We start from the raw sequence: 144,179 nt of genomic DNA, 5'->3' as shown, positions 1-144,179 counted from the left end.
CTAGCAACTGGACTACACACACGGCAGACATCACAGGCCGATCACAGAGACCAGCACAGCTGGAAAGGCAGTACAAGTGAGTATACAAATATACAGCAACACACAAATACAGTTACACTCAATCTGATCACAGCCTCATTTTTCACAAAACATACAGTATCAGAATGAGAGTAACTTTATATGTGTTGTTATATAGCAACTTTCCAGGATCTATCAGCATCTTCTGCATATTGACCCATTTTCAACAATGGCTGTTTTGAGGACAGTTGAGGGACTCATACACACCAAAGCTGACAACAAAGTCTACTCCATCCCTGCAGAGGCAGATAAAGGAATTCTAATAATTTTAATCCATTTAACCAGAGTAAAAGCACAGTTTCCATTTGGTCAGTTTTATTTGTTAGACAAAGGGAAAAATATAACACTTTTCCATAAAAACACTCAAATCAACAGATTTGAGCCCAGTGTAAATAGGTCTATGGTATTGTTTCTATGTCAAGGTCTTGGTGTAAACTGACCTTTAGCCATCTGCTTCACCGCATGAGTGATTGTGGTAGTTGGTTGTGAACTATGTATTATCTACATCATGGTATGTACTGTACTAAATTTTCATGAAGAATTTACTTATTGACTGTTGATGAAATGCAATTTTTATGTACACCGGTGTGTGTATGCCAGTGGACACCATGCACAGGGGTGTAAAAAGGTTAAATGGAAAATATTGCACATTACTTCTGTCTTTAAGAGCACACTCACAATGTAGGGACCAACAACAATCTAACCATGTTTATATTTTATATTGTTTATATTGTATTTTACATGTTTATATTTCTTTTCTATTTTTTCTATTTTTCTATTTTTTTGTTTGCAGATGTATTCCTTGGAAAGGACCAAGTAGAGCACATCCTTCCCTCTCTGCCCTCTCCTTCGGTCTCTGTCTCTTCATCTCTCCCTGCCTCCTCTCTTTCCTCTCTTCCTCCATCATTCTCCTCTCTACCTTCCTCTTTTCTTCCCTTCTTGGCCTCTGCAGGTTCAAACACATCATTAATATCCTCATCCTCCTGTGTTCCCCGCTCCAGCCCTTCCTCTCTCCCTCCCTCTTCCTCTTCCACATTACCCTTGCCCTCATCTGCCTCTCTTCTGCCCCCTTTATCATTATCTCTCCCCTCCACTCCTCTCCTGTCCCTTCATTCTAAATCAGTCAGCAGAGACAGCAGCAGTCAAACAGGACAGAGTCCAAAGACATTTAGTGCCAGAAATTCCACAATACAAGAAAATACAGGTGAGACAACCAGAAAGTATTATAGTGAGTGAAGGTAACAATGTAACTTCTGTATCTATACTCGCCGGCCACTTTATTAGGTACACCTGTTCAGCTGCTCATTAACGCAAACATCTAATCAGCCAGTCATATTAGGTATATAGACTTGGTCAAGACAATCTGCTGAAGTTCAAACTGTGCATCAGAATAGAGTACCTCAGGGATGACGTGTTTTTGTAAGCAAAACCCGGAAGCGAGTTAGCATTTTAGGACTTCCGGTTCCATGGCTGTAAAGTCTATGGGTTTTCTGAATGAGTTTTTGCTAAATCGCCTGAAAAAAGGTCTGTGCTTAACAAAGCCTCTAAATATTTTCACGTTTTGATCTATGACATAAAACACACCAGTTATAACCCACTTGTGATTTTTTTTAAACCTTTTTAAACCAAATTGCTAAAAAGGACTACTTCGACATCATCATGACAAACAGGACATTTGGACAGCATTTCTCGTGAAAAAGTGGATAAGTATTCATACACAGTGCAGATCATAATCAGCGAGTGGTGGTGACATTGATCCTCGACCATGGTGTGCTGTAGTCCATTTCTAACTTACTGTTAGCTTTTTATATCTGACGAATTTATTTAGACTTCAAAATGTATAAATGTTGTGTTAACTTGTAAAGATTATCTTGATAGACAAAATGTGTAAGTGTCATTACCCTTTGTTAAACACAGAGCTTATTTTTACGATTTTCCAAAATTGAGGGAACCTGTGCGCCGCTAACTTCCGGGTTGGCCTACAAAAACACGTCATCCCTGAGGTATTCTGTGGGGATAAAAAATAATTTAAGTGACTTTGAACATGGCATAGTTGGTGCTAGACGGGCTGATCTGAGTATTTCAGAAACTGCTGATCTGCTGGGATTTTCACACACAACCACCTCTAGGGGTTACAGAAAACGGTCCGAAAAAGAGAGAATATCCAGTGAGTGGCAGTTCTATGGGGGAAAATGCCTTGCTGATGCCAGAGGAGAATGGCCAGACTGGTTCAGCTGATAGAAAGGCAACAGTAACTCATATAACCACTTGTTACAAGCGAGGTCTGCAGAAGAGCATCTCTGAATGCACAACACATCCAACCTTGAAGCAGAAGGGCTACAGCTGCAGAAGACACACTGGTCCATGGACACCAAGATCATGATTTTCTGACAAACTCTTTGAAAGTTATGAGCAACAATAGCCATTTTACAGATCTCATGAAAGCTGCAGAAAATACACCGGTGCAACTCCTTTCATCTGAGAACAGGAAACTGAGGCTACAATTTAGACGGACTACCCAAAATTGGGCAATCAAACATTGGACAAACGTTACCAGGTCTGAGGAGTTTTGATTTCTGCTGCAACATTCAGGGTCAGAATTTAGTGTAAACAACATGAAAGATCATGGATTCATCCTGCCTTGTATCAACGGTTTAGGCTGCTGGTGGTGTAATGGTGTGGTGGATATTTTCTTGGCACACTTTGGGTCCCTTTGTACCAATTGAGCGTTGTTTAAATTGTTGAATCTATGCCATGAAGAATTCAGTTTTGAGGCAGTTCTGAAGGCAAAAGGGGGTCCAACCTGGTACTTGCAAGGTGTTCTAATAAAGTGGCCTGTGAGTGTATATGTGCAGGGTAGCGTTCTCATTGATTCAAGTCACCACTATTCTCATTTTTTTATTGAATCATCCACTGTTTATTGTAAATTAATTATCCATGCACATCGTTCTTTTAAAAATGTGCCATTGTAATCTTTAATCAAAAACATTAATGTGTTCCTGGCTTCGACATTTCTTCTGTGGTGACGTCTGTACCGAAGTGAGGGTTGTGAAATTAGGTTGTCCAATGGCCAGATGATTTTCACTCTCTTCCCTCCAGAAGCCTGTCACTCACATAAAACAATTGTCCATTTATTTTGCAATAGGGAAGAGAAGTCATTTGCATTTTCCACTTTTTTTTGTGGCAATTTTAAATTGAAGCCCAAACCTGCCCTGTAAATGAGATCCTGTGACCTGGAACCGTAATGACTAGTACTGTCAAATTTCTCACAATTACTGACAAAAGTAGCAGGCCATAGTGAGGGTCAGTATTTTTCAAAGCACATAGTGCTTTGAGTGACAAAATGACCTGCATTTTTTTTCCATTAAAATACAGACAAATGATTCCAATGACTAAATGATTCTATTGACAGAAATATTGTAGTCACAAAATTTTAATATCTAATGCATTAATATTTAATTAATAATCTAAATATTAATATTTAATGAAATAATGCTAGCATAAAAGTATCAATGAAAAAAGGTGTGACAAAAAGTAATTTTGAACCCTGTGTTTATGTGCAGAATCTCCATCCAGACAGGCTAAAGGCCTAGAAGGTCGAGCACAGCTGAGTAGAGGACAGAAGATGCCCCTGCCTGACCTAGATCTGGTGGAAATCCTTATATGAAAAAACAACCTGCAAATAACATTCCTACAGACAGGACAGCACTTCAGAGAGAGGCAGTGAAGGGAGTGAGGGAGTGAAGAACAAAATGTGAGCGAGAGAGAAAAAGGAAGAGTTAACATAAAGAAAGAGATGAATAATAATGTAATAGATCACAAACAGACAGACAGAAAGGAGATATTAAGAAAACAAAGGAAGTGCAATGTAAAAGCTGGAATTCAATATTGTGCCCCTCCAAAACACTGAATTTGATGGTTGATTCCTGAATTCTATTTCTGTCCATTTTTCACCCTAAAGCAATGGAGGAGTATGACATTTGCCCCAGTCTTACTGCATACTCAATGTCTTAAGTTCCCTTCCATCTTAGTTTATCATAAGTTCTACAGAGCTGTTTATATAATTCAGATAAATATTTTGTGTGACTCTGCAGAAAAAAAAAAAAAAAAAAAACCGAATGGAATTGTTATACGTACAACTAAATGATTGAATGCTGTTGATCTTTTTTTTTTCTTTTTTCTTTTTTTGTGGCAAACTTGCTGCAAATAAGCTTGTTATTAATTTTACAGCAATAACTGCCGTTTTGCATCATGTGTGTTTTAACTGCCTGAAAAAAACACCCTGACCCAACTGTTTTTTGGCTGGAAATATTTTAGACTCTGCACTGCTACAATGCTAAATGGTGAAGTTGTCAAGGGTTAATAACAATAATGTTTTCAGTCAAAATCCAATTGCATGATTGATTGATTGTTTTTTCTCTAGAAGCCAAGTTTTAAACTGTCTTACCCATTTCTAATTAAATCATGTGTTGTGGTTGCCATTCTCCAAATCCATTATCATTTTATTCTTTTAATAGCTCTCTGGTAATCAAATCAATACAATAAAGTCACAGTGGTCTGTATTACAGTTTTTTTTATTTTTTTATTTTTTTTATTAGAGAATATGTTTTTTGGTAATGAGGTGTATGTATATACTGTGTATATACTATGGTTTTGTGAAATATCTTAGGAAAAACTGACTATTCAATGAAAACATTTACACAGAGCTTTTAAAACTAAAATATTTAGTGAAAATTTCACACACAAAGGGTCAATTATTTTACACAAATTAGGCAGCATGTAGACACGTTGCAAAAAAAATGACACTCAGTTTATCTACATTTTGAAAAAAACTTATATAAAGTTATATAAACAACCATAATGTGCAGAGACATTATACAATGTGTGTGAAGCATGTCGAATTATACTTTTTGGTTTTCAGCTACACATATTCTGTTGCCAGGTATAAAAAAAAAAAAAAAATCAGATTTCAGCATAGGTAATACACAGTGATCAGCAACATCATTAAATCCACCTACCTAATTTGTATAGGTCTGCCTTATGCTGCCAAAAACAGCTCTGATGCTTTAAGGCACGGACTCCACGGGATCTCTGATTGTGTTCTGTGGGATCTGGCACCAAGAGATTAGCAGCAGATCCTTTAAAGTTTAAATCCTGCAAGTTGAGAGGGGGGGGGGGGCCTCCATTGTTGGTCCAGCACATCCCATAGATGCTCAGTCTATTGAGATCTGGGGAATTTGTTCAGTTCAGTTCATCTTTATTTATTTACTGAAGGCAATTTGAGTGCAGCATACAAGCATATCACATACGACAACACATACACACAATACAGGGAAAAAAAATTCTTTCTAAAACATATTTACCTTAAATTTATGAATTTTACAGCTGAGAGGATAAATCAATATCTAAAACGATTTGTTCTATACCGAATACCAGAAGGGAGGAGGTATAATTCAGGGGGTGAGAATCAATTTGGAGCCCAAGGCAACACCTTGAACTATTTGTCATGTTCCTCAAACCATTCCTGAACCATTTTTTTCTACTAAAAGAGATCACTGCCATCAGGGACACTATTTTCATGAAGGGTGTATGTGGTCTGCAACAATCTTTAATTAGTGGTACTTGTCAAAGTAACGTCCACGTGAACGCTGGAACCCAAGGTTTCCTAGCAGAATGTCGCCCAAAACATCACACTGTCTTCACCAGCCTGCCTTTTTCCCATAGCACATACTGCTGCCATATCTTCCTCAGGTAAATAATGCTCTTCAGACCATGCAACCTTCTTCCGTTGATCAATGTTGAGTTCTGACGCTCAGGTGCCTATTGTAGGTGCTTTCGGTGGTGGACAGGGGCACTCTGAACGGTCTGTGTCTACACAGCCCCATACACAGCAAACTGTGATACTCTGTGTGTTCTGACACCTTTGTATCACTGGCAGCATTACATTTTTCAGCAATTTGAGCTACAGTAGCTGTGTGATCGCACCAGACGGGCTAGTCTTTGCTCCTTACTTGCATCACTGAGCCTTGGGCTCCCATGACCCTGCTGCCGGTACATCAGTTGTCCTTTCTTGCACCACTTTTGGTAGGTTAGTACCAAAAGTATACTACTGCATACTGGGAACACTCCATAAGACTTGCTGTTTTGGAGATGCTTTGACCAAGTCCATCACTATTTGACCCTTGTCAAAGTCATTCAGATCTTTTGATGTTCTGACTGTTCAGTTGCTGCCTAATATACCCCACCCATTGACAGGTACAAACGCAACAATATAATCAATGTTATTCAATGTTAATCCACCTGTCGATGGTTTTAATGTAGGTATGTGGCTGATCAGTGGTGGCAGTAACATCATCTTGCAGGATACAAAGTGGAGCAATCTTTTATGTGCACTACTTTAAATGCTATAAGCTAAGATTGTCAGTGTTGGGTAAGTTACTCTAAAAAAGTAATTAATTAAGTAATTAATTAGATTACTAAGTACTCTAAAAAGTACTGCATTACTGATTACTTTCTAAATCCCATGTCAACCTTGACCAGGGACCAGAACGGACCAGAACAATACAAGGATAGACATGAAATCTGCTCTTTTAATTTTCAAATAAATAATATAAAAGTGCATAAATTATTCTAACTGATCAAAGTATTTAAAGGATGCATCTTGTTCCATGATCATCCTTGCTGCCTCTGGCTCCATCTCAGTCTTCCCAGCCCCCAGCTCCAACTTGGTCCTCAAATCTTCCACCTCGGCCCTCTCAGTGGCATCACCTCAATTCTTCAGCTCCACCTTGGTTTCAAGGCTCCCTGGCTCCATCTCAGTCTTTCATCCACCTTGGCAAGCACCCTACTTTTGCTATAGAATTTCAAATACTGCCAAAACTGCCAGGAGCATGAAGAGTGATGTAAATGCCCCATCTATGAGTTGTCCTATACCTCACACGAAAAAAAAAAAAAAAAGCAACATACATGCGGCACTTTCAGAAAGGAAAGGATTTATACTTTCATTCATTTGATGGAACATTGTGAAGAAGAAAATATGAGATGGGAGGCAGAAATACTTGGCAATTTCTGTAATTAACTCTGATGATTACATTACTTTAAATGAGTGTACCCCCCAAGATTCTGTTATAAACACAAGTAATATAGTAATATTTTCTGTATTACTCAGAGGTCTAGTTTCAAGTATTATTCTTATTATTGACAGAAACCTGGTTAAAACCAGATGATTACATTACTTTAAATAAGTGTACCCCCCAAGATTCTGTTATAAACACGAGAATAGTAATATTTTCGGTATTACTTTGGTTATCACTCAGAGGTCTAGTTTCAAGTATATTATTTTTATTATTATAAGTAATGGTGCTTTATGTAACACTATCTAGCGTAAGTGATAAATCCTGTTTGACATTTGTACTGGTTACTGCAGGAAGGCCAGAGCACCATACAGACTTTATCGGGATCTTTTTGTCATTCTTGTCGGTTGTCAAATATATCATACATTTTACGTTGCTGTTTTTATTATGCTTAGCCTATATGTCACAGTTGGCCGCTGTGCTCCTTTCGCTTTGTTGTTTATGCATATTTTATGATTAGCAGGTTTAACATTACTCATACAGGTCACTTTATCTAACCATACTAAAATACATTTGAGTGTGTTGAAAGTTAGATTGCAGTGCAGTAAGCTAGATCAATATTAGAATATTATATTACAGTTTTTCTCGATTGCTTAAACAAATATCTTGAAACTATGCCTCATATTCTCAAAACAGTAAACACAAATCCGTAATGACTCACCCAATTCCCTAAACATCCTATTTTCAGGTCAAAATGAAGCTCTACACTCAAAACCATTCACTCTTGCTGAAAAAACAAACTTTGCCCTCAGACATCACACACATGCCCTCAAAAACACACACACACTACAACATAGTCTTACACACTGGTGAGATACATTCAAAACAATACTACAAAAAACAAAACCAAAAACCAGCAATAACTTGTGTTGCTTGTAGTTATCACAGAACTTTTCACATGATGAACACATGTATACATTTGCACATTTTTTATTCTTTAATGTTCTGTACAGTACAATACATCAAACATCAACAAAAAATATTCTGCCCCAACATCACATCTGTGGTCTGGGACAGGCCAGAGAATCTCGTCAACATCACAGGTTGCACTGGCCCTATCCAGACAGTGGGGGGGAAATCCTCTTGCATGCCTGATCCACCCCTGGCACGCATCAACTGAAATGTCTAGTCAGGCTTCTTCCATTCCATTGTCTCCGTGTACAACAACAACAAAAAATACTGATTACTGTAACTGTAACATCCTTTTTACAAAATGGAAGCAGACAGAAACTCTATCTGTAAGGCAATTTGATGCATGTGTTGTAACAGAGTACAGCACTCAAAAGTTACAGTAGAGTACACTGAGGTACACCTCCTGTTTTTCTCCCTGAAGGTTCTTATGATCGTGGCAACGGTGAAGCAACTTAAATTTGGCTGAACTCATTGCCCAGCCTTCCTCATAGTCATTCCATGGACAAGGACATGGTCAACTAGTGGCCACATATTTCATCTGAGACTCGTCTCCTTGCACTTCATCTTCATCCTCCTCCTCTTCCTCCACCTCCTCCACTCCTTACTGCTCTTGCTCATCCTCTTCCTCCTCCTCCTCCTCTCTGGTGTCCTTGACCTTGTCTCTCTGGATCCATTGTTCCAAAACTGAATGAACTGACTGGGGCTCTTTTATCTCTCTATTGACGGTTCTGATTGGAGTGTGATAAATTTGTGTGCTTATTGAGCTCAAGCTATGCTGACTTGAGTGAACAATATTTGATTATGTTTTTAAATTTTAGTTCAAAAACCTGTTTATAGTGTAAACAATAAAATTCTCAATCGAGAAAAACTGTAATAAAGCTGAATGACTTGTGTTGCTAAATGGAATGCAATTCATTTTAAAATGTATTGTATGGTGGAAAAAATGCTGTATTACTGTTACTACAAATAAAGCTCTTTCTGATTATGCTATGATAGCCACTTGACAAAATAGCATTGTCTCTGAGGCATGGTACAAACTTGTTACCCGGGTTAAATCAAGAAAACAAGAGATTCAAACAATAAGACCATCTGTGGTGAACTATACAACAATGATTTGTTTTCTGTCTATAAATATATTGCTCACCTGTCTTATAAAACACATAACATATTAAAGTGTCTTTGGCATTTCCATTGTTTCTGTGGAAATCAATGGTGCAGATATGACACAATTGACAGGCGACGCAATGACATGAACCGTAACACTGGTTAAAATAGCTGATTTCTCTGGATTTAAACATTGTTGGAAATTTAAGGGGTATAATTTAAGTACACCAGTCAACAAAATAGACTAACGTTTTATATATATATATATAAAATCCAAAAATCGTACATATTGTGCCTTTAACAACAATTCTTGTTTTCGCTGCCTATAGCGTTGTCGTGTATGGCAAGCGGATTTACTCCTTCCCATACTAGTCATAAATCAGTTTTGACTAGTCATAATTCCAGTTCCAGATACCTCTTCTCTTCTGATTGTGACTAGTCATAATATGCGTTGAAGATATCTACAATGTTAATTTGACTAGTCGTAATATACATTACAAATATCTACAATGATTTTATGACTAGTCATATTCTTCCATTGACTTCAATCGGAAAATATTTTCAGATATCAACAAATGAGATTTGACTAGTAGAAATTGTAATTAAATATATCTCCAATTTGATTATGACTAGACAAAACCCAGTTAGAAATATCTCAAATTATAATTTGCACTAGTGGCGATTAAATTAGAGATATCTGACGTCTAAAGTCCCCGCCAAAGGAAGTAGTCCCTTTTAGCAGTTTTAGCAACCGCCGATTTTAAGACACAGTAAAAGTTAAAAAATCACAAGTGGGTTATAACTGGTGTGTTTTATGTCATAGATCAAAACGTGAAAATATTTAGAGGCTTTGTTTACCACAGACCTTATTTCAGGCGATTTAGCAAAAACCCATTCAAAAAACCCATAGACTTTGGCATTGGAACCGGAAGCCCTAAAATGCTAACTCGCTGGTTTTGCCTACAAAAACGCGTCATCCCTGGGGCACTCTATTACCTTTGCGGATAAATGACACTTATTTCATCATTACAGATATCTTAATTGGAGTTTTGACTAGTCAAAATTACAGATATCTCAAATCGGATTTCTTACTAGTGCAATTATAATTGCAGATCTCTAATTGTCACTCTGACTAGTCGAATTATAATTATCACTCATCAAAATACAATTGTTACTATCTTTAAATGTATTTATAGATAGTCAGAACCAGTAGCGGTTTTAGGCACGGGCGAACCGGGCAGCCGCCCGGGAGCGTCATTTTTTCGTGACATTGCACGAGCAGATTAAAAAAAAAAAAAATCTGCGTCGCGAGGCGGTTTTTCATCATTTATATAATTTCACTGTGTGTGGAATTGGCAAATTGGCGCTCCCTGCAGCTGCCGGCGCCCCTGCTTGCTGAAAATGTACCATGCACAGAAGCTGTGTGTTGTGAGAGAAGTGTAAAAGGGGGTGGGGCGAGAGGCGCGGGCGACATTTCACCTCTGGGTCTCTCTCAAATGGAACGTACAGGGCGGGGGGGTACAAGGCTGCGTTCCAGTTCGGTTTTTAAATGCCCTTCCCTCGCTAACTTCACTCGGTCTCGTTGACTCGGATGTACATCATTGCTTATGTTGCACGAGTGCCCACTTCTGGCGGAACCTTTGTATGGGCTGAACTGGAACATCCTAAGCCCTTGATCACTTGGAATCCGCAATGGAGCTGATTTATTATTTATTTTTTCCCCTTACAAAATTGTTTAATACAGCATTCTATATGTATATATGTGTGTTTTAAATGTTTAAAAAATAATGAATATATCATAGAGTTGTTTGTGGTGGGGTAAAATAAACGCGATATGCGGTGACGTCACAATCGTGTTGCATTGTGGGTTATGGAGCTGCCTGAAGTGTACATATGAAGTAGACTCGCTCCCTCGGTCAAAATCGAGGGAGCGAGGGTCTGTCCATATAAACTTCCCTCGTCCACTTCACGAAGTGGAACGCACTTCAAAATGGCGGCAGGGATTCCCCCGAGGGGAAGTGTGTAGGGAAGTTCGCGAGAGCGTGTCTAAACCGAACTGGAACGCAGCCCAGTAATATAATTAATAATAGGCTAAAGTCAGTCACACACCTCGACTTTCTTCCAAACAATGCACATTTCATTCATAATGTTATAATACATATTTTATTTGTATAATATTCTTAATAATTTTTGTTGATAATAATATTGTTGCTCTCTGCTTTTGTTACTTTTTATATATCTGATTGTATATATTTTTGGCATATTAATATAGTGTATATTTATTTAAGTTCTGATAACTTATACTCATATTTTGTGCAGAATGGTGTTCATTGTCCTTTGGCAATGTTGGAGGTGGAAATTGTGCACCTTAAAAAGTGTGTTTGCTGTTTAAATTGCAATAGTTAATTACTTAATTCTCTTAAGTCTGGCTTTCTAATGAAGGATTTGTGCAATTGAGAAATTACCACTTATGTTGTTATAATAAAATATAACTGTTTGTGCAGAACTTTGTTTGTTATTTGTGTGTGTGTGGGGGGTTGGGTTGGGGGGGGGCGCTCGAAAGGGGTCTCGCCCAGGGTGTATTTCAATGTAGAACCGCCACTGGTCAGAACAAAGATTTAAATGCTAAAACGGCTTGCCATATGTCGTGGTAACATTCCATGTGAAACCTGAGGAAATTACGAAGCCTTTCATTGCTCCCTTCGCCAAGTGCGTTCCAAACGGCTTCATTATGGTACAAGTGCCCTGCTCCCTCCAAAGTGCCCATTCAAGGGCTCTGCCTTTCGGAGTGAGTAGGATAGCCGATTATTCCTTTTGGAATTTGCCCCATGACGAATGTGGGGCAGTCGGAGAATCCGCGCTCCACAAACAGTTACGGTACACGACGCACGTCAAAATAAACGATGAGAAGCGTTGTGGAAAATAAATAAAGGGAAAACAGTCCACTGGTTGTGTTGTGTTTAAGACTCACCAAAAAGAACGGGTGCATGAGACTAATTTCTCTTACCGGTAATTAAGTTGAACAGCGCGAGCAGCCGTTCAGCAGACGTATTTTTCGCTGTACATATTTTTTGTCATATAGGCTAAAGTGCGTTAACGTAGGTTCTGTTAATGTAGGCTACACCGCATTTTCACACAGAGAAAACTGTGTGCACCTGCCTACAGCTCTGCGCTGGGCACTTCCCAATTCCCGCTTCCCCCTTCTTCTCGCACCGGGTCACACTCATTAGCCGTGGATCAATGAGCGGTTTTGTCCGGTGGAGTTTCCCACGTCTGTGTGCTCTGCTGGCAGTCGCGTGGCTCTAGTCAAACAGATCAGAGACTAATTCACAAACATCTGCCCGTGGTCAAAGCCCTCTGACATCTGCTCACATTCTCTGCTGGAGGATAGCGATACAACTTATGGCTATAATAGTCTACCTACTTAGACCTCTTTTCTAAGACTTTTCTTAGACAGCTATATTAATGCATGTATTAAGTTGTCTCATGTTTCATATTTTGTAATTTTATACAGTTCTTTGGTTAGACTATGTTTTTGCCAAAACACTGTCTGTTTATCTATGATTTGTTTCAGCCATATGGTTCTGAACCACAATGGTTCAGAGTGCTGGCTCTGTATACCTCCGGGATTGGTTTGGTTTCGTTTGGGTCTATTAAGGACAGGACATGAATACACTTCAGGTCTCAGGTGGTTGACTGTAACAGAACACAAATCCTGGGAATGCCGAGCCACCTTGGAAAACCATCTTGGGTTTTCATGTGACACACAAAGCGTGTAGTTTCTGTGTGCGGAACGCCTCTAGGCTGGACATCTGTTGTTTGCTTTGAGTAGGCCTATGTGTGTGTGTGTTTGGGGGCTCATGCATTGAATAGAGGCGGTGACCTGTCATTTGTGAGTGATGGGAGCGAGCGTGTGGGAAAATATCTCAGGCAAAGAGCTTGTGCATTGAGATGCTAATGTCCCTCCTATAAATAAAGGGCATGTGCAGCGCGGAGGGCCTTAGAAACACCCAACAGTGAGACAGGAGTGAGTGAAACTCAGTCTATACTGCACAGAAGCCACTGGAGATGACTGCTGCTAACCTCCAACAGAATGCAGGCCAAAGGCACATCAGCGCCAAAGAGGAGAGAAAGGTATTATACGAAATCACTACGAAATGTTCTTGAGCATATATAAAATGCATAGACTTAACCTACTTTCTTTTTGTCTTCTGACTTTTGTTCAGCTACGGAAACCCCTCATTGAGAGAAAGAGAAGGGAAAGAATAAATCACTGTCTAGATCAGCTGAGAGAGACGGTAGTTGGTGCTTTTAGGCTTGATGTAAGTGTTCTAAAGTTCATTACATTCTTGCATGTTACAGATTTACAGTATTGAAAAATCTAAAGATGTTTGTCACACAGTATTTAAACCAGGCAATCTTATGTCAGTACCACTAGACTCATCATAAGCTTGTTTTGTTTTTAAACAAACAGCAGTCTAAGTTAGAGAAGGCTGATATTCTCGAGATGACGGTGAAACATTTGCAGAACATCCAGAGCAATAGAGATTCTGGTAAGTAAATGTCATTTAGCAAAGTGGGATTTGTACAAAATTTGCAATAGCCATAGTTATTCAGCAGTGTTTTAGTTTGCACTATATGTTTAGTTTTATTGCATTGAAATTGAAAATTAAAGTTTTCCAATTCCATTTCTGGATTACTGTTAAGGAAATAGACTTAGTATAGAACTCAAGAATAATTTCACTGATACATTCATTTCATTGGTGATGTCTAGATTAACAATTAAAAATATATACATTCAGACCCTGTCTTGGATGCAGAGGCCCAACAGAGGTACAGTACTGGGTATATCCAGTGCATGCAGGAAGTTCACAACCTGCTACTTTCCTGCGACTGGATGGATAAAACCCTGGGGTCCCGTCTACTCAACCACTTGCTCAAATCTCTACCTCGATCAGCTAAGGACCGCTCTCAGCTCCCCAAGAACTCCCTGACAAGTGTTTCTTCCAAGCATAGTGATGAGTTGGAGAGTCCAAAAACCTGCCCTCCTTCTCCTGTCTTGTACGAGAGAACCGCCCAGTCTCAGAATCAGTGTTCTACTCCTGTGAGAATGCCACATGATCTCTCAGTTCTAGAAATGTGGAGGCCCTGGTGAAATACCTGTCATTTTAACAGTGGTGTTTGCACATATATGTTTATGTACTGCATATTACTTACTTGGACAATTGTATGTACCGCTTTGTACATATGTTGACCAAAAATGTATATGTGTGATTTATGCTGCCAGTCTATGTGTTCACACACAGTGCAGTGCTGTATACAGACAGTATTTGCTGACTGTGGTAGACCCTCCTCTAATATGTATCTTATAGATATCTTTCACTGCACGCATGTGTGTGAGGTGGATCTAGTCCTGAATAGCTCCCATTTCAGACCCTCTCTACTTCCTCTCTGAAGTAAAGCTACTGTAGCCTGCATTGTAGAAGGCCCCTGTTAATAATTTAATTTATTTAATTAACACTATATATTTAATGAAATAAATTTCAGTGTTAGAATCCTTTTTAAATTAAATGCATTCTACTAATACTGGGTAGCATTTGATTCCCTATCACTTCTATGTACAGTTTTTAACAATTATTAATAAAGGAGTGGTTTGAAACATGTAGTCATTTCTTTTTTTATATTTACCTATTCACATAATTATGTAAATATTTGTAAAAAGACAGTCTTCATTGGCTTGTCATTGACATGTTTTGGGGTGACTGATACAGTATGTAAATCAATATCAAACCAATGAAATATCGCTGTGGGTTTGATTTTTGTATATTGAGTCCTCTTCTTCTTCTGTTTTGTATGAGAGGGCTGCCCAGCCTCAAAATCTAAGTGAAGTGTGAAGTGACATGTGGCCAAGTATGGCGACCCATACTCGGAATTTGTGCTCTGCTTTTAACCCATCCAAGTGCACAAACACAGCAGTGAACACACACACACACCGTGAACACACACCCGGAGCAGTGGGCAGCCATTGCTGGGTGGGGAGAGCGCTGGACATTCACTCCCCTCACAGACAATCCGTGCCAGACCTGAGAGCAAACCCTTGACCTTTGGGTTACAAGTCTGACTCTCTATCCATTAGGCCACAACTGCCCCATGGCTTAATGGATCACTGATCTACTCATTCCCCCGGATATAGGAAAATAGTTTGATTATTAATAAATCCAATCACCAACATGGCACTTGTCAAATCAACTAAACAACAGCATCATAAACAGATTGATTATATATATTTTATATAGACCATTATTAAAATATAAAGAACCCCATTCCATAACATCTACTTACCAATATGTAGAGCAATGTCATCCTCCACTCCATATTGTCCTGTATACATAATTTGGATTTCATCGATACTGTCAAAAGATGAAAGTTTCTTTTCACTTGTTTGGATTGATTGGTTACCTAGGCTATGATGTACTTCACAGAAGACAAACCAATAACAAGTAGTAATATATTTTCATATATTTACATGCTATTTGACCATGTCATAAATTATGGTCTTTGAGAGAAGCTGGAGAGATAGTTCAGCCCAATATAAACATTGTACCACAGTCAAAGTCCCTGGACGAGTGCTGCGATCCATTGGTGTCCACTGGGCCACACAACACAGAAAGGCTCCTAAATTTTTTAACTCACTCAATGAAATCCACTTTCCGCAAGGTGATCAGGAGCAAATTGAGCGAAATTGCATATAGTTGTGTGAGACAATGTTCAATTTCACAATTCAGCACTGGTGCAAGAGGGGTTTAAGCAATACCCCCATTTCAGGATGGTGTTCCTTCCAGCAAATTCTTCTCTTGGAGATGGAAAGTATATGATCGCAATCCCTACAAACAAGTAGGTCTTCTTCAAGTGATGGCAAAGGCTTGTGGAGGAGTTGAGGCAAAAGGATGGATACAGCATTCATGGCTTTTTTCCCCACAATAAATGATTCATGAAAATATATGCTATGATGTTGATGAAATTCTTTGACCATACTGAAGCCTTTTCAAATCTCTTCACACATTCAGGGAAACAAAAGTCTTTGTGGACCAAACTGAAAAAAATGTCATTGCTTTCACACAAAATGCATTCAGTGACAACATTTTCCAAAATCCATGAGCACTTTTGTCATTCATACTTCACCATCTACAAAACACTATATATTTGCAGCACATTTATCGAATGCTAACACACTGCTTTCAAAACTGATAAAAGAACATTCAAACCAGAATAATGGCAATCTCTGTGCATTTCTGCAGGAATTATGTTGAAATATAAAATTTTAGCAGTATTTTAGCAGTCCTATTTCTAGTCTCTATTACAGTAGTAAATTTTTTCAGGCATCTTTTAGTAAATCTTCAGAAGGACTTTGTTTGGAATCAAGGAAGCCACATTGGTGGGGAAAGAAGAGTGTCAGAGAGAGGGAGGACTAGAACCCTCACAGTACTGTACATCCATCCATCCATCCATCCATTTTCCAAACGACTTGTCCTATAGGGTCGTGGGGAGGCCGGAGCCTTTCCCAGCGTTTCTGGTCGTCTTCAGGAAAACACCCTGGGCAGATGGCTGGTCCATCACAGGGATGACACACTTGCACCCATATTTATATTCACACTCACACCTACAGGCAACTTACATTCTTCAATTCACCTGTCCCGTATGTGTTTGGATTGTGGGGGAGACCCAGAGGAAACCAACGTCAACATGGAGAGAACATTTTTTTTTTTTTTTTTTAATTTCAACTTTTTATTTTTTGCAAGTAAATTACTATATGTAAAGATATAGAAAATGCTGCATTTCTCATTCATTCTTTGTGCAGTAATACAGTCAGTAAAATAAATGATGTTATTCTTCTCCTATAATGAAATACTGATCTATGTGAAAAATCATTCAAACTTCAAAGATCAAATTTGATAATTTATGTAATGTTCCCTGTTAGTGTTTTTTAGATCAGTGTGTTAAGAATGACATGTATGTTTTCTGAATTAGAATGGTTGCCAGTGTTATGATGGAACAAGCTTATTTTGAGACATATTTGAAGTGTTTTGTTGGTCAGAGTGAGTTTGGCGGTGAGATTAATTGTTTGGCCAAGATTCATGTTGGCAACCCTGTGAAGAGTTTTGAAAATGTGCATGGCTTCAGTATTGAACAATGCTTGTTAGCAATTGAGAAAAAAACAAAACAACCTGTAAATATATATATTTTTTTATCCAAACACAACTAATTACAATTTCAGAAAGACAACCCATGTCCTATTTTAGTCTCTCTTACAGTAGTTAATTTTTTTTAAGTAATTTTTTGGTAAATTGGGGGATTGGCTTCAGAATGATTTTTTTTGGAAACATGGATCAAGGAAGACACATTGGAGGGGAAAGAACAGTGGCAGAGAGAGGGAGGACTAGAACCCTCATAGTACTATCCATCCATCCATTCCATACATTTTCCAAATAGCTTGTTCTATGTAGGGTCGTGGGGAGGCTGGACTCTTTCCCAGTGTCTCGGGTCATAGGCAGGAAAACACCCTTGACAGATGGCCAGTCCACCACAGACAAACACTTATGGGCAAACTTACAGTCTCTAGTTCACTGGTCCTGTATGTGTTTGGATTGTAGGCTAAACCCATAGGTAAACCCTCTGCAAAGGAAACCAATGTCAAGACGGAGAAAACATACAAACTCCACACAGAAATGCCTCCTCGCACAGCTGGGACTCCAATACTGCACATACGTCATTATACTGAACTTGTTTTTGATAGTTGTTTGTTTTTGTAATTATTGCTTCAGGATTTTTTTGTTAACTTTATTTTTCACAAGTAAATTACTGTGTAAAGATACAGAAAAAAAATTACCGCATTTCTCATTTATTCTTTATGCTACAGACAGTACCATGAAAAGATCTTATTCTCATTCTATAATGGAATACTGATTTATGTGAAAATCATTTAAACTTCAAAGATCTAAGTTCATCATGTATGTAGTGGCAATTCTCAGTCATTCATAACACAGTGTTATAACTTATCTTGAGACATATGAAGTGTTTTGTTGGTCAGGGCGAGTGTTGGAGGTAAGATTAACTGTTTGGCCAAGGTTCATCTTAGTAATGCAGCCTGTATGAAGAGTTTTGAAAATGTCGCTTCATTGAACAATGCTTTTTAGCAACGGAACAAACTATAATAATATATATATATATATATATATATATATATATATATATATATATATATATATATATATATATATATATATATATATATATATATATATATAAAAAAAAAAAAACACGAAAAACGTAATTTAATTTGTGTATCTACAGCTGAATTTGTTTGTCAGACACAGACGAGGACACAGATGAGGTAAAGTGCAACAGTGTTTACTGACAGAGGTTTCAGACACAGGTGATAAAACAGGTAGGGAATATTGACATGTAGAACAGACAACTGGTATAATGATGACAACTTTCCTTGACAGATGCAGATGATGGCACAGATGACGACGAAGGACTCAGGACTGAAGACGACGACGACGACGACGACGACGACGACGAAGACGACGAAGACGACGAAGACGACGAAGACGACGAAGACGACGAAGACGACGAAGACGACGACGACGACGACGACAGGTACCAATGTCCAGGTAATAAGGGTTCAGTAGAGGTGTATGGATCGGTGCAAGACCAGACAATTAGTGATGGGACTGGTGTGCTTATATGTGGCTCTGGTGATGATGCACAGGTGTTCAGTATTCCGGTGATTGTGAACGAGTGGGCGTGGCGTAAGTGTCCGTGTCTGAAGGTGCAGGTTGTGTAGCCGTGACATTGTTAAATACTAACATCAAAACTACAGTTTTTGTAGTTTTGATGTTAGTATTTATTTTTGATTTGCATTACTAGAATAAAATGCAATGCTTCATTATGCAGTGAACACTAAACCGTTTTGCCAACATAAGAGTGTGTTTAGTTTGCTGTGTTAATTGTTTTGAGAGCAACTATGTTCATGTGGAGAAATGTGTCAAATCGATTGAGAAAAACTGTAAACTGAATGTTCGAACCAGGATAGATGCATTGCAGCATTGCTAAAGTAGGCTACATACGCATTAATGAGAATTTGGCGGGACAATTGTGCTTAATTGTCAGAACAATGTAACAATCCCAAAAATCTTTATGGTCCTATACAGGCTTATAGTTTTTTTTTTTTTTTTATAATGTTGTTTCGTATTTTTTGTTTTGTTTTGGATTTTGGAATGAAATGTTACCTGGACATTTTTTCGTTATAGTCATGAATGTTGAATGTTGTCTGTTCTATAGTCAGTCGAGAGCACCATCGGGCGCCAGAGGAACAGTTGGACACCTGTCGCTCACCCACCCCTCCCTCTCCCTCTCCCTCTCCATGCTCTATTCTATTCAGCCCTGACTGCCGCGTGCAGCTGCCAACTGACGGCATTACGTTACACCCGCACGACCCCTCGACCTCTGTGAGCACAACTCAGTTTTGAACAGAAAAAAACCTTTTTATCTTTTAGCATAAACTAAAAGTAAACTAAACTAAAACAATTCAATTATTAGCCTATTATTTAAACGGATGAGTTTAACTATATTTGAAGGAAACTCAGCCAACAAGTGGCCAGCAAATTGAGAACTTTAAAAAAGGATTTCAGGAAAATAAAAAGGCTATGTGTGTGTATAAGATATTGTGCGTGCAATACCTACACATATAATGGATACATATAGGCTATATAATGGATTAATTGTATCCTACAGTCATGTTAATAACACTCATATAAGCGTTTGCTGAAGAGAAAATATAGCCTATCTATAGATATAAACAAAAAGAATTCAATTCGGCAGCTTCGCTTATGTGTGTTCTCGGAGACAGAGACAAAAGCGCGCGCGCCGATTGGCTGGTGCGAGCACGCGAATGTTTCATTCATATGCAAATGAGCTACTATAAAACCCTTACTCTAGCCTCACATCGATAAACTACCAGTCTCGTTTGATTTGCACACAAAACACAATAAAGGAGATCAAATATTGTATCTTTAGGCTGCTTTATTTTACGGACCGAGCGGTTCCGGACGGCGGAGCGCTGACCAAGCATCTGGTTGGAATGGCCCCCGCGGCTAGACTCAGAAACGATTTCGGGGTGGAGGAGGACGAATTTTATGCTACAAAAGGTGACAGAAAGGTAAGACCATTTTGCGTTGTCATTTAATGCCAAAAATGATATGGAAGTCTGTGGTATCTTAAACACACACCGCATGTATTGCATGTTTTTCTCTTTAGACTCGAAAACCTATAGTGGAGAAAAAGAGGCGAGCGCGCATTAATGAAAGCCTGCAGGATCTCAGGACACTGCTCACAGATAACGATGTAAGTTGATCTTCTCTTTACTACCTCTATCACTGACAGTCAGTAGATAGATAGATAGAAAGATAGATAGATAGATAGATAGATAGATAGATAGATAGATAGATAGATAGATAGATAGATAGATAGATAGATAGATAGATAGATAGATAGATAGATATTCACCTAGTGAGGTTAACAATAACAATCATTAACAATATTATAGATGTTTATACATATTTATCTCACTTTTCCTTCAGTTGCACACAAAGATGGAGAACGCAGAGGTGCTTGAACTAACAGTGAAAAGAGTCGAGAACATCCTACAGAACCGTTCTCAAGGTAAGATGACCCAGTCTCAGTTGCAGTATACATAGAAGAATTGGTTGCAGTGAAAATTATTTAAAGCTTGTGTGTCTGGACTTCCAGAGGCTGAAGCTGTGAGTCAAGAGGCCAGTGAGAGATTCGCAGCAGGTTACATCCAGTGCATGCATGAGGTGCACACGTTTGTGTCCACATGCCCAGGGATCGATGCCATGGTGGCTGCAGAGCTGCTCAACCACCTGCTGGAGTGCATGCCATTAAATGAGGATCACCTTCAGGAGATGATCATGGATCTCATTTCAGAGCCTTCCTCCTCCAGTGGATCATGGCCAGCCGGAGAGGCGCTGAGTCCAGGAGGCCGCAGTGTGTCCGACCTGTCCTCAGCATTGTCCCCATCCCCGTCCAACCCCTCCAGTGAGGATCTGTGCTCCGACCTGGAGGAGACAGAAACCGAAGCAAGCTCATCATCAGCTGAGGACAGCCTGAACTCCTCCATCATCACACACTCTAAGTTTATGTGGAGGCCATGGTAGAAACACTTCTTGACAGACCATAAATCTAACTTCATAATCCACCTAATCCTGTATTGGAGCATGCTGGAATTCTTTTATCATGATGCAGATTCTCATGAGGAAATGGCTAGAAGTTTTTATAGAGGATTTATATACACACATGCAGGTTGATATGGCGGGATATGGAATCATACGGAACAGTTTGGAATACAGGGCGATATTTTCGGATGTTTTTCAAACATGAGTTTTTCTTCAGAAACAAGATGACTTTAAAAGCCTTTTTAGAAGTGAATTTTTAGACTGAACTGCCTTAAGAACCATAATGACTTATATAGAGACAAAATTAGATAATGCTTTGTTTTAGTAGGGAGAAAGATTTGTTTTGTGTCTTTGCAGACCTAGTTAAAAACACTAAAAGTCACATTGAGAGACTGTTGAGTAGATTAAGTCTATGGCCCTGTGTTGTACTGTTGAGTAGATTAAGTCTATGGCCCTGTGTTGTAGTCATACAGTATGTTTCTAATATTGATTATATACTTTAGGGATTATAAAATTAAAAAAAATTTATTTTAATTGTACTTTAAGTGTCAGTTCATGGTTTATAGATCATAGTATTGCAGAACTGCGTTGTCATGGTTATCCTGTTTAACTTTGTTGCTGTTCAGATGTCTGTTCAAGTATCGGTTAAAGATAAAACCCCCCCCCCCACCCCCACCCCCCACACACTTCAATTTTTCTCTTGACCTTAAATATCATACATTTCATCTGTTTATGCTAATGCTCTTATGAAAATATCTATTTTTTGTTAATGGCACTGTGAATTTATTTGATTTGTATATTAAAAAAGTTCATGTTAATTTGTCAAGGTGTGGACACCTGTTCATCGGGTTGTGTTGTCAAGATTAGGGACTGTCTGAAGGAACAGGATGATTGATGTAACTATTCTCACCCATCTTCAAGTAGTAACAAGGAAGATCAAAGCTGAGGATGCTGAAGGGCATATATGGATATAACAATAGGGTTACATATTAAATCATTACAGCTCTATGGTATATTATATACACTGCTATGTATATATATATTAATAAACCTGAGCCCATGTAGCTTAAGCAAACAGCTGTTGGTTAGTTTTTTGTTGTTGTTGATGATATTTATTCTGTATTGCAGAAGAACAGGACACAGGAGAAGAAAGTTGTTTGACACTCTTACTTTAGCAATAGCAACAAAATTGAAACAAAGTCATTTTTGCTTATTAGTATGGTTGAATTAGATCATTGAAGGTCAGCAGCAAACACATTGGTTAATAAAGTGAGATTAAATACATAAAATATTTGTATTACTTAACATTTAAATATTGCCTGTTTGTGTAATATTCTGAGTTTGCATTTCACTGTTTTCATTCATTTAGAGGAATACTGAATCTATTTTTGTGCAAGTGAGACAAGTAAATGCTCACATTTAGTTTAGAACTACAATAACTATAATGTTCACACAGCGCACACAACATTACTTGTGTATACCAGTGACTTACAGTGAGATGGGGTCAGTAAGATTGCAGATGAAGTGCTTCCAGAGATTCTTAATGGTTTCCCAATTCGAAGAAACTAGAGGAAGTCCAGAACATTTTAATAATCCGTAGAGTTCAGAGAATGCAATACATTGATTTGAATTTTTTACAGAATTCATTGTAATTTAATTCATTTAAAACAAAAATATAGCTCATCCACCATTTGAAGAAGCAATTGGATGCATTAACAGATGTTTAGGAATAAATTGAGTTGGGTGAGGGGTCAGCTAACTGTGCGTCTGTTGAGAGAACAGATGGTGATGAAAACAGATCCCTTGAGACCAAGCGGTTTTATGTCTTCACCAGTATGGAATTACATTTGATCCAAAAATAATGAACGTAACTTTTCAAAAAAAAAAAACTAATAAAAATATAAATTGAAACTGAATAAAATGTCTTTGAAACTTAAAAAAATAAATTGCAGGCAAAATGTTTGATTTTGTTTTTAATACACTGCATGTTTTGCTAACAGTTTATTTTCTTTCTTTCACTGATCTTTTCTTACAAAAGCATTTCCAGAGTTTTCATTTATGCTTCTGAAGTTTTCGTTTACGATCCCAGAGTTTTGGTTCGTCTTTCTGGCACAAATCTCCAGTGCCCAAGGAAGTCGACCGGAAGTTGAAGTCGGCCGGGTGCCGCCATCTTGTAGCAGAACTTCACTTGCGTTAGCATCCCCATTGACTCCCATTCATTTTGGCGTCACTTTGACAGTGAATAACTTTACATCTGAGGTGTTTAAAGACTCCATTTGTCCATTATTTATTTCCAAAGATACACGACAATGTATAAAGGGCTCCATTACCTTCTATGTTACATTATGGCCCCGTAGAAACAGTTTTTGTAAAAATAAGCTAACGATTGCGTCATAACCACTCGACTCTCTGTCGCACATTAGAGAAATTACCGTACAGACAGGAGGAGAAGCTCGCAGGCAATCGGGGAGATTATCTTAATATGGCGTACTGGCGTTACATTTTAAAATACTATACAAAATAATTAATCAGAATACTTACTCCTGCTCACTCACGTCAAAGAACTCCCCGCTCAAGCTCGCCGTCTCTGCAAGATTAACGATGGCAGTTTGCACGCACAGCTACTAGAAGATTTACAGCTGTTAGACAGGTTGCTGACGTCATCAAGCTTAGTGTGAGTCTGCGCGTCAGAAAGGGAAGTGCTAAAAATCGCTAAAAATGGGCTTCACTTGACTCAATTGAGTTCCAATGGGGTCGCTGTGTCCATTTCTTTTACTGTCTATGCAAATCTCTCGCGGGGGCGGGGACAGCAGTGGCGTGTTCTCATTGGCTATTGAGTTTTTGATGGACCAGAGCCATGACAATTACATGTGTGGAGGTGAGCGTCTGTAAGCGGCTTCTTATTTCATTTAAAGATATGAGTTTTGTTATTGAATTTTATCTGTATTTATCTGCGGCTTCTACTTTGTCGACATAAACTTTTAGGAGCGTGAGAGATCAAACGCGAGAGAAAATGAATGTCTTGAGGTTTAATTGTACATTAAAGGTTATAATACTGAAGATATTGCATAATGTCCAATGTTTTTGGAGAATATTTGATTATTTCTGATGATTGGCTCTGTTTTTGGGTCTGATTAGGTTGTGCTGTTACAATTTAAAGAGAATACTAGTATCATATACATGTATATATTCAGCCGTCAAGAAAGTCTCACTCCAACCAGGTAATCAAGGTTGGCAACCATGGCCATCATTCTACCCATTGTTAGCACATATGTTATGCACATACACCATCACAATTAATGATCACTCAATTCTGAAGGATTCAAACAATATGAAAATAACAGTCGTGGCTTGATGTAAGACGGTATAGACCTCAAAGGGCATTTCAGTACTCCACACAAAGAATGATCTTATTGCCATTTTTTATCATTCTAATAATTTTATTTAGTTAACATTATCATCTAACATATAAAAGTAGATTTTTTTTAACAATCATCAACTGTTTCAATTGTGACTTACATAAAAAAACAAAAAAACAAAAAAAAAAACAGTTAAGTAATAAATGTAAATGAAAATATGAATCAATTCAAATAAATTTAAATTCTTTATTGTCACTACAGCATACACACAAGTATCAAAGTGAAAGTGTTGGATGCAATTATGTTGTGAAAGGAACGACCAGAATCCACAAAACACTGCATATTCATGCACAGTATTCTCATGATCTACAGTACATTACTATAAAAATGCACAAGCACCTATTATAGAATACATGTGTAAAATTCATAAAATTCATTTTATTACTATTTTTTTTAAACTATAGTGAATAAACTTAATGAATGGAATGGAATGAAATGTTCATGTTGTCTGAATACATTTTGGTTTGACTGTATGGTTTTCTTTCTCCACATAAGCACAAATATCTTTAAGAAAATAGTCCATCTCTGTGAGCCCATAAGTGGACTGTAAGCCACACACGTATGATGATTGGTGGGAAACGATTGTTAATAATTAAAACAGTTCAAATTATTAGTATTTTTCTCATCTATTGTTTCACTTCAGAGGACATTGATTCATCCACTGGGGTCACGTGGATTACTGTGTCTTTAGGACTCGAAGACGTATTATTTTCCTAAAAATCCTAATTCATGTTTATCTGTAGAAAGAAAGTAAGATGCATCATGGATGGCATGAGGGTGAGTAAAATATATGAGAATTTTTTTGGGTTGAACTATCACTTTAGCATTCATATGTTGTTGGTATGCTAATCCAAGATCAGTATGGACTAATAAGAATAAAGTACAACCTCTTGTGTGTTTGTGAACTGTCTTGTTTTAATCTAGAGCTCCAAAAAAAATTAAAATATTTGCATAATATCAGGTGTCTGAAGATCAAGATCCCAGTCAGTCAAAGGTGATGTGTCTGAACAAAATAAGATTGTCTGATGGGGACAGCGGATCTCTCGGGCTAGCACTCCCTCCTCTGGGTCAGCATCAGAATTTTGTTAATGGTAAAGTTGCTCCACTCCCTGGAAAATAAGAAATCAGATGTATTATAATCTAACAATACAAACTGCTTTGAATTCCCACATAACAAATTATGCAGACTTAAAATATTTATTTCAAACAAATTATATATCATTTCAGCTATAATTACTTTCATGTATTAGGTTTTGCATTTGGCCATACAGTACTGTGCAAAAGTCTTAGCTTTGTTGTTTTAGCAATGTTTTAATGACCACCCATGTTAATTTTTGGTCTCTATTACAATGCAAACAGAAAATACAGGACATATGCACACAAAAAAATCAGAACAAAATGGATTCTATAAGCAAAAATCAGTATTTAATGTGACCTCCTAGACTTCCAGTTTTTTTCAAAGGAGAAACTTGTGATCAGATTTTGAAAGTTTTCTTGGCCTTCCAGTCATTTTCCACTCCATTTAGGTTTGAGAGAGCCAGGTTCTCACTATTACTCAAGTGTAAGGAGAGGTCACTAAATACTTGCCACTTTAGCCTGTAGAAGTCTTTTTTCTTCTTCTGTTTTTTAATTATGCTAACAAATTTAAAATGTATCCTGGTCATATTCTAATAAGAAGTCTGAAAAAAATTATATGGTCACTATACCATTGCTAAAATAACATCTAATGGTGTCCTAAGACTTTTGCACAGTACTTCATATGTATTATTATTAAAGACTACCTTTTCCCCTTTAAATATTATCTAATCAAAGGCTGTATATACAGTACATAACATATCCTGTAATGACAGGTAAAGGTAAAGACAACACTGCTGTATAAAGTGGGCTCTAAATGAGCTCTAAAAATACCTCTCCATCTGAAAAAGCAAAAGCAAGTAACTTAATGTTACTTATATTGATTTTGTAAACGTAAAAAATACTGACTTACCGCGAGTATCCAGATAACGACGATGATTGATGATAATGATGATTATATCATTCGTCTGTGCTAGGCCTAAGAAATCATCTCACCATAGTAGCAGCAGATACAGATAAAATAATAAAATCTTATCATCACTATCTTTACATCACTAAAATGAAATAAGAAGCCGCTTACAGACGCTCACCTCCACACATGTAATTGTAAACACAACGCTGACGTCTTCACTTCCAGGTCAAGTAGAAGCTGTCAATCAAAAACTCAGTAGCCAATGAGAACACACCACTGCTGGCCACGCCCCCGTGAGAGATTTGTGCCAGAAAGACGAACGAAAACTCTGGGATTAAAACTTGAGAAGCATAAATGAAAACTCTGGAAATGCTTTTGTAAGTAAAGATCAGTGAAAGAAAGAAAATAAACTGTTAGCAAAACATGCAGTGTACATGCAAAGTCAAACATTTTGCCTGCGATTTATTTTTTTAAGTTTCAAAGACATTTTATTCAGTTTCAATTTATATTTTTATTAGTTTTTTTGAAAAGTTACGTTCATTATTTTTGGATCAAATGTAACTCCATAGACCAGCCGGTTTATTTTGAAAATAAGAAAGTAATTTATATATATATTTATATATTTATGAGCAATATCACACGAGTAGCCGTGTGATATGGCTGTATATCAGCACGCTGTGATTACCTACGGTACTCGGCCTTCGTAGGCACGAGGCCGCAGGTAATCACAGCGTGCTGATATACAGCCATATCGCACGGCTACTCGTGTGACATTGCGTTTATACAACAGTTCGACGGCACGAGTGTGTAAATAAATAAGAACAACAACGGAGTGTCTTTAAAACCCTCTTTTGTGCAGCAGCACTACTTCCTTCCGCCACGGATTCAAATCTCAATTTGACAGTTGGACCAAGCCTCCGTTACTAATTCTAAAACGTCACTTCAGAACTAGTAACGAATATATATATATATATATATATATATATATATATATATATATATATATATATATATATATATATATATATATAAAGGTCCTCTTTGCCTTTTATAGACCTCATAGTGCTACTAATGACCATTTTTTTATTTATAAAAAATTTAGATGCATATACTTAACATCTAAACTATTTATTTAATTGTTATTTTTATGACAATTATAAAGTGGTGTTGCTTCATGCAGTAACAATCCGTCAAATGGTAAATGCTTTTAAATAGTAATTGTACATTCAAATCCAACAACAAAAAGAAAGAAAGAAGAATAATCAAATAGTTTTTGCCAGTCATTCGATTTGTTTGAAAACCATGTATCAGATAATTAAAACTGCTGACAGAGAACTAGAAGTATCTTTTTATTACAAAGTAGGAATAATGAGACATGTTTAACTACATTTATGAAAACGAAAGATGAAAAAACAGCCACAAACCTAATGACATGCTCAAGAAAACTATCAAACAAATTTGAATAAACTAATGTTCATTGACTGCAACTGTTTAAGCAGTTGCCAAAACCCTATGGCTCTTTTTCAGGTTGTCACAGTCATTTGCTTCAATACTTCACAAATCATAAACTGAGATGTAGAGAGCCAGTTCCAGTATTTAAACTTCAGTACTTGAAATGTCAGACAATAGAAGCAGAGTTTTTCAGGTGCAGGAATGCTCAACCAGTTTACAGGATTTCTTTCACTGGTTCCCTGTTGGGCAACTGCAGTGTGAACATTTGTATAGCCAAAAGACAAAAGAAGAGATCAAAGGTAGAAATTTCAATTTCTTGGACAATTACTTTATGACCTACAAAACATGTCTACAAAAATATTAATTCCCATGATTGCACGTCCCTGAACACCCACAACAAATTTTTCCTGTGCACGTTCACAAAAAGACACGAGCCCTGTAAGCGGAATAGACTGGTCATGTATATTGTTGGCAGCAGCTTATTTGGCTGGAATGGTCCCAAAACTCACAGTATGGTGGTGTTTCATTTCCCGGTTTTGATTATTGGATTGATGCATTAGTATTGGCCCATATACTATTGTGTTCATATCTATAGAGTATCAATAGATACTCTTTTTCATTTATAAATACTATAGAATAAATGCCACATTCCAATGTCAGCTGGTAGAAACATAGTCTGGTTATTTGCGTATGTTCTGATATGTGCACAGAGCTTCATCCCACAGAGGAAAACATTACTGAAGCTACATGTTAAAACAGTACAAGAGAACTGGAGAAAAAATAAAGAGACAGAACCACAGAGTGTGCTTAGAGGGTCATGTGACAGCAGTTCCAGCCAATCAGAGTGCACACTTGAACAGCATCTTTGGGTAAACAGTCAGCTATCTGGCATACTTTTGTCTTTACAGACACATACACACATAAATAAACACATTCATAATCTGATTAAATACCTCCAGACTATTTTACTCAGTGTGTAGTACAGGTGTGAACCTGTTGCCCTCTGCTGGCTGAGATTAGTGCAATGTCAAGACACAGATTATCCACTTGGTTGCTCCTTCTCTTCCTGTGAATGAGATCCTCCTCCATCTTGTACTCTTCCCAAAATTCCCACCTCCATATCAGGTAGGTCTTCTTCTAGCAGAGCAGAGACATCATTCTCGCAGTACATACAATCCTACACAAACGCATGCAAGAGTTATTTAATTGTACTCTTACCACTTCTACCAACTCAACTACCAACGACTCAACTACTAACAATATGGTGCTCTTTATGCACCTATTGGGTGAAATATTGTTTGTCAATACTTTTCAGTACTAATTAAGATTTCTGATCAATATTTATAAACAAGGCTTCCCATCTATCTACCATGAACACTCTTCTCTGAGGTCATCTTAATGCATTGTTTATGCGATATGACAATGTCTCTCTCCACAATGCCTTTATAAAGAGATTATAACTATCCCGGTACAGTGTATATTCTATCAGTTGCAGTTCTATGGCTGTTTTTTGATTATTGTCTCCATCGCAGTTACGTTCATGTGACAATAATGTTCATTGCCATCACAAAAGTTTATTATATGAATGTGTTTTAAAGTGCTTTGTAACTTTCAAATGATTTTAATGGCTGACATTGGTATTTTGAATGCACACACACACTCGAAGTGTGCACACATAAAGCCGTCTGTCACACAGAGTTCTCTTTTGCGTCTTAATGTGCTTTAACTGTCAAAAACTAAAAAAAAAGAAGAAAAAAGAAAATCACTTACTGCTTGAGTATTGACTGAATAACTTTTGTAGCTTTAATAAAAATTGTTTTATGTTTAGTTTATTAGGTACTCAGTATTTTATTTTTACATTGGACAATTTAATATCTTACTTGAATGCTGCTGTGAAATAGACCTGCTAAACCTTAAACATTTAAAATAGGGCTGTCAAGCAGTTAAAAATTTTAACCTGATTAATTAGACAATGTGGCAACAAATTAATTATTTATTTTTGGGTGAACTATACTTTTAATGTATTTTTTTTTTAAATATGGAAATATTAAATATATTTTTTTAATGAAATGATATTCTAAATAAGAAACTAAAACTGCCAGTAGGTGGTGGTAAATTCCTAAATGACTAAGTCATTGAGTCATTCATTCATTCAATTAATTCGATTCCTTCAAAAGGCTGATTCACTCAAACAGCTGATTGATTCAGGAATGAAGTAAACAATGGCTCTCTTTATGAATGGGTCATTGAATCATTGGTTCATCTGACTGATTCGCTCAAAACGCTTATTAATTAAGAAGCAGACACTGTGTCTAAAATATAACACAATATTAACTTTTTATTTTTTGAACTGTTGTATAAAATCAGTATCACATTTGAACCCGTGCTATTCAGGACAAAAACATCACAGTGATATTGCACTCATTACTTGTGTGATATTGCTTAATTATATCATGACATAAATATGAGACATTAACTCATACAGTGGCATTTTTACCCTGATTTCTTTAATTTTAGGGATGTTCTATAGGCTTAATCACACAGTGAGTTGTTGCCCTGCATCATGCTCATTACCAATCAACTGTATGAAATGTAAGATGAACTAGGTCTGGGGCAGTTTTGTTAAATGCATTAATAAGTTATTTTCCCCACATAACTAATTAATTAAAATAACATGTTAAACCCACAGCCCTAATTTATTTAATCTTTGTATCTTTATTATATTTTATCTGACATTGTTTTTAATAACTAAGATAAAATAATGAAATAAAGTGAAATAAGATTTTGGTCATATCGTCCGCCCCAACACTTTGGCCTATATGGTCTGTCATTCAGAAAAAAATTAAACATTTTGAACAGGAAAATTAGTTTGGCTGTACTGCTCAGTAAGTTGCAAACTATTCATAAAACCAAGATGAAAAAGAATCTTTATAAGATTGTGAGAAACTGCATGAGCAAAACTGTGATTGAGATACTGTATGAACAAAATTGTGATACAATATTTTTCCATGTTGCTCAGCCCTAGAGTCACGTACCATGACGTTGATGGCATTGGGTAAGCTTCCTCTCCTCATCCAGGGGTGCTGATCAATCAGTTCTCGACGCTGTTCTGAGGAGAAACGGGGCTGGTTCTTCTGCATACGCCTTAAACGCTCCCGATCTTCCCCCAGAACCTTCTCCATGTCCCTGTCCCAGAACACCAACACTCTTTACGACAGAGCTTTTCTGATGAGTAAATACACTTTAAGGAATAGTAATTTAATCACCCCAAAATGAAAATTCTGTCATCATTTATTACTGAATGGTCAGCTCAGTTACAATGAGCTCAGTGAAATTTTTTTTTGCCCTTCATTGAAAGTCCATTCCATCAAAACTTTCAAGAATAAAAATCCATGTTCAAATGTCAAATCACAGCATATCTTAACTAATTAACATCTATGTAGTTTAATACAAAAGAAACGCTGACACACCAGTAAGATGGTGAGATAAAATACTGTGTCTGACCCTAGCAACAGATTAACATACATCAATAGGAGGCAATGATGTAAAAAAAAAAAGTGTACAGTAACACTGACTGTAACTTTACAAGGTTGTAGGGCTAGAGACAAACTTTTGGAATACAAAATTTGGTAACTGAGAAGCTTTAAAAACAGCTTTGCCTCTTAGACCGATTTACCATTAATCTCAATGGAAAACCTTCAATCCTTAACAAGATAACATCCCTATTTAAATTCCCCAAAAACAGTTGTTTATTTATTAATTTCTGCAATTTACACCTATACAAACTGCAACTGCCAGACATTACCCCATGCCAGGGTCAGAAAGAAATTTTTTTTTTGCAATTGATTTCCAGGGGCATTTTATTTATGTATAAGTGCAATTTTTTATGATTATCTGTATTGTTGTTTGTCAAATACTTAGCTTTAACCAATTACTTAAGTCAATCAGAACACTATATAGACTGTTACTGTAAGATTCTAAGAACATCCTGTGCCTGTTTTCTGTGTCTCTGTATCTCTGTCTAGCCATTACATCATGCTTAGAGAACATGTTACTTTTCTTAGAGTTGTGCACAACCCCTACTGATTGTATTAATGCTGAGTTGTCATTTTCACTTCCTATATTTTCAATATATAATTGACTCTCTGGCCGAATAAACTTTGTATCTTGGTTGAACTGCACTCTCTGTGTCTGAGTCTTCCATTTGATACCCTGGTACCAGCTTTTCTGTGCTAGACTGCTCAATCAGAAGAGGTTTTCTCAAAATACTTCATCTCCAAATTATTTTATCGAACAGTTACCAATAAAATTTTAGCATTAACAAAAGACATCTTTACACTACAAAGATGGAACAGAAGCTGCACCTGAAATAGCATAAATGTTTATTTACAAAGACTGTTTAATGTTACTCAAATTATAAAATTAACAGGACCTCTTTACAGAGTCATTTTTGTCAATTAATGCTCTTGATATCGCAATAGTGATTATTAATGTTGATTAATAGATACATGAAATGTTTTTGTGTTTGGGGAAACAATGTTATTCTCTGGCTACAAAGATAAAACAATCTTAGATCAAATTCGAAAATGAAGACTTCATTTGATCTTACCAGCATGATGAATAAATTATATTAACTGGAATAAACTGTATAAAGAGGGAGCAGAGAACGGGACTGATTGTGAAGCTGTCCATAACTTGGTTGTATCGTGAGTTTAAGCGCTCTCACAAACACTCCTGTTAATATCACAGAAGCTGATGACACTGCGACATGAATCTCTTACATGCAATCTGAACTTTGTTGTTTACTATGGGAAAATTTGCGAGTTTTAGTTAGAAATCAGACAGAGCACGCGCACTGAACGAAACTCATTACAGCGATGACAAATCTGAAAGCTTCTGATTGGCCATCTCGCTCAACAGAAACACCCGTGATTGATTATATGCGGCAGTCGATTTCAAAATTCTGGCCAGTTGATAATACCTAGAATATCAAAATTGACTGCTGGCGGTAGATCCTTTTCCTTTTTAGAACCTAAACTTTAAATCAGTCTTCCTAGCATTGTTCGGGAAGCAGACACACTCTGTCAGTTTAAATAGACTAAAAACACATCTCTTTAACCTGGCATACCCATAACACATTATCACCTTATATAATTCAAATCATGTAAATTGTTAGACTGCATAAATTAGGTCAGCTGGAACCGGGAACACTTCCCATAACACCTGATGTACTCGCTACATCATAAGAATAATGGATTCTACGCTAATATTGGTCTCTCTCTTTTTATTACGATGTTTATCGTAGTCTGCCAGATCCAGGCCGTATTCAGATGAGATGAAGACATGCCTAGACAACACGACAACGCAGCCCTAAAGTGTCAACTAAACTATCCCCTGTGAAGGCCTCATTCCCTTTCCTTTCCCTATGTATAGATAAAACGTTATCAAAATGATTCCAGTTCGGATGGATCCACAGAAACGATTAATAATTCTGTATTATGTGGACCAGACAAGTAATTTGGCAATGTCACTTTGTAAAAAAGACTAAACATCTACACACAGACACATTCAAATGTGCATACCTATAAACTAAACATGTAAATGAATGGCAAGAATGCATTAAAAGTCTTCTGTTTTAAGTTAAAAAAAAGTGTTATTTAAGTGGCCCCTAAGTTAATAATGAACCATTTTTACAATGGAAGTGGTTCAATCAAAAACTTACTTTAGCTAACAATAATAACTTTTTCCTAGAGCTGCTGTAAAGCCAAAACAATCATTGTCCATTCAATTTCCTATTATCACTGTGAAGCTGCTTTGAAACAATCTGTATTGTAAAAAGCGCTATATAAATGAAGATGACTTGACTTGACTTGAACGAAAGTTTTGTGAATTTGAAATGAATTGAGGTTGAGTAAATGACAGAATTTTTAGTTTTGGGTCATCTATACCTTTAAACACCAATTCCCTCTTCTCCCAATAGCAGACAGAATTGACATAGGCTTTCTTGTATACCTTGACGGCACTTGATAGGTCATCATGACGCAGTCGTCATCATGTTCCATACGTCTCCATTCAGGCTCTTGAAGAACATACTTGGCAAAATTCTGCTCCTGTTCCTTCATTATTTCTTTGCTCTTGTGATTGTTCTCTGAGGAGTCCACACTGCCAAAATACTGGCTTGTGTTGCTCCCTGCAACACAAGAAAAAATGAAAATAAAGTTCCAGCCTGTAGCTTCTAAGCCTTATTGCTGTCTCTATGAGCAAAATGATGCATAGTAAACAACCTAGATTTTTACATTTAGAGAGTAATATAGTATTACAGGCTTGGGTTATAGTATTTGGTAACACTACTTAAAGCCTTTAATACATTATAAAAGTATTTTTAATGCAGTAATTTTTATGCCTTGTAATGCACCTTATAATGCATTGTATGGACTCATGAATAATTGTAACCACAGTTATAACATATTATAATACTTATCTATTCATTGACACTAACTTAGAAAGTATAATGCATTAAAACACGACAAACAACTATTTTCAGAACAAGTAAAAAGGAATGTGCAAATATTATAATGCATTTGGTTTTTGGTTACAATTAATTATGAAAACATATAATGCATTATAATTTACATTATGAATACCTTAGTAACGCATTATACATAAAGGCTTTAAGTAAGTGCTACCCAGTATTTAAATCAATTTCTACAAATAATCATATAATTAATATTTCCTGCATGATTCCAGAAATATAAAATATATAAAAGCCAGTGTTCAAAACCATCTGATTATCTTAGTTCGCTTCACGACGGTAAGCTTGTAATAATGTTTTATAATAAGAGCGACATGGTGGATTTCCACGGGAAATTTGAGCATGCAGCAGTTCCTCTGTGCGTCATTACGTCACGTCCGTAAACAGAAAGGAAGGAGTCCAGGCTAATCGGTTTTATCACGTGAGGATGCAGCTGGTAGCGGATCATTTATAGCCTGTTCTCACAGCAGCTGAAATAATTAAACTTATCATTTTGATGGCGGATTGCAATCCAGAAAGGTCCAAATGACAATCATCAGTGACAACTGGAGATTCACTTGTAGTCAAAAAGCAAAAGACTTTGTACTGTGGAATGGCTACAGAAATTGAAATCTACAGGTAACTCTAATACACACTAAATACACAGTCACGCAATGCTGATGTTGTTAACATTAACAATTTGAGAGCAAGGTATAACAGTAATAATAATTTGCTCAGTATGGCATGATCCGAGCTAAGTGATCATTAGATTTAATCATCATTGGCAGAGCAATTTATTGTAGGTTTAATACTTTTTTCCTCAGTTGGTTAGAACAAAAGTGGCAGACATGCTAGTTACTTGTTCAGATGATATTTTCCAGTGAAAATTCTTATATTGGTCATACTTTCAAGATGTAGAATCTGTGATTCTGAAGTGCAGTATCCACACCGGTGCGGTGACTGACAGCAAACATTAGATTCATCCGCGCTGACGAGCTGTGCCGAGGCACAACGCACGTACAGATAACTGTTCCGCATATGACTGCAATTGCAGGTTTCAAACAAGAGATGGCGACAAAGAGGAAAAATCATAGACTGCAGCTTTAAATATAAAAATATATTTTGTATTGGGTCAATTACTTGTATCGACAGTGTGAAAATCTAGAACCCATCTTGGTAATTTCTATGTTTTTTATCCCATGCGAATTGACAATAATCATTACAGACGTCCACAATAACAATTACGTGCAGCATATTGCTTATTTTAAGTTAAAGGGTTAGTTCACCCCAAAATGAAAACTGTTATTAATGTTATTAATTAATCACCCTCATGTCGTTCCACACCCGTAAGACTTTTGTTCATCTTTGGAAGACAAATGAAGATCTTTTTGATGACAAAATACTGTCAGATTTCCTTCCATTGAGTGTCTTTGTAACTATCACTTTGACGCTTCAAAAACTTCATAAAGAGATCGGAAAACTAATCCATATAAATCAAGTGGTTTAGTCCAAATTTTCTGAAGAGAATCCGAGCTTGTTATGATGAAAATATTTAATTTAGGCTTTTACTTGCATGTAAACATTGATTAGCGAACATAAGCAGAAGCTGTCAATGGAAGGAAATCTGTCATCAAAAATATCTTCATTTGTGTTCCGAAGATGAACGACATGAGAGTGAGTAATTAATGACAGAATTTTCATTTTAGGGTGAACTAAGCCTTTAAGGTCTTCCCTGTCAGTAGTTTTCGCCCTATGGTGGTCAATGAAGCCACACATTAAGCAATATACTTTATCACTGGTTTAAGAAAATAGTTTTACACACAAGTGCTTTAGTTATGAAAATGTCTTGAGAGGTAACAACAAAAGAATAATGGTCCAGACTGACCACTTAGTGTCAAATCCACTGTGGTCCACTGTTAATTATTCCTTACATAATGTATGACAGCCTGCATGTGCGTAGTATTTTTAAACAGTTAAATAGTTGAATGTTAAGCTTTAATTTGCAGTGACCTGTTCCACTGTTGGAGGTGTTGCAGTCATTTGATGTAGACCCAGTGGATGCTGACATGGCAGAACCTGTGCCAGAATGAGAGTCTTCCTGCAACAACAGTTCCAACACGCTGCTGGATGAGGAGTGGTCACCACAGGGGCCACCGTTACCTGAACAACATGCCTGGAAGAGTAGTCGGAGAAAATAAGGCAAAGGATTGAATTCTTTAAGTTCATGATTTGCAAAGTGTGTGTGTGTTCTAAAATGTTTGTATGTTTGTTGCTCTTTACCTGCTGTACATCATCCATTGCAGAAGAAGTGCTATTGATGGATGTGTTGTTTTTGTCCTGTACTGAACTGCAGTTACCCTGGGTATGAGAGTCCTGCTTCTCCTCCAACTGAAGCAGGTCCAGCTGCAATGGAGAACTACAGCGAGACTCAAACAGTGGAGGGGAGTGAGAGGGTGGCAAAGGAGAAGGACACTCGGTAGACTCAATGACGGAGGGTTTGGGGTCAGATGTCATTCCGTACTGGAAATGTGTCTGGGGTGTAAACACAGGCTGCTGGGAAGTAAAGGAGATGTGGGTCTGAAAGCCCTGGTGATTATTGCAGCCTTGAGTGTTTTGAAGGTGTTGTGCGTTGGTATAGACTTCTTGTGGCTGAAATGCTTGTTGGCCAGTGTAGACTTGAGACTGCAAGGGTTGCTGGATATTGTAGGCTTGCTGGGGCTGAAAGGGCTGCTGGCCTCTGTAGGCCTGCTGGGTTTGAAAGAGAGCACTGTAGGCTTGCTGAGTGTCAGCATAGAATGGAGGGCGAGGTGCTGTACACATCTGTGGCAACATAAAACTGGGCAAAACAAATGCTACAACTGGCGTGACCAAAGGGGCAGGATATGCAGCTGCAGGAGGCGTGGCCTGAGTGCTCTGGGACTCTGCTGCTCCTGTAGGGGCTTGGGCCGGGGCCATAGAGGGAACTACAGGGTAGAGAGGGTACCCTGGAACCACTGTGGGAAATGGAACTGAAAGCCCAGACTGGGATGTCTCGGAGGGGGACCAAGATGTCTGGTTTAAACCCTGCAAGGGTGGGAGAGGTCTGTGTTGGGACGCAGCATTATCTGATGAATTAGGATGTTTTGTGCGTGGTTTCTTCGATTTTTTGGTGCGGCAGCTTTTCTTGGTTTTTGCCTCTGTAACAGGGGTACCCATTCGTGTTTTGGATCCATGAGCACCTGAAGCTGCCAAAAGAGAACCAGAAAGAGTGCAAAATTAGTGTAATGTAGAGAGTATTCTATGGGCTATTTCTAAAAATATGAGTGAATAAAAAATAATCATGTGAAAAAAATAATAATGAGTGAATCAAAAATATGATTCTAAAGAAATATGTATTTTTTTTCTGTGATGCCATTCAGGGCTTAACATTAAATTTTTTGCTCACCAGCCACTGTGGCTAGTGGATTTCCAAAGTTACTAGCCACTCAGCATTTTTACTGGCCATAATTTTGCCATGGATACCATGGGGAAAAACTGCCATATAGATATTTTTAACATTATCTCATAATTTGGCAGCACGTATATTAGGTGTTTAGGTCCGAATGGCAGTAATATATAATATACGATGGTGACGCAGGAGTCAGACAATACTGAGCCGGCGTTTGGACGTAAACATGGAAGTTCTAAACTGCGTTCACTACACACTTAGAAGGCGACGTTCTCGTGACCTCACGCAATGTTCCCTAAAAGTTCTCTAAAGGTGACGAAAATTCAGAACCTTTACAGAACATTAAGGGATGTTCCTAAAATGTCCTCTTTTGGTAATAAAAGTTCTGCACTTAAAGTTTCCTTATATGACTTTAGGGGGATGTTCCATTTTGGTAAATTTTATAGTCACATAAGAACATTACAAAGAGGACATTTGGGACATTAACAGAACGTTCCCACATGGTCCCCTGTTGGTCATTTAATTACGTTTCCAATATGACATTAGGGGGACGTTCTATTTTGGTTATTTTATGGTCGTGTGAGAACCTTATAAAGAGGACATTTGGGAAGTAAACAGAACGTTCTATAGTAATAGTCCCCTAAACATTACCAGAATGTCCTGAATGTTCCCTGAAGGTTCATCAAATAACGTCCCTCAAAGCTTAAAAGAACTCCACATCGTGACTATCTCAGAACGGAGAATGTTACAAGGCAACTTCCTTAACACCAGTGGGGATGTTCTGAGAATGTTCTGGGAACATAACATTTCTAGTTGGGTACGTCAACAGCATAATAATAATAATAATAATAATAATAATAATAATAATAATAATAATAATACATTTTATTTGTACTGCACTTTACATTTGAAACAAATCTCAAAGTGCTACAATTAAGATCATTTAAAGAGGATAAAATATTAATAAATGTAATAGTTAAAAGTCATAGGTTCTCCTAAAAAGAAATGTTTTTAGTCCTAGGAGGCCATAGGAGAGGGTTGAAAAGAAATTGTTGAATAAAGTTATTTTTTGTTTTTGCACACAAAAAGTATTTTCATTGCTTCACAACATTAAGGTTGAACCACTGTAGTCGCGTTGACTATTTTAACAATGTCTTTACTACTTTTCTGGTCCTTGAATGATGGTAATTATGTTGCTTTCTATGGGGGATAAAAAAAACTTGGATTTCATCAAAAATATATTAATTGTAATCTTTTCTAATGAGGGTGATTACTTAATGACAGAATTTTTTGGGTGAACTAAATCTTTAATGTCAAGCCCTGATGCTATTACTCTGGACTTTAGTGTCACATGATCTTAAGAAACCTTGATTATTGATTATTGTCAATGCTGAAAATAGCTGAGGTGCTTATTATTTTTGTGGACATGTGATCCATTTTTTCAGGATTCTTTGATTAATAGATATAGTATCTGGTATTACACAGTCCTGATCAGTTGGAGCTGTTTGCTGTCAGAAGTAAAGATCCACTGCAGATCCAGATGTGTTTTATCACTGCTTTGACAACATGCTTGTGTTTTAATGTTTACTTACCCTCGGTAGCCTGTCCTCGGGTTCTAGGTGGGCAATCCTTCTGGAGGGCCTGACCATTTCGGAGTTCCCTGCAGCGACTGAGAAATGCTTGCTCTTCCTTCTGTGTGTGTGCCGCCAGTACCTGTTTTGTGAGTTCCAGCTTCTTATAGGCTTCCTGCTCCACTGTGGGTGGGGAAACCACACTAACAGGTGCAGAAGGGGCTGGGCTTTCCGCAACATCTTCAATGATCTCTGCAAATAACAGTCAAATGACATCTAGCTGAAACTAATGACACCGTCCAGACACAAAATTATTTGATCTTCCTCTCAACACCTGCACTGCTGTGATGGAAAGAACAATAGAGGCTCCCCATATTGTCGTTACTTGCAAAAATCTAACATTTTGTTCATGACAATGCCTGCAGAGGGTCACTGCAATGAGACTTTTCTATTTATTATTTCAATACATATTTGCAAGCTGAGCTTGTGGAAGAAAGCTGTTGTTATGTCAATAAAACAATAATATCCCACTTAAAGGAATAGTTCATCCAAATATTTCCTGATTCTTTTCTCACAACAAGGCCATCTAAAATGTTTATAAATTTCTTTCTTCAGCTGAAGAGAAATTAAGGTTTTTTAGGAAAACATTTCTGGATTTTTCTCCATCTAATGCAAGTGAACAGGGCTCACCATTGTCCGTTGTCCAAGGCAGCTTCAAAGTATTATCCACATGACCCTAGCTGTCAAATAAGGGTCTTCTCAAGTGAAACGATCAATCATTTTACAAAAAAAAAAAAAAAAAAAAAAAATATATATATATATATATATATATATATTTTTAGCTACAAATGTTCATCTTGGTTCAGTTATGCGATGCACTTAAACGTTCATGAGATGGCAAGAATCACCCCATTGTTTACAAGAAAAAAGTGCAACACATTTTGAAGCCTCCTCCATCAAGTTTTTTGTCTGTGTACTCGGGTTCAAAGAGGATTGGGTGAAAAATCTCTTCTTTTCCTCCAACTTTAAAATCATCTGACATAGTTTTTTCTGGACTGTTTTACCTCTTATTTGATGGCTAGGGTCATGTGGATTATTTTGAAGCTGCCTAAGAGATGGAGAAAAGTCTTGGAATGTTTTCCTCAAAAACCTTAATTTCTCTTCATTAAAAGTCATATACATTTTGGGGATGAGTAAAGAATCAAGAAATTTTAAATAGAATAAACTATTCCTTTAAACAGAATAAATCAAATATGTAGGAGTAAACATTAGTTAAAGATATTTATTATTTTGTGATGCGTTAGTACCTGATTCTGGCTGTGTTTTCTTGTCCCCCACATGTACAATTGTGCTGCTGTAGGAACACTGAGACACCACACTGTCTGCTTTGCTGGGCAGGTCCAAAGGAGATAAAGACCCTCCCACAACACGACCTGGAGCAGGACCTGACAAAGGCTTTTCATTGGTCTTAGACATAGACATAGACGATGTCTCCTCTACACCTAAACAATCTAAAAACAAAACAGAAAAATGAAATATGGCCCGAAAGAAGTATCTTGCCTTACAATTTTGTTTAAACATAAACAAAGACAAACTATGAGACTGTACCATCAGTTTGCCGAAGAGTGGCATCAGAAGCTTTCTTGTCCTCATCTGAATTTGAGGAGGTGGTGTTCGAGGAGAACTGGTATTTGCGTTTTACTGTGTTTGGGATGTTACAGCTCTCCAAATATCTGTGAGATACACAATTCACTATTGCCCACATATTCAAACAGTAATATGCTTATATCTGAAATGTCTTCTCTATTCCAGACAATATAAATCAGTGAGCATGCAACACACATGTCCACACCCACCTGATGACACTGTCCAGACAGCTGATTTGCTGGTATGAGTACATTGTGTGGTCCTTGAGTTCCTCCACTGTGGCAGGTCCATCTCTGACCAGCAGTGCAGAGTCTTTCTGCTTTACAACAGGAAACCTGAGCCCTGCTAAATAAACACAGTAAATACTCAAAAACATAATCACATGAACATTTACACCTTTTAATAAAATAATAAAATAAGTGTTATTCTAGGGCAGGGGACCTCAAGTTCAGAGGCCAAGAGGGCCACATTTAATCCACATAAAATACAAAGAGCCACAAATTACAACTTACATTGTAAGTTTATGAATGCAGTTTATTACCCAGCTAAGTCTTGCAAGTCCTTTAATGGTGGTACTATTTAAAGTGTCAATAAAAATGATAAAAAATAAAATTCTGCCTTTCAACAAAAAAGTGGATTAATAGTTTGTCTTTCTTAATGCAAACAATTACATTCATACTCGGAGTATACAATAAAAATCTTAAAATGAAAAAGAAAGCAAATAAACTTTAAGAAGTCCTATTCATAGTCGGCATTCTTTTCCCAAGTAATTTCAGGTAAAACTGTGGCTCACCGGTAGCTGGTCTTAAGACAGTGTGTCAAATGTCTGTCAGTTGGATGAGAATGTTGCTTTGACTTTATTATTCCCTTGAGGAGGAAGTACTTTCAAATACATACGTGGATCCAAACCAAGTCAGGATTTTTAAGCAGACTGGATTTATGTAAATTCCTTTTGAGTAATAATTAAATATTTGAATAATTGAAAATAATTCAGTTCATAAGGGTTCAAAAAGGTTAAGAGCCCCTGCTGTACTGTACTGTACACACACACACGTTTGTTTTTGTGAATTTTGGGAACATTCCATAGGCGTAATGGTTTTTATACTGTACAAACTTGTAATACCTATGTCATACCCATTGCATTATACAAATTTGTGTCCTGATATGTCACAAAAACATGCACACACAAACCCACACATGCACAAACCCACACGCACAAACCCCCCATACCCCCCCCCCCCCCCCCCACACACACACACATACTCACTATCCAAGTTCTTTTTCTGTTCTGGTTTGGAAGAGGAGCCTTGCTGCTCCTGAGCCTTCAACATGTGAACCCCTTTACAAATCTCCTGAAATGACCTCTGAAAAACAAGTTTAGATGATGTGGTGAAGAATGAAAACTTGTACTGAACAAAAAAATATGTTAAAAGTCAGTGCACAGGAGAACTGTATTCAAGGAAGAAAAATAATCACTCTTATATATATCAATAATTTTGTCTCTGTTTAAGTGGGTTTTAACACTCCATTTCAAGTTCCTAATAACACCCCTTAATCATGACAAACCACTGTAACAAATAAACTAAATAAAAATGACCATAAAACAGTTTCTTCTTTCAGAAATATCAGCTATTTTGGAAATTCTTCATTAAATGAGTGGGAGTTCTGAATGAGTGTGTGTATGCTGAGAATTACCGGTTTGCATTTGGTCCCCTCTTCCTTTCTGCTATTTCCATTGCTCCTGTTCCCACCGTTTGCTGCATTTCCATTACTGTCACTAGAGGACGCTATGCTCAGCAGGTGTTCGTGGGAACCATTGCTGCCATGACTGCCATAACCACTGGACCCCACACTGTGGACCGGCTATGAGACAGATTTACACAGTGTATTTCATTGTAGACTTCAAACTGAAACTAGCAACTAACTCGGCAACAATCAATGTGCATGTATACTAGCCAACCAATAAAAAGAGACAAAAATCTGATCTACATGCAAGATCTGTCTCGGTTTTTAAAAAAGAATGTCAAGGTAAGACTGACGTTTGCTATTCAACACCGACATTAGAAACTGGAACAGGACAGATAAGTCAAAGTGGGTTTGTTTTTGGTCACACTTCCAAATGACCAAGTGTGAGGCATGTGGTGGAAGTTTTGATTTAGATACGATTACCAATAAGTGTTTGTGGAGAATGTGAGGGCATTTGTGGACATTTAAATATGACTTGCTGTAGCCCATCAAATTTAAACTGCCAAAAGTGACAGAAATCAAAAGGCCAGTGAAGAAAAAAGTATCAAAGAGAGAACTTAGTTGTCCAAAATACCATTACTCTTTCTCCATTATGCAGTAATTTTACAACCTCCATACAAATGCTTATGCATGACATCCTCACTTGCAGTATGATACTAGTGAGTGAAAGAGAGAGAGAGTGTGCATGTTATGTGTTTATGTGTGTGAAATAGAGAGTTTTCACCTGTAGAAGCAGTCTGTGAATCTGTTCAGTAATTTCCTGTATATCTGAATCAATGTTCTTGTCCTCTGTTAAAGCTGGAGCTGAAAACACATCCTCATTCATCGGACCCCTGCACATACACACACAAACTATATATCAAATACGATATCACAAAAATAAAAATTATGTTATTGCTACTCTTATCTAGAGCAGTGCTATCTAGTTGTCAATATACTGTTTTATATATCCTGTGCATAGTGCTTTATATTTTATATCATGAGATTTTGGCCAAATGTATTCAACAACAGTGCCCATATAGCTACAATAAACTTTATAAACTGTAAGTTGATGAAACCGTAATGCAATTCACTTACTGCCTCTGATGCATTCATAAACATTCATAAAATGTTAATATTATAATGACACATGATCTAGACACTGATCTAGAGTAAATAATAGACCTTTCTTGTATACACAAGCACTAGTGAAACTCACATGCGAACTTTGTGCCGTCCGATAACAAAGGACACCTTGCGGCTCCACGGGTTCACAAAGCTACACCAGCTTGTATCTAGAGTAATATATTCTCCATTTCTCACACAGAATCGGATAGATGAGTGATCAAATGGCTGCCCAACATACTGCAGAACTGCAAGAGAGAGAGAGACAATTAGGAAAGCAAGTACAATACTGGGTATTATTGGCTGTGGGCAGCATAATTCCACTTATAGGTTTACATAGTGAGACTCAACTTTATCTCTCAAAGCAAACAAAATGAATGTGTAGTGCATAGCATGACAAAAATTACATGAATTTAGCTCAAAAGAGAATTCACCTGTCTGGGTGTCAGGTGGAAGACCAGGAGGAGAACATTTTAAAAAAATAAACACTTATGACTTTGTTTCCTTACTTTTCCGGTGCACTGCCAGCATTATAGGTCTGTCACTGGGATGCAGGTGTAACAGAAGAGGTGTCCCAATCAGGTCCTGAGGCAGAAACCCTAACAGAGGCACCGCCCTGCAATGCAAACAGGTATTAGGTATGCTTTTTGCTTTTCTTCTACCCTGATTTATAGTCCTTATCCTTAACATTTATGGCAGGATACCAACATAGCAAGGAAAAAAGATAAAATCCATCACAGATTTTTTACATCAGTGCTTTATCCACATTAAATGACAAAAGCTATCTCAGTCTTCATTGTCCCGTTAGAACTTTGGTATTTGGAGAAAACAGTTATCTAAAAATAGTACCCAAATACCTATACTGTTCGACTCTCTCAAGTTACCTCCTTTCCCCAAACAGTGGTTTGCTGGAACTGAGGCAATTGCTTCTTCAATTTAAAAATGCACCATTACACCAGTGGCGGTGTTTCACAACAACCTAGGGTATGGCATTATTCCTTCAGGAAATACAACGGTGACATTCCCAAGTAATCATATAATATTTAAACAAAACGTAGACAAAAATCCACCATACTAAAAGAATGGATGGAGTCCACAGACATGAACTTACTTAACAACAATAACAATAATCAATGCAAGTTCTGAAACAGCCCAACAGCCTAACCATGTCCTAACCAGATGCGGCATTGCAGCTGAAATAACAATACAAAGTATGACTATGATAATCTCAGATGCTGAGTAGGTGCTTTATTTAATGTGAAAAGATATTGATGTGAGTCTGAATATAATTTTTCGTGACCTTGAAAGCAACAATGGATAGGCTAATTCACCTCAGATCTTGAAAATAAATTAAAGGAAAAAACAATGTTTAAACTGTCATCTCAACAAATAAGTTCTATGAAAAAAAAAAAAAAAAAAATGTTTCAGTCAAGTATGCATTTTTAAGAATTTTAAAATGGTGTAAGATTTATGAATGTGATATTGTACTTATTTCAGTGCATTCGCAGAGAGAGCCCACCCACATGCTCTTATAATCTCTGTGATTTTTGATTGATTTTGTCGCATCTCGGGTTGAGTCTGGTTTGGACAGATAATTGCTTGGCTCTGGAAACTTATCGTATCGTGTCTGGTTAGTACACGGTGTTAGGCTGTCTAGATTTGCTTTTCAAAGCGGCAATTTCTGCCAAAGACCAACACATGCAACAGAACTAACAAGCAGCATCATGAGCTGTTTATTTTCCCATGTTTTCTGAATGCCAGGGTATGGCAACTACCAAACTCTGCCATATGTAAATGCCACCCCTGCATTACACCATCTGACAAAGTTGCAAACCACAAGGCCATGAAGTGTGTCCTACAGAGGATTTGCTTTAGCCAAAGGAAAAATGAAAATATGTAATGACAAATCGCTGCCTTATTGCTGCAATTTAATCAGTCTTACATGATGCATGATATAGTAGTTGCAGGTAATAAAAATAACAGACAACAAACTAACCACAGCCTACTATTTTCTTTAGTCATAGTTAATATAGACTCAAACCTTTCATCAACATCCTGAAACACACAGTTTGGTGTGTGTGTTGTGGTGAAGATTCTCTTATCAGGTGGAATTCTTGGTGCTGCATATTAGAAAAACACATCAAAAGACAACATTTTTATTATCATAATATTTGATTCATGCTCATCATATTTATCTTTGTTAATCCACCGAAAAGAGTTGGAAATGTAAACTCGTGAGGGCAAGGGCATCACTATGTGTGATTACCTTCGTATCCAGAGTGAACTCTTTCAGCCAGTATGAGGCAGCAGAAATGTTCCTCAGAGAGCTCAGAGTCTTGAACCTTCATCAAATATGGAGTCATCCTGAAGGGATAGTACTGCAGATCTCCTTCCTTCTCTTTACCACCACTACACACACACACACACACACACACACACACACACACACACACACACACACACACACACACACACACACACACACACACACACACACACACACACACACACACACACACACACACACACACACACAAACATATAATATATTATATATATATAATATAAACATAAACAACATAAACAAACACACACACATATATATATATATATATATATATGTATTATATACATATATTATATATTATATATATATATATATATATATATATATATATATATATGAATAATAAGACTGGTCTACTTTACAGTTTAAAGGGATAGTTCACCCAAAAATGAAAATTATCCCATGATTTAATCACCCTCAAGCCATCCTAGGTCTTCTTTCAGACAAACACAAATGGAGATATATTTAAAAATATCCTTAGTCCTCCAAGGTATATAATGGTTGTGAATGGCTGCCCACATTTTGAAGACAAAAAAAATGCATCCATCCATAAAAAAAATGAATCCATACAACTCCAGGGAGTTAATAAAGGCCTTCTGAAGCGAATCGGTGCATTTGTGTAGGAAAAATAGGGCAAAGCCAGTATTAAAACCAGTAAAAAGGGCAGCCAGTATTAACGTCTGGATCTGTGCACAGCTGACTAGGTAAGCAAGCAAGGACAACAGTGAAAAATGGCAGATGGAGCAATAATAACTGACATGATCCATGATAACATGATATTTTTTAGTGATATTTGTAAACTGTCTTTCTAAATGTTTTGTTAGCATGTTGCTAATGTACTGTTAAATGTGGTTAAAGTTACCATCGTTTCTTACTGTATTCACGGAGGCAAGAGCCGTCATTATTTTCATTATTAAACACTTGCAGTCTGTATAATTCATAAAAACACAACTTCATTCTTTATAAATCTCTCCAACAGTGTAGCTTTAGGTGTTAGCCACGGAGCATAGCCTCAAACTCATTCAGAATCAAATGTAAACATCCAAATAAATACAATACTCACATAATCAGATGTATGCATCCAGCATGCATGACGAACACTTTGTAAAGATCCATTTTGAGGGTTATATTAGCTGTGTGAACTTTGTTTATGTAATGATAGAGTCGAGAGCTCAGGAGGGGGCGGAGAGCGCAAGCAATTAAAGGGGCTGCAGCCTGAATCGGCGCATTTCTAATTATGCTCCAAAATAGGCAGTCAAAAAAATTAATAAAAAAAAATCTATGGAGTATTTTGAGCTGAAACTTCACAGACACATTCAGGGGACACCTTAGACTTATATTACATCTTGTAAAAAAACGTTCAATGGCACCTTTAACAGCCCACTTAGGGCCAGATTTTACTAGCAGCTTGCACCAACACAAACCCTCTTTTGGCATTAAAAATCTACTGTCAGGATTTACTAAAGACACAGTCAAAAATTAGAGATGAAAAGGTATGGACACAGTTGATTTTGCAGCTGAACTTATGCATGTGCATTTATACGAGTTTTTCCTTTCAGACGCAAAATTTATGGGAGGAGAGTATTTAAATAAATCAAACAATGTGATTGTCTTACATTTCACAATGAACTCAGACAAGCTCAGAGAAAACTCACTTTCCGTCAGTTCTTTTTCATAAATTGGAATGTCTGCAAAGGATTGTGGTGATTGTGTGATTGATGGACACGAAGGATACATGTGATGCATCATTCAAAATTAGCTGAATAAAGGATGCGAAATGAAGACTGCCTTCCAAGGATCCTTCAAATTGAGATGGACTTCGACGACGCTTGATGACGTGGCAGCAGAGATGTGTGGCCTTACTAGGACGCAGCCTTCTGTTTGAGAAGCACCCTGCGTTGGTAATTATGGAAATGAGCTGCTGCGTCTGTGTTATTTAATTTGGATAATGTCAGTAGATTCACCCGCATAACTTTACACTCCCATCTGTGCTTTTATGGGATTTTGTTGTCACCCTAATATGACCTGTTTAGTAAATCTGGCCCTTAGATAGGAAAAGACCATTTGATTGACATGTAAAGTGCACAACATCATTTTTTTCTTGTGACATTTAGGGGCTCAGGGATATCCAGTTTACTTGCAACTAAGTGCCTCTTGAATATCTTTGAAAGAATTGAAGGGCCAAATTTTACAAACATCATGATATTTAGTCACTTCTTTAGTCTTCTTTTAAAGCTCTTATTGTAGAAGTAACTAAGCAGTAATGTAGAACTTTGTTTCCTGGTGCAGTAATAAAAATATGTGCAACATACTAGTCATAGTGAAAGTCATAGTGAACACCAGTCATAGTGAAATATTTTTGTCCATCTCTTACCAGCCACAGTGTAGTGTGCAATATCCATCATGCAGCCAGTGAATGTCAGAATATATTTCAAACCTATCACACTATGTCTATGCATGTAATAAATCTATTGAATAATGACAGTGTGAAATATTACTTTTGCACTTAGAATTAAGAACACTGAACATAAATTTCTCTGACCTGATGCGACAAAAAAAGGATTTCTCCTGCATGAATTCAGTGGATGACGACTCTGAAAAACAGTGAAAACGAAAGAGATGAATGTGAGCAGAATGAATGTGAAAGAAAAGCATCTTATTGCGCTTGAACAGACAAAATTATTTATGTCAAAAATTATGTCAAAATGCCTGTTTGGTGAGTATCTTTGTAAGCACAGTCTTAAATGAGATAAAAAGTCTTAAATGAACGTAAAGATTTTCAGATTTTCAGAGTGTCAGATCCGCGTCAGTCTTAAAGTAACAGCAGCCTACTATACTATGCTGCTGTCTGTCATTAATCTTAATCAAGAAACCGCTCACTGCTCTTGACTGATCAACTTTTCTAGCTTTAATAAGGATTAATCTATATTAAATGAAAACATTGAAGACTATGCAGTGTTATTATACATTTGATTACTCAATTTCTGTAGTATTTCTTACCTGAATACTACTGTTAAACCTATGACCAGGCTAGTAGAAAAAAAAAAATCCTTAGCTTTGAGCCCTGCTATGTTACGCACAGCTGAATGTACCATTTATTATAATTGATTCATGTAAAGATTGTTTTAAGTTCGCCTTAAATTATAAGATGTTATATTATTTATTTAAAGCTATTAAATGTTACAAATATGGCTTTCAATTTATACTGTAATGTTGAATGGCTATAACTATTCATTTTATTCCCAGAAACTGAGAATTTTTTTTTTTAAAAAGATATCAGTAGCAGAAGTTGCATACATGTAGGTGTAAAGTATACCACAGTAGATTAGAACCCCGATCCTCTAGCAAGCATAACAAATATTCTACCACCAGACCACTACGACATGAATATTAAATATGAATCTATGTATTTATTCACTGACACCGATTTGGAGATTCAATGTGAAATTATGTATTATAATATAAAAATATATGAAAATTTTTTATGTTAGGTGCAATCAGTTGCTATTAATTTCAGAAAATGTGTTAATTCATTTTTTTTTTTTAATCCATTGACAGCACTACAGTAGTTTAAATAAATCAGTTCACTGCATTGGCAGACTGACCTGTTCCGGTGCACATGCTCCAAGATGGAAGTCTGTATGGTGTTGTAAAACTGTAGAACACACTGACGTCACGAGGTGCCAGAAACTCCACAAACTTTGTGTCTTTGAACTCATCCTTTCTGCAGTTCAAGATTCCTGCAGCCTGTTCCGAAATGTACACAATCTTCCCCGTGATCAGGGACACCGCAACTGCAAAAATATCCTTTACACACAAAAACAGCAAAACAGTTTCAGACACTCACTCCCTTTATGTTCTTCTGTCACATAATGAGATGAGGAACTAAACTGTGTCTATGTCCAGCCATCAAGATCAACTCAAACCACCAATATGCAAAAACCTCTGTTTTATGATGGACTTAAAAACATGAATCTTAAGCCATTTTTTTTTTTTTTTATATTATTTAATAGAAAGTATACAATACTTCCCAACAAGTCTTATTTTAGAGTAAGAACATTGTTGTTTGTTAATCTAGGATCTGGGTTCTGTATATGCAGTCCATCACATGTAATCTAAGGCTATGTAAAGATATTTATTGTGTTTTAACTGATTTTGACAATGGCACACTTAGCTTTACTTAAAGATGTTTTCATTGAGAGTTTCTGAGCATGTAAGTAAGAACCATTTAAAGGCTTGTGTATGTTTATGTGTGCAACTCACTGCATTTTTGAGGGTATATTCTGAGGTAATACTGTTGATTTCTTCAATAGTGTATGAGGACACGTCCAGACCTGAAGGCTGACTGTCATTGATCATAAGCATCTGATAGTACTCTTCATTTGCTGTAAAAACAAAGAAAAACGTGTCAAGCTTATACATTTGCATTCACAAACACATAAAAACTGCATAAATTAATTTGTTTGTGGTTGTCTGACCTTTGACTTGTTTGATGCAGCGCATGGCGTATCTGAGACTGTGAAGTGTGCTGGCCCGGCCCTTGCTGCGCTTGTCGGGAGGGAGGTGATATTTCAGCTCTTTTAGGGTCTTAAAAAGCTCCTTCTGAGTCTTAGCCTTTGCTGACTGTTCACTACTGCAGAGACAACACACATACAAAATGACACAACTATTATTCCCACTGTACCTACTGTGATACTTAAAGGGGTCACTGCATGTTTTACAATGTAAAACAAGAATTAAGACTCCAAAAAGAGGAGCTGAATGACTTGAAGTAAAAATTGAAAAATAATTTACTCACTCTCATGTCGTTCCACACCCGTAAGACATTCCTTCATCTTCAGAACACAAAATAAGATATTTTTGCTAAAATCCGATGGCTCAGTGAGGCCTCCATTGACAGCAAGTTAACTGAATTTACAATTTCAGTCCATGTGACTACAGTGGTTCAACCTTAATGTTATGAAGCGATGAGAATATTTTTTGTGCGCCAAAAAAACAAACAAAATAACGACTTTATTCAACCATTTAAACTTGCTGTCAATGAAGGCCTCACTGACCCATCAGATTTTATCAAACATATCTTAATTTGTGTTCCGAAGATGAACTAAGGTCTTACGACCTGAGGGTGAGTAAATAATGACATAATTTTCATTTTTGGGTGAACTAACCCTTTAAGTGGTTGTATATAATGTATTATAGCTATTTAATGACTGTGGTTGTGTTACCTGCAACCGCTGGTTGACGGGTTGTCTTGCTCTGAACTGACAAGGCTGAAAGCATTGTTGCTACTGGGAGGAGAAAGACTTTGAGAGTTTGAGCTACAGAAGAAAAATGAGAGGTGAAGAGAACAACAAATATAAGTGAGACACACAAAACAACTGAATAATTTCTGACAAGAGGTCAGGGCATTATTATCAAGATATTACATAATGCTTTTTTCTACATTAGACTGCTTGTTTTTTCTCAAACAAACTAAAGGGGAGGTGATTACACAAAGAGAACAGACAAACAACCATAAAAACAGTCCTTCACTTTCCTGAATTTCTACCTTTTTTGTCATCTTATTTGAAATACACACAAAAAAATCACTATATAATATAAAGTATAATAGAATAAATTGTTTATTTAACAAAAAGTGTTTTTATAAAGTAGTATATAGTGTTAATTTCTGTGATTAATATTTGTGGTTTATTCAATTAAAAATAATTCATGCCACTTTTGACACTGAAGCTATGTTTACTTATTTAGCATGAAAATGAATGTGTAAAATAAGCTTTGAAATGTAAAAAATGATAAAACAGCTCTCATATAGAAGACAGACTAATTACAGAAAGAGTTAATTGACCCTAAATGAACGCAAAACTAGATGTGGCATTTAAAATAATGTTAAAAAATAGCATGTTTTATGCTTTTTCAAGGAATTAAAAAATTCAAATTCAGCTGGACTTAAACAATAATTTGTTTTGTTAAAATTCCTGTAAACGTTTTAGTCTGTCTGAAATCATACCAGTCCATTTTTTTGCTAATATGATTTTATCTCAGCTTTGTCCAGCAAGTCTACACATAAATCAGACTATATTTGCCCTCAGTGATGTGGGCTGGCTCCAAAAGCAGAAACCTGACTCTTAATGCATCGTGTTTCCTCCTGGAGCATCAGCGAATTTGGCAGCTTTTTTAATAGTTTTGTTTGAGTCCCTCAGTTGTCCTCAGTGTGAAAAGATGGATTTCAATATCATACAGTCACTGCTGTAAAGGGTTCAAATATGCAGAAGATGCTGGAAAATCAAACAATTTGCAGGACCTAGGAGGATTTTTTCTGAAGAATAGAGCTCAGTTTAACTGCTCAGGACAAACAAGGGACTCATGAACAACCATCACAAAACAAAAAAACAGTCGTGGATCATCCAGGTAATGACACACAGTATTAAGAATGAAGGGTATGTAAATTTTTGAATGGGGTCATTTTTATAAATTCAGCTATTTTTTTTTGTCTTGTGGACTTTATGTAAACATCTGTTATGTGAAATTTTCATGATCCTTCTTATTTTGTTAAAGTGATTAACATTTTTGCATATTCTGCAAGGGGTATGTAAACATTCGAGCTCAACTGTATATACACATTAATGAGCCAGAACATTATGACCACCTGCCTAATAAGCTGTTGGTCCTCTGTGTATAGACCCGCCAAGGCATGGACTTGACAAGACCCCTGAAGGTGTCCTGTGGTATTTGGCACCTAAACATCATTAAGGATTAACAGATCCTTCAAGTCCTGTAGGTTGCGAGGTGGAGCCGCCGTGGATCGGTGCAGCACATCCCACAGATGTTCAATTGGATTGAGATCTGGGGAATTTGGAGGCTGGGGAAACACCTTGAACTCTTCATCATGTTCCTCAAACCATTCCTGAACAATGAGTGCAGTGTGGCAGGGTGATTATCCTGCCAAAAGAGGCACTTCTATCAGGGAACATCACTGTCATGAAGGGGTGTACATGGTCTGCAAAAATGTTTAGTTAGTTGGCACATGTCAGATTTACATCCACATGAATGGCCGGACCCAGGATTTCCCAGAGCATCACACCCTCCTTCCACCGGCTCGTCGTCATCTCATAGTGCGTCCTGGTGCCATCCCTGCAAACATGCCCCTGTGGGGCCCATGCTGGCTTTTTGCAGGCACAGTGGGCTAGGGCCAGCCCAAACCAAACCTAAACAGGCCCAGTGCGGGCTTGCCCAGGTGAGGCCAACAGCTTTGGGCTCACTTTCGTTTCCCATGCTCTGATTGGCTGTATTTTTATACAGCATTTTCTGTTTTCTTAAATGACATACAAATGTATGTAAAATTACAATAATACAATAACAAAACAGTTGGATGATAAAACAGTCAAATAACTGGCAGTAAAGTAAAATCTCCTTAAATAGCTGAATTTATAAAAATAAGCTGAAAACACATGACCAGCAGCAGAACATTAAACGCTAACAGATCTGTCTAGATCTCAGCATCTTTAATTATTACAATCCAGTTTGACTATTTGTTTCATACAAAACTTTTAGATGTTGATGTTTTATTGACAATAGTCAATTTTGAAGTCACCGTTTTGGAGGTGAACGTTTGCTTTAGTTGGGAACTTGACCCTTGACTTTCTAACTTTAATGTTTCTCTGGCTGCTGTAACTGTGTGTTTCTGATCATTGTACATTATACCTGACCACCCTGTCAGAATGCATTTTTTTGACAACAACCTTCTGGCCATTAGCAGAGAATCTTTTTGTTGTGTACTGTTTTTATATTTTGATTCATTGCCTAAAAATTCAATAATTAGGTCCCACTTAATTTTTAGGTTCAGCTTTGCAATCCTTGCCATTTTACTACAACTCAGTCATATACTTTTCCACTGAGAAAAGGGATATGGATGTTTTTAAGGGTTCCGTAGAGGTGCAGAAAGCAGTTTCTGAGAAACGCTGTTTTCGGAGTATTTGCTAGATGTCTGTTCTACGTGTGTGCTGAAATAAAAAAAAACAAAAACATTGTGTTTGTACATAGTCCTGGCTGTGTAAAAAGGAGAAAACACAAAGTGGCTCAAACCGATCCACCGAGCAACAGAACACTCTAGTAGCAAATCAGCATTAGGGGGCGTATCCGCTCATGATGGGGTAGGAGAGAGAGTGAGCAAGAGGGAGATTTGAAAGACTGTAGAAAGAGAGAAAGCTGAGATAAAGAGGAAAGGTTAGAGGAATATCACTGGAAAAAGAAAGGTTAGGTGATCAGGCAAGAGCTTTAGGTCCTGTGTTAACAGTGGAAAAGCTTTCCAGTGCTGGAGAGACGTTAAATAGCGAGAAGGCCTGAAAAAGGAGGTTGCTTTGTTTCCGCTCGATACGATAGTAACATTGTTTTTTACGATGTTTCACAGAACCAAGATACGTGGTTGTATGCTGTTGTTGCTGCATCACAGCGGATTCATCCATTCTTAACCTTTTTAAGTTTAAAATATTCGGTAACACTTTACTTGAAGGGGTGTGCATAAGACTGATATGACACCTTCATAATCTTGACATGACACGTGTCTTGAATATGAAGGAGGTTTTATGCATGACAACTGTCATTAAATGTCATTCGCTCAATTATGTCATTTTTAATGCGAAGATGACATTGTTTGAGATGTCTTTGTTACGACAACTTAACCAACACATCATAACCTGTCAATGTCTTTGTCATGACAACTTGACATTAGCAAAACATCATAACCTGTCATAAACATGACATAGCAGATTAATTATCAAACTTAAAAAACTACTTAGCTTTATGGGTTAACATTACATTACATTATTTTAGGGAACACATATAAATGAATAACTATGACTTTTCCCTCAATAAACTCTTAATTTACTGCTTATTATAGTTAATTGTTAGGTTTAGGTATTGGGTAGGATTAAGAATGTAGAATAAGGTCATGCAGAACAAAGCATTAATATGTGCTTTATAAGTACTAATAAATAGCCAATATTTTAGCCATATGAATGCTAATAGTAATAAGCAACTAGTTAAAAGACCCTAAAATAAAGTGTTGCCATTATTTTATAACAGTGTCATCTTTTTTACGGAATTTGAAATTGTCTATTATCTGACCTTCTGTTGGAGGAAACTTAAAAAAAAAAAAAAAAAAAAACATGAAATGAAAAATAGTCATGACACTGTTATAAAATTATTTGTCAGAGTATTGTCACTTAATGACATTTTAATGACAAGTTCAATTTGTACCACTGTACTTGAGCTCAAGATACATATTCATGACACTATTATAATGGCCTCATGACAGCCAATGTCAAAACCAACCACATGACAGTTTATTGCAATGTTAACCCATAAAGCTAAATGATGTCAAGTTGTCATGACAAAGACACTGACAGGTTATGATGTATTGGTTTATGTCAAGTTGTCATAACTCGGACAACTCAAACAATGTCATCTTTGCATTAAAAATGACATAATTGATCGAATGACACTTAATGACAGTTGTCATAAACATTCAGAAAACCTCCTTCATATTCATGACATGTGTCATGTCATGATTATGACGGTGTTATGTCAGTCTTATGCACACCCCTTCAAGTAAAGTGTTACCAAATATTCTAACTGACCCCCCAGAGTGAGTTTTTTTAAGACGACCATTATTTAGAACGTTTGCCCTTATTGTTTCCATGGCAACGCGTTATGCATGTCACGTACGCTGAACGCAGCCACAATAACACTGTATGTACAGATTATTTTTTTATTTAAAATATTCACAAACTTGCTTACCATGTCATCAACTATCTGATATTCCAATTCACAAATATGTGTAAGTGAGTGTGTTTTGTCCTATAACGCAAGATGGGCGGCATGTGAATTCATCAGTGTCTCCCGAAATATATGCAAGTAAGTGGCTGGTGAGCTGGAAGAATAAAAGAGTAAACTTTATAGTTACTTAGGCCCATTATGTGTGTCTTATATGAATAAATGTCAGCAAATTATATTTGAATGGATTGTTATTGCTGCTTCCACAGATGTCTGACATCAGTGTGTATTTTATAATCTCTAAATGTATTGTTTTACTGGTGCTTATGCATATTTAAATGTCTGAAACTTTAAAGGTGCCCTAGAACTTTAAAAAAAAAAAAAGATGTAATATAAGTCTAAGGTGTCCCCTGAATGTGTCTGTGAAGTTTCAGCTCAAAATACCCCATAGATTTTTTTTTAATTATTTTTTTTAACTGCCTATTTTGGGGCATCATTATAAATGAGCCGATTCAGTGTGTGTGGCCCTTTAAATGCTGACGCTCCCTGCCCACGGAGCTCGCGCTTGCCTTAAACGACATAAAAAAAAGTTCAAACAGCTAATATAACCCTCAAAATGGATCTTTAAAAAAGTGTTCGTCATGCAGCATGTCTAATCGCGTAAGTACAGTGTTTATTTGGATGTTTACATTTGGTTATGAATGAGTTTGAGGCTGTGCTCCGTGGCTAACGGCTAATGCTACACTGTTGGATAGATTTATAAAGAATGAAGTTGTGTTTATGAATTATACAGACTGCAAGTGTTTAAAAATGAAAATGCGACGGCTCTTGTCTCCGTGAATACAGTAAGAAACGATGCTAACTTTAACCACATTTAACAGTACATTAGCAACATGCTAACGAAACATTTAGAAAGACAATTTACAAATACCACTAAAAATATCATGATATCATGGATCATGTCAGTTATTATTGCTCCATCTGCCATTTTTCGCTATTGTCCTTGCTTGCTTACCTAGTCTGATGATTGTGTCTCAGCTGTGCAGAGATCCAGATGTGTAATCCCTTTCATAATGTTGGGAACATGGGCTGGCATATGCAAATATTGGGGGCGTACACCCCGACTGTTACGTAACAGTCGGTGTTATGTTGAGATTTGCCTGTTCTTCGGAGGTCTTTTAAACAAATGAGATTTATATAAGAAGGAGGAAACAATGGAGTTTGAGACTCACTGTATGTCTTTTCCATGTACTGAACTCTTGTTATTTAACTATGCCAAGGTAAATTTAATTTTTGAATCTAGGGCACCTTTAAAAGAAACATTATGTGGCTGAAAACACTGCATAGGTGTGATATATGACAAGTGCTGAGCGCGTCCGTCTCGCAGCCAAAGCGCGAAAGCACAGTTTTCAGTTTTCACTGAACGTTCTAAATCCCATATGTGAGACCGTACGTCCAGGGGCACAGAAATAAAAATCCCATATGTGGGACCATACCGCTCAAAGGGTTAAGAGAGCTGTCTGATGCATCAGCTCAGGGGTAGGCAAGTTCGGTCCTAGAGAGCCGCTGTCCTGCAGAGTTTAGCTCCAACCCTGAAAAAAAAACATCAGCTGTCTATAGCCTTAGTAATCCTGAAGAGCTTGAATGGCTTGTTCAGGTGTGTTTGATTAAGGTTGGAGCTAAACTCAGCAGGACAGCGGCTCTCTAGGACTGAACTTGCCTACCCCTGCACCAGGGTTAGTTGTCGCCTGTTAGAGGTCTGCGGGGGACTGTTTTTTCGTCCCGCTCCCGCAATGGTTCTATTCCGCACGAACCCGCTCCCGCCTAAAATTCACTCTGTGTTCACCCGCTATCCGCATATAGTGATTTTCTTCCTGACCCAACGGGTCCAGCTAAAGATCGTTTCCAGAATCTCGTGTTTAAACTTCCCCTAAAGAAAGAGAGTGATTGGGGATAACAAATATAGGATGTTGCATATTATATACAAGAAAAACTGTTGGCTTACTAATCTTTAACATCCACGCAAGAACAGAATGACACTGACTGATGACCGTTTCAGAACGTCTCTCCTCCAAAATACGATCACAAAGGTTGAATGTTCTCTGAAGGCACACTCGCACAGACCTCTAATGCAAATAAAATATCTTGCCAGGTTTCTCAGGACAGGGAACTGGGGACTGTGTGAACGCCAGCACTGCACAAAGTTTTGTTCACTTTAAGTTCAAGCACAGAATGCGCGGATGTCAAATCATCTCGGGAGCGACCGGGTTATTGTCAGACCGCCCGCTTCCGCCTAATGCACACTATAGTTACAGACCGCAATCCGCCTTTCATTCAAAATGTAATCCCGTGCAGCAAGAAATCTTATCGGACCTCTATCGCCTGTGTTGCATAGTGTGTTTGCTATTTTGGGGGCGGAGCAATGAAAGTAGTGGTGTGTTTGTTTGGGTGTCGATTTCAAAATATCCACAGTGTTTCTCATAAATCGCTTACTGCAATTTTAAAACTTTAACACTGAATGAATCTTACCTCTTGTTACTACCTGATGATGCCATGATGGCATAATCTTTTCTGTTTCCACTGGAACTCCCCACAGACTCATTTCCGTGGGATTCATTACTGTGCGACTCGTTACTGTGAGATTCTGTGCCACTTCCACTGGAGCCATTTCCACCCATCTCCATGTCCTCATGCATCTGTGTTTGAGGTCTGGGAGACGTGGGTTGGTCATGACTGCTGTCACTCCCCTCAGAGGCCCCGCCCATGCGATGCAGGTGAGACATGGAGCCACATGGGGACTCCGGCTCCCCCTCCTCAGATGGTCCCCTGTACATGTAGGGCTTTGGCTCTGTCTCACCTGACATGGACAAGGTCAAGCTTTACATTTCAGGTCAAAGGTTCCTTGATCCCATCATATTGTTGTAGCTGTGAAAAAGACATGTGGTAAGATGAATGAATGGTAAATGAATGAATACTCTTTTTTTTAAAGCAATTATATTTATTGATTATGGAAGTCATTAATCTCACTCAAAGTTATCTTTGGCTAATAAAACTGAAATACACGTCCATCTGCATGTGACTGATGTTAATTTTTCTGTCTGAATCAATAAATTTATTCAAAAATACATTAAAGTGCAATCCATGCAAACAATGGCTTGAATATACCGCTTTTATAATGAGCAAGTTATTCAATTTTCAATTAAAATGAGTCAGGGTGACACAGACCCTCATGACTGTATTACTTATTGAAGAAAAGTTAGAAAGTTCCAAAAACTCTAAAATTATTTAGTTCTTTATTCAGAATGGACAGAAAATTCTCACTGGATTTATTCTTCATGCTTAAGCATATGTCATTTGTTCAGAGTCAGTAGTGCTCATAAAAGTGATAAAGATATTGTGAAAGACATGATGGGTTCCATCTGTAGAAGACCATTTGTAGAATTACTTTTCATATCTCTGAAATATTAAATTTGTTAATACTTGTATATGTCGTTTATCAAAATGTATTTAATTTATTCATGATAGTTAGTATTGTGTCTCTAATGAAAAAGAAGACATTTCGAAGTTTATCAAAGGGGATTCATGACTCTTTAATAAAAAAACCTTGCAATAAAAAAGATCTATGTTTTCTCCTACTTACCTGATAGGATGAAATAGCCTTTTATGTATGATGATGTACAATGTTCATTATGACCTATATAGTCTTCTCACCATAAAAAAAGAATGCTAGTCAAGCATTCATGCTCACATGTACAGGTTTTTCATGTAGGTAATCAGAAAAAAAATGAGTGGTGTATAGCAATGGCAGACAAATGTTTCTGATAGATACACTAAATAGTCCAGTTTCAGCTAAATTATTAATTTGCATTTTCAGGGCAAACACTACATATTAATTTCAACAAGACAGATATCTCACCATAAACAAACATGCAACTTCATTTCATATTCTTAGGGCTTATGCTGCTGTAGCTAGTAATAAGACAATCCTCTGACAAACCTCCATTTGATACATTTTTGTCTAAAACACTCTATTGCTCACTTTATTTTGGGGCTCATATTTGTACTTTTTTCTCCTAAGAATGTAAAACTAAAAAATAATACTATGTTTGTGCCTGTGTTCTTTATCTGTGTTGTGTTTAGATCTAGACCGCAATGTACGTGGACTATAGAATTACATTAATTAATATACCAATGCAAATATAATGGAGATAAAGACAATATAATAAACATTAGCACCGCTGTGAATATGTTTTCATAGATTTAAATGCATTTGTTTTATTTTCAGCTTAAACTGCTCCCCCAGTCCGCCCCTCTACACTCACACACGTTGACCTGCAATGCACTGCACGGTACACTGACACAGTGATGTAAAAGTCCTGCTACCACCGATACAATTCGTGTCGATATGTTTTTAATTGACATACACGCAGTAATACGTAACATTTCACGCATATAATATTGTATATATAGTGTATTATAATCATTACAACTCAAAAATATAGGAATACTACACAAAACAGAATGATTAGAAAATGCCCGCGCATGCGCAGTACGCGAAAGGTTATGCAACATTTTTTGAACGCCTATATATTATAAAAGGAAGTAGTCTAAAGTGACATACCTGCAAGAGCACGCTTTATCCCAGTTATTTGGTAGTATCAATGTTTTCCCGGGAGTGCAACAAGAATGCTAGCATACTGTACAATACTCCATCACCGGTCCTGATCAACTCTGAAAGCAGTGGCTCACGCGCTGACCTCAATTTTGGTCACTCCCCATTTACTTCCTATTGGTTGCCGCACAAGGGTTCCCATGGAAAACACTACTGAGTGACGTCAATCCGCGCTCATTGGTGTATGGCTCCGCCAGTCTCTTTATATAAATCGGCAAGGCGCCGCACGTGGAATCCCATGCTGATGTTATGATCGCGGAAAGTTGAGTAACCATATAAATTTCAAAACAACTGTTACCGCTTCTACCTTATATAAAAAGAATACATTTTTTATGATACACGTTTTACGCTGCTTTCTTTACTGGCACACTTTGAATTTGAGTGAACTGCGGACGCATATTTCTACTGTTACACTATTTCGTAGTCTGGCACACATTCACTGTTGTATAACGGCACTGATGAGGCACACCCACACATACACAAGACTAGTGCTGCGTCCCAATCCGCCTATACAAGTACTGTTTTTTAAGAAAAAGTATGCTACATACTTTAAGGTGTGTTGCAGAAGAGTAGACCAGTCATAAAATGTCGAGTATTTCCGTGCATCCGGTCACCATAAAGGCATAAACTGGCCTGTCAATCATTTTCTCACAGTTACCGTCCTCCACATTTTATTTAATTTCCAGAGGAAAGAAGTAGCACATTGATCTACCCAGTCGTGGGTCTTTAATGCGGATAACTCTCCTCTCCTTGTGTCTCTGATTCCCCTCCGTGGCTGGCCATTGGGAAAAAAAAAAAAAAAAAAACCTTTACAATGACAACAATATAACATCAGTTATTTAAACGTTACCAACAAAGAAATTGATCAACTTCTTTCAGCTTGTTGAACATTTTTATTTGCTCATTTCTTTCTTTTACGGTCTATGTTTCTACCGTGTGAGGGCTGAAGCAGCAGCGACTGTTTTCATGGTAACCAGTGAACGGAATTCTGCAAAACTACAGTGAAAACATAAAATCAATCATGCAGTGCACTAATATAGCTTCTGTTTCCTGCAAACGACGCCATGGAGAATGTTACTATTTAATTTAAGAGCAAAATCAAAAGTTGCATGTATAAGTATTAATTTCAGTATGAGTAGCAGAGGACGATCCTCAAATCCGTAGCTTCACAGTTTCTTAGTTAGCATAGTGGAGAGCAGGTTATCCAAGACCTGCATTAGGTAAGGAAAAATAATTCCATAATACTTAACAGCTGCACATATACCAGTGCAGCTGTGTAAGGTCCAAGTCATCAGACTTTGGATGTCTCCTTTTTTTGAAACGCAGATTTCGAATCTTCAAATACTTTCTTATTTTTTCTATGCATTTACATTTTTTTTTTTTTTTTTCCAAATCAAACTGAAATTATAAAGAGAGTTCAATGAAAACAACTTTTATTCCTATGAAATGGGCAAGACAGAGCAAAAAGCCTGTATTAAACGTTTCAGTGAAATCAAAGGTCATCAGTGTAACATACAGCAGCACGAGCGCACACTCATACACTCTCATAATAGGTTTACAGTTGCACATTTACGTTTGCATATTGCACAAAGGCATCAAAAGACCCCTAATAGATGGCCATTAGAGTACAACCTGCTCTAGTATAAATTGTAATTTATTTGATAGACACAAATCTCTTATTCTCTCATTTACCATAACAGCACAGGAAATGAACGTATAATTCTCTGGAATTTTGGTCCTATACTCTCTGCATTGCTTTTAATAATCTCACTATATCAAAGTACATAGTATTTCCTCCCATTCACACATACGGAATAACATGTGAGGCATATTCAGTGTAAAAATAACATGCTCAGTGCATCTATATACATCTCTAGTCACACAGCCAACAAGAAAAGCAGCACTAGAGACAGCAGGTTATCAGTAGTAAAAACATTGATAATTACTGTCTGTGCTTTAAAAGATAGGCATTAATCAGTGATTACTACTGTCTGAGCTGTCAGTAGACAGTCCCCGTCACGACAGCTAGACCTCCCCTTTTTGGTCCACTGAGTCTTTTGTGCAGATATTCTGACTAAATAGGCCACTGAAATCTTGAGTTTTGATATGCAGGCATATACCGTACAATAGTAAGCCCATTTATATCTGTAAATTACTCTCAAAATAACAGGCACCAAAAACAAGCAATTTTCATGGATGTACCATTAAACAACAGGTTTGGCTACAATGCTGTGCTTACATTTAGATGAGGAATATATTTTATGGCTAGCACCACAGAACAAACTACATGAGAGGAGGGATGTTGGGGAAGGCCCTCAATCTTCACAGTGTTCGTTCAAAGTGATCCTCAATGAAATATCTGCATGTGAAGCCTCTTCAATTTTACAGCAATTTCTGCTATACTGTACAAGTAGTACTGTGGGATATAGGTACAGTGCTTTACAATTACAACGTTTAAAATTCATAAAATATTTATACTTATAACATGATTCCAGTGTTTTTAAGACTATTTCTCATAATAAAGTAGTCTGGCACATACAGTTTAAAAAAATTCAAAAGCAAATACAAACTAAAAGTTTCTTCTGCAGAGAGGCACATGTATACCTTTTGGTCTGATAAGATGCACTTCCTCTGAGCTTGTGCTCTGATTGGTCCATTTTCAAAAGTCCCGATACTTAAACACGGCTGTACAAAAAAAAAATAAAAAAATCTCATTTCTGGATGGCCAAAACCTGCCTTGTTTCAAGGTTCGGTAATTTCTCTTTCTCTCTGGAAGGACACATTGGAGTTTGTTTATTGTTTATTGACTTTTCAGTGGAGGAAGAAAATGCTGAAGTTCTTGCTTTTACATCCAATGTCAAGTCAGGGTTTTGCATGGCTCTACTATGGTCAGAGGCAGCTGATATTCAACACAACAAAAAGGGGCAGAGTTTTTCATTTATACCTGCAGAGTCTAGACCTCTGAAGATCATTTAGATCCATGTGATTCGGCCATCAATTTTCTGAGATCATAAATAAGCTGGTTTGACTGTAGTAGACAGTTTAATGGTGCTTTATGGTGAATCCTGACTTCAGTTTGGTGAGATGTTTGTGTGGCCAGATGTTAGTGTTTATGAAGGGTGAGCCACAATGTGGGCCATCCAGTTGACTTTGGTGGTCCAACTCTCTCGCAGAGCTTCATCAAACTTCTGTCGGAACTGTTTGAGGGCCTCCTCATCGGTTTTACCTAATGCCAGAGAGTCCTGGAAAACAAACATACAGCTGGTGTCACTTCATATTTATTTGTTTACTTTGAATGGCATCTCATTTAACACAGTTAATGCATTGACCTAATTTGATGTTATAATTCTGTTTTGTGTGATGTTCTTATCTTTATTTTTGACTCTGACCTTATTTGCATTACACCAACTCAAAAACACATGAGAGGTATATAAAAACAAAGACACAGATCAACATAGTAGCAGTTTAATATAACTGATAGGGCATTTTAAAAGATATATGGACATTGGTCTTACATGTTTTAGCTTCCTCCACCTCTCTTTACCCTCTTTTCTTCCTACTCCCCTACCTCATTTTACGCTCGGTCCCTCCCAACCTCCCAGAGACAGCCAGGAAGTGAAGGATGATAATAATAAATAATTTCAACAAGAACAACAACAATAATAATACTGAGGACAGCGAGAGAGAAGAGGAAGAAAAGGTGAGAAAACAAATCTCATAAATAATACTAATTGTATTTATGATTAATGAAATTTACATACTGGTGTGTGAAAGTTTTTTATATACAAATGCATATGTGAGGCATGAATTTGATGCTAGCTTTGGTTAATATTAAGGATCAGAGGAGTGAATGTTTGAGTACGTCTTTGTAATATATCTTAATGCAGCTGCATATCTCTCCTAATATGAAGCCATTGTATGACTGAGATTCTGTCTTCTTCAATTGAGTAATATTGTTTTCTTGGAGACTGACAGTTTTTTAAAGTGAGTAATATTGTTTTCTTGCCGATTGCCAGAGTAAGAAGGAGGGGAACTGTGAGTTCTGAAGATAGATTAATTTGAGAGATGTCTTTTAAAAGACAACTATGTGAGGGCAGGAATTTTGTAATTTAAGAAATCTGATAACTTTTATTGTTATACCATTGTTCTAAAAATGTTAAGGTTTCAATGAGTGCATTTGTATTCTGTGCGACTTGCTAGACCCATTTTAAACATTTTGTGTTGTGTAATATGTGTTCCGTGTAAGAGTTTTTACTGGATCAGATATATGTTTGCATTTGTAGTGTAGGGCTGAGTAAATATGGGTAAAACTCTTTACTGCCCTAGTACTTCAGAAATCCCTTTAAAAAGTATACTTTCTATACAGTATGTTGTTCCATTCTACTGTCTGTATATTTAAACATGTAACTTAATAAATAACTTTGCCTGCTTCAAAAGTTTTGAGAATCTTTCCTTTTGTAACTGATAATGTTGAAAGCTAAATTGATTGTAACTTTCATTGTCTAAACGTTTAGGTTATATCCTATGTTTTCTCAGTTCTAAGGAAGACTGTTACCTTTAATGAATAAGAGGTAAAAAAAAAAAAAAAAAAACAACTTTACTGGAGTCAGCTTAATTATATTGGAATCAGATATGCATTATGTCATCCTTCAACTGCTTTTTGTTCAAAATAGCAGCGTAAGCTTCCAGCCTTACAGTAGTTATATTGAATGTTTTTCTGCAGACTTGTTTCCAGAATTATTGATGTTAAGATCCTTTCTGCATTGTTTCACTGATATTGAAGTAGTATGGATGGAATTGTATAATTTTGTCTGAATTTTAATGAATGATATTTTTAATGGGTTCTAAAAGTGGTGTTTGTTCTAAAATCCTACCTTTAATTGCCTCTTTAATGGACATTTAATTTGTAAATAATAGTAACTGTAAACTACTGTAAATAATATTGTTTCATTACCTTATTTATATTTCTGTGTTAACTGAGAGAATGTAATAAATTTATTATTAGTGGTGTATTGTGTAATACCTGGGATATCCAAGAACAGTAAGTGGTGATTTGTTGATATTCCAGTCAGGGTTAAGCCATAAAAGTGAGATGATGTGTGGTTTGAGATCATGACTTGTTAAATTTTATTAATTTACAAATTACCACAAAGCAGTTAATGTTGTCCTAATTTTTTCTAACATTATACATGTCTTTACTGTCACATTTGATCAATTTAATGCATCCTTGCTGAATAAAAGTATTAATTTCTTTCAAAAAAAAAAAAAAAAACTTATGCTGATGATACTCAGCTCTATTATAAGTTAGTTCACGCGTTCATGACTTCAAGGCTAGATTATTGTAATGCTCTACTCGGTGGTTGCCCTGCATGCCTAATAAACAAACTCCAGCTGGTCCAAAACGGAGCAGCTAGAGTTCTTACCAGGAAGTATGACCATATTAGCTCAGTTCTGTCAACACTGCATTGTCTCCTTATTAAACAAAGCTCCCCAGTACTTGAGCGAGCTCTTAACACATTATAGTCCTTCACGTCTATTGCGATCTTAAAATTCTAGCCAGTTGGTATTAACCTAGAATATCAAAATCAACTGCAGGCGGTAGATCTTTTCTTAATTAGCACCCAAACTCTAGTCTTCCTAGCCTTGTTCGGGAAGCAAGCAAAATCTAGACTAAAACACATCTCTTTAACCTGGCATACACATAACACATCAATTTCTGTTATTCAAATCAGTTAAATGATTGTTAGGCTGCATAAATTAGGTCAACCGGAACCAAGAACATGCTAATATTAGTCTGTCAGTCTCATCCGTATCCCGAGGTTATCATAGTCAGCTGGATCCAGTCCATATCCAGATCAGATGGTGGACTTGCACCTATACACGACCACAACGCAGCAATGAATGTCAGCAGAGACAGTGTCTACTAGACAATCCCCTGTGAAGGCCTCATTGACATGACATAGCCATCAGCACAGATCCTCAGCAAAGACCACACGAACCAGACAGGTCCTCCACACAAACCCCTAAGGACAGCTTCGCCTCCATACCGGCATGATGAATCAGATCTTCAAGCTACCGATCGTGATCTGAATTCAGACAGTCTGAATCATAATCACATCTGAATCAACACTGAACTGACTTCAGCTGAACAGCCAAAATGCATAATTTTCCTGTTATCTCTGTAAAGCTGCTTTGAATCAATCTGTATTGTATAAAGCGCTATATAAATAAAGGTGACTTGACTTGAATAGTGTATATATACACACACACATTACAGTGAATGCTTTAATACATCATCATGCACCTGCTCAAAGACAAATGTACCAGTTTATAAACAGTTTACTTTGATGTGTCCAGTGTAAACAGCCTTAAACAGTTGTGCCACATTACGTCAGCTTTTGCGGGATATGCTTATTATAAGCAAGATGTTTGCGTTTGCTCTTGCTAGTGTGTTTAGGCTAATCAGTTGCTTACTGATGACACATAGCAACACGGCTAAATGTATTCAAATGTATTCAAAAATGTCTTTTGCCTATGTCACAATATGAGGTAAGTTTGGCCCTGCATACAAAAAGCGAAAGGATACCAGTGGTTGTCCATAAAGGATATGCTGTAGCAGTACCCTAAAACGCCATATAAATCCAGTTTTTTTAATTCTCATACCACTGTTTCCAAAAGCAAACAACAAACGGTCCTAATAAACACTCATGGTGCGCTGTGGTACTACCGAAAAATCATAATCCTAACATTTATCTCCATACTAAAACTCAGTAGGCCAAACAGTGACTCATATTTTCTGAATCATTATTAGTGTCCAGAAACTGTATTCAATACGTTATGACTTAACAAGCAGATATAAGACTTGCAATTCTTCTGAGGCCATACAATAGCTTTGTGTGAACAATTGACAAAGTTAAGAAATTATTTTCAGAAAATATTTCTTTTTGCCATAGCTCTCTAATACAGTTTACTTGTTCAAATCTGGTGCATTCACAATATGCATAACAAGCAATGAAGTTTCTTCTTTATATATAAAAATAATGCAAAGGATGCTAATGCCAAGATTTTCAGTGAACTTGTTAAATTTCTTTTCCATCAAACAAATCTATGGTATGACTTCATGTGGATTATTTTTATTGTGCTTGTCAGTCTTGTTGGAGCTTGACAGCCCCATTACTATTCACTTACCATTTCATATGGGTTTTGAGCTGTTTTAGAATGAATAAATGACAATTTTCATTTTTGGATGTACTTTCCCTTGAAGGAGATCCCTGAAGGGAATTATGCGCTGTACATGTCTGTTTACCTTTAAATACTGGATATCTTTGACAGATGTAAGCTCTGGGAGGCCTGCTGTGAGCATCAGAGCAAAGAGTGTGATGAACAGATTTCCATTCTTCCTCAGAATCAGATACGCTTCCTCACAGTATTGCCTAAAACTACACATATATACAAAGCACAATGTTAGATTAGTGTCCTATATCATTAAAAATAATGAAAAAGAGAAATTGAATTGTGCATTAAGAGGGAGGGAGATAAAGCAAATTAGACAAATAAGTCAGTCACTAACTTTCCAAATTTCTCAGTGTTGCCCGTTTTTCCCTGTTGAATCACGTGGATGAAGTCATGAGTGAGGATGAAAGGAACACGCTCACGCTTGATCCCAAACTTGGATTTAAAGTTTCCTAGGATATGACCAAAGTCTATGTGGAAGAGCTGAATTACACACACACACACACACACACACACACACACACACACACACACACACACACACACACACACACACACACACACACACACACACACACACACACACACACACACACACACACACACACACACACACACACACTTTGTAAATATCCTGTCAATCTAAAAACAACCAAACTTCATTACCATTTTAATCAACAGAAGGGACTATAGAATGGCATTTTAAATCAGCATACGTTCTGTGGGAACATGATACATTCACATGAATTCATGTGTAGAACGGTTTCCCAACCTACCTGCCCTGTACTGCGAACCATGATGTTGTCGCTATGACGATCACCAATGCCCAAGACGTAGGTGGCAACACAATAACCAGCACATGATAGAGTGAACTCCTCAATGGCTTTGTCCAAAGCATCTCTATGTCAACACATCACATCACCAGTCAGTTTTGACACAGATTGCATTATAGATAGCATTTAAAAAAAAAAAAAATCTATTCACAATAAGAGATTATAACCAAGTGTGGGCTGCTAATCAAAAGGTTTGGAGGTCAGTATTGTGCAAAAATTCAAGCATCGCGATTTGATTAAGTGTTTAAGTATACAGGCCTACTTTTGATTTATTCACTTATTCACCTGACATTTGCCAAATTCTGTGACAAGCTGCTGAATTCTGTTATATATATATAGTTGAGTAAATTGTGTAAAACTCCTTATATTTTACAATTTTGTGTAAGTATGATTTATAAAATATGCATTATCCATTGACAAGACTGTGTCATGTAGATTTCAGAAATTACAGAAGGGGGCACTACCCTATTAATCTATCAATAATTGATAATCTCAAGATGCCAAATAATAACAAAAACACAACAATTAGGTCCCTATGAGATCCTTTTAGCTTTTTGCCAAATTTTGTTTTATTTTTACTCAGATTCCGTTTTTATGTTTTAATTTATTTCTGGATTCTATATTAATGTTTAAATTTTAGTAATCAAAAAGTATGTCTAATTAATTAAAATAATGAAACTATAACAAAATAACTTTTTTATTTTTTTTTTAGATGTTTTTGATTTTTCTTAAATTTTAATATAATACAAATGTATTATGAAATGGTAGTAATCAATCTGATCATTGCATGCAATCCTAAAATACAGCATATTGCAAAATGGTATTTGCTGTTTGGGCGTAAAGGTGCTATAGAGGATGTTTTGTTTTATACATTTTTGCAATATTACTTGAAACGGTCTTTACTAACTGATAAAAGACTATTTATTAGGTGCACTGAAAGGAATAATATTAATATACATCATCTGTGTACGAGGTAGGGCCTTAAAAACGATTCGCGTAAACGATTGGCCCTCTGGCTTGTCAATCACTGCCATTACGTTCCTTGTGAGAGACATGTGCGACTGCGCTCTCCGGTAACTTTCCACAGGCGCCGCATGCAATGTTTTTGTCAGGAGTAACAAGTTACAACTGCAGATTATGAGTTATGTGGTGAGTCCGACATAATGAATCCACTAACACGACACAGTGAATGCCGGTGGTAAACAAACACTCGTGTTCTAATACTCGTGCACGAGTTTTGGGAGGTGTTCCCTAAAAATGAGCTGTGAAGGAGGGGGGTTGTTACGCATGCGCTCATTTCAAAAACTCCCCACGCAGCCCCTGTGTGACTCTACATAGCAAACAAATGACGTCTGGTCCATCGGCTGTTGTTTGCGGTGTGCAGTGGAAAGGCAGCTCAACTGTACCGGTCGTGTTGGGTTAAACGATCTTGGGTACGGACAGTTTAAAGCCCGTGCAGATCTTTAATCTACATCACAATTTGATTAAGTGTTTAAGTATACAGCCCTACTTTTGATTTACTCACCTGATATTTGCCAAATTCTGTGACAATCTGCTCTATACTGTAAATTCCATTTTTATGATTGATTGGTTTTCAGGATGACTGGATTTTATAATTTTAGCAGAAATCACAGGGCCCTAAACAATGTAAATTTCAATATCTAAAGGCTTTAGAATCAAGAAAACCAAATTTGTATTGAAATAATCAAATACTGTTAATAAGAGATATCAGAAGTATAACTGTAGTAGACAGGTATAACTCACCCAGAGTTCTTGTCTTTAAGCCAGTTCAGCAGCGCATCTTTATTGAAGGCGGCAGCAGCAGCCATGTTGCTGCTTGTTTTTTGGATGTTTGCTATGGTATCAGCTGAAGAGACAACCTCAATCAGACCCGAGTGATCTCCTGTTGCCAAGCAGCCATAAGGCACAATTCTGAGGTGTAAAAAAAAAAAAAAAAAAAAAACATAATTTGAAGCCATAAAGTCATTAACTGCAGCTAAATACAGCGGTCACTCCTTGTGCTTAATTGTGTTACATACACATACAGTACTTTTAGGAGTGCCAACCGAATGCACTCCAGGTAATGAGAACCACATTTATACAAATGTGTTTTTCATTTCAGTAACATCACACTCTTTTGGACACTGGCAGTTGTGGTTGTTATAGGCTAGAAAAAAAATGAAATTGTGTTAACAGTGTTAACTCACTCACAAATTTTGATAATGTCTCTCTTCCCCAGAACTGCTCTTTCAGGGAAACCTATAAATAATAGTCCAGAGCGAGCAGTTGTTTAAAAACAGCTGTTAAATCTCTTTAACCCCCGTGCATAAGCCTTCTCGCAATTCCAAGACACTGTAAACACAGTGCAGAGCACTATGAGCCGTAATTCTGATGTAGAACCCGGAAGTGCTGCACTGTGTTTACAACGTGAACAGCATAGGAGACTTACTGGGAAGAGAAGAAATTGTTGAATTAAGTTGTTATTTTTATTTTGTTTTTGCGGACAAAAAGTATTCAATTCGCTTCATAACATTAAGTTTGAACCACTGTTGTCAACGTGGACTATTTTAATCATGGGCGTAGGTTTGGTCTCAGCTTTGGTGGGCACCCAGCAGAATCGGTATTTTAACGTTTCTGTTCCAGCGTTCCTTCTGTATTATAAACGTTGTGAAACTGGTTTGATTAAAAAAATAAAGGTTAATAACATTTGATGTTATTATTGAATAATATTTGGCTAGTAGGCCTATATATGCTATAATGTTTAGTGATTTGATATCACAGACTAAATACCGGCAGGCAGGAATAACTAGCTAATTTACTCATTAAAACCAAAGGTGTTCATCAGTGATTGTACGTCAAGAGCAAGGACACGTTGTGTGCATTTTGTTTTGTGCTTTTACCAGAACGAAACGCTCGATTGTCTGTGTGAAAACTGCGCGTGTGCACGAGCGCCAAGAGAACTGATAACAGCAGCAACGAGCACTGGCCATGATTTCAGAAACAACACGTTCCAGCGGATTGATCGCCTTATTTAAACCAGACCTATGAATTTCTTATCGAAAAAAAGTTTTTTTTTCTTTTAGGTACAATTATTCTCGGAGTTTAAGTAAAATTTCTGAGACGTTCCAGAAAAATTCTAGCAGAGAGACAGCTGAAAGCGCACGCAGTTTTTTTCATTTATTTATTTTATTTTACAAAAGTACAATGGTTTGTTGTTATTGTGAGCGTACACAAATAAAAGTAGACCATTGTAGTCTTGCACTAGTCTATAGGCTATCGCCAAAAATGAGGGAAGGCCTGTTTTCAGTTGTTTCAGCTGTCATGAGGAAAAAATCCATCAGAAAGCGCCGGCGCGTTCGTCGGCCAGAGGGATAAAATGTAGCAAATTTAGTTTAATATTTATAGTGGGCTATAGCTTATTATTATTATTTAATTTCATCTCGATGATTATGATAATTGAATAGCATGACGGATGCGCAATGTTGGGAGACATGCAGCGGGTCAGACTTGAGTTTGACCACTTCATTAAGTTTTGTTTTATAGTAAGTCTTTCTTTAAAGTGAATTTCGTTTTGTAGAAATTGTATCTTAATTTCAATCAATGTTTCATCAACCAATTGCCTATATTTAATAAATGGGAAGAAAACCAAGAACGTCGAGTGTGGAATGGATTGCGTAACAAACGAACCCATGTTTCCGCGGCCTTTGAATAAGACTGAAGCAATAGACGTCTTTCTTTCCTTTTTTATTTATTTATTTATTTATTTATTTTGTTTTATAAATTTCTTTATTACTTTATTACATGTCTTTATTACTTAATTAATCGATAAGATATTTTTGGTCTTACAATATAGGCTATTTTAGCTGGTCTAACAATATATTTTCAGTAGGCTAATTTCGATCGGTGCATCATGATAATTCATGTATAGTAAAAAAAAAGAAGAAAGAAACAACTCTAGACTTATTGGCTAGGCATGGAAAAGTCCCGGTAGCTGACCATTAGCAGAGCTGGCGATGGGGTAAATACGCAATATATAATAATAATAATAATAATAATAATAATAATAATAATAATAATAGCTTAATAATAATAATAATAATGTCTCAGCAAAGACTGAAAATTTTTCCCTTTTGAAATTTAGCACTAGCCTATTTTCTATGATCTTCTGCTTTCATTTTTGGGCTTCAGTTGGATGCTTTATTTTCATCTTTAGTCAATAGGTTGCTTCTTATGTCCCCTTTCTTCTTCTTGGGTGGCATCTACAAAGTACAAAGAGGGGCAAAAAAACCCGGAATATTAAAATGTTTTTTACTCTGGCCTTTGTATGTGGCAGAGAGACAGCCCTGGTAACTTACCGTCGGGCGTCGTCAACATGCGCGCGCGCACGCACACACACCAACCGCTCGCTGCTAGTGCAAGCACAAAAGTAGTCCCGGCCCGCGCGTGTAGCCTGTCAGATACCTCGCCGCCAATCAAATTACGGCGTTTCTTGTACTGTCGTCGTCCTGACTCATGGCCGTTAGAATCGATCCAAAAACCAATGCAAAGATCCAAATAGCAGTTCAAAGGAGCTTGCTAAATATTGGTGGGGACAAATTTGTCATCTCAAAATATTGATAGGGACTAGTACCTAGCGTCCCCCCCTAAACCTACGCCCATGATTTTAATGATGTCTTTACTACCTTTCTGGGCCTTGAAAAGTGCAATGAGTGTTCCTCAAAGGGCTCAGGAACTGAGTTTGAAAATGTAATGTCTGTGGTTTGTCTTCAAAAATAGAGGTACTTCAACAGATGTAAATGCAAATTACTAATAATGGCTAGATGATGAAATGACTCTGGTCACGAATAATGCTGAAAAACAGCTCAACCAAACAGATTAAACTCTTTACATTCATATTTCTAGTTTATGGCTGAAACTAGTAAAAACTTTAGTATTATTGTCAATCATTGCAGTTTAGGGAGTAACTAAAATATTACAAATGTGTAATAATTTTTAGGGGATTCGCTACTGTTGCAGTTAACATTCTCAAAATTGTGTGTTCATGGCCTACGAAAACTCTGAACACTAGAGGGAGCCGTTTCCATTGTTGACAGGCATTCAAGTACAACAATTTAATGTTAGGTTAGGTCGATAGTGTTCTTATCAAAACCTAGTTTCAAAGATTGGAAAAAAAAAAAAAAAAAAAATCAAAGTTTGACTCAAGAATATTTTGATTGGCTTGTGTCCAGAAGCATTTACAAGTACCTAAAACAACAATGTGTTCAGTGTGAAAGGAAGTGGTGAACATGAGTGCATCCTCTGGCACTCTAACATTCAACCTTTTAACCAAATGTAAATCAAATTCTACTCTGTACTCGTACTGCCCTGCTGTAGAAATAGCAGGGGCCCTCGGGGGAAATCGCTATGGGACCGCCATAGCTCTGGGCCCCTTTCCTCAGTTTCACCTTTCCCCCCCACTAGAGACACACACACACACTCTCCCTCTCTCTCTACCTGAGGTCCAGGTTGGCCTCCTTCCATAGCAGATCCATCAACCTTAAGATCTGTAGAGTCAACATGTCCTGCCTCAGGTCTGAAAAAGACAGATTAAAAGTATTGTAATGTCATTCTGTGACAGCCTTTTGTCTATCATCCGAGCCATCTGTCCCTCACCATCTCCATTTTTGAAGATGATGTCCACTGTGTCTCCTCCCAACAGCTTGTTATTGTAAACAATCCACAGAGGTTTCATCTTGGAGTCCATGTATTTGCATTTCTCAACACTGGCAGAGAAGGGAAAAAAAAATCTTAGTTTGTAGTATTTTTCTAAAATGATGACAACGACAATTTGATAAAAGAGAACACTCAACACATCAAAATCATATATAATCTTCCATCAAAATGAGTCTTTGAAACCACTTATTTTCAGCTGACGTCACCAACCCTACGTACACCACCAACTCTCCCAGCCACCCGTCATACAGAGACATCTTTTCATAACCCGATTAGTAAAATGGCCTTTGCATGGTTACTTTAACAATAATAATGAAAATAAACAATTCTTTTACCAATTAATATAGTTCATTAGCCCCATAAAATTCAACTGATGTGCAGTAAACTTTGAAAACGCTGTTTGCATAAAATGAAACACACAAATCTTACTTGACTCCAGCGAGCAATAAGTTGGGGTTGAGAGGTGAATGCAGGTCGGAAAGAGTCTCGATGAATCCCGTCTGTCGAAGGCATGTCATCATGGCCTCTTTAAGATGAGCTTGTTTTGCCTTCGTTTTTATGGTGGCCAATTTAATCAGCTCATTTACGGCTTTCAGCTTACTGAGAGCTTCAACCTACAAAATAATTAATAACACATCATAATGTTAAGCTCCAGATTGTTTGGCCATACAATCCTGCCTTCAAAACTGCTTCAGTCTAACAGACTGCTTTAAGACGTCCTGAGCTGTTTGAAGAGGGACAGTAGCTGGGTTTCCATCAACATGTTTTTATGCACATTTTGGGATATCACACACACAAAATGCAATGGAACCAGCAAGATGCAAGTAAAATTGCGCATAAAAACTTATACACTCACGTAGAGCGGATAATTTTATTCAGAAATAGAAAAAACACAAAAAATGATGCAAATGCATTTAATGAAATAGTTTGGGTTCCTTGCCACTGTTGCCTCTGGCTTGCTTAATTGGGGACATTAATATTCAGAAATATTATTGACTTGACTGCACTGACACTATTGGATGAGAACATCTTATAATTGATGAATTTTAGACAGTTATTGAACTGAACTGAATCAACACTGAACTGACCTCAGCTGATCAATAACACTATTGTCTTTTCAGAGCTCCTTTACAGCAGTATTGAACTCTGTTTGTATCATTGAATCATTATTTTACTGTTTATTAATGTAAAGCTGCTTTTAAATAACCTGTATTGTATAAAGCGCTATATAAATAAAGGTGACTTGACCTGAATTAACAAATTCCTTGATTCACATCAAAACAATATCATGTTTTCAGCAATAGAGATGCTTTTATCCTAAGCGAATTACAAATGAAAAACACAATAACAAAAGTGATTCATCCAAAAAGGTCCCATAAAGTAACAAGTGCTAAAAAAAGTGAATCTCTTCAATGTAAAATCAGGAGCATCCAATTCTGTGAATGCCACCTTGCAGAGTTTAGATCCAACATTAATTGAACGCAACAAAACAGGCTTATTAGGTCTTGTGTCTGAATAAGCAGACTATTCTAGGTGAAAAGCAGTACGTGAAATGAGCAGTTTGCACAAATTTACAGTATTCATAAAACAGAAGGTAAAAAGTACCCGGATGACCTTCTATTTCCGGCGAGATTTTCATATTCTTCATCAAATGTAACGCGTAATCTGACAGTACACGACTCATTGAACTTATTGATTTAACTGCACATTAAACATTGAATATTTTGTAGCAGATTTTATTGACACTGTGTCAAAGAAGAGGTGACTTTTGACTTGATTTTGAAATGTCCAGCTGTCATTTCTGGCAAGCCTTAACGGTTAAGTACTGTTCCTCTTCACCGAAACAGTTTGTCCATATCTGGCATTTGCACTTGTTATTTTTGACACTGTTCCCTTTAACACATTTAAAAAAAAATTGTGACCAATAGTTGACCACTTGTTAGTCATGTTGCATTACCTCACTCCTCATAATGCTAATTATTAAAGTGCCTCTATTATGTTATTTTAAAGGTTCCTAATTTTGTTTTGGAGGTCTCCTACAATAGGTTTCATGCATCCAAGGTCAAAAACACTTTAATTTTCTCATAATATACCTGCACATCACCTCAAAGAGTGCTATTTTTATAATATTTTATATAAAATAAATATTTTACCAAATATTTTTTAATCCAGAATGGTTATAAAATTAAAGCCATACGTCTCAATAAGTTGTGTTCCAAATTTGAAGTTGATATGAAAAAAATTCAGGTTCCTATGGAATTTTGTTTAGGCGTTATACCAAAAAAAGCCACTGGGTGACACCCAAACTCCATTGAATTATGTTGATGCATTTTTTTCTGTCACAAATGCATACATTTCTCTTTCAATATTACATCAATAACAAAATAATCAACAAATATGGAATCTTGAGACTCAGACCTTTCCAACGATATGTATTTTGTCAAGATTATAAAATGTTTTGATTCTAAAAGACGCAATATGCCACTCCGCAGTAAGGGGGAGGAGACCGCGAAAAGATTTTGAGGTACAATTTCCATGGTAACGCAATGTCCGATTTCAAAATGGTTTCACAGGATGAATTTTAAGGTTTTAAGCTTTCAAATGATATATAATTTATGATTACTAAAACATTTTATAGGGAAAAAGGCAACAAAAAAATAATTTTTGTGAAAAAGGTCAGAACTCCTATTATGATGTATATTTTTGAGGGGCACTCTTGTCATAAATTAATCTATTACTGTTGCGACATAATTTGTAACAAAAAACAGTGGCCAAATATCTATTTAGGAGTCTTAGACCTTTCCAACGATATATAATTTGTCATGATTAGATTAGATTTTAATTGTAATAAAGTGAGTCCCGGGACGTGTCCTAATACAACCGACCATTTGTAATTAACTTTAACATGACTTAAAACTTTGTAGCTCTACAACTTTTTCACAGCACTGTATATCTTATAGACACAATGTTCAAACAAAAACTGGTAAACTTGAACACCTAAAAAAAATCTCAATTAATCAAATTCCACACCTAGAGGTGATAACTAAGAAAATCTATAATTAAAGAAAGAAATCAGAACTGCAATATTTTGATCAATGAAGCAGAGATTCTCCAGTGCAAAACAACAATTGTATTTTTTTCTCTGATTTTATATTAAACAGATCAAATGTTATCTCTGACTGAAACAGATAATACTTGAAAAAGCAGGACCTGTTTCTTGAGAACTTCTATGTGTGGGATGCAGCCTCGGCAGTATGCTTCCAAAATCAGAGCAAAATGAACCGATACCGGTGGCATGTACATTTCAGACCTGTAACACAACACACACAATCAAACTTTAGTTCTGCATAAGCATACTGAAATAACAGGTGAATTGAAGTATTTAGATATTCAGACTTCTTCACATGTACAAACTTGCCTGAGATGCCAGAATAGGAAATGGCCGATTTTGCGGCTGGTCTGAGCGCGCTCCAGGAGGAAACGGCTGAGGGCGCAGTCGTAGTAAGGCTCATAGCGCAACACCTGCACAAGCTGCAGCAAATACTGCAACAGCTCATCATCGCTAACACACACAAACAAACATTCAGGATTTCAGCATTTCTCATGAGGTTTCTTTGACATGGCAGGGGTGCTCTGGGCTCCTCACCTCATATCTCTAAGGCAGTTGACTGCAAATTCCCTGACAAACTGGTCAGGATAGTTGAAGTCCAGGAGTTCTAGAGCATCTCGAGGGCTTAGCTTGGGCCAAATCTGCAGCAAAGCCTGTAGCTGCAGTATAAGAGAGAGAATTTTGAAAAACACTGTTTGAACACATCTACAGAGGAATATATAAGCCTGTGTTTGTGCGTATACCTGAGCCATGTCTTCATGTTTGCTCCATTTGACAGACAGCAGCAGTTTGGGGAGAGACTGAGGAAAGTTTTCTCTGCAGTCGTAGCGAAGCGTCCAGATCAGATCTTTCTCATTCTCACACAGCTGAGAGAGAGGATCCCTTTCCATGATCTCCTTCAGCTCTATGTAAAACTTCTTACCCCCACGACCCTAAAGACATTTATTTCAATTCATTAGTAAGATTATCTCATAGAAACAATAGTATTTATGTGGAGGTTATGACATTAATCATAATTAGGCTACATCAAAACAAGAAGCTGGGACATTACATTCAAACATTATATAACCTTTAATGTTAAATGTTTATGGATGTCACCATTTTACCATTGTCATTGAATCACTGGATCCTGCTATTTCTGCAGCTTTTTCCAAGATCTATGGAAAAAAATATCAGAACTATGACAAGTGTTGCCTCATGTGTGATGACCATTCACGGACTAATGCATGTTGTTACACACAAAAATGGTAAACATTTCCTTTTTCAGGTTTGAGTGCACAATTGTTTTTGTTTTAAATATTTGGTAAATTTTTATATATATATATACCCACACACACACTCCCTTTTTGGGCGCACATAAAGCCGTTTGTAACACGGTTAGTAGATGTAGGAAGAAGGAGGCGGGAACCGGCGAACATTCAACAAAACTTTAATCTCAAAATAAACAAACAAAACAAAAGTAATGCCGGCAGACCCAGGACGTCTGCCGGCCACACAAACATAATAAAATAAAGTCAAGGCCTGGTCCTCTCTCGTCCTTCACTGACGTTGCTCCTCCTTTTATGCCTCCGGAGCTCCTCCGTGAGAGACTCAAGGCCGGCGCGCCTCGCAGGTGATGCTCATTATCACTCGCGTCACCGGCCTCGCGCCGTTCCCTCACGGCTCTCGCCCATCCTGTTCGTCACATACCCCCATCGCCCCTCGCAGGCCGGGGGGTACTCCCGAGACTGAGCTCTACTCCACCCCCCTGGGGCCTGTCTCGGCGGCCGCAGCACCTGGGGGTAAGGACAGACGAGACGAGAGAAAGGAGATGGAAGCAAGGGGAGCGACAGAACGATAGAGGGGAGAGAGGAAAAAAAAAAATTCTTGGTCCGGTTCCCAGACACACTGCCGCTCGGTCCTTAGCCAGCCGGGAGGCTCTTCCTCGCGGTGCCATGCGGTGGCACTGGACGCTCGGTTCGATCCTCGAACTCCTCCTGGCGGCCGGCGATGGCTCCTCCGGCTGAGGGCAGCCGGCAGCGAGTCCCCCGTCCCCTGCTCCTCCCCTTCATGGCGGACGGCAGCAGGCTCTGGCCCACGGCGGACGGCGGTGACTCCTCCGCTCCCTCCTGGACGGCAGCCACCCCACCTCGTCCCAGGAGCACAGCACCCGGGTCTCCGTTCCACCGGTCACTATGCTCCAGCACCACCACCTCGAGCAGCCTCTTGCGGTCTTCCCACTCCCGCGCTGCCCGAACTCCACAGCACTGAGATCCCCCTCAGCAGCGAGGGCTCTCCGACAGCATGTCCCTCCTTCCTCCCGGGTTTCGGCACCAATGTAACACAGTTCGTAAATGTGGAAAGAAGGAGGCGGGAACCGGCGAACGTTCAACAAAAGTTTAATTCAAAATAAACAAAGAACAAAACTAAAGTAATGCCGGCAGACCCTCGCAGACGTCCGCCGGCCACACAAACATAATAAAACATAACATAAAGTCCAGGCCTGCTCCTCTCTCGTCCTTCACTGTAGTCGCTCTTCCTTTTATGCTCCCGGAGCTCCTCCGTGAGGGACTCAAGGCCGGTGCGCCTCCCAGGTGATGCTCATTAACACCCGCGCCACCGGCCTCGCGCCTATCCCTCACGGCTCTCGCCCACCCTGGTCGCCACACCGTTGTATTACGTGAATGTAAACAATTGAGAAAGAAAACGCATGTGTAACAGGATCCGTGCGACAGGTTTAAAGGGTTAGTTCACACAAAAATGAAAATTCTGTGATTAATTACTCAACCTCATGTTGTTCCACACCCCTAAGTCCTTCGTCCATCTTCAAACACAAATTAAGATATTTTTTGATGAAATCCAAGAGATATCTGACTCATTCATTGACATCAATTTAACCACCACTTTCAAGGTCCAAAAAGGTACTAAAGACATTATTTAAATAGTCCACGTGACTACAGTGGTTCAACCTTAATTTTATGAAGCGAGAATTTTATGAGAATACTATGCGAATGAATACTATGAGAATTTATGTGCACTTGTACCTTTCTGGACCTTGAAAGTGGTGATTATATTGCTGTCTAAGGACGAGTCAGATACCTCTCAAATTTCATCAAAAATCTCTTAATTTGTGTTCCGAAGATGAACGAAATAAGGGTGAGTAATTAATGACAGAATATTCATTTTTGGGTGAACTAACCATTTAAAAGTGATAGCATAATATACCTGCTGAAAATTATGAGATAATATTAAAAATGTATATGGCAGTTTTTCCCCATGGTATCATTGTCAAAATTGTGGCCAGTGAAAATGCTTAGTGGCTAGTTACTTTGGAAAACCACTAGCCACAGTGGCTGAAATATATATATATATATATATAAACATAAACATTATTAAGGGAAAAAAACTCAGAAAATACTTTCGTTTATACATGCTCAGACAGCTGGCCAATTCTTGAAAAAAATATGCTGCATTATGGACTAGGGCAAAATACATTAAGTCAAAGGTGTCAGTACTTTCCTGACTATGCAAGACTAAATGCATCTTAAGTCTCTGAAATTATGTAGAAGCCCATCTTTCTGATAGCTCTGGTATTTTTTATTCAGTAAATTGAATGTAAATTGGGCTATAAACTAGTAATATCTAATAAACTAGTTACTAGATATCCACGCTAAAAACAGTATATTGGGTTTTCAAAGTTCTGTCTATAAAATAATACGCACATAAGAATAATGTGTGCAACCAGTCATGTGTACATGTGTGGGTAAACAGTATGTGTGTAATTAGTCATGCTCACATGTATGAAGTGTGATATGGGAGATATGGATACCTTGTCAAAAGCGGGAAATACAACTGGTTGTGTTGAGTATTCTGGAAAGCTTATATGTAGTTCTGTGGCATTCTCTGTGTATGGATTGGTCTGAATCGTCCCAATAGGGTTCACCATCTCTTCCAGCTCATCTGCAACAAACAGAAAAAAAGGCATTTCCTGAATACATTTCCTTCCTTTACAAGACATCAGTGAACAACCTTACACAAAATGAAGTACTACTCACAGATGAACTGATAACTCAGAGTTCTTCTAACTCTAGAGACACACACCCTATGACACATCTACACAGCAGTTTACACAACCACATTCACAATCACACAATCACACCCCAGTTTTCTCCATACGATGGTGCGGCTTGATGGATTCATTACACAAAGTTATTTGTGTCTCGCGAAGAGAAAACACACAAACTGCGATTACATTACATTACTCTTACACCTGATGATTTTGGAGTTAATTACTTAAACTGAGAAATCAAACTTTCCATGAGCTTTTGACACGTAAGAGGTCATCATACTATAAGAATATCCTGTACGTTTCAGAACTGAAAACTTCCTTGTTAGTCCAAAAACAGCTTTTATTGTAACCCAGGCCAGATTACGACTTGTGGAATGAGACTATCTATGACAGACAGGTGAAAGACCACCTATGCAGAAGAAAACCAAGGCCTACTACATCAATGCAATGTTAGTCCACTGGCATGTTAGCGAGATGACGAGGAGAGAAGAGGATCAGGATACAAAAGTGTGTTTACAAAGCCTGTGCAAAAATTGCGACTGATTTACCAAAGAAACCACAGTGAAATGTAGCGGATACAAATAAATAAAGCTCAATTGAGACATTCACATTGTTGGAAATAAATAATTATATTCATATCCTTTGAAAGGTAATTTTATTTTTAGTTCTTTGGCTTTGCAGGCTTTGCAAACACACTTTTATGATATGGACTCGATAGCAATGCGACGACATGTCAGTATTAGTAGAGGTGTCAATTCTAACGATCTGAGACCAGTGATTTCTGATATGTGATGATTCATGTACAGTCAGATGTTCTTTGTCTATGTGTCAGTAAATCAAACCAGTGACTAAACGGTCAACTAAGTTGTTTCTCTTAGTAGGATGGAAACAATCTGTTTTTTAAACTGTGATTAAATCGCTGGAGCTGTCAATCAAACAGTGCTAGTTTATCTGTGACTGAGTTCTGGACTTGTGCTAAAACTCCTGTAATAACCAATTAATCTCTTATTTAGAGTGTGTTTGCACTGTTAGTTATGATGAAAGCATTCGTTAGTGTGCAGAAATCAAATTAATGCGCTTAACAACATGTCTGTGATCGGCTACAATGTTCATCACTGCAACCTTTCATGTCACAATCTAAATATAATGCCATAGATCTAAATGTAATGCTATGATGAACACTCAGTTGGTTAACCTTGAGAGCTGTAATAGTAAAAACATGCTAAAAGTTTTCGAGATACTTCCACATGTAATACTTAGCTATTTCATATTGCAAAGATGTTAGCCAATCACAGCAGTGGTTATACTGAAGTCTCACAGCAGACCCACCCCTTAAAACAAAGCGTTCAAATCAGAGGGCTTAAATCAGGGTAGGAAAAATGCCTTTTATTTCTAAATTATGACCATTTTTGATGTAAAAATCATACTAACATTAGTGCACCCCAGGAAATATAAAACAATAAAACATTGCAGTTCATGGCCCCTTTTTATCACTGTGCGAAAAACAGAAAGCTTTTGTACAAGGTTGTTATGTTGTAATACTACATATAACAGTGGAACTGTCTATTACGTCCCATTGGGACCCGATGTAAGATCCAACAATAAGAAAGGTTCCGGAATTTCAATCGATTTTTTGACTGGTTATTGATTTGCAGTGCGTGCTCGACCATTTATGGTGCCTATGAATGTGTGTATGTGTATGTGTTTTCTCACCAGGGAAAGAGGACCAGCAGTGAAGGATAATGTCACCAGTTTTCAGCTGCCCTCTGTAGTCAAACACCATTGTGTTCACCCATGCTATTGGGTAGTGCTAGACAGAAAATATAACAAATAAAACAGATGATTAGTTAGTGTGTATGTGTGCAAAAAAAAAAAGAAAAAAGAAAAGGGTGAGGGTGGTGTAGGATCCTCAATGATTGTTTTGGCAACCACCCATAACCCATAGGAAAGTGAATTCAAGGACTGGTATGTGATTGCTTAAGAATGTGTGCTATGAATAATGTTTGTGTGTGTGTTGACCTCACCACTTTCCCTGCCTTGCGGATAGTCTGGTATTTGCTCTGGGGGTTCTTAGTGGATCTCTGTTTCTTCACTTTGTCCATGACGGCGTAAATGGCGAAACAGAGGCGCGCCATCCGCGGCAGGTCGCAAACAGCAATGTCAAACTCCAGAGTTTTGTTCCACACATGTTCAGATCGACTGCTGCTCTCACTGCTGACTGCTGTCTTGCACAACAGCTCTGTACCGTGAAACAGCCCTGCTCGAACCTGGATCTACATGTACACAAGTTACACAAATAAATCATTGTGGCATACAATTGTTCTTGGATTGGATTAATCAAATGTATGCGCAAACGCTACTCAGAGCTCATTTCATAATTGACAAACTTTTATTACCTGTTACTGAACTGAATCAACACTGAACTGATTTCAGCTGAATAACGACTGTTTAGTATAGTCTTTTCGTAGCTGCTTTAGAGCAGAATTTGATTGTTTGCATCACTGAATCATTATTTTCCTGTTAATCACTGTAAAGCTGCTTTGAAACATTCTGTATTGTATAAAGTGCCATTTAAATAAAGGTGACGTGACTTGACTGACATTATCCTAACAATGTTTTATTTGCTTTGTGTAATTGTCTGACTGAAAATGTATTTAGCATTGTTATATAAGTTTGTCAAAGTAAGGGGTAGTTTTAGATCAACATATGAAGTAAAGATGAGCTTAAATATTCCAGGTATCCAACTTAATTACAATGGAATGCCTAGCAGGAAATCTTGCAGGAGGGTTTAAAAGTCAGTAATTATAAGTTTGATTTTTGTTAAAACACTTACATGAATTCTTCAGTAAAACAATGTGTGTTCTTTGTATATTTATTCATATTTGTAAGTTTAGAGGTGGGACTACTTTTCTTGCTGACATCTGGAAGTGTGTTACTGATTGAGGTAAAAGGTTGCATGCTAGAACTTTCACACTTACTGTCCCTAAAGGTCTGCTTTTGTACGTTTGGAAAAAGTCATTATTTTGGAATGGAACATAAAGACGCACTGCACCTTTAAATAAACATGTTTTCATTTTAATGTAATACTGATTCTGGGCCACCAGGAGGCAGATAAAGGTTAGTGTTAGTGATATCATTCTGAATTCAGAGGTGTTGACAATGTTTACCTTAGCAGCATCGTCAGCGTTCACCTTGTTACCTTTCACAAGATTAATTCTGAACACAGAATGAACCTTCCAAACACACGTATGTAACTGCTGAGGAGAGAGAAAGATAAAAGGAGAATGTAAGTAAATTATAAAAATAAATAAATTATGAAATTATGGTTACATATACATACTGTATTATCAGTGTATTGGGTAACAAGCAAAACATTTTACATGATTTTAACATCAAAATGTAGAAAATGGCCAACATGTTTTGGCTGTCAAACGCCAGTGGAACATACCCACAGTTAATGTAATGAATTATATATGTGGTTTCTATACTGGGACACTTGTATGAACATGACATCCTCTAAAATGATTCAGAAAAGTCATCTTTTAAAAGTTAATTTGAAATGGTGCTCATTTCTTTGCATATGGTTCTTGGTTTGATATTTATTTTGTTATCCAATGTTATCTAAATTACTATACAGTTTGCAGTCACACTTTATATTAGCTGTACATTAGCTGTCTTTAACTATGTACTTCCACAAAAAATATATATATGTTAGGTACAATGTATTTATTCTGTTGTATGAGGTATTTTTGTATTGCAATGTTGTTAATACATGTTGTATTGCAAAACACAATTGCTGCTATTGATGCGGAATAGTAGCAGGGTAAGGGACAGGTTTGGTGGTATGTGTAGGTTCAAGCATAAGGGAATTTAAAGTAAGGTAATTTAAACGTTAGTACATATTAGTTGTGTTGTAGTACTTGAGTCTCGTCTTGAGACCATTTTTTGAAGATCTCAATCTAGTTTCAGATAAAGAGGACTCAGGATTTTCTTTCAAGACCAGTCAAGACCACAACTCCAGGGATATCAGTAAATTGCCAGTGCATTGTCTGATTTATTTCTTAACATCATTACCATGACTCGATGTAAAACTCAATAACTTATTTGTAATTTGATTCCTTTTGTTATTGTTGAGCCGGGTCAGAAATGAACAGGAAACTGTGTCAAAACATCACTAAAATGACTACAAATGCCCCAAAAATTTAAGATATGTCTGCAAAAAAGTAGCAACTTGTATGAGATCTTGTTCTTTATAACATATAATTTATCTAACTAAGCAATATTACAAGAGAGCTGTTTTCATGAATATGAGCACGACTGCAAACGTGATATTGATTTTATACACACGTTCAATATACAAGAAGTTAATTTTAACTGACTTACATTTTAGACAATTTTGAACAAGGTTATTTCGGCAACAAAAATAACTCCAAACAAATCCTGCTGTTGTGCATTTCTGAGCAGCACACAGCAGTGTTTCATTACGGAATGAATCAGCTGCTTTGAACAAATCGGTTGAATCAATGATTCTGTGACTCATCGATTAAATGATCTGCTGCCACCTACTGGCGGTTTTAATTTCATATTTAAAAGACTTTTTTTTTTCTATCATATTTCTAGATTCAACATTGTATTTTTAAAACATTAATCTCAACATTATTTATGCAGATGTAATTATACTAATTTAGATTCAACTTTTGCCACCTCTGCAGTGCAAAGATGAATTTTGCTGTTAGTGATTTCATTTGATTGGTAAAAGCCCAACAGTATCTTAAAATTTATTTATTAATTAAATACATAAGACATTTCACATAAGTCTGGTCTCGACTCGTTTTGCTCTGAATTTGGTCTCGTTCTTGTCTTGGTCTCAACCCCTGAAAGACTTAGTCTTGTCTTGGTCTTAACATAGGCTAGACTTGATCTTGAACTGGTCTCAGTTTAGCTGGTCTTGACTTCAACACTACATAGCAGTTAAAGACTTAATATAAAGTGGGACCCAATTTGCTATACCTTTGACACTGTGACCTCATAGAAAAATGCAAATACACACTCACACAAATTCACATATACATTCCCTTCAGGGGTTTGGTTTAACACCAGCAGTTTTGACATGGTCAGCAATCTGACATCTGCAAAATAACTCACATGATCAGCGCTAACACACACATGCGTGACTCACTTCCTGGAACACATTTCTGAAACTCACTGGCCCAAAACCATGTATGAATAAAAACTGTACTGTGGACTGGACACTACATATGATTACAATTTACATGATATTTCTGTCAGACACACATATATACACAAAACACTACTCATCCAGACAGCAGCAAACATAAGCTAAAACATACCAGCCAATAAACAAGTATCACAAGACTGTAAAGAACCTGCACAACAAGAAGAGAAACGTTTCCTACTGTCTTGCACTTGTGTGTATGCACATGCATTTATACAACACCTGCTGAGATAAATGCATTCAAATTATTCAGGTAATTGCCTCTACTTTCTTATTCCAGTTTAATGTGCAAAAAGCACAAAAAAGCATCTCATTCATAGTTAGATTTACAGAAGAGTGTAAACACTGTGACCCTATGGCAGTTTCAAAACAATGCTCTGTTTGTTTAAGCAGTTCAACTTATCAACTTCCGCGGTGCGCATTTGGGGTGGGACTGGCAATAGCAGACGAGATGCGAGGTGGAGATGCGACAGGAGTGTCTGGGAGACATTATTTTTGCAGTGCTGTTTTGGTGCTGCAGGAGGCGCAAAACTAAGACAACCTTTGATAACCTGAAGTGCAGGACACACAGACAAGTCCTTACCGTTGGCTGTCTCTTCTTCGGGGGCAGTGGTAAAGGAGGGTTTGAAGTCTTCCGTGCAAGCACCGATCCAATGGTGCTGATTTCCTTCTCAAACATGGCCTTCACAACGCTACAGTGAACCATTGTCAGATGAGGGTTCTCATTTGCCAACAAACAAGCCCTAATGTACTACATACACACAAACAAACAAACAAACATTTATATTAGTGTTTTCATACAGAAAATATTGAACATACTTATGTCCCTACAAATGGCTCCAAGTACCTCAAAGAATACCATGATACTACCATGGTCCGTGCCCAAAATAATACAGCTTATTTTTTGTAATTTTGGTTGTAAAATGATTTCTAAAATCTGTGTGAGCAACTGTGTGCGTTTATATGTCTGCATGGCTTAAGTTTGTATGCATTTCCTGGAACAACACGGCACTTATGATCCAAACATGCGTCTTTAATGGACTGCTGTCACCGATCACTCACCTGACTTGTTTTAGGCTCACGATGGAAATGAACTATTATGTACACAAAATTTAAAGTAAAGCACACACACTTTTGTTTGATGTCTGAACATGACCTACCAGTTAGACACACTTCACTAAGCAGAATTCTTTTCATTGTTTTTCGGAAAAACAACTGGGGCGTTACTGTACAGGTATCTCATTCTCAGGAAGTTTTTGCATAGTAAAAATGCTAATGAACTACAGTGAAGCTCACTGTGGTATTTTAATGCATGCTGAATTTTAAACGTGAGCACAAATCAACCGATCAACAGATAAAATAATTCAGATCCAATGGAGAACCCAATCCAAGAACCCAAGAAATATTTTAATAACAATCATTACGTGTAATCTTCCGTGTGCTCACTTCCAATGTTCCTGCTCCACTTTATGCAAAGTAATACATTTCACAGAAATATTTTGGTTACAAGATGTTCAGTGATTAGCAAATCTTGTAATTTTTTTTATTTATGCTCCAGAAGAATTGGAGCATAGCACACTTGTCACTAGGACTATTGACCCCATTAATTTTAATGCATGTTACCAGCGTTTTGATTAAAGATTACAAGGTCAATCCACTAAATGTCATTTATATAGATTTATATAGTGAGTCAAACCCGTGTGTTAAACCTAAACATAACCCTCACAAAAATAACATTTTTAATAAAAAATTTTTAGTTTATTTAGCGATTTGAATTATGAGGCACATCCTCATAATATAGGGGGCATGGCCTAAAACCTGAATACACACCACAATATAATTTGGTCCTCAATGTAGGTCTAACCAGTACAAACAAACACATTATATGTGTGTGTGGGGGGGATGTCATAAACATCATGTTTGAAACTGCATGATGATGAGTAAAAATGACAAAATTATAAATTGAATGAAGAAATGCATTTAAAAGTGCAAAATGCATGACTTTAAACAGCACATACTGCACTATGCCATATCAACAAAAATGAACATTTGAAAATACAGTTTGACTGTGGAAGTAAAATAAGGCCATATGTTTTTTAAATAAAAAGCTTGTTAAATTGTACTACTTAAAAAACAAATGCATTGCATTAACTGTGCTTGTATTTTAATGCATTGTATTTTTAGGGGCTTGCATTTTTCTGTGCTGAAATGCAACATTTAAATATTAATACAAATATTTAGGCCGTGAATATTTCAATTAAAAACAGTTTACACAAATTTCAATGTTAAAAAATTCAATAATCCATATTCATCTTTCAGATTTCACTTCCAAAATATTCATTATGTTTAAAAATACAACGTATAATATTCTGCAGGCAATTTTCCGTCCATTTCATGTCGCATCCACAAATTCAGTGGTTCAAATTTCAAATTTTTTTTGACGAAGAGCAGAGCGATAGGTAGAGAGAGTCATTCATTCATTAAAATGCATTTTCATTAATGGAGCAAGCGGCAAGTGCATGTGTGATGATTATCACTATCAGGGCCAGTATATATGCAGAAAACTGATAAAGTCACAAAAGTTGTTTACATTTAATTCAATGTTTTTACTGTTATTTTCCCTGTGTAGCGTACATGTAAGCAGCCTTTTAATAACGTTATTACTATACTATAGAGCTTTAAATTATGGTATATTGTGTGTATGAGCATACAGTTGGCTAAGTGAAATATATTACTATAATGTACATATGACTTGACAGTTTATTTTATTCAATATCAAGAATCTAAAAGGTGTGCATCATACCTGAAACCTACATGAACATTTTACAGTTGGTTTTATGACTATAAGTCATTCTCTTCAAATGCTATTGGAGTTAAATGTCCTGTTTAACTTTAGAGACGATCCCTGAATTTGCGAATATCGACCGTCCAATGTCAAGTCAATTTTATGTCATTATTTCACTGGGAAACGCTTAGCATCAAACTTTGCGCATTACGTCGATATTCTGAGTCAAACTGCTTGCCTGTAGCCTATAGCCTACATTCTCAATAAGATGCGAGTTTGGTGGTCTTTCACTGTAGTCTATTAAGATAAGTTAAGCGTTCTATATGTCCAGGCGGCAGGGGAATCCTGGAGTATGATGTATTGAGGGAAACCGCAGTACTATAGCACAGCCGCGAAATAATGAAAGTTATATATCTACCTCAGATTTAGTGTTTGAACTGTACATCAGCATCGGGGAATAACATTATAATCTCATTCACTGTAGAGAAAGCTGCTTACATGTAGGCTACACAGGGAAAGTAACAGTGAAGACATTAAATTACACAACTTTTGTGCCTTTATCAGCTTTTCTGCATACATACGTCCCTGATAATAATCACACATACACTTAACACTTGCTCCGTTTATGTAAATCCATTTTAATGAATGAAATGAATGACTTGCTCTAACTGTTAATCTGCTCTTCATCAAAATGCACTTGCTTCACCTGCTGGTAAGGTTGACTAACAGCAGATGGAGGTTATGCTCGGTACTCTACTGCTTTTCCTGCAGTTCCCGGATATGAAATGTTGAAATTTGAACCACTTAATTTGTGGATACGAAATAAAATGGACCGAAAATTGCCTGCTGAATATTATACGTTGTATTTTTAATCCGAATAAATTTTGGAAGTGAAATCTGAAAGGTGAATATGGATTATTGAATTTTTACCAATGAAAATGTGTGTGAAATATTTTGAATTGAAATATTTGCAGCTTAAATATACAACCATGTTGAATTTAAGCCTATAAAAATGCAAGCCCTAAAAATACAAATGCATTAAAATACAAGCACGGTTAATGCAATGCAATTTTTTTTTCCAAGTAGTGCAATTCGAGAAGCTTTTTGTTTCGAAAACATATGGCATTATTTTAATTCCATATTTGACCTTTCAAAGCCATTTCTGCCATTGTATCTTACTTTGTACTGATTAAGAGGGTAATCTTCAAAGAGGAACTCAAGTTTGCTGCTGACACGCAGCACATAATCGCTACGGGCACCAATATCTTCCTCTGGGCCATGAGTGGTCTGCCATTTCTTGAGAGCCTGGTCCATTAGTTCAGATACTGTACAATGCAATGACACTTTCAGGCTAGCTGTGTCCTACAAAGAGAGATAGAAAAACGAGGATAAGTCTGATAATTCATTTCATGTAGAATTACACAACATACCATACACTAAAATCACTAAACACACCTGTGACTGGTCGTAGTGCATGGTAATTTTGATGACACCCTCATGCTTTTCAATCAAATTCTCCAACAACCCTGTCTCCAGCTGAGGTGAGTAACAGCTCCGAAGCCACTCCCTCCATGACATCATCTGCATCTGGTGCATTTTCTCTTCGCTGATTCGCTTCATTTTGGAACGAAAGTCCTTCACCTCCTGGTCTTGCAGGGCGTCCAACTCGTGAAGACCTGTGCCATGTGGCATAACGTTCAGTGACTTTACACTCTCACAATATCGACAATATCCTTGACAGACTTAGTGTTTATGCAATGAATAACACAGAATCTGAATTAAAATCATGTGAACTCAGCTGAGTGTGAACCACTCTGTCACAGATAAAATGTTGTTTTAACACCTATGCATATATGATGCTGTGAATTTTTGTTTCAAAATCATGCTTGCTTCCCCAACACACTTTAACACTGGTCGATTATCAAGTCTATTTTAATTTTTATAAAAGAGTAAAAACAGTGTGTGATAAGTCAAAGAAATAGTTAAGAGAAATGTGCACTGTAATAAAAGCCTGTGAGTTGTGAAGCTATACAATGGCCAGGTTTGTGTATGGAACAAGCTGAAAATAAAGGCGACTTAAATTTCTGTTTGTTCCTCACATAAACTAGTTGCATGAATTAAAACAGGCTTACAATATAGAACACTATATGTAATTCCATTGAAAAAATAAGATCAAGATTTCGCCTTTTCACAATTCAGATCTGCAAAATTAAAGGTAAGAAAATGATTTTCATTTTTGACTGAACTATTCCTTTAATGGGTGTCTGTTTCTGTTGAATGACATCAGTGTGTTTTGTTGCGAGACAGAGCTCTGAGGGAAAGGTTTCAAATGGCTTCCTGATAACACACATGATGACATTTAAAGAGCATTAAAAATTCATTTGATCCTCTCCACTAAAAGATACTGCCCATATTGCGTGTGTGTGTGTGTTTCAGAGCCAGTGAACGAGCAAGGGAAGTTTAATGAGCGAGTCTGTAAGCCTCGCGGGTTGTGCCTGACAGCTCATCATAGTCTCATGATGATTAATACTTGCATACATATAAACAGACAATCAGCATCACTCTCAAATTTGTCTTTGCTCTCATGCACAATTTCTGGCACCAAAAGTGTGTGCCAAAGAACAGACAAAAGAGTGTGCCAAAGATAACAAAATTAAAGGGCTGATGACATGGATTTTTTTTATTTATTATTATTTTAATATGTTCCTTAAAATCACTTATAATGTTAATAAAGTTAATAAAGTTTTGCACAAAAAAACAAAAATAAATATAAATGCCTCATTCTGACCCTCTGTCTGAAACAATACGTTTTTAAGGGGCATCTCCTTTAAGGCTTGTCAGTAAACGGCCACTGTTATGATTGGCTTACTTCATTGCATAGGAAACAGTATCAATGGCCACTCGCTATTGCACAACGCCATTATACTAAACCATCTACTTGTTTCTGATGCTGGGAATCTTTTGAAGTCTGTACAGAGATGCAAACTACCTGTATAAACTGGCGTCGAAGTGAACATTCCTTCACTCTTTCATCTGTCCTGTTGTCGATAGACTCAAGCGAGTGGAGTACGTCAGAAACTGAACGCACGCCTGTTTACTTTATCCAGTGTAGACAGTGTCAGTGATTATAATGGGTTCTATTGCAACACTCAAATCCAGTGTAGGCAAGTGTCAGCCAATGAGCAACTGAAAGCCTGTGGGTGGGGCCTGTGGTAGAATTATTTGTTTATGACTTGCTCGAGGCAGGCATATGCAAGGATGTTTTAATGGTACAAAGTAGGGATGCACCGATACCATTTTTTAAGGACCGAGTACGAGTACCGATATTTTTTTCTAGCACTCGCCGATACCGGTACCTATAGATTTATTCATTTCTATCTCTCTTTTTTTTTTGGTGCTGTTGCAGTTTTCCAAGCACAATACAGTGAGACTAATGAATGTAGGACAGCTTCTTTATTATTACTATTCTTTATTATTAATGAAAAGTAATAATTTTTATGTGCTTGTCACAAACTTAAAGAACAAAAATTTCACACCTTCAAAGGACATAATTATCAATATATATATAATTGTTGTTATATAAAAAGAAATGTACAAACAAATAACAAACAATACAACAAACACTATAGAGATAAATGTCTGAGAGAACTGGGATCGCGCGCAAGGAGAGAAGAGCGCATGCGAGAGAGAGAGAGAGAGAGAGAGAGAGAGAGAGAGAGAGAGAGAGAGAGAGAGAGGGGTTCTGGTCTGTGTCATTCAGCGGGATTCCGCCTATCCCGCCTTCACTAATGGAAAACGAATTTTCATTGAAAGCATGCAGTTCACAATGTGTGTGTTGTCATCATTAATTTTGAAGTATTTCCACACCTCTGAGGCTGACATTCTTTCTGCTGCTGCCGCCGGTGTCTCTGTGTGCACAGTTAATTCTTTCAGTTACGTCATGTGAGGTATCGGTCTTTGGTATCGGGGGTATTTTTACGAGTACGAGTACAAGTACAAGTACATGAGCTTGGTATCGGTGCATCCCTAGTACAAAGAGATCTTATATGTCAAAAGATCAAGGCAAATTTTATTTGTCTCTTAAAAAACGAATTATATACTAGTGCAATTCCAACAAATCGCCCAACTCAAGTGTTATAATTTTTAATGCCAATATTTTCAAAACAAAGCACAGTGATATAAATATATATTATATATTGTACATTAAAAACACTATATATATAGCTATTACCACATTTTTAAAAAGACAAAAGCAAAAATGTTGTCGTTCCTAGTATCAGCACAGCTGTGATTTGGCCATAGGTCATCACACAGTCCTTTAAATATCAGTTCAATAAACAAGTTAATATGGAGTAATGTGCACAAGGAGCACATGGAGTTTAAGACACAATATTGCTAGTTGCTTGGTCTATTTTTGCAAGATTTAGTGATAGTTCATTCCTGATTTAATCAAAGTTTTTGAACAAATTGGTTGAGTTGAATGATTCAATGATCCTCTCATAATACACAAAATACATTGCTTGTCGTCACCCACTGGGGTAAATGTAACCTGCAGAAAGTGTCACTGAAAAATCCCAGATGGTCACATCCTAACTAATGGATATAATGAGCGAAACGTATAGCTCTCATTATGCATGTGATTATATGCATATGTGTCACCTTTCCCAATGAGGACTCCGATCTTAGAGTCTAGTAGGCGCTCTGCACGTCCACAGTTGCGTGTGATCAGTTTGAGGACAGGCAGGAATGGTCGCACATCACATAGACGCCTGGTCTCATCCTCCAGCTCCTCGTGCACTGCTGCCTGGTTCACACACTCGAACATGTGACCCTCCATCTCCCCCAGCAATGAGAAGAGAGGGTATGTCTGCGCCTCCTTCCATAACAGCTACATAAACACAAAAACAAGATGTCGAGAGTGAATTCTAACCCTAATTAAACACACCTGTCTCTGATTAGCAAGTTATTCTGAACACCACTGCATCTGAAATCTTTTTGTCAAGATTTGAGCATTTAGAAACAAAATGTATGAGACAGTTGTTGTTAGATTTCATTGGCAATTTCAAATATGAAACTTAATCGCAAGCTTGGTGAACAGCTTAGGAGAATTTTATGTTTCCCCATTAACCCTTTGGGTCAAAAATGACCCGGCTGAGTTTTTATTTTCTATATCTTTGCAAGAAATTATTTTAATCATTCAGTATTCCAGGTATTCCTCAATTAACTTGTTTTTGATCATCACAAATCCTCATTTTAATTTTTTCTTTCTTACTTTTTTAATAAAAATCATTTTTGTATCACTACCCTTCTAATGCGCAACATGGGTCAAAAATGACCCGTATTCATTTCCTATGTAATTTCAATCATGGTTGAGTGTTTCTTTGCTGAATCTTTAAAAGAAATGCATTTTATCATTCATTTATTCCAGGTATTCCTTAAATATCTTGTTTTTGATTTTCTACAAATAATTATGTTTATTTTTCTTTCTTACTTTATAAACAAACACAGTTTCTACATCAATTTTACACACATGGGTCAAAAATGACCCATATAGAAATCTTTAAGATTTGCAAATTTTTGCAAGTAGGAACATATTTACTGCAGACAACTGTTCATCTGCCACACATTTTACATCTTAACAAGGCTACTTTTGTATATTTGATGGATGTAAGTCTTATTATATTTAATATATTAGGCTATATATTTCATAATTTTTAATTTTTTGTCATAAATCAATGCAATTGGTCATGCTTTATGTCTGTCAGCGTTCCTGAAATGTAACAGTTTTGGACAAATACAACATGAGTCAAAAGTGACCCGAATTAGTTATTTTCTATATCGCATATATTACAATAAATTAATTTTATCATTCATTATTCCATCTATTACTCAATAACCAAATCCTTATTTTAATTTTTCCTTTCTTATTGAATGAATTTTTTTTGAATGTGTGTGTCATTACCTTTCTAAAGGCCAACGTATACTTCACTTTTTATGTGTACGTGAGGGTCAGCATACAGATTTTTGTAACTTTTTATAATTTCCGCCGGATTTCTGTAACTGTGTATGTGCAACCCTGCACATACACATATAAATTGCGCTTGACTGTTCGCAAAGTACACTTTCAGCTTTTTTTACAGTGATGTCATCATCCACCTCAGTTCTGTTGAGGACCAGCCATTAACACTCTAGATAAAGAAATTCAAAATCACTGTTGATCGATACACTTATTATATATTTTCACTGTTGGACAGAAACCTTGTTCAAAACTGTTACTTTTCAGGAACACTGATAGATGTAAAAGGTGACCAGTAGCATTGGTTTATGACAAAAAATACAAATTATGAAATATAATATACAGCCTATTATATGAAATATAATATGTCTTTCACCCATCAAATATACAAAAGCAGCTATGTTGAGACATGAAATGTGTGGCGGATGAACAGTTGTCTGCAGTAAATATGTTCCTTCTTGCGAAAATTTGCAAAGGTTTCTATATGGGTAATTTTTGACCCATGTGTGCAAAATTGATGTAGAAATACAAAACCTGTGTTTGTTTATGAAAAAAAGAAAGAAAAAATAAACACAATGATTTGTTAAAATCAAAAACAAGATATTTAAGGAATACCTGGAATAAATAAATGACAAAATACATTTCTTTCAAAGATTCAGCGAAGAAACACTTAGTCATGACTGAAATTACATAGGAAATGAATACGGGTCATTTTTGACCCATGTGTGTAAAATTGATGTAGACAGACAAAAACTGTGTTTGTTTATAAAGTAAGAAAGAAAAAATGAACATAATGATTTTTGTCAATCAAAAACAAGATATTTAAGGAATACCTGGAATAAATTAATGATAAAATACATTTCTTTCAAAGATTCAGCAAAGAAACACTCAACCATGATTGAAATTACATAGGAAATGAATACGGGTCATTTTTGACCCATGTTGCGCATTAGAAGGGGTTTTCATAGCTTGTGCATCAAAAGGTTAAAAGAGATTGGAGCTGGAAAACTCCACCAGAATGCTTGTTTTGGATGGTTCGCCCAGGGCACGCTTTGTGTTTGCTAAAATATCTTTGTTAATGGTTATTTGAAGCCCAGTTTTCATGCCTGAAGTGTTACTCCTTACTCTGAAAGAGAGAATCTGCTTGTAAACAAACATACACACCAGTTTGATGTGTTGGATGGTGCTCTCGCGAGGAACCTCCATCTGGATATAGATTCCAGTGGGCAACAGGAAGTCCACCATCACCTGGTCGTCTCCATCCATCCCTGACTCCGCCCACAAGTCCAGCTGATCTGTCTTGGCGGGAGGCATGGCAGAGAGCACGCTGGAGCCAAACCATGGGAACCTCAAAACAAATCAAAATAAATGTTAGCCACTAAATAAAACAAAAAGGGTAAAGTAAAAAGATGAAGAAAAAGGCTTCAGTTGAACAATGACACTATTTTCTTTTAGAGCTGCTGTACAGCCAAAATAAACTGTTTGCATCATTTAAAGTCCCCATGAAATCAAAATTGAAGTTTTTTTACTTTTAGTATGAATAAGTTAACCTTACTGTTATCTATAATAGGGCTGCACGATTATGACAAAAAATCATAATTGTCTATTATTCCCTTGAAATTGGAATCGCAATTATTAATGACGATTATCACAATTTACATTGAATGATGTTTTGAATAGCTTTATATCATTGTTTGAACGAATAATCATGTTCAAAGTCACGCTGGATTTTCTCCTCAGCTTAAGGTTGAGAGGTCCATCTATCACTCTTTTCCATGTTTTAGAGTTAGTTTGTGGAGTAAATGTATAGGCTGGTGTTGTCACAATACTGGAATTTCTAACTTCAATATGATGAAAAAAACAACAACAATGTATATACTGTCATTAGGGCTGGGCGATATATCGAATGCTTTTGTCACACGCATTTCGTCAGTAAAGCCGGTTCCCTGATTACCGCTAAATCGCCATCGCCTGCTTTCAAATGGAGCGCCATTTAATAGACAGAGCCGTAGTTCACTGACAAGCCACACAATATCGCGTTCAATATCGACGGCGATTCATATCAATATTGAACGCGATATTGCGTGGCTTGTCAGTGAACTACGAGAGCAATCACGTGCAGCTGGTATCGGTGTATCGATACTACAGAAAGGCGTATTGGTATCGTTTCAGATATTTCAGTATCGATACATATCGAAATATCAATATTTTTTAAAACACTATAGGCTGTGTACACGGCTTTTTAAAAATGGCAGGTCCTGGTGTTTCCCATCAGCGTACACCTACGTCACTGGTAGCTTCTTTTATGCTGGGCTAGACCTTTTACATTCTGAAGTAGTCGTGATTCGTCTCTCACAACATAACATGCTCAAAACACGCAGAATAATGTAAGTGGATATTTTTCCTTGTAATCGCGCCTTTGAACGATTATGAAATTGTGGCATCCGTAATCGTAATTGCAATTATATTTGTGCAGCCCTAATCTATAAGCTAGTGTTCTCCAAAACAATGACAAAAATTGCATTTAGAAGACATAATCATTCAAAACTTATAGTCTCTCACTTCCTCCAATATGGATCAATGATTTTGATGACATCGCACTGCACTATAGCTTCAGATTTTCTGTCCAATCAAATGCTCTCTAGAATCTAAAGTGTTCCGCCCCCTACACTACAAATAGACACTGGATCTGTGGCTGAAATCGGTAACTTGTTTACACATTAACATTATTTTCTATTTGGTGAATGGCACATGATGCACTATATAGGGGACAGGGAACGATTCAGAGAGTGTAAATATGCTTTCCATTGAGGCGAATGAAGTCTTGTTTCACGTTTGTGTCACGCAAACTGCCGCAGTGCACACACAGTCTGCTCCGTTCCAGAGAAACAATAGTCGGCACAGACCACAAAACGCATTGGACCCATTTAAATTCTGCACAGAATGCCATATTTTAAAGTGATGGAGGAGATTAGGAGGAGAAAAGGTTAGAGATTAGGAGGAAACTGCGACTTTACCAAGCTTAACAGCTCTGGCCGAGATTTGTGATATAAACAAAACACTATTGGCTATTTTAAAAAAGGAGAGGAGCTCTTTGATATATCCCGCACTGTCTTCCTGTTTCAGTGGAAATTACATCAACACACTAAATAATACTGCAAGTTTCAAGGCACTTCAGTGGGCCCTTAATCATTTTCCTATTGTATTATATAAAGCACTATATAAATAAAGGTGACTTGACCTGACATAAGGGAAATTATAGTGAGTAATAAAATTTCCATCAAATGTGCACTGTCATGTCTCATTTTACTGTGTGGTAGGGAGAAGCAGGGGAGTCATAATCTGGCGAGGAGTCAGATTTTGGCAGCGAACTGGCCCAATATTTAAGCACTCCAAATAATCCTAGACAAGCTCAGTGGAACAGAATCGAATGAGTGCACTCGATAATGCCCATCATGTCGCACACCACTACAAATAACTGTCCCCTCAGATAGTGCACCATATAAGGGTTAAGGGTATAGGGGCGATTTCAGCCACAACACAACAAACTTCTAGGCAAGTGTGTTGTAGTGGGCTGGAGCAAAACTTGGCCCTTCCTGGAGCAGAATTGAACACTGCTGAGCTAGAGTTTATTGAGGTATGGCAAAAGCATTACTAAGCAGTTGCAAAGGTGTGCTGAATGGATTCTGTATGACATTTCTGGTTGATAGAAATGGCTCAGGTCTCGTCTGTCAGACTGCCACATTTCTCCTCAGCAATTTGTGGTGTCATTTTGAGGGATTTGCTCAAATATGAGCTAATCATAGTTTCATGTGACATCACACACTTGACGTACCATTAGTACTTAGTAGAAACCTAAAGGGCCAAACAAGGCTTTCCTACATTGCCTTTCAGTCATTTTTACCAGGTTTCTACTAAGTACTAATGTAGAAAGACAGTGACATTAAAAGACTGAATTCAATGTAAACCTTACAGATGATGCATACTATGTACAGGCAAGCAGATGAACTGAGAATATAAATGCAATGCAGTTTCTCTTGAGTTTTTCCATTGAAAACAAATTACAAAGAAAATGTTTTTAATTACTTAATTTACAACCACTTAGCTTGTTGCGTTTATATTCTGGGTTCATCTGCTCACCTATATATAGTACACATCCTCAATAAGGTGTATACCGAATTTGATCTTTCAATATCACTGTTTTAGTACATAAATGGTTAGTTCACCCAAAAATTAAAATTATCCTATAATTTACTCACCCTCAAGCCAAATGTATGACATTCTTCTTTCAGTCAAACACAATCAGAGTTATATTTAAAAAATATAACTTATAACATATTTTAATTTTTTTTTTTTTTTTTATAAATTCAGCAATTTTGTTTTGTCTTGTGGATTATATTTAAACATCTTTTATGTAAAATATATTACTCAGGACAGTACTAAATAAAAAGTATCATGCATTTGTATGATCTCTCTTATTTTGTTAAAATTATTCACTTTTCAAAGATTCTGCAAGGGGTATGTGAACTTTTGAGCTCAACTGTATATGGAATACTTTTACAAAGTCTTTACATACTTTTTGTAGTTTGAAATTTGTGCTCAAATGGACTAATAAAAATAATGAGAGAATATTAGATATAAATTAATTTGTGTTTGAAGATGAATATAAGTCTTATGGGTTTAGAATGACATAAGGGTGAGTAAATTATGACAGAATTTTTGAGTGAACTATATCTAAAATACACTGTGCTATAGCCTCAATTCAAAAATATCCCCTTTGTGTGTCCAACAACAAACACTTGCTATTTTCAGCCAGTGTTTTCCTTGAAGAGCACAACAATGAGTCACTGAACCACATGATGCTGCTTATCTCTGTTCTCACCTTACAAATGAACTCAAAACCTCATAAGCAGGAAATCATCACACACAGACCAGCAGACAGGTGCGGAGACTCAGTCACACAATGTCAATCGATGAGACACAGGGTCGGAGGAGAGGGATGTGATTCACGGCTCGCTTCCACACAAGCTGGTGAGAAATGGCAAGTTACACAAAGACATACCCACATTAGGGGACAGAGGATGTGGCTTTTCAATCTGTGAACAGATTTTCACATACTGTACAAGCACACTATTGTTTATTCAGATATACACAAACCCAAACCAACAAGAGTTAATTGCTGTGTCAATGCAGCTGTAAGTGCACTTTGTCTGCTTTTAGAGGGGCCACAGTGCACCACATCCATTACAGCTCATATCAAGAGGTTCTAATAACTCTGTGTCGTGAAGTGCTTCAGGAAGCCCAACCTCCACGTCCACCGCGGCTCAATATCACTGATGTTGTCAGACCTCTGACGTCTCCCTCACTGTTTGTTAAAAGCTACTGTGCTCTGAGTTTTTTTTAACACTTCATGTTAGTTGTTCCTTTAAGAGAGCACTTTACGAACTAGTGCTCTGGTAGAATGTGATCAAGTTATCATATTATAGGCCAATTCACACCACACCTACAAACGCCAACAAACAAGTTGGCCATTGGATTTAGAATTCTATGAGAAAAAAACTGTCATGTTCACACCGCCCCAACAAACACCAACAAACGAGTCTTTTAGTGTGTGCTTTTTTAATATTTGTGTTTGAGTCCCTCAATTGTCCTCAGTGTGAAAAGACGGATCTCAAAATGATTCAGGTCACTGCTGTAAAGGGTTCAAATATGCAAAAGATGGTGGAAAACTGAAGAATCTGCAAGACTTGGAGAATTTTTCTGAAGAACAGAGCTCAGTTTAACTGTTCAGAACAAACAAGAGACTCATGAACAACAGTCACAAAACAAACAGTCGTAGATCATCCAGGTAATCACACACAGTATTAAGAATCAGTGTTTCACATACTTATGAATGGGGTTATTTTAATAAATTCAGCTATAGACTGTAGATCACTGATAAGCCACGCAATATCGCATCGATTATCGCAGATATCGACTTCGATAATGAACGTGCTATTGTGTGGCTTATCGGTGATCTACGGCTCTGTCTATTAAATGCCGCTCCATTTTAAAGCAGGTGATGGCGATTAAGCGGTAATCAGGGAACCGGCTTTACTGACGAAATGTGCGTGACAATTGCATGCGATATATCCCCCAGCCCTACTCAGGAGAGTACTAAATAAAAAATTACATGCATTTTGTATTATCTCCTTTATTTTGTTAAAATTATTCACATTTTCTGCATGTGGTTTACATACTTTTTCTTGCAACTGTATATATTTCTCATAGGGGCACTATTGTAACAGAATGTTGTGAATTCTTAGAACTTTAGTTGCCTGTGTTTTAAAGAGAGTGACTATGGGATTTTTTGTCTATTAATCTGTTTCTGATAGACATGAAGGACATTAAACAAAGGGAATGTCAAACCTTACGTAAAGACCGTAAGGTTTTACTACAGATTAATCTTTTAACACAAAAAAAACAAAAAAACAGGAAGTTCTCTCTCCCTATATACTCACTCACACACACACACACACCAGTCTCTCTCTCAAAAGTACCATGACTAATGGAAGACCTTATGACCCAGCCACACGCAAATGCTAAAAAAAATACTGCCGAAGTGACTGAGTTCACACCCATCCATCACACAGAACACATTTATCAAAACACTGATGAATGAGCACATAAAACAGATCAAAGCTACAGCATAAATAAAACAAAAGACTGAGGGACCAAATGTGCAGCAAACACTTTAAAAAGCCCTGACTCTACATTCCTGTACAGAGACAAGGGCAACACTGAATCCAGGAGATTTCCGGATAGTGATGCCGTAACTATGGTCACAGCTCCGCTGGTTAATCTTATTTGGATGGATTGCAAAGCCCATGATCCTGTATCCTTACTTCTTTACTAAAGAAACGTCACATGATTTGTTTATTTATTCAACATTTGTATATCTGAAGTGTGGTGTTGTCATTTTAAAAGAAGTTATCAACATACCTGCAAACTCCAAAGTGGTGAAAAAAGTGACATGTTTATAAAGTAAATAGTAGTAGGGGGGTCTGGGGGCAATGTTGGCAGTCATAAAACGGTTTTATACATTCAGTATTGAAGCATGTGTTGTACATGAATATGCAATGGCCTATAGTCACAGTGGATATATATCAAAATGCTCCTCAAGTTCATTTTTGTAGCTGACAAACCAGTTTTTTGAATGGGTTTTCTGAGGTAAATGTTATGGCAAATGTGACATTTTTACAAGCTATTTTATTGGCGCTTTTTCACAGTTGAAACAATGATTGATCGATTAACGTTACATATGATACGGATTTCAGTAAGTTGTACTTGATCTTTCAACATACCTTTGGTTTTATGAATATTTTCAGTAACTTCTATTTTTTCCTTCTATCTTATGGTTTTAGGGAATCAAAGCAACATGAAAAAAAAAAAAACTATACTTTTTTTATTTTATGAAAACTTTAGTCTTTTTTTTTATAGTATGTCAATTGTTTTAAAGGGCACCTATTATGCAAAATTCACTTTTACATGGTGTTTGACCATAAATGTGTGTTGGCAGTGTGTGAGCAAAACCACCCTAGAATGAGAAAAGTCCACCCAGTGGTTTTTTTACAATCTCAATAATTCATAAGCACAGTCTCAGAACGCCCTGTTCTAAGATTGCTCTCATTGTGACGTAGAATTGCGCTAAGCCCCACCCACGTGGTTTGATTGACAATCTGGTTTTGGCATAGACCCCGCCGTCGGTGATCTGTCAACCATCCTCCATTGTTTCAACGACAGCCGGTAATGTCTCCTAAGAAACATAAGTGTTCTGTTGTGGGATGTAATAATGAACATAGTAGTTTTCACTTACTTCCGACATCAGAGCCACTGAAAACGCAGTGGATGGATTTTATTTACGAAGGAAAGGTGCCACTCAAAATTCCAAAATACGTTTATGTTTGCGCAAATAATTTTTTGACTGACTGTTTTGAGAACGAGGGTCAATTCAAAGCAGGTCTTGCTTCAAAGTTAATCCTCAAGTGTGGATCGTTGCCTACTGTTCGCGATCCAGCGTCACCTCCAGAAGAAGTAAGTGTATTTAATGGTTTTTGAGCAAATAGTCATTTCAGTCGATGTCAGCCAATTCAATAACAAATGCGTCTAAAGTTGTTGTCGTCGTCGTAGAATGTCTGTGTATAAAATTTAAACCTTGTTTGTATAGTGTGTATCTAACGTACTTAGCAAACGTTATCACAGTATTTTTGTTTGTAGTTTCAAAAAAATGCGCGAACGTTATCACAGTGTGTGTGTGTGTGTGTTGCACATTCATAATTGCAAAGGGGACGCGATTAAAACTCTATGGGCCCTATTTTAACGATCTAAACGCAAAGTGTGAAGCGCACGGCGCAGGTGCACTCAGGGCGTGTCCAAATCCACTTTTGCTATTTTAACGACGGAAAAACGGTCCGTGCGCCGGGGCGCATTTTTGAAATGGGTTGTCCCTATTCTCTTAATGAGTAATGGGCGTAACGTTCAATAAACCAATCAGAGTGTCATCTCCCCTTCCCTTTTAGAGCGAGATGCACTCGCGCCATGGCGGATTGCTATTTACATGGTGGAATTTGATGGCGGAAAAGCTGAACGCTTTTCAAGCAAAGAAACTGATCTGCTCGTGCGCGAAATTAAAGCGCGCGAGCAGATCATCTACGGGACAAGCAGGATATAACATTATATATATTATATAATTATATATTATATAACATATAACATTATAAAATACACTGACTTATTAAACACACCGATTCAACTGAGGAGTTCAACGAGTGATGTTTTGCTGAAATTACCTGTTAAGTGGCCAGTCAATCTTTCAGTCGTCTGCGTTGGATGCAGGCTTTCAAATAGCTCCGCGCGATCAGTCAGTTAATATGTGTGTGTATTGCCAAGATTGTTCAATTAATTAGCCAGTTTCGTTCATCATTATAAGTAGTAATAGGTTGAATTGAAAATAGGTATCCTAATTCTAATACACACAATGACTATTCATCATTACATTTTTATATTTATGTAGCCTACACAATAATATTCTTTTACACTGTAATCCTTTTGTTTTTAATATTTGGCATATTTGTGTGATACGTATCCCTGTGTGTAATAAGCAAAGTCAACGCGCACTGTGGACGCGCCCAGAGGCGCAGTTTCTACCAACGCGCTCTAACAAAAAAATATTGCGCCACTGACTTTAGACTTTAGACCAGGTTTGAGTTGGTCTATGGTGCAGTCTATTTTCAGCTCCTTAAAATAGCAATGCGCCGGCAATGCGCCTGAACACACCTCTTTTTTAGACCAGCACGCCCATGGGCGCACTAACTGGCACAAATGCATTTACTAATTTAAGGACGTGACGCTGAACGGGAAAACGCGAACGGCGCCGGACGCAAACTAGCAAACACACTTGCGCTGCGCCTTGCGTCGCATTGCGCCGGGTGTATTATAGGGCCCTATAAGTAGTGATGGCCGATTTCGAAACACATGCTTCATGAAGCTCCGAAGCTTCATGAATCATTTGTTTTGAATCTGTGATTCGGAGCGTGTATCAAACTGCCAAAGTCACGTGATTTTAGTAAACGAGGCTTCATTACGTCATCACTGTTTCGAAACATTTCAAAACAGTTCGAAATTTCAGTGGTTCACCGGTAGAGGGCGATGATAAAGTTAACCCATGAATCATGCAGATTCACTGAGAAGCATTGAACAAGTGTCTATGGGTTTTACCTGATCTCTGATCAGTTTTATAAATTTGTACATGTTTTAATTAGACATTAGAATAATTAAAATGAATAATGGTAGTTATTAATCTCTTATTGGCCTGTTTAGCTTGAGCCATGGAACAGAGAAACAAGCCTTGAAAATTGATAAAAGAACAGATATACAGTCACTCTATATGTAGCCTAATCTTATTAGAGAATTAGTTAATTGCATTTAATAAATTTTACTTTCAATAAAACATTTGCAATAGATTTGTAAAAGGTGTTTTTACTGCATGTTTAGTATGAGTTTTGTTGCATTTACACTCTTTTGACCACTAGGGGTCACCGTGGAGTCAAGTGTCAGTTTGTTTCGAAGCCTTGAATCATCACGGCACATTTGATTCAACTGCTTCAGTGTTTCACGAAGCCTCGCTCTGCCCATCACTACCTATAAGTACATAAATGTATCAAATAACCATTCAGAGACGTCCTGCTCCATTCTCAATTGTGTTTCTTCTGCCGGAGTCTCTTCATCATCTGGGTCTGATTCCAGTTCAAACATGTACGGCTGAATGCCATACAAAACCAGTACAAAACAGCGGGTCTCTCATTCTCAGCCATTCTGCTTTTACCGACTGTTTATTGCCATAGGTATGCAAGTTACGCCCTCATCCAAAGGCAGGGCGGGGCATATGCAGCTCATTTACATTTAAGGTGGTACACACCAAAACAGCTCTTTTTAAAACAGGCCCCAAAAATGACATTTTCAAATGGTTATAATAAATTAACTTTGGGGTATTTTGTGCTGAAACTTCACAAATACATTCTGGGGACACCCAAGACCAATATTACATCTTGTAAAAAGGGGCATAATAGGTGCCCTTTAACAGTTAAAAACTACGACGTGAAATGCTATGCTTAAAGTGAAAGTTTGCTAAGAAGTGTTTCCTACTCAAAAGGGAAGAGACCAGCCCCTTTTCTCCGTTTTTTTTTTTCTAGGCAGATAGCACCGATTTTAATTTTTTTTTTTTTTTTTTTTTTTTGCCTTTCTTTCGCATAGGCAGCAAAGTTTTATTGAAAGCTCATTGACATTTTGTCCTGTCCAGCCCTTGACAACTTTCTACAAATTGTAGAAACAAACCCTTAAGAAGAGCTTTTCTGGTCTTATACTGAACAGTCTACCTTCTTCACTTCTGAAATGACAACTAGATATCCAAGATACTTTGTGGGCTACTGTACCAATTAATGTAATGTCACTGTACCAATTTTGTGTTAATTTGAAGAATGGTGAAGGCACCAAATACACAATGCTGCAAAACATTTGTCAGATAAAATGAGGAAGAAAAAAAATAGTAGTTTGAGAAAGCCTGGAAGAGAAAGACAGAGATGGGGGTGGGGGTCATTAAGCTGTAAAAGTTCTCAGCAGGATATTGGATTTAGAGCTCTCTCTCTCTCTCTCTTAGCACTAAACTGATTTATTGACTCCCGTTATGGCATCAGCTGGTCAACAAATTGCGATGTCATAAAGTGTTCTTTATTATTTATATTAATGCACGTCAGCACCAGGGCTGCACTAAAGGGTTAGTACACCCAAAAATGAAAATAATGTCATTTATTACTCAACCTCATTACACCCGTAAGCCCTTCGATCATCTTTGGAACACAAATTAAGATATTGTTGATTAAATCCGATGGCTCAGTGAGGCCTCCATTGCCAGCAATTTATTGCACCTCTCAAGATCCATAAAGGTACTAAAACCATATTTGAAACAGTTCATGTGATTTCAGTGGTTCTATCTTAATATTATAAAGCAATAAGAATACTTTTTGTGCACCAAAAAACAAAAACAAAATAACAAATTTAACAATATCTATATGGGCCGATTTCAAAACACTGCTTCATGAAGCTTCTGAGCTTTGTGAATCTTTTGTATCGAATTAGTAATTCAGATCTCCTATCAAATGGCTTAACGGCTGAAATCATGTGACTTTGGCAGTGTTTTGAAATCGGCTCATATAGATATTGTTGAAAAGTCGTTATTTTGTTTTTTTTTTTGGCACACAAAAAGTATTCTTGTTGCTTTATAATATTAAGATAGAACCACTGAACTCACATGAACTGTTTCAAATATGTTTTTAGGTGTAGCATTGCTTTGTTAAAGGGTGTTAAAACTAACCCTTTAACAAAACAGCTAGGCGGGGCTGAAGCCCCAGGGTCCAAGCAAGGAGGGGACCTGTAACTAGCTATGTGAAGTAGACTGACTGGCCATTGGGAGCACCTGAACTTTTCCCGGTGGGCAAATCGCCAAAACCCCACCACACCCCCACTTTTTATTCACGATGGGTCATATATGAACTAGGGGTGTGACAATATACCGGTATTGGCGATAACCACAATATTTAAAATGAATAGGACGCTTATGATATCATGACATGTAAAAACACTCCAGCACCAGTACCTGGTTGAGCTCTCAGGTGGCAGTATTGCATCTTAACGCTGACACTGTGAAACAAGAAGAAGATGCAGCGCACAGCAATTCCTGTCGTCCGAGCGGGAGAGGCTCTGTCCACACCCGAAAAAAGTAAAGTAAGCTCGACAGATGGACCCACCTCCGTGTCCATCATCCTGCAGATTACGCCATTTTACAGAGAGTAAGTTGCGATTATTTTACTAGTCATGGAATGGAAAAAAAAAAAAAAAAAATATTAACCTGTTAACAGCGATTTTCTGCGTTTATTATTTTAATAAGTACCGCGTTTTCTTTACTCGTCTTATTCAGCATGATGTAGCTATTCATGCAGTTATATGCCCTCAAAATTAATTTATTATACCATGTTGTAAAGACCCAGTTCTGAGTGTTTGCTTGTTTTCGTGCATGTGCCTTTAAATGCAAATGAGCTGCTGCTTCCCGCCCCCTTTCCATGATCACAGCTCCTGCCTGCATCAACAGTGTACAACTCACTCAGGGCATAAACTATGCTAATATGGCAGAGTCCGTCAGCAGTCGTGGGTGGGGCCTGAGCAATGTCACATCAAATTGTTCATAAAAGGAAAATGGCTTGTTCTGTGAGACTGTTGAGGTTTTATGGGGATTAAAAAAAATAAAAAGAGTAGGTGGATTTTTATCATTATAGGGTGGTTGTGTACACACATTGCTGACAAACATTTATGTTTAAACACCATGAAAAGGTAAATTTTGCATAATAGGTCCCCTTAAATATATTAATTTATTCCAATTTAATTTAGCAAAACATTAATGGGGGAATGTGTGGGTCGGATGCATGGGCTGAATTTGAGCCCTGATGATTCTCATTGTCTAGAACCAGAAAGGAGACCTTCTAATGATTAATTAGAACTAACTATTTAAAGTAAACTCCTTAAAGCAGTTTTATGCACAAAAGTTGTTGCCGTTTCTGGAAACCTGTTTGCTTTGACCTCATATCTAGTGTTAATGCAATTATGCTTTTAAAGTGTTGTAGCCTGGAATATTTTTAAATTTCATAGATACTCTGTATGATTTCTTAAATACTAATTACTTTTGTGGTAGAAAATGTTGTGGTACCAAGATAGGCTACTATGAAGGGGCCCTTGGGTTTGCTATAGCCCCAGGGCCCTATGTGCTCTTCATCCGGGCATGGTCAGCACATGATCCATCACGTGGATCTGCAGAATTTGGATGTGTTTAAGTGAAAGTAGGCAAACAAGGAAAGAGAACAACAGAAGAAACAGAATGATATATTGGTCATTATCATGAATGATTGATTTGAAAAATTATTTTATTATGTGAGAAGAAAGAGGATACAAAGTGATATGAGAAACATGAAACTAGCAGAGTTATAGAAAACCAGTTGCCTGAATCAATGGTCTATTATCCTTGTCGGCCAGAGAGCCATGTAAAATTATTTACAGCAGCACAAAAACAAAACCATTAATATAGCTGCAAGCAATTATCAGTGTCCAAGCAGAAATTATCTGTTTAGTTCATCATTTAAAGATAAACTTACAAGCTTATTAAAAAGTTAAAACTGTTCATCCTTTTACCAGTATTACTGGTACTTTTCGTGCACAAGTACATCAATTGCACAAATAAATCTGTGCATGAACCCATTATTATATTCCTGTGAGTTTAAAACACATGCTTTCAGACACCACCTCCAAGTCATTACTGAATTAGTAACAATGCATTTAGAACTTTACCTCAAGTTTTTCTGTTGTAAATGACTGTTATTTCACCATGTCAAAAGTAGGAAATCAAACTGAATATCAGTTAAGTGACACTTCCTCTATTTCAGATGCAGTGTGACGCTAAGGCAATATAAAACCTCCCATGTTGTCATGTTGTGAAAATGAATTGCTTCTTTGAGAGAAAGAGAATACACTTGCGTTAGTTTCTTTACCACAGAGGAACAAAAGGTCTCTTTACACACTCCTTACACCACTTTACACACACACACACACACAGAGTGGTGGGTTCAACAGAGGTCACACATTCACAATTTAAAAAAAAAAAATTACAGGCTCTCTTTTGCACTCTCATAGGCAAACGGGAAAACCACATGCAAATTTCACTCTGATTCTACGAAGCAGGATCTATTAAAAATGCCACTTTGACAACACCCCGCATTCTCTATGCCCAAATCTCTGCTTTTGTTCTAAACATCCCTCCCACTGTCATGCCATCATTTAGAAAAAAAACAACAACCAGAGACACATTACTCTAATTACATGTCAAAAACACAAGTAAAACTAACATGTAAACACATACATACAAATACTGTAAATGCACACACTATTGTCAAGGAGATCAGATTCATGGACTTGACGAGGGGACATCGTTCATCACTGAATCTATTGCTTCCTACAATATAGCAGAACTATATAAACATCTATATATTACAAAACTAGAAAGTCACTCAGAAAGTTAAAAACAGTTTTAAAGGGGACCTATTATACAAAATTCACTTTTACGTGGTGCTTGAACATAAATGTGTGTCGGCAGTGTGTGTACACAAACACCCTATAATGATTAGAGCAGCAACAAACGATTATTTTGATAATCGATTAATTAAAAAATAAACAATTAACTGACTAATTGACTGATCGTCGATTATTTCACTGGTTAACAGTAGGCTTTGATCCATTAATCCACACTTTTGCAATTAGTTAAAATATTGGTACCTATTTTAATTAAAAAATAAAACAAAGAAATCACTTCAGCTTTTGAAAATGTATTTTTAATGAATTTTGAGCCAACTAAATACACCAATCTCCTTTCAGGTTTTCTTTCCTCCTCAGAAGTTATCAATAATCCAACTATTACAATGTGGCACTGTGTTTTTATTAAGTCTGGGAATTGTAATAATAACTTTTTAATAAGAGTAAAAATATGAATATGATATATTGTGCATATTTTTGGAAAATTTTCATCTCTAAAGTTTTTTTTTTTTTAACTAACTATCAAGTTTATGAAGTCACTGAATGGCTTTCCTTAGGTAAATGCAACGTTTTGTGACATTGTTTGCAAGCTGTTTTATATATGTCTTTCTAGGGTTGAAAATCTGATCAAGTGATTAAATTAGAGATAGGTTCATTTTAGCAATTTGTACTGCATCTTTCAACTACTTTTTGTTGTTCATTTATGTTTATTTTGTGCTGTAAAAGTAGAAAAGAGGAAGAGATAAAAAGGTTCACGTGCCACTTGACCTGAGGTGTTACAGCATTCTGTCACGTCACATTAAAGAGCAACCAAAACCACATGTATTGTTTGAAATCCATAGTAAAACTGACAGAATTTAAAAGCTGAAACCTTGTTTTATATAAAAAAGTAACTTGTTTTGTCTTATCTGTCGGCATGTTGTCCGTGTCCTCTTTGCTCTGTCTACTATAATGTCTACTAATCGTTTCAGCCCTAATAATGATAAAAATTCACCCACTCCTTTTTTAATCCCCATAAAACCTCAACAGTCTCACAGAACAAGCCATTTTCATTTTCTGAACAATGTGATGTCACATTGCTCAGGCCTCGCCCACAACTGCTGACATACTCTACGGTATTAGCATACTTTCTGCTCTGTGTGATTTGTACACTGTCTGCCATTGTCTGGACACCGGAGCAGCTATAGTGACAAAAATAACTGGTAAGCAATTGAGGTGTTTTGTTTTTGGATGTAAGAGTAATTATAACGGTCCCGACATCTGAGCTGCTGAACACGCAGTGGATTAGTTTTATTTTTAAGGGAATGCGCCACAGATCTAATATACACATGTGATTTCTGTACCTGCTGATTACATTCACAGACATAACAGACTGTGTTTGTGAACTTTGTGTGTTTTTGACATAACCTTCGTTAAACCTACGTCAAAGAGAAGTTAGTTTAATACTCATGAGACGTGCCGTCTGACAGCCAGCTTTCTGTGAATGTGCTTCAGATGTGTGCACTGAGAAAGCGATAAACTAGAATTTTAAAATATTGCTTTAAAACGTATGGAAATAATAAACTTTCATGATGAAGAAGAACTGCACTGTCCGTGAGCGTGATCGCAAGATGATAATTAAAACCAAGCAGATATCTTGTTAGTATCTGGCACAGTATCTGATGCATGCAGGAGCTGTGATGGTGGAAAGGGGGCGGGAAGCAGCAGCTTATTTGCATTTAAAGGCACATGAAGAAATGGGCATTTACAACATTGTATAATAAATGATCTCTGAGGTATTTTAAGTTGAAACTTCACAGACACATTCCGGGGACACCTGGAACTTAAATTACATCTTGCATAAAGGGGCATAATAGGTCCCCTTTAAAAACCTAAAAGTTTCAATGTTTTATACAGTCTTCTATGCTAGGCTGATCTACTAGATATTGCTAGGGTGTTTTAATTTGTATTGTTTAAGTAGGTATTGCTGGCATATTTTTATTTGTTACTAATTGTTGCCAAGGTTTTCTGGTTAGTTGTTAGGGGTTGTTGGGCCCCTCTGTCTGGTTACTAGATGCTAAATAGGAACTGTCGTCGCTAGGAAATAATTGGGTATTCTGGCCTGTTATTAGGCTGTTCTGGTTAACTGTTCCTATAGGATGTCTAGCTGGTTGCCACGTTAGTAGGCTACTCCTAAAACAACCAATGTTTCAAAAGTGCCATAGTGCGAGCATGTTTCAAAAAAGTTGTAAAAACTTCCTTAGTTAGAAATGTATTAGTACAAAAAAACTGTGATTGAAAAAAAGTATTTCAACATTGATGAACCAGTTTCCCATTTTTTAATACACTTTGGTTGAGAGTGTTCCTGCAATTATTGGGACCTTCATTTTGCTGTGCATACATGACCTTTTGTACAATGCAATATTATACAAAGTAATCAAAACTTCCCTTTTTTTACAGTCAAGAAGTCTGTACAAAATAAAAAGCACTAGAGGGTTGGTTTTTGCTGAAACACACCACCATCCCCACAGTAAACAGCTCTCAGTTGAAGGGTTAACCAGCTCTCTTCCTGAACTTTAAATTAAACCCAGATACCACATCCTATGTAAATGCTAGCATACACACGTAAGACTAACTATAGTGTTTAAAAGGGAGTGAAACATATTCCACACATATAAATGTAATACAATATAATATTTAACTTTGAACTGCTGTAAATAATCAAATAATAATAATAATTTTAAAGGGGTCAAATGATGCATTTTCATATTTTCCTTTTTCTTTAGTGTGTTATGTAAGCTGTTTGTGCATATATGAGATCTGCAAAGTTTTTATAACAAAGTCTCCCAAAAAAAGATTTATTCTATCTAAAAGAGAAGGTAGACCCAGACCTAGCTAAAACATCTCGATCGAATTCTCCCTCAATGATCTACGTCACACGGTGGAAATATTTGCATAATGCCACTCAAATCCATGTGCAAATAAACAAGGCGTGGCTTCAGTTATCGTAGTAGTGTTGTCGCCGCCATGTCACAGAGATGCTGTGTGTTTCTATACAAAAGCAAAAGCAGTACTTTATTTGGCTTTCCAAAAGTGGATGTACTTGCTATAGACTGTTCAAATGTGGAGTTTTGTGCAGTGTAGAGTAATGCAAATTGTTTGTTGTTCTTAAGATCAAAAGTGCATAGATGGATTTATGTGTACAAACATCAAAATGCCCCACAGATCATTTATTTTAGCTTGTCAAATTTGCCCCCATTTGTGTGTGGGCAAAAACATGGCATTTTTGTGTGTGTCCCTTTAAATGTTAATGCGCTGCTGCTCCCGGCCCGCTTTCCAAGAGGGCGGAGCTTTACCAGCTCGCGCTTTGGTTGCTCAACAACAACAAAGCTGGAGAACCTCACGCAGCCAAAATGACGATTGTCAGTAGAGTTGTCAAAAGTACTGACTTCTGTACCAAGCTGGTACTGAAATTTTAAAAAATGTGATGCTTTGAGCTCTGTTGAGTGGATTCATAAACACCTCTGATTGGCCATCACATCACACATCGGATATGGCGGCATGGCAACAACACTCTACTACTACAACAACTTTTCCTCTTCTCTAAAGCAGCCCAACATGGCCTTGCCCCCTTTGTTGCGTGTTCCCATGGGCAGGGTTTATGTAAATTTTGGGGTTTGTGATGTCAACAACTCGGGAAGAAGCTCACTGTTGTCCCTACCAGCCGTTTGTTGTACTCCTTAGAAAGGTGCATTTTATTTTAGGGTATTGTTGCTTATTAGCATGCATATTACTAGAATATTGGCTGTTTATTAGTAATTATTAATTATATATTAATGCCTTATTCTGCATTACTTAATTCTACATTCTTAATCCTACCCAATACCTAAACTTAACAACTAACTTGCTAACTATTAATGAGCAGTAAATTAGGAGTTTATTGAGGGATAAGTCATAGTTAAGAGTGAATACATGTTCCCTATTCTGAAGTGTTACTGCGATTCCTGTAAAAGAAAATATCTCCCTTTGCAGTGAACTTTGAACTCAAACAGCAAAATTACACACCAACTAAAGTTAAAAAAGTGAAATCATAATCAAGGACCACTTTAAAGCATGTTAACATATACTATTACAACCAATACACAAAACAAAGATCTTTGAAAATAGCATATGAGGCCTTAAAGATCAGCGACAGTCAAGCAGCATACACCTGCAACATCTAATATGATTTAACAAGCATATTATTGACAGATAACAAGTTAACAGCTTTGGATAATAACAGGCACTTTCCAAAAACAACAGAACTGAACAGAACTACAACAGTTATGCTTTCTTCCCAAGTTGAATAGGGAAGGTGGTCGTTCTTACACAAACGCATTGCTTCGCTTCATAAGGGCTTCCTGGAGCCATGTGGAGTATTATTATAATGGATGGATGCACTTTCTTGAGCTTCATACTTGTTGTTTCCCATTCACTGCCATTATAAAGCTTGGACGCATCAGGATATTTATTAATATAACTCCGATTGAGTTCATCAGAAAGAAGAAAGTCATATACGCCTGATGGTGAGTAAATCTTGGGGTAACTTTAATTTTAAAGTGAACTAATCCTTTACAATATAACCGACTGTGTTACCATAAATACTAGCCAAGACGGGCATTGACAATTTTGTGTCTCTGTCCGTTCAAGCACAAGAAGAATAAACTTGTTGTTCTCACACTATCTGAAACATGCCTCTCGGTGTGCGGCTGTGTACACAGATAACAGCGAGTGAGTACCAAGTTCTCTTTCACCTCTTCTTGTGCTGGAATGGTTTAAAGTAGTGTACTATATGTGTAAACTGCCAAGACAAAAAAAGTGTAATCTGCGAATCCACAAAAAAAGAAAAAGAAAAAAAAGAATCCCCGAATCACATGCATGCCGAAACGTGGGGCCTGGTCCGTACAGATCACGGATCAACAATGATCCATTACACTCCTATACAGGACAGTGGGTCCCCAGCAGCAGGGTTGAAGACCTATAAAAGCTTCAACTGATGAAACATACTGGTTTTAATATTCTGGTGTGCCCTTGGCCTATGTCCTGGTTGTGCAGGGAGCTTTTATCTGGACTACTTGTGAAACTTTTTCTATTTTTTTAACTGAACTCCTGGTGACATCAGAGGAACTTGTGTCTCTCCTCCATTGAAACTGTGTGGCATATAAATTGAACGGGCCTAGTTTGGAACCACTGAGCAGCTGAAACCCTCTTCTGTTTTTTCCTAGGAGAGAGAAAGGGGTGCTTATCCCAACAGGGGGTGGAATAGATAACCTGCAGTGCTGGCATTTTAGACTTTTAGTTTGCCCAGCTCCTCTTTGCCCTTTAGGAGTTGGCAGGATGATGTTTAGCGAAAAGACTTGCCTTCCTTTGACTCAACAGTCTCAGGCAGTGAAGTCACACTCACAGGTAAAGGAGGTGCTGGGCTCAGATAGCCCTAACATCACCCTCTTGGGGTTTCTGCCAGTATTTATTTCGTAAATTCTGAGGTCTCGCAACAAGGAGGAGTGGTGGATTAGTGGGGTGAGAAAAGGTAATGGAACATATGCACATATGGAACATATGCACATTATCAGTCTATTTCCATCCAACTTTTTTAATGCGCATTTTGAAAATGCACATAAGAAAATCCTGAATGAATACATACTGATGACGTGTCGTGACAATTGGTGCATGTAAATCATCATGGCATTATGCATTAAGCCCAACAAAAGGTCTGACCAACATATAGCCCAACATATTTGCACAGAGTTCGGAAGTTTAATCTCTAGTCATTGTCATTTTGTGTGCATTTAAGCCCCCATATTTCATCAGTTCTCCTCGCAGCATTTAAAAAAAAACGATTTTCAACACCACAAATAACTCTCTCTGAAGCAATGTTCCTTCAACATATAACGTGTGATGGATTCGAAATGGTCAGTATTCATATTCATGCACTTCTATTAATATTTATTTTAATCATTTATGGCTTATGATTTATCAGTCTTAATTTTGCTTTCATATATTTATGTACTAATACTTTATATATTAATTCTTATCATATTTTCAAGTATTTACTTGTTATTGTACCCTTATGGTTATTTTATATTTAAGAGTATGATTGCTATGTTCAGTTGTTCTTCAAGTGTTCCAATGTGACAGGCCATGCTGACATGTTTGTGGTTAGACATTGGATGCCTGCCAAGTACGGCGAAAGTGGTGTTTTTCAGAATTAATATTTGCTGACATTTAATAGTGTAAGATTTGCAAAATTCCCCAAAGGGGATAAAACAACTATTTTTGACACTGGACCAGTAGATGGCATAATGGGTGAAATTAACCTTTTCTTTTAGAACAAAAACATCAATTTGTGTGGGATGTAAATTTCCCTATATGCTCATGGTATAAAGCTGACCGAGTTATTGATAATTCAGCTTTTTCCCTCCTTTGCTCTCCTTGACTTCTACTTCTTGTCTCTTATCTGCAAATGTCTTAATTATTGCTCTTTTTGATCTTCATCTATTAGATACAATACTCTGGATTTTACAATACTCTAAATTGTATTATTAACTATTGACTAATACTTTATGATGTTTATTTTACCTTTTGGTTTTATTAAGTATTTTCATTATCAATTAAAGTTTGCGGGTGAGGCTAAATTTAATTGTAATGAATAAATAATTTTTCATCAACTTTAGCTACTGCCTGGATCTCATTTTCACAAGTTTTTGCATCAGTTTTGGTGCCGTGACCCGGATCTGTTCAGCCTGGTTCGGGTTCTTTTGAAGATGCACTGCAAGGTTTAAATAGAGGTGAGCAAAATTCCTCTGCTTTATTGAGGTGAGTAATATCCTCTGTTTATTTCTGGTCTACTGTTTTCCGAATTGCTGAGAGCCTGGAAGCTGTCCGCCTGTGGATGTGGACTTTCATTTGGCTGCAGACAAAGAAAGAACCACGAGTCCGTCCTCTGCCGAGTTTCGAATATTGAATAACTGGTGTTCATATTGAATTACCAATTTTATTCTGAGTATTATGTGCAAGTCTCTAGCAGATAGTATAATGAGGGAGCGCTCCGTGGCAAGGGTGACTGCCGTTTGATATCAATTTTCTACTGTGTTTCACCGTGTAGGTTAATCCTCGGGTGGGACTGTGTTTTGGGTAGATTTATTGAAAGTCTGTTTAGTCAACTCGCGTTTTAGGGTGGATGCTTTAAGTAGGGCTTTGCAATTAGTAGGGTTCAATAGGGCTTTGCAATTTCGGTGACAGTAGACTGGCCTTGCTGAATTATTGAATTGAGATCCATTGGCAAATAATATAGCAATTTTTACATTTAAAATAAAGAGAAAATTGAAATTGTCTAAATTCAGAAAGTAGAAATTTAAATTTTGTAAGTTTGTAGAATTGATTGAAGAGGAAAAAAATTGTTACCATTGTCTTCAACCACAAGTATTTTGAGTGTTTTATCTAATGGATGAAGTTATATTCGGTCATGACTTATTCTTTGTGTATTGAAGTCCTTGCAAGGCAATAATACCTAAAATGCTAAATAAATAACTTCTAAAATGTCCTACATAACTCGATCTTGTCAGAGTGGGTGTCAAAGCAGAGCAGCACATCAGTAATTATTCTTGTATGTGGATGTCCGTCTTTTAAAGGAGATTGGATTGGATTGTAAACATACTTTAAAAAGATTAAATTAATGGCTATTTGCCGCTATTTCCTCCAAGTCACTTTGATGAGGTGAAGTTAGTTTCGAGTTTCTGCTCTGTTCTGTCCCAGCTGTGTTAGATCGAGTGTGCTGCTGTCTTTAACGTATTGTGGTCCAAATTTTAGTGATATGATATGTACAATTGTACTTAGACAATTCTGCTTAATAGTTTGTGTTTTATTATTATTTTATGCATTGTCTCAGATAGGTTAAAAGTTAAATAAAAATACTATATATGTGGAGCTACTTAAAAGAGAAATTAATAAACAGTACAATATTAACTGAATGAAGCAAAAATATAGGTTTAATATATTCTGTTATCAGTGATTTGAAGATGTCTGAAATATGTATTCATAATCCCTGGTGAACAGCTTGAAATTGTATCTATTGTAGAGATTTGTAGTAAGTGTTAATGGAAATAACTTTTGCATTGAATGAGAACAAGATTGAGTGACTAAGTTAAAATGAAATTGATTTAGGTAAAGAAAGGAAAGTTTCATTTTGTTTTGTTTTGGTTGATTTTGATGTATTTGTAAGTATTATTTATATGTTTAGATAATTAGAAATATAGTTTAGTTTGCTCTTTTCTGCATTTTTGCAAAGAAGAAATTGCTTTATTAAAATAAAATCTAGAACTGCTGTTATCAATTAGATGAGACTCTTAAAATAAGTAAAAGCAGAGCAGATTGCTCATTTTTGGTTGTGATGACAATTTGTGTGGGGTCAATTTGATTTATGCCATTCTCTGAGTGTTCAATTTCCAGAAGAAGATGTCCCAACACAAACAAGAGTGAATGGACTGTGCATGCCAGTGGGGGAAAAGAGACTCAAAAGACCCAGGCTGCAGAGAAACACAGGCACCTGGTTGAAGGGCTTCAGCTCACCCCTGATTCCAGCTAACCCCTGAAAGAGGAAGCTGAAACTTCTCAGGGCTGACGACGAAAAGACTGAGTTAATGCAGAAACAACACATCCTGCCATGATGCAGAGAGAGAAAGACGACTGCATTCAGAGTCAACCTCAAATGGTCCTCATGACAGACTGAGTGACCAAACGTACTGGATGAAGAAGAACACTAAAACTGCCTGGATCTCATTTTCACAAGTTTTTGCATCACGTGTAATACCTAATAATCATGTTAACATGTCCAGCTAGAACTTGAAAAGTCTGGCAATTTTAAGATTTAAAAAGGACTCAAAAGTGAAAATATCCATAGCGACTTGCACATATATGTTTCAGAAAACCACTTCCCACATAACAAAAGTGCATCAAAGTTTATATATTCTTTATATGTTGCTTGTCATGTGTTGGGAATACGGATAATGGTCAAATACAATAAATCGTCATCAAAACATGGCATGGATCACTTCGCAGCTGCATTATGCACTTCTTAATTGTTTTTATACATTTAACATAGCAAGTTATTAACAACATTATCATTATTATACATAATTTTCCTGAACATATGTACACAGGTATCAGTATATAAATATCTTTCAGTAGTGTATGAGATGGGGGATCCCCCAAATGAGGTGTCAGATCAGAATCTGAGGTCCCGGATCTGGATCTGTCTTGTTCCGGCACAAATTAAGCCTTTTTTATTCTAATATGCTATCCAAAAGGCATGGAATTTGTGCATTTAGTTATTTTTAAAAATTGCAATGGAACACCAATCAGCCTAGTCAAGGAATTGCCGATAATTTCCTCTAAGATTTTACAAAGAGGTTTAGCTTTTTTTCCCCTGAATAAGAATATTATGATTGCCTGCTCCAATTACTTACAGTGGAGTCCTTGTACTCTGGTCTGTCAGAGTGCCTTCTCCTCCTGTCTCTGCAGTCTCTTATTTCTCAGCCAGCTCCATGATGGGATGAAGAGGATGCTGCATCTGATGGAGAGACACAGAAAAAAAAACTTCAGGTGAGAATATGTGAGATGAAGAGAGTCAGAACTGAAGGACACCGAGTATCCCCATATCAGCTGAGACAGCAACTCATGAAGCTAATATTTCAGCAGCACCTCTGGTTATTCTAGCTAACCTGATGGCATTAACATGCAAACTCTGTGCTACAATACAAAGTAAATTAATATAATTTGTAATTATTGGAATTAATATTAGGAGTTTAACCTTTTCACGTTTTAGTTTTTGAGAGAAGCTTCTTAAGATATTACCAGTTTTCATAATGTAAAACAGTTGAAAACTAAATAGCCCCCATCTAGTTGCAGTGTTTAGCGATTTCAAAGATGAAAATAGCTAAAACAAAAAAGATGACGAGTATCGTTCTTTATGGGCTGTCTGTAAAAATTTGCATTTGTGGAGAGATCTGAATCTGTGGTTTGTCTCATTTGCAACTGAATTGCTCCTCATAAAGTATCTAATGTGAGGGCAAATTACAAAGCAATACAATGTATATTGCCAATAAAAAGTTTGGGATCAGTAAGATTTTTAATGTTTTAAAAATATGTCTCTTATGCTCACCAAGGTTGAATTTATTTGATTAAATCCGATTAATTTGATTAAAAAAAAAAATCTTACTGACCCCAAACTTTTGAATGGTAGTGTATGATGTCACAAAAGCTTTCTTTTTCAAATAAATGCTGTTCTTTTGAACATTCTATTCATTAAATTATCCTGAAAAAAATTATAATAAATAAATAAACAACTGTTTTCAACATTGATAATACATGTTTCTTGAGCAGCAAATCAGCATGTTAGAGTGATTTGGAAAAGGATCATGTGACACTGAAGACTGGAGTAATGATGCTGAAAATTCAGGTTTGCATTACAGGAATAAATTACATTTTAAAATATATTCAAATAGAAAACAATTATTTTAAATTGAAATAATATTTCAAAATATGACTTTTTTGTATTTTTAATCAAGTAAATGCAGCCTTGGTGAGCATAAGAGACTTATTTTAAAAACAGTAAAAATCTTACCAATCCCAAACTTTTGAACAGCATAATGAGCAAAATAATTGTGATTATCAATTCAACCATTATGGTGCAGCCCTAGGAGAGCATAACTATTCTTCATTTGTATATGCATTACACAAACCAGCCACTGTGTCCTTATCACAGAACAAACAGAGAGAGGCACAGTTAGAGGTCCAGACCTTACAGCCCTCCAACCCGGACAGCGAAATAGTATTCGGGTGACGGTGGATTTTCTGTGGGTCTCCCTCGGTAGAAATCGTGTTCCGGTTGTTTGGGTTGAGAGAAATGGAAATGCGGGGGCACCGCGATGCGACCGCAAAGGGAACTTTCACTTTCGCGATCAAAGGGGCAGGGGCTCAAGCCCAGCCGGCCACTCCACTGAACCCGGAGGTATTCCTCTTTTCCTCATCTGCCCTGATCTACCTACTGCTCTCACACTGGAATGTCAGGAATCCACATTCCACATAGAACTACATCCTCCCCCACACAACACTTCTAATACACACACACACACACACACACACACACACACACACACACACACACACACACACACACACACACACACACACACACACACACACACACACACACACACACACACACACACACACACACACACACACACACACACACACACACACACACACACACACACACACACACAGGCTTTGCTCAAGACTTTTGTCAACCAGGAAAAAAAATTCTGGTAAGAACAAGAAAAAAAACAAACAAAAGACACTTCAGGAAACTAAATTACTAAATTTGATTGGATTTGGAACATAAATGAAAAGGAAGTCATAGGTAAATATCAATAAACGGCTAAAGATTATTTTTTTTTTCAACACTTGGCCCATTAATACTGACACTATTCTGTATAATTATTTATATATAAAAAAAAAATATATATATATATATATAAAAGCCGGTTCCCTGATTGCCGCTAAATCGCCATCACCTGCTTTCAAATGGAGCGGCATTTAATAGACGGAGCCGTAGTTCACTGACAAGCTACACAATATTGTGTTCATTATCGAAGGCAATTCATCTGCGATATGAACACGATATTGCGTGGCTTGTCAGTGATCTACGGCTCTGTCTATTAAATGGCGCTCCATTTGAAAGCGATTTAGCGAATCAGGGAACCGGATTTACTAGCGCGTGAAAATCGCATGCGATATATAGATCAGCCCTAATATATATAAAAACTGTGTACTGTGCTAGACTAACTGGGACTAGTCACAACACTGACATATTGTTGCCATATTGATGGTTTGATTGCTTTTATTGTTCTCCTCATTTGAAAGTAGCTTTGGATAAAAGCGCTGATAAATTATTTAATGTAAAAATCAACACTGATCACTCAGACATAAAACTAAGGGCCACATATTTAATTAAATAAGGAAGGGACAATGGGACAGATTTTACTAACAGCTTGTGTCAGCACAAACCTTCTTTTGGCATTAAAAATCTAATGTCAGAATTTACTAAAGACCCGCAGAGAAAAACTTTTCAGCGCTAATTTTGCAGTTAATCTTATTACATATGTATCTGTAGGAGTTTACCTTTCAGACACAAAATTTATGGGAGAGTATTTAATTGAATCATGCACGGTGTGATTCACTAAGGTTTGCTCTTAAACCAGACGCTAATTTGCACTGCTCTTGGTAGATTGCGTTGGTCATTATGGAAATGATCCGGCTGTGTCTGCGTTCTTTAATTTGTCCGTTGTCAGTAGATCACACAAAGACCTTTCCACTCCCATCTGCGCTTTTATGGAATTACGTTCTGATGCTAATTTGCCCTGTTTAGTAAATCTGGCCCTACATGTCTAAGATGCTGATCAAGCTTTTGAAACTGAAAAACTGATTTAAAATAAGATATCGTCAAGCACTGAATACCAAAATGGAGCACAGTATGTTTTGGAAGAAGACATTAATCCATTTGCGAAAAAAGGCACATTTTAATAAGTATGAAGAGGCACAAGCGAAGAAGGAAAGAGGACATACCTCATTTGGATGACTTAATATAGTACAATAATAGGCTGAATTTGTACCAAAGGTTGCATCATTCAGCTCAAGTGGCATAAAAAAGGGGAACGCACTTTGCTCATAATAATTATGATCAACATGTTTTCCATTGACATCCCTATAATTTACAGGAACTAAAGATGATATCAAGAGTTCGCCACTTGTGTAATTATAAATGTAAAGCTTCTCCAAAGAGTGGGAACAGAACCACAAACAGTAGTAAATTTGTAATTATGATGTCAGATGTGTTTTTACAAAACAGCTAACGTTGGGGTGGCCAAAAGGATCTGTACCGTATCTGCCACAACCTCATAATAAACAAAGAGAGCGCTGTAGCTGGCACACTCCTCCTTACATTTCCCACGTCAGTAACAGCTCAGGACAACACAACCAACTAAATATCCACACCCTTTTATAAATTTAATGTCTTCCTCCAATGTGTGTTCACCCAAGTGTGTGTGTGTTGGCTTTAATGCTTATTGCAGAAGATAAGGGTCAATTTCAAGATTTTCAGACTTAAATTTAATTTCTGTTTCTTACAAAAGCTTTTGTATGGCTTTCAGAAGGCTTAGGATATAGTGTACAAATCATATTGACCTCATTTTGAAACACTTTTGGAGCTTGAAAGACCTAATCGTCAAATTACTCTTTGTGTTCCATGGAAGAAAGTTTGGAACAACAGAAGGAACAATGTTTTTTCAGTGCAGTGACAGCGGAGGCCACTAAAACACAACCATTTGTGCCTGAACACACAAATATGAACAACACAATATATTACAAGATACAATTCTGATTATAATATGAACAAAACAAAACTCAATCGGTGCTCTGTATCTGCCTGAACTCAAATCTTCCTCCTGGTCCACATTGACTTAAACTGGATACTGTGTGTAAGCTGTGCGTTATCAAAAGCATCAAGGGAGACTGATGCAGAGCCAGCTGTCATTACATTTTGCATTTTTTACTTCTCATGGCAGTTTTGATCTTGGAGGATGAACCTGCGCTCTGCTGCCACACTGGACAGGGGTGGGAATTACAGTTAGGTTACAATAGATCATACTCAGTGTAATCTGTCAAAATTAGTTTTGAGGGGGAGGAGAGGTTAACATTTTTTGATTAAAGTGCACATGAAAAAAAAAAAAAGAAAATAAAATATAAAAAGATGTGCATGGATAAATCATTTATAATAAACAGTACAACATTCTGTTAAAAAACAAGATTTGTGAATTTTGATTTCATGGTGACTTTTAATGAAAGTAAATGATGATAAAATGTTTATTTTTGGGTGAACTATTCCTTTAACCTCTAAACATAGAGTCCATTGTGCAGATGCCCTTTCAATGCTGTGCCACGGTGGCAAAATGTCAATAAACACACAAGCACATACTAAAAAAGACGTTAATCAGTTACCTACTGAGGCCAGACTGAACAAAGGTCCCATTTTAGCTGTGGGTGGAGCACACAAGTGTCTTTCTCTCTCTTCCTGTACGACTAACTGTATGTGCATGTCTGAATAAAGCTGTGATATGCGTCTACATGAGAAAGTTATGCAAGAGCTGACAGATGGAAGGCATAGACTTTACAAACTTACTAACAATTCACCACATGCACACATACGTGAGAGAGACAGAATGATACAGTGTAAATAAGAAAGCAGCTGTCACACAGCTTCTGATGTGTTCAGTGCTTCAGTACGGTTTCTCACATAGTTTAATATATTCCACTATATTCCATAGTGATAGATGCCCATTTTTTACATTTGAGCCCTTGAGAAACTAATGTACTTGAAGTATGCACCAAGTACCGAATTGAAACAACATGATATCGACAGATAATCAATACTCGTTTTACTAGGATCAGATCAGGGCACAAAAAACTTGATTGGGACATCCCTAACATCCAGCCATTTAAAAAGGTGTTAAGTGAATATTTTAATTATATGTAACCCCGTGTTGAAACAAACCAATAAATAAGTATATAAGCGGTAAATAAGTAATAATACCTATATTGCTTAAAAATTTGGTTTGACCAGAAGAGGGTTTTAAATAGCTAGCAAAGTATACAAGTGTGTGTGAAATATTGGCACACTTTCAAATATCTTACTCGGTCAAGCTACAAAGATCAGCCTCTTGATCCTTCAAACACACTTACAAAAGCACCTTAACACACATGCTTGTAATCACTTCCCAAAGTATTTCAGACTAAATATGAACATGTATAATTTCATGTATATTCATAAATACAACATATTTGTAAAGACTCAAATTTTGTAATCAATTGTATTCGCTCTAACACAGTTTTCCTCCATTTTCTTCCTCTCGTCCATCTATTTCTTTTGGAATGTTTCACTCCCTCCTTTCCTGTTCCTCGATACTGAATTCTTTGGCGTGTCCTGACCCGTATGCAGAGAATTGTAGGATTCCAAGTGCGGGCATGCTTAGTGCTCTGTTCACTGTAGAAGTTCTCACAAGTGCGCAGGTGTGCATACAGGTGTTCGAGTATGCATATGCATGGAAATTAGGTCTGTAGATGAGAATGCAATTCAGCTATTACGTAAGTGCATGAAAGAGAAGAGACAACTGTGCAAATGTGAGGCCACATGCGAATTTAAGAAAGTGTGTGACTCAATTAAAACTGCCAATCATACATCTCAGTTCATTTCCACAGGAAATGAGCGCAGATGTCTTGTACTGACTGTTCTGACACTAACTGATCAAATTATGGTCACAAACACACTGGTGCAGAGACAATGTAAAAAGAAAGAAGTAATATCGAGTTCATTATCGCAGATGAATCGCCTTCGATAATGAACTCGATATTGCGTAGCTTGTCAGTGATCTACGGCTCTGTATATTAAATGCCGCTCCATTTGAAAGCAGGTGATGGCGATTTAGCGGCAATCAAGGAACTGGCTTTACTGACGAAATGCGCGTGACAATCGCATGCGATATATCGCCCAGCCCTATTCACGCTCTTACTGAAACAGACGAAGAAACAAATAAAAACACTAGACCAGAATATATTTGCAATGGATTGTGAAACATCAGTGACACACACTTCTATCAAGGATTTATGACTACTGAGGATATCTTAATTCAACCCAATAGTAACTAGTGTTGTGACGATCCTGGAATTTCTGTCTTCGATTTGGATACCCTGAAAATATTGATATTCAATGCCATTTTCAATACCACAGGGAAAACTGCCACATGGATCTTTTTATTATTAAAGGTGCCATCGAATAGAAAATTGAATTTACCTTGGCATAGTTGAATAACAAGAGTGCAGTACATGGAAATGACATACAGTGAGTCTCAAACACCATTGTTTCCTCCTTCTTATATAAATCTAATTTGTTTAAAATACCTCAGAAGAACAGTTGAATCTCAACATAACACCGGCTGTAACGTAACAGTCGGGATCATTAATATGTACGCCCCCAATATTTGCATATGCCAGCCCATGTTCAAGGCATTAGACAAGGGCAGCCAGTATTAACGTCTGGATCTGTGCACAGCTGAATCATCAGACTAGGTAAGCAAGCAAGGACAATAGCGAAAATTATAGCAATTATAGCAATAATAACTGACATGATCCATGATAACATGATATTTTTTGTGATATTTGTAAATTGTCTTTCTAAATGTTTTGTTAGCATGTTGCTAATGTACTGTTAAATGTGGTTAAAGTTACCATCGTTTCTTACTGTATTCACGGAGACAAGAGCCGTCGCTATTTTCATTTTTAAACACTTGAAGTCTGTATAATGCATAAATACAACTTCATTCTTTATAAATCTCTCCAACAGTGTAGCATTAGCCCATTAGCCACGGAGCACAGCCTCAAACTCATTCAGAATCAAATGTAAACATCCAAATAAATACTTTACTCACATAATCCGATGTATGCATGCAGCATGCATGATGAACATTTGGTAAAAAGATCCATTTGAGGGTTATATTTGCTGTGTGAACTTTATAAATGCACTGTATTATAGTCAAGAGCTTGGGGGGCGGGGAGCACGAGGATTTAAAGGGGCCGTGCGCTTAATCTGTGCATATTTAATGATGTTTCAAAATAGGGCGTTAAAAAAATTAATTAAAAAACATCTATGGGGTATTTTGAGATGAAACTTCACAGACACATTCAGGGGACTATAATTTTTTGCAATAGTTTGCACAAAGCACAGGAAGGCTTTGTTTGAAACTATAAATTTACAAAAAAATGACAAGTAAACAGTCAGTAATAAAGCAGCATCTAACAGAATCTGACAGTGGTAACGCTAACAATTAAAAGTTAGAAAAGTTATTCAGTCAAAAGCAAAGAGTGACTCTCTTTCATGACGTTAATTGCATACATTAGCACTTAGCCAAGTGTTGCATGATTTAATGCGTAAATGTGTTTCTGGGAGTGAATTACAGTGCAAAGCATGCCATTTTCTGTTGCCAGCAGGTGGCACTATGACTAACTGAATATGGCATGTAGATGTCTTTAGGCCAGGAATCTTATCAAACATGTGATGTTTAGGGCAGATCGGACACTGAATGCCTGAGTTACAACAGCTTCCTCTTTCAAGGCGAAACATCAGATTTTGTCAGGCCACCACGGACACGCCCTTCAGTGAAAAATCAAGATCTTTTCTATTTAACATCACTAAGGCCTTAAGATTAGACTGACTAAATATGATGTTGATCTGGTTAAATCTCTATGAGGAGTTAATCAAAGTGTAAAACAAGCCATTTCTTGTTGCCCACAGGTGGCGCAATGAATGTAACTGAATATTGCCATGTAGATGTCTTCAGGCCAGGACTCTAATAAAACGTGCAGTTTGGGGCAGACCAGACATTGTATGCCCGAGTTACAACAACTTCCTCTTTCATGGCGAAACATCGAATTTTGTCAGGCCGCAACGGACACACCATTCAACGAAAACTCAAGATCTTTGCAATTTAATGTCGCAAAGGCCTTTAGATTAAACTGCCCAAATATGATGTTTATCTGATAAAATCTCTAGGAGTTTGTTAAAGTACAACATATCGAAATGGCAAAATTTTTGCAGTTTTTGCAGAAAAAATTCAAAATATCTCACTACCTATTGGGGTTTCAGATTTTGCACCTAGGACTTTTTTTGTAGGTATTGGGCTGTTACATGTGTCTACCGAATTTCATACCTGTACGTGAAACATAGCACGAAGGGCGCTTAATTGAAATTTTGTAGGTGGCGCTACCGAGCCATTTTGCAACACCTAATTCTGAAACCCATATCAGATGTAAATTTTCACCACTTCTGATGCGTGTGCAAAGTTTCATGAGTTTTCGAGCATGTTTAGGCCCTCAAAAATGTGATTCATTTCGGAGAAGAAGAATTGACTGAACAATTACAATAGGCCCTAAGAAATTGTTAAATTGCACACATTTTCAGTGGTCGAAAACCAAATGTGGGTCACTTTGCATACAGCTGATACTTTTTTTCTTTTAAAGAGGAACATCTGAAGAACAAATAATTTTGAAACTAGAAATATATCTTGTTTCTCTCTTAAAAACAATTGCATATTCCTGTCTGAATACCATAAGTATTCTTTTTCCCAAGTTTGCGTGCCTGTAAGTCTAGAAGTTTTAAAGATTCCCATTCTTTTTCCCATTTTTGAACCATCACCATTGCCATATAATGCAACAAAGAATGCTAAAGTCAACAGATTTCTAAAGTCATTTTCACCCCCTCTAGTACAAAATATTGGATTACTCAGTAAATATTCATCAATGACATTTAATATTTTGGCTTTCTTCTTAATGTATGCATGTCTTTCACCAGAAAAGAAATGATCAAAATGGAAAAATTATGACACAGAATGACCCTATTGCATTTTGACAATTACGTAATCTTTCAGGAAAGTGAACCTTGCCTATGTACCGTTTAAGTCCACATTTTGTGACAAAAGAGAAAATGTTTCACAACAAAGGCACATGTTTGTTACAATGTATTTTATTTAGTATTTATGAGCTAATGTATTATGAAATAAAATTAAATGCATGTCACGGCAGTAGTTCACTTTCTGTGATCTAGAGTTTTAGATAAGCTTGTTATACTTTTATGGCTATTGGGCTGAAAGGAGTCACTTAGTTATCTTCATCTTTATCATCTTGTTTTTATTTCTATTACTGGACATAGACACATACACTAGGTGTAGTTGGGTCACTTCCAGTATTACATTGCAGTTAATCAGCTTTGAATTACTAACTATTGGCAAGATTTTAGAAAGGCTGCATTATCTTTAATGACTACAAAACCTACCATTATCCAAAAGCCTGCACAGCCTAGGTAACTTGATTCAAAGGCAGAGCAAGTTATTACATTTTGATGAAGGATTATGAAAACAAACCTTTTTCTTTACAATAACATGCACAATATGATCTCAACCATGTACTAAGTAAAAAGAGTCAATTGTTGACATAAAAAAACAATATTGTTATTATTTCTAAAACATTACAACATTAAAGATTCTTAATTCTCAATTCTAACTGGCTCTCCAATACATAATCTGCTCTTTAAACCATACAGTCAGCCCTGGGGGTGTGTATGTGTGTGTTTGTCCCCATTTCTAAGGAAAAATGTTTTCCTGCGCCTCTAAAACAAACACACACACTGTGCTCTCACATGACTGAGAGAATCAGCCCATTCATGGCCCCTGTCACCACAGTGACCTCTCTTCTGACTATGTGCGAGTGTGTGTGGGCATCCCAAAGTGTTTGTGTCCCCTGACTGATGACATCACAGTCTGCCACCGAAGTCTCTCTGAAGCTCCGGTCACATGTATTTGGGTGAGGGCCAAGAAGCTCAACTCACAAAAAACACTAATATACTATATCTGACTTGTGTTCAGGAGAACAAAATCGTCACTTCCTGGGAAAATATCTGTAATAAAAATGGAAGTTGCTGTAATCAGGGAAGCTACTGAGGCTCTTTTTCCTATACATCAGAAATGACTTGAGCCTCAGAGCGCACAGACGATAAGCAATAAACGCTCTCATGTTATCTTGCATCCGGATGCTAGTGTTCGGGAACGCAATCGTGTGAGAAGCTTTTTATACCAATAAGCTAATTATACCAAATCATTTTGATGATGGAATTTGGCTCAGGGGTTTCCAAATGACCAAACCAACATTTGAAATGCTGTGTGATGGGATTGTTCCGCTGGTTAGTCTGGTTATCAATCACATCATCTGTTGAGGCAAAGTCACCTGAGGTTTTTGTTGCGCACTGAGGGATTTATTCGGTAAATATGTTTCCATAGTAGTTTATGCGCATGTCTTCTTATCAGATAAAAAAATTATCTGCCTCAATCGAGCACAAGTTATGATGCACATTTTTAAAATTTACCTGTTTCATCTAGTGTTTTTATCCCAAAATGTGCATAAACATTGCTGGATGGAAACATAGCTAATGACTAATACGATTTACAATCATTTCATCGTCATTTTATTGATTTTATTTTATTGCTTATGGGTAGTATGAATGAACTATTACATTCGCCATGTTGTTACTGTCACGTGACCTACCAGCGTCAACGGTGTCGCTTCACTGGCATTCATAAATTCTCTCCCGTGGCCTCATGGGATAGTAAAGTGTCCACTGAATGCACATTTCAGAACCTCGGCAGTAGTAGTAGGTCATCTGTGTACTTTTGACCTACTGTTTTCACATACTACTCTTTTGCCGTAGGCATACTGTTTTTCGCATACTACATAGTAGGGAAGTATTTGATTTCGGATGCAGCAAATGTCTATAACACAAGCTCTGTTATCAGCAACGTTAACGAAACCATATCCGTACCAGCTGGGCCGGATTGACTAAGCCCTGTTTGTGAAACCGGGCCATTATGTTTACAGTGCACACATGGTTAGAAAAATTAGACTGTGCAAGTATCCTGCTGATGATGAAATGTACACCATGCGCACTGTATGCATACGCTAGTGCGCACATGAAACGTTTTACTTAGCTATTTACCCTATACTTATTATTTCAATTAGGTGCCATTTAAGGAAAAATTACTAAAATTAAAGAATGTCAGGAAATTTGGCTTTTGATAATTATTTTGGTTAAAAGACCAAATATGTGACTAAAAACTGTAAAAAAAAAAATCTGTCCGTGTTCCAGGTGAAGCCGGAAGTTCTGACCTTATATTGCATTCCAGAAAATACCGAAATCAGAATTTTCTCTTCTCTAATGGGAAATAACTAGTGGAATGTTGATTTAATCACCACAACCTTGGGGATGACGTCAAACTGAAGACGGTCACTGTTGACTGATCTGCCTTGTTTTTCCAAGTTGAACGTCTAACCTGGAGACAGAGAGCCTCTCCAGCTAGATGGAGAAAGTGCTTTTTCAGTTTTATGTTCAAATATACACCAGGGTTGTTGAATGGCCTGTTGAATGGCCTGTGGGCGTGTCCTGAGGCTGAGTGTGTTCAGCCTTCATTACTCATGTCTGTATAGGGTTTGACTCACAGTTTAGTCCAGTATTATGCCATCGCATCCGTCTACGACACAACAGCCGAAGTCGTCCCTCCCTGGTACGATAAACCCCCGTTAAATGCGCTGTCAGGTAAACTTGTGATCGAGTGTCATCCTACATATTTCAACGAGTGGCCGTAATGGATCTATTACGATTGTTTGATGATAAAATTGTGATTCCTAACATTAACACTTCAAGAGCCTTGTTTAATAAAGCAGGTGAAATAATTCAATATTAAACAAATAGATGTCAATTGTTCCATATCTACAACTGAATGGCGCTGAAAGTCAAGCACCTCAGTTTGATACTCCAAATGCGAAGAATGAATTTGAAGTCTGAAACTTTTAGACAGAAACGTAATTCTATGTTTTTATGTAAAAAGAAGTAAATGATAAATTAACCGTTTTGGAGCACTAAATCACTTCACGAATGTGTCATTTGTGCAGTCTAAGCGTAGTATCCAATTTATTCAACGGCATATGATTAATAAAAAATGACATTGAGGCGGACAGCGCCTGGGATTAGAGAAGCCGTCGGCCAAGATCAATGCAATGTAACAAAAATCTACACCACTCAAAGTAAAACACACATCACCGAAAACGAAACATTTCACAGAACAAAACGCTCACCTTTAGAACAGATTATTCCACTGGAATGGAATGTCCGACGCCAGTTCTGTAGGATTCACGGAAACTGAATGTCCAAAGTTAACTGTATGTGTCTCGGGTTAAACTCCAAAACACCGGGAAGGTTTCAATCACAGTAAGAAAGCAAAAGCATAGCGTTCTTCTCCTTCAAATGTCCGATACAGTCTTTCATTCGACAGGTGAACAGCTCTAGTCCGCTTCCTGCTTCTTTCAGCTGCCTGAGTGAAACAGGCGATCGCTCGATTTTTTTTCCCTGTTTGCAGTTTCGCACTCCCTCCCTTTCCACACGTAACCGCTATTTTGTCAACAGTTCTCAGGCACCCGAACTTCTGAGCCGTGATTTCACCAGGAAATAGACATAATGTAATGCGATAACAACAACTTACGCAGTCGCGAATGTTTTTAATGTCGTGTAAATATCTCCACGCAGACTAGGCCCGGCGAACTGCATGCATGACTCTCTCTCTCTCTCTCTCTCTCTCTCTCTCTCTCTCTCTCTCTCTCTCTCTCTCTCTCTCTCTCTCTCACTCACTCAACTGACGCATTCCACTGGGATGAGGAGGGTTTACGGGACGTAAACGCTATACACACATGTACTAGCTTGGTCTAATTGTTCCACCGTTTCTCTTAACAACATTCGTGTTTTGTTAAGGCACGACGGTTTTAAGGGTTTTGTTGTTTGCTTTTTTCTAGTGTTATTTAATAGGTTATATTTAACTCATAACTTATAGCCATAGACTTGTAAAAAAACAAACAAACAGAAAAAGAAAAAAATATATAGGGAATGATTCGGGTATTTATGAGAGAAATTGCACTATTATGAGGGAAAACTACACTGAAGTTCCACTCAGTTTTAATCCATGCATGTTCTCCTTCCTTATTTAGTTCCTTATAAAGGACCTGTTACGCTTGAGGTCCAGTGTGTAGTTCAGTGGTATTTGCAGACATCTAGTGGTGATGGCGGATATTACAGGTTAGCATCTGTGTCATTTTGGGCTAATAAAATGTCATTTGTTTACCCTTACGTTGTTCTAAACCTGCATGACTTTCTTTCTTCTGTGGAATATAGAAGTGGCATAAAATGGCAGCTTCAATCAACATTCACTCAGCTCTTGACACATGAATAATGGACCGTTTGACAAAATGAATAAGGCAGCACTTTGGCAGATAGCATATCTTACTGCATGTCCTGTTTGGTACAGAATCTGGCTGGGTTGCCAGTACTGTAGAAGAACTTTTTCCCTCATAAAAGTGAGATGGCATTTTTAAAGCATTCGGGCAATATGAAGTGTTGTAGTTCTGAAAGTTTTTTGTGAAAAAATTGGTCTTTGGATTCATGTACAATTATCAGAATGAAAGTTACCTGGTTGCCTTAAAATTTTGAGTTTATTCAAATTAAAAATTTGAGTTAATACAATGAAGGCGATTGGTTTAATCAACATAAACTCAAGATATTATGTTATCTGAACCACATTATCTAAGTAAAAAAAAAATGTTGTGATAACAAATCATGAAAATAATTTTTTACTATGTAGCTTCCAATATTCAAAAATAACCTTTTCATTGCGAAACAATGTTTCTGCCATCATCTTGAAGTGTCCCTGTCATTAGATGTTCTTGGACAGGCTTTCTCATTGTGCTTTTCACCCAAGGTCTTTATAGCTAGCAGTAATAGATCCTTACTGCTTATCATGGTGTTGAAATCATTTAAATCCTACAGGCTGCCTTACAGTCACTGTCTGTCATGTTTCAGTTAGAAATGATCAGATCCGAATTTTCCTGATAAGCATTTCCAAATATTCCCAGAACATTCTCCAGTCATTCCTGTGGTGAGCAGAGGCAGGAATAGGACTGTTGGAGGAGATCAGGTTTCAAAGCACAAACTCTCTTTTGGTCATCCACACAGATGACATACATGTGTGGTTGTGTTTGTACATACATGAAGGAAGGTGTTTGGTATTTATTTAGGGAATGATCATATGTAGTATTATTATTATATGTTGTTAATGTCTGAAAGTTTTAGGCTGAAATGTGCCACACATTGGTTCACATTAAAGGAGCGAAGCCGCAAACAGCATGCTTCCATTATTTACCCATTCCATTCTTATTCCATTAAGCATTCTGTTAACGGGATCCAAACCAGCCTAACTCTTGATCTGATCATCTGTAACTAGACACACATGACACTTGAAAGGAGCCCCCATGCCTAGGCGTATAATTATGGATATCATAATATAATCATTTGTTTAATTGTGAACCTGGGCCAAGAGGTATGTAATTGCTTGAAAGGGCATTTTTTGCTTCTAAATTAGATTAAGAAGCAAAACTTTAAGATCTCAGTCTCAGAAAGGGTGGTGCTGAGGTGCTAAAGGTAGGTAGTTGGAAGAAAATCCGGAGGCCGTTGAAACTTTCACTGCTTTATTTAAGAGTGAAAAGAGACTGACAAGGTAGAAGCTGAAATAAAGAGCATGACAGCTCCCCAATTGACCTTCAATAGCCTTCGCCTTCAGCTGATACACCTGGATTTTTTTGTGGTTTGGGTCAGGGATTTTGTTGTTGTTTTGTTGTCTGTTGCAGATTTGAACCACTCAACATGTAAAAGTCAAACGTGAGGGATGTTTTGCTGATTCAAATTCATAGGATGTTAATGGGATCACAATTTTCATTTTGCCGTTGACTATTGATGGATCCGAAATGGTCAATATTCATATTCATGCATTTCTATTAATATTTATTTTAATCATTTATGGCTTATGATTTATCAGTTTCACTTTTGATTTCCTATATTTATGTACTCCTACTTTATATATTAATTCTTATCATATTTTCAAGTATTTACTTGTTATTATTTTTATTTTATATTTAAGAGTATGCTTGTTATGTTCAATTGTTCTTCAAGTGTTCCAGTGTGACAGGTCACACTGACACGTTTGTGGTTAGACATTGGATGCCTGCCAAGTATTGTAGAAGTGGTGTTTTTCAGAATTAATCATTTGAATTTGAATCTGATCAAAATATGTCTGTTATTTTTCCTGATGAAAATTACCAAAGGGGGTCAAAACAACTTTTATATCTATTTTTGACACTGGACCAGTCTGTGACTAATGGGTAAAAACATTTAACCTTTTCGTTTAGAACAAAAACATCAATTTGAGTGGGATGTAAATTTCCCTATATGCTCATGGTATAAAGCTGAGCCATTGATAATTCAGCTTTTTCCCTCCTTTGCTCTCCTTGGCTTCTGCTTCTTATCTCTTATCTGCAAATGTCTTATTGCTCTTTTTGATCTTCATCTATTAGATACAATACTCTAAATTTTACAATACTCTAAATTTTATTATTAACTATTGACTAATACTTTATGATGGTTATTTTACCTTTTGGTTTTATTAAGTATTTTCATTATCGATTAAAGTTTGCGTGTGAGGCTAAATTTAATTGTAATGAATAAATAATTTTTCATCAACTTTATCTACTGCCTGGATCTCATTTTCTCAAGTTTTTGCATCAACTATGGATAAACATAATCTGCTATCTAAGAATAATTGTGAATTTGTGTTAGTTACCGTATTTGAATTATTTCGCTAAATGTAGCTGAAAAGACAAAAGACACCAGCCCTGTGATCAGAATGACCTTTGATTATCTGCAAGCTCACAGATATTTAAAGATTTAAAAAAAAAAAACTCTTGCATTAACATGCTGTTGAATGCTATACAATTGCATGATAACATCTGAGTGACATTGGAAACCCGAGGTCATTCTGAGGTCCCTGCGTGATTTAGCAAGAATCTCTTGCTTTCTTTATTATCTAAAGGAAAATGACGCATCACTTATTTTTAGCTGACCATTTTTTAACCTCATTTATGGACATCTGCATGTCCTTTCTTGGGTGAAGAGGTCGCCCATACAAACTTTTGTGTACATTTCCTATTTATAAACGACTGTGGTATATCATAATACACCCCAATAATAATTCTGGCATAGAGATGATTATTTAGTATCATCTATTGTTCATCAAAGCCAATAACAGAAAACATCACGTAGGGTGAATCTTCACTCATGTCCAAATGAAAAAGCAGGAAAATGATAAAATGAAATCACTCAGCTCCACTGACCAAATTATTTTGGATTCAGACAAAAATCATGTGCTTCGTAACAATTGCCGGATTTGGTGCAAATCAAATCTTTGGCTATTTTCCTGTGTATTGCAAACACAGCTGACCCCTCTCTTTTTTTCAATAGGCGCTCGCGGGGTGAGGTGCGCGAGGGAGCTCGTGAAAACCACTACTGTCCAGCTTAAACCTCTCCCAAGAATCTTGGGAATTCAATTGTGTGCCCGAGCACTGGGAAACCGACAACCTGTGTTGTAACACCAGAGGCCAGGTCAGCCAGAGGAAACCTCATGACCATACATTCGCGAAACTGTGGGCGCAAGAACTCATAGGCCTATTACACTTTTGTAGACCCAGCCACAGTTTATCCACAATGAAAGCATCCAGACTGCGTGCCTGTTTGAAATCTTAATTCAAATTAGTAATATGTAACAGTGATGTAGGCTAGGCTCTAAATCCACTAAACATCTACATCCACTAAACGCTACATCACTGCCTGCACCTCACAGCGGTTGACTACCGATCGTCCGGCGTTTATCGCCAATTTAGCATAAATATGCGCATTTATGAACTTTTTGACGCCGTTACCGCTCGACTCCGCCGCAAATCCCACAATCCCCCGATGTAAGTGTGTCGCCCAGCTCCCATAGAAACGCCCGCTTACCTCCGCTCATTCTGCGACCAAGGACACGGAAGGAGGCAGCCCCATTCATCTCATAATCTAACACAACCACATTATGTACCTATGCCTATTTAATTTAATGTCATCTTTAATAAGCCTATATTGGCTAAATCAAATGATAAGTAAATAAATTAAGCCTACACGTTTGAGACAATAGTTGCTACAAACAAAGCAGACAACTGAAATTCGAGATTTAGATGCTATATTTTTAGGCCAATGTGTTTTTGGCTTTAAGTTCTAGGTAAGAGTCCCTGACGTCAGGAAGTCCTAAAACGTCATTTACGCTATTTGTTGGGAAAGGTTTTAAGTTTTTTTTTATTTTTTATTTTTTATATATATCTAACATTAATTTACCCAATTTTACATAGGCTACTAGGCTATAGTTGTGTTATTGTTTTTGATTAGCCTGCACAATTAGTCATATGCCTACTGCTTTGACGGGGTTCATTGACATGTTTGACTGCAGAGCCCATTAAATATAAGATTTGCACTTAGTCTGAATTTCATGTTCTGCAATAAACATACCAATTGGAGGTAGCGTGACTAGGTTAACTGAAATCAATGTAACCAATGTGTATAGGCTACTGAATTTCATAGCCTATTATTTAGGCCTATCTATTTATCTAGCCTATTTATCTATCTAGTATTAATTTTTCTGAATTTTTTTTTTTTTTTATTATTGATTGAAATAAATCTAAATAGAATAATATTATATATTATTCTAATCATGTCATGTATTCAAATTTATTCCTGTGTTAGGTTTAAATGTACTTGCGCAGTTGTCCTGCAGGTGGCTGCACGTGTCCATCTTCTTATGATGCACTTCCGCAAGTCTACGATTACTCCACAGCACTAGTAGATCAACGAACATTATCACGTAGGGTAGCCTACTACTTTTGTTACGATGCTTTTGGGAAACGCGGCTCAGATTAATCGAGCAGCGATTGTGTAAAAGTAGGCTATAATCTGCACGAAATAATCACATGAAACAATCATCTATTTATGCTAAACATTTGGATGAATATTTAAAACAGTAACATAACTTTAACATTAAAAAAAATAGGCCTTATTTATAACTTTAAGCAAAATTAAGTTAATGAAGTTAGGCTATATGAAATGCGATTAACAATTCAGCACTTCATTAACAGACAGATAATCTCGACTAAAGTCTCAGTTATTATTATTATTATTGTATTAGGCCTATTGTATTTATTATTACTATTGTATTTGTATTATTGTTGTTGTATAACTGGATAATAATTGGTTTCTAAATTAGGCTAGGACTATTGCAGATATAGGAAAGGCTAAAGTAGATTTTAGCCAAGGAAACTAAATGAACTAACAAAACTAAATTAAATGAAAAATATTTTTCGTGAATGTATTAGGCTATATAGGCCAACCTGTGTCCTGTAGATGAACTTCCTTAAGGGTGAACAATACACCTGTGAACAACCCCATTAAATATATTTAAGGAGGAGAAAAGTTCTTTTGTGACAACATTCCCCGATGCGCTTTTTGGGACACACAAACTACCAGGGGGCCCACCTTTAACTGAGCATCCTGCATGCGGGCGCATTATGTGACGCGCACCTGGCACCTGAAAAGGACCGTATAGTGACTGGTGGATGGGTGTGGAAAAAAAACAAAACAAAACAAAAAAACAGTCATTAGGTTAATAAATATGGAAGCAGGTCATCTAAATATTTAACAAAATGTTTAAGATTATATCTCTAATGCTTAAAAATAAATAAAAACAAAGAATTGGCCGATACATTCAAACAATGAAAAACAACTTCTCATTATAATAACGTTTGTTTCGTTTTCTTCTTATTATTATTATAGGCTATTATTATTATTGTTTTGCTTATTTATTCGTGCAGTAAATTCCTTTTCAAACTCAAATAACGGACTTTAGCTATCATTAACTCAACGAATCCACTACAGGAAAATAATCTATTTAATTTAAACCGTTAACTTTAAAACACTGTTTACTTAACGTTATAGGCCTACACGGCAAAATGCAGGAACACTGAAGTTCTCCATTGACAAGATTAAGGTGTCAGACACACTCCCGACGATATGGCACACAAACAAAGAAAGTCGATTTATACTAACTTTAATTTTAACGAACATTATAGTAAAATATATTTAGCCTACTAAAGTTTCGTAAGGCTGCATTGGTAATTATTCCAAAGTAGATTAACTATGATTTATTAAGCATTAGCTATTATGTAAAAAGGTTTGTTAATGTTAAGGAGAGTTATCAAGAGGTAGGCCAATGTGTTTCAATGCTTGCTTAGACTTTTCTTTATGTTATGTAAAATTAAATCGTGCAAAAATGCATTTTATTTAACTGTAGTATGGGGCTTAGGTAAAGAAAATAAATAAAATTTTTAGCAAAATTAGTTTTAAGGACACGGAATAAAAAGAGACAAAAGGCGAAACTATTAATATGAAATACAAATTAAAAAGATGTACAAATACATGTTAAAAACACCAAATCCGGGCAATAGTTCTGAATGCATTGATTTGACAGGGCTAAATATTTACAAATTCAGCTAAATAATTTCTCCCCATACAGGCCCATTGTTGCTTAATATGTAGGCTACTCGCATAAAGTTGACTATTTTCACCGGTTTAGGAATCACGAATCGCTTACATTAGCCTACACGAAAATCTTACGAAGTAGAATAATTTTAGAGTTTTTTTTTTTTTTTTTTTTTTTTTTTTTACCCGACGCAGTCCTATTTGGAAATTATTTTCATGCGGTAACTTATCTCAAAGTAGGCTACACACGTTACAATATTGGAAGGCCAGAAATGTTGATGGTTAAACAGTTGCAGGACTCCGATACAAACAGATGATCTTGTTAGGCTATATAATAATAATAATAATAATAATAATAATAATAATGATAATGATAATAATAATGATCGCAGAATTATGTAGCCTATATAAATTATAAAATCCAAAATCAGTGTCATGTTGACAAAGAGTTTATTAAAGAATAAAAAGTAGATCTATTTAAAAAAAAAAAAAGATTGAAAAGTGCTAGTTAAACATGGCCCCAATGTGTCATAGACATTAAAAATATTTAATGTTTTTTTTTTTTTTTTTAGTTTTTACAAAGTACATACAAAACAGTCCATACTGGCAGTCACGTGATCTGACCCCTATGAGACCCTTAATCACGGAAACAAGAGGCCAAAACACAGGTGTGTACAGGTTGTGTTTGTGTCTCCACAGAGCTTCGGTTTATCTACCTGTCCAGAGCTCAACATTCAAAAGCAAAGAGAATAAAAAATATTAATTGGCAAAAAAGGGTTCAGAACCCCATACTTCACTCCAAAGTCACTGACAGAATGTTGTGAACGGATTCAGGTAAACATGATTTGTAATTCCATGGCGATTCTTCGATCTGCTGGCCATCTTCTTATAGGCTATGATCGAACAGTTTATACACATTCAGAACACAACGAGTCTCCTGCCTGCGAAGAAAAATGTGAAATCTTTAGTCCCTGCATCAGGCACTCGCCGTGAATGCCCGTGCTTCCATAATTTGAGGCTCCAGTAAAAGTTTTTTTTCCTTCTTGTAAGACCACGCACAAGTTATGCAATGTCTTTATGTGGTTTTTGAGATCGCTGGACCTTGTTTTTACTGTCTTTTAGCGAGTATGTTGGTCTGTCGTCGGTCTCGTGACGCCCGAGCTATATATCAATTCGCGCGTGTAGTGCGGAGTGTTTGCTCTCGTGATCCCAGTACGAGCAGTGCATCATGGAGAGTTCTGCGGGCTGGCGCGAGCACGCGAACTGCAGCCCCGTCCCGTTGCCGGTGGACACCGGAGGGGGTGCAGCCGTGGCTGGACTCAGCTGCTGCGCGTGAGAGAGCGCGTGAGGGTGCGTGTGATGGTGGTGATGATGGTGGCTCATGCCGTTGTAAGAGTTCACCATGCCCGGGAGACCTATACTCTGCACACGCGAATATGGGTTGTACGAGGACGGCGCGGACAAGCCTTTCACGTTAACGGGACTCACGGTCCCACTGCTCATCTGACAGGAGGTATATGGCATAGGCGCAGGAGACCACGAGTTATTGATAAACCCTGACTGCAGGTATTTGGGCGGGGAGAGGTAGCCGTACCCGTCTCCGCCGAAAAGAGATTTGCCAGGCTGGAAATGGGTCGGTGGAGGCCTGAATGGTCTCTTCATGCGTCGTCTCCGCCGGTAGTTGCCCTTTTCGAACATATCCTCGCATGCCGGGTCCAGGGTCCAGTAGTTGCCCTTTCGCTCACCGCCACCCTCCCGAGGCACCTTGATGAAGCACTCGTTGAGAGACAGGTTGTGTCGGATGCTGTTCTGCCATCCTTTCTTGTTCTTCTCGTAGAAAGGAAACTTGCTGATGATGTACTGGTAGATACCGGACAGCGTGAGACGCTTTTCCGAGCTCTCGCGGATCGCCATCGCGATTAACGCCACGTAGGAGTACGGTGGTTTCTGGGTCGGGTCGGATTTGTCCGGTCCCTTCTCGGGAGGAGTTTCCTCTTTTGTTCGGTCTTTCTCCGCTGAGCTCGAGGTAGTGTCCATGAGTATCATGCCATTATCCTCAGGGCCTGGGTAGGTGGCCATCATTGCGCACGCAGACCTACACCAAAACAAAACCGTGGACTAATAAAAACAGTTCAGCAATGCAAACTAGTCTTCTCTTGATGACAGTCGAAAACGTCCGACAACAATCATGTGAAGAGTTTTTTTAAAAATATATATTTCTTTCCTTCTTTTTTTGTATGTTTGCAGCTTAATGTCAGCGTGAGGTTTTAGAAATCTCTTTTGCTTCAGAGTTTCTCCTCAACTAGATATCAGAGGAGAAGGAGGGCAAACTGTGGTTTCTCATAAGCCCGCCTTCTCTTTCCCCTCACACACTCCCTCACATTCACACATATTTGATGCGGTAGGGCATAAAGCTTCCTGATTCGTATTTGCCTCGAAAGCGATTAATCTATTTTGCTTCATACCCTCCAAATTCTGAACTTTGTCTCTCACCACGTCAATTGAACCAACAACTGGAAACCGACACAGTTTTAGAAGACATAATTAGTTCATATAACAGGTGCAGGAGCTGTACTGTTATACAGCGCAGTCAAACCATTTTTAAAATTCAATGCTTCGCTTTCAAACAGAAAATGTGGTTTCATGAAAATGAATTGTAAATACAATATGGCAAACGGTTATTACTATTATTATTATTATTATTATTATTATTATGCTGCTAATATACCGACCAGTTTTGGACTAAACTGAACCATTTACAGTATATATTCATGTTCCAGCCTTGTTCCTACAATGTTCCTTTAATTGATCGATTTAATTTATCTCAACTGATTTTTCTTTAGTGTCATGATGTAACTTATAGCAGTCTTGTATTTTTCGTGAGTTATTCCCAATATTTCTGGGAATAGTTCTAGTCAAATCAAATTATAAAAATTTTCTTTTCACTATGTTAGCCTACTTTAAATAAGAAAGTGTTGTTAAGAACATGGGCTCAAATGGACAGGATAATGCGACTGATCACTAATATGGGATGTGTTTTGGTGGATTACATCGCCCCACAATGTATCTCCATTATGCTAGAATGTAGCATTTAAGAGTCTGTATCTGAATAAAACTCTGTCAATATGTAGCTTAATATGACAGAACTTGCATCTTCCAGCACCAAAACCACCCCCACCACCACCACAGTTAAGTAGCACGTAACATGTTCGCAAGTATACGTAAATCATGACATTACACAATTTATACGGATATGCCCCCTTTTTGTTAATTTTTACTGATTATGGCAAACATCCCGATAACCGAGAATAAAACGTGGTGGTGAAAAAAAACGCATTTAATAATTCACAGTCACGTGAATGTATAGGCTACTGGAAGAGTTAAAGTTATAGGCCTAGCTGCATATGTCTAGTTACTACTAATTGTAACAACATATTTATTAATACCACCTTAACCAATCAAACTAACAAAATATAAATGTATTGGTGTAATTCTCCGCGTGCATCTGCATGGCGTTTTTAAAACATGAGTTATGGTTTTTCACAGGTCAGTGGCTGCCAGGTTTTTAATGCGTCTTGGCCACTTGCCTACAATAAACTATTCAACACAACAAGTGTTTTAACTTCGGTTTTAGATTAACTGTCCTTAAGTGTCCATGCAGCCTAATTATATCCGCAAACCTTATAATTATCCAAATCATGTGTAACATAACATAAATCTTAAGAACACATTTATAATTTCCATGTAGATTAGCCACAGTTCATAAAAAACGTAGTCAAATTTTTCACTTATTGTATATATTTTTTTATTTTATTGATTTATTATTATTTATTTTAGCGTAAAGGATATAATTCTGGATTATGACCTTTCTTCAGCACCTGAGAGCTATAGTTTCAAGCATACTTCACGGATGATCTGAAGCTATTACTTAACGAGCAGTGCACGTGCTGGTTTATTTCAAAGGTTTCTACACCACCGTTTAAATTTAAATTAAATAAAATACAGCTACTGTATAATAGCATGATTCAGTAGATAGTATTAAAAAGACGCATCTTTACATTATGGCTAAATTACAGAGCTGCAGTGTCGGAATTTAAAAGTTAAATGTTATAAAGTATATTATAATTGAGGCTTTATTTGTAAGTTTCGACATTGCCGAAGCCATCCACACACAAATTCACTTTACCCAAATAAAACCCAGTTCACCGTTAACCAGTGACGTAATTATGCTCAAA

The 144,179-nt window shown here is 37.1% G+C and overlaps 6 protein-coding genes and 1 long non-coding RNA gene across 17 annotated transcripts in view; 4 read left to right on the top strand and 3 right to left on the bottom strand.

The window, feature by feature from the left end:
- Positions 1 to 4,623, top strand: part of amotl1 (angiomotin like 1) — a 22,143-nt gene extending 17,520 nt beyond the window's left edge. For 6 of the 7 annotated variants that reach the window (XM_067365060.1, XM_067365058.1, XM_067365059.1 and 3 more), the window contains 3 exons: positions 1 to 76; positions 872 to 1,282; positions 3,642 to 4,623. The exon at positions 1 to 76 is cut by the window's left edge and continues 118 nt beyond it. In XM_067365060.1, the coding sequence (XP_067221161.1) occupies positions 1 to 76; positions 872 to 1,282; positions 3,642 to 3,745 (591 nt within the window). In that variant the 3' untranslated portion in view covers positions 3,746 to 4,623. Of the gene's footprint in view, positions 77 to 196; positions 1,283 to 3,641 lie in introns of those variants that run through there. The other variant, XM_067365061.1, reaches the window with a different exon arrangement.
- An 8,636-nt stretch (positions 4,624 to 13,259) lies between these two features.
- her8.2 (hairy-related 8.2) lies at positions 13,260 to 14,382 on the top strand. The gene is made up of 4 exons (XM_067366217.1): positions 13,260 to 13,361; positions 13,454 to 13,549; positions 13,702 to 13,780; positions 14,030 to 14,382. Exons 1-4 carry the CDS (start codon positions 13,296 to 13,298, stop codon positions 14,380 to 14,382), a joined length of 594 nt encoding a protein of 197 aa, XP_067222318.1. The 5' UTR covers positions 13,260 to 13,295.
- Positions 14,383 to 20,370: 5,988 nt separating this feature from the next.
- her13 (hairy-related 13) lies at positions 20,371 to 21,466 on the top strand. The gene is made up of 4 exons (XM_067365883.1): positions 20,371 to 20,448; positions 20,547 to 20,633; positions 20,870 to 20,951; positions 21,039 to 21,466. Exons 1-4 carry the CDS (start codon positions 20,371 to 20,373, stop codon positions 21,464 to 21,466), a joined length of 675 nt encoding a protein of 224 aa, XP_067221984.1.
- Positions 21,467 to 28,063: 6,597 nt separating this feature from the next.
- On the bottom strand, positions 28,064 to 61,887 carry LOC137004123 (period circadian protein homolog 2-like). Of its 5 annotated transcripts, none has more exons than XM_067364311.1 (23): positions 61,687 to 61,887; positions 58,996 to 59,391; positions 51,921 to 52,013; positions 51,174 to 51,328; positions 50,959 to 51,080; positions 50,301 to 50,502; positions 49,238 to 49,289; positions 46,615 to 46,757; positions 46,390 to 46,468; positions 44,858 to 44,964; positions 44,443 to 44,596; positions 43,969 to 44,077; positions 43,194 to 43,361; positions 42,766 to 42,862; positions 41,708 to 41,843; positions 41,460 to 41,584; positions 41,159 to 41,362; positions 39,873 to 40,103; positions 37,134 to 38,077; positions 36,864 to 37,026; positions 34,355 to 34,532; positions 31,378 to 31,528; positions 28,064 to 29,476 (listed from the first exon to the last, which is right to left on the bottom strand). In XM_067364311.1, exons 2-23 carry the CDS (start codon positions 59,328 to 59,330, stop codon positions 29,312 to 29,314), a joined length of 4,113 nt encoding a protein of 1,370 aa, XP_067220412.1. In that variant the 5' UTR covers positions 59,331 to 59,391; positions 61,687 to 61,887; the 3' UTR covers positions 28,064 to 29,311. The 5 variants fall into 5 exon arrangements, with proteins under 5 accessions (XP_067220412.1, XP_067220411.1, XP_067220413.1 ...); XM_067364310.1 differs by lacking the exon at positions 61,687 to 61,887 and adding an exon at positions 61,088 to 61,599; XM_067364312.1 differs by lacking the exon at positions 61,687 to 61,887 and adding an exon at positions 61,088 to 61,598 and having other exon boundaries at positions 28,065 to 29,519.
- A 699-nt stretch (positions 61,888 to 62,586) lies between these two features.
- On the bottom strand, positions 62,587 to 133,083 carry pik3cb (phosphatidylinositol-4,5-bisphosphate 3-kinase, catalytic subunit beta). The gene is made up of 24 exons (XM_067364315.1): positions 132,585 to 133,083; positions 120,260 to 120,363; positions 97,275 to 97,458; positions 94,754 to 94,982; positions 91,550 to 91,770; positions 91,274 to 91,456; positions 87,893 to 88,060; positions 85,241 to 85,330; positions 84,098 to 84,346; positions 83,787 to 83,883; positions 81,834 to 81,964; positions 79,132 to 79,182; positions 78,769 to 78,957; positions 78,563 to 78,684; positions 78,335 to 78,478; positions 78,127 to 78,226; positions 75,346 to 75,530; positions 74,857 to 74,966; positions 74,698 to 74,776; positions 70,969 to 71,136; positions 69,148 to 69,271; positions 68,709 to 68,854; positions 68,445 to 68,577; positions 62,587 to 64,380 (listed from the first exon to the last, which is right to left on the bottom strand). The coding sequence occupies exons 3-24, from the start codon at positions 97,422 to 97,424 to the stop codon at positions 64,249 to 64,251; spliced, it is 3,201 nt and encodes a 1,066-aa protein (XP_067220416.1). The 5' UTR covers positions 97,425 to 97,458; positions 120,260 to 120,363; positions 132,585 to 133,083; the 3' UTR covers positions 62,587 to 64,248.
- Positions 131,979 to 134,199, top strand: LOC137004125 (uncharacterized). Its single transcript, XR_010892113.1, has 3 exons — positions 131,979 to 132,045; positions 133,488 to 133,575; positions 133,672 to 134,199. It is a non-coding gene; the product is annotated as an uncharacterized lncRNA (long non-coding RNA).
- Positions 134,200 to 141,105: 6,906 nt separating this feature from the next.
- foxl2a (forkhead box L2a) lies at positions 141,106 to 142,026 on the bottom strand. Its single transcript, XM_067365321.1, has one exon. The coding sequence runs from the start codon at positions 142,024 to 142,026 to the stop codon at positions 141,106 to 141,108; it is 921 nt and encodes a 306-aa protein (XP_067221422.1).
- Between the last annotated feature and the right edge of the window lie 2,153 nt (positions 142,027 to 144,179).

This window comes from Chanodichthys erythropterus, chromosome 17 (genome assembly GCF_024489055.1).
Source record: "Chanodichthys erythropterus isolate Z2021 chromosome 17, ASM2448905v1, whole genome shotgun sequence".
Lineage (NCBI taxonomy): Eukaryota > Metazoa > Chordata > Actinopteri > Cypriniformes > Xenocyprididae > Chanodichthys > Chanodichthys erythropterus.
Note: the sequence above shows the minus strand (reverse complement) of the source record. Positions and strands in the feature narration are given on the sequence as shown.

Bases quoted from the DNA above. Each gene is read 5' to 3' on its own strand.
- her13 (XM_067365883.1), top strand. From the start codon at position 20,371: ATGGCCCCCGCGGCTAGACTCAGAAACGATTTCGGGGTGGAGGAGGAC. The intron at 20,449-20,546 runs GTAAGACCATTT...TTTTCTCTTTAG, and splicing joins CTACAAAAGGTGACAGAAAG to ACTCGAAAACCTATAGTGGA. The intron at 20,634-20,869 runs GTAAGTTGATCT...CTTTTCCTTCAG, and splicing joins CACTGCTCACAGATAACGAT to TTGCACACAAAGATGGAGAA.
- pik3cb (XM_067364315.1), bottom strand. From the start codon at position 97,424: ATGCCTCCCGCCAAGACAGATCAGCTGGACTTGTGGGCGGAGTCAGGG. The intron at 75,531-78,126 runs GTCCTGCTTTTT...ATTATTTTGTAG, and splicing joins TAGAAGTTCTCAAGAAACAG to GTTGAAGCTCTCAGTAAGCT. The intron at 74,777-74,856 runs GTGAGGGACAGA...TGTCTTTTTCAG, and splicing joins CATCTTCAAAAATGGAGATG to ACCTGAGGCAGGACATGTTG.
- foxl2a (XM_067365321.1), bottom strand. From the start codon at position 142,026: ATGATGGCCACCTACCCAGGCCCTGAGGATAATGGCATGATACTCATG.
- LOC137004123 (XM_067364311.1), bottom strand. From the start codon at position 59,330: ATGTCAGGTGAGACAGAGCCAAAGCCCTACATGTACAGGGGACCATCT. The intron at 46,469-46,614 runs GTAATCACACAT...TCTAATATGCAG, and splicing joins AGTTCACTCTGGATACGAAG to CACCAAGAATTCCACCTGAT. The intron at 34,533-36,863 runs GTCACTGCAAAT...CTTGTGTTGCAG, and splicing joins CACCTCCAACAGTGGAACAG to GGAGCAACACAAGCCAGTAT.
- her8.2 (XM_067366217.1), top strand. From the start codon at position 13,296: ATGACTGCTGCTAACCTCCAACAGAATGCAGGCCAAAGGCACATCAGC. The intron at 13,362-13,453 runs GTATTATACGAA...ACTTTTGTTCAG, and splicing joins GCGCCAAAGAGGAGAGAAAG to CTACGGAAACCCCTCATTGA. The intron at 13,781-14,029 runs GTAAGTAAATGT...ATATACATTCAG, and splicing joins CCAGAGCAATAGAGATTCTG to ACCCTGTCTTGGATGCAGAG.